The 144,179-nt window shown below is 40.5% G+C and overlaps 5 protein-coding genes across 6 annotated transcripts; 1 reads left to right on the top strand and 4 right to left on the bottom strand.

Moving 5' to 3' along the window:
- Positions 1-42,086: 42,086 nt before the first annotated feature.
- LOC310947015 (cilia- and flagella-associated protein 337-like) lies at positions 42,087-70,619 on the bottom strand. Its single transcript, XM_083913632.1, has 18 exons — positions 69,754-70,619; positions 68,562-68,657; positions 68,052-68,360; positions 65,609-65,782; positions 64,820-64,903; positions 64,580-64,672; positions 64,171-64,342; positions 60,315-60,482; positions 59,805-59,953; positions 58,901-59,134; positions 57,896-58,060; positions 55,835-55,950; positions 54,141-54,271; positions 48,470-48,556; positions 48,207-48,320; positions 47,166-47,356; positions 44,341-44,538; positions 42,087-42,908 (listed from the first exon to the last, which is right to left on the bottom strand). The coding sequence occupies exons 2-18, from the start codon at positions 68,640-68,642 to the stop codon at positions 42,843-42,845; spliced, it is 2,532 nt and encodes an 843-aa protein (XP_083769758.1). The 5' UTR covers positions 68,643-68,657; positions 69,754-70,619; the 3' UTR covers positions 42,087-42,842.
- A 191-nt stretch (positions 70,620-70,810) lies between these two features.
- Positions 70,811-81,098, bottom strand: pdcd10a (programmed cell death 10a). Of its 2 annotated transcripts, none has more exons than XM_083914551.1 (8): positions 80,864-81,098; positions 77,546-77,739; positions 76,471-76,524; positions 76,160-76,277; positions 75,381-75,507; positions 74,034-74,112; positions 73,859-73,941; positions 70,811-73,300 (listed from the first exon to the last, which is right to left on the bottom strand). In XM_083914551.1, exons 2-8 carry the CDS (start codon positions 77,633-77,635, stop codon positions 73,219-73,221), a joined length of 633 nt encoding a protein of 210 aa, XP_083770677.1. In that variant the 5' UTR covers positions 77,636-77,739; positions 80,864-81,098; the 3' UTR covers positions 70,811-73,218. The 2 variants fall into 2 exon arrangements, with proteins under 2 accessions (XP_083770677.1, XP_083770676.1); XM_083914550.1 differs by having other exon boundaries at positions 80,873-81,098.
- An 841-nt stretch (positions 81,099-81,939) lies between these two features.
- On the top strand, positions 81,940-99,932 carry serpini1 (serpin peptidase inhibitor, clade I (neuroserpin), member 1). The gene is made up of 9 exons (XM_083913480.1): positions 81,940-82,036; positions 93,121-93,412; positions 93,848-94,078; positions 94,377-94,571; positions 97,107-97,311; positions 97,577-97,674; positions 98,927-99,013; positions 99,178-99,267; positions 99,355-99,932. The coding sequence occupies exons 2-9, from the start codon at positions 93,142-93,144 to the stop codon at positions 99,429-99,431; spliced, it is 1,254 nt and encodes a 417-aa protein (XP_083769606.1). The 5' UTR covers positions 81,940-82,036; positions 93,121-93,141; the 3' UTR covers positions 99,432-99,932.
- Positions 99,933-112,744: 12,812 nt separating this feature from the next.
- On the bottom strand, positions 112,745-131,902 carry golim4a (golgi integral membrane protein 4a). The gene is made up of 16 exons (XM_083913603.1): positions 131,279-131,902; positions 123,740-123,814; positions 123,253-123,302; positions 122,932-122,985; positions 122,541-122,691; positions 121,511-121,593; positions 120,747-120,830; positions 118,965-119,156; positions 118,633-118,875; positions 117,886-118,148; positions 117,059-117,135; positions 116,867-116,937; positions 116,161-116,370; positions 115,848-115,916; positions 115,645-115,731; positions 112,745-113,967 (listed from the first exon to the last, which is right to left on the bottom strand). The coding sequence occupies exons 1-16, from the start codon at positions 131,463-131,465 to the stop codon at positions 113,812-113,814; spliced, it is 2,052 nt and encodes a 683-aa protein (XP_083769729.1). The 5' UTR covers positions 131,466-131,902; the 3' UTR covers positions 112,745-113,811.
- Positions 131,903-133,908: 2,006 nt separating this feature from the next.
- Positions 133,909-142,427, bottom strand: LOC310947201 (lysosomal amino acid transporter 1 homolog). The gene is made up of 8 exons (XM_083913934.1): positions 142,289-142,427; positions 141,729-142,071; positions 140,502-140,631; positions 139,809-139,896; positions 138,906-139,015; positions 138,578-138,679; positions 136,975-137,160; positions 133,909-136,793 (listed from the first exon to the last, which is right to left on the bottom strand). Exons 2-8 carry the CDS (start codon positions 141,932-141,934, stop codon positions 136,677-136,679), a joined length of 939 nt encoding a protein of 312 aa, XP_083770060.1. The 5' UTR covers positions 141,935-142,071; positions 142,289-142,427; the 3' UTR covers positions 133,909-136,676.
- Positions 142,428-144,179: the final 1,752 nt, after the last annotated feature.

Below are 144,179 nucleotides of genomic sequence, written 5' to 3'. Positions count from 1 at the left end.
TGGGACTGGGACTGGAACTGGGATTAGGACTTGTCGGGGTAGTGGGATAGGAACTAGGGTCAATCTGTTTCTGGGAGCAGCTGACAACATCTCGAGTGCTCACATGAGTCTGTAAATCTTTCTGTAAAAGAAGATCATAGTGTGTGAGATTAATCAATACTGTTGAGCTGTGCATTTTGTTAGAATAAATAAAGCAACAAGAGAAGAGGCGTCTTCATCAGCAGAGTTATTGTTGTCCCCACTGCCTACAACTGTGATCGGCAACAACAACAAAGCATTAGGATCTGTAGGAAATGTAGACAATAAGAGATGAATCAGTCACAACTTTCTCATCAATTTTATTACTATAAAGTAGCCTATATTACCAAGCAAGTTCTACTTCATTTATACTAACGACATAAAGGCAATGAGATGAGGCCACTAGACAGCTGCCATGAACCCCATTTAGAGGGCACAATCTAATCATTTTAAGTGCTCATACGTACATCACTAGCATAACCTTGAAAGTTACAATGATGAACCCAGTTTTAGAGAGTTAATGTATGCACTTTTGTTTTATGTAAATGAAACCACAAAGAACCTGTGCAGAAAGATGCTGGCAATTCACTCATGACTAAGTTGGTGCCACACTACATTCGATTTTAACCACAAATAATCTATTGACAACCTTACTCCAATAACGCGCACTAAGCCTCCTCTTCGCCCTTGAAAAAAAATAATTTACATAGAATGTGATCAGATATCTCCATACTTATGGACAAGAGAAAATTCGAAGCACACTGCATGACTGCTAATTGATTTTCTCTATTCCAAAGGCTGAATACATTATTCTGTTCCATTAATCACCACAGACCAGTAGGGCTGCTGAGGTGAACCTGTCTGCAGACTGTTATCTTGCCCTTGACGGTGTCCAACAGAAGAATACAAACAAATGTGTCATGGAAATGTGGAAAAACTGAGATAGAACTTGAGAAAGACAGTTGCAGAATTCAGGCTAGCCGAGAAGCTACAGTATGATTTTGCTCATTTTATGATAGATTTTATTGCTGTCCCTGTAGCACCTTCATGGAGATTCAAATGATGTAGTCCAGTTCTGCAGGACACAAGCAACCTACTGAGCATGGAGAAAAGTTATAAGATCACTTGAGCTTTGGTCAGCGATAAAAGCAGTGTGAAGTTCAGTCAGTCATTCCCAGACATTTAATACAACAATCATACCAACTTTGATCAATGGCCAGGTAAAGTAGGCTTGTCTTTGACCTTCTCTCTTAAGATGTTTTTTTTCTTTTTTCAGACAACTTTTCATTTATACAACCAAATTCAAAAAAGTTTACAGTCTTAATCAGTCCGTGTTAAAACAATCTTTTGGGTTTATCTGGGGTTTTTTGAGCCAGAAGATAATAACCCACACTTTTGACCACTAGCTCAGGTCCCACCATGGCTCACCACATACTAGTATCAATTTCACTGGAACAGGGTATATGGTGGGGTAAGAAAGTGAGATTATGCAGTAACAGCCAAACATTAAGAGGTGCCAGCTGCTAAAAGAGTCACATTTGCTGGTTATGTTGTGTTTTCATGCTGCATTGGCTACAGCCGAAATAGCAGGCTGGATCTAACAGGTCTGTAAAATGAATCTAATGGGGTAGTGCCTTACAACTGCATTCTTTCTATTTGCAGACAGGGGGCGACTCCGTAAAGAAGTCAATGGGAAAACGAGCCTACTTCTCACTAGATTTATTACATTAGTAAACATTTTCCTAATCAGTTTATGGCCTCAATCACTAGTGTCAAGTCTTCTTCAATACGGCAGAATGTTCATTTAGTACATTTTCGTCCCATTCAGAGTAGAGATTCACTGATCCATTTTTTTCTGATCCAATCCGATCCTGATACCTGGGCTGAGGATATCGCCCAATACTTGATGACAATCAGATACTAGTATTGATTGAATGAACCATATACCTTGCCATGCGAGTGAAGAGTAAAAATAACCAGAAACTAGTAGGATGCTTTGGGGCATGGGTACTGTGTGACTGAGGTTGTCCTGCTAGCGACAGGATAGTCTTCATCAAAATACCAAGAATGCTTCGAAAACATGAATTGAACAAGGCTTGTTTTTGTGTGTGTGTGTGTGTGTGTGTGTGTGTGTGTGTGTGTGTGTGTGTGTGTGTGTGTGTGTGTGTGTGTGTGTGTGTGTGTGTGTGTGTGTGTGTGTGTGTGTGTGTGTGTGTGTGTGTGTGTGTGTGTGTGTGTGAGAGAGGGTCAGCAGATGAGGCACTGACGCAAACCCAAACACAGTGTACTGCTGAAATTAATATTTTTTTTGTCTTTCTGATTCTCATTCGCTGTCTCTCCGTCCCTCTTTCTTTCCAAGGCAAATGAAACAGGATTAGCAGAGGGAGAGAGATGCCTGCGTCAGCTGCATGTGTATAATCCCCAGTCTTTATGTCCTGCCAAAATACACAGTTTTGCATGTGTGATTGAATAAGAGTATGCATGTGAACGTGGCTGAAACAGTAAGTGAGCTTCCATCCATGCATCACCGAGTGACTTAAGTGAGGACATAAACATTGAAGGGATATATAGACAGAGATAGAATGAGAGAGAGAGAGAGAGAGAGAGAGAGAGAGAGAGAGAGAGAGAGAGACAGAGAGAGAGAGAGAGAGAGAGAGAGAGAGAGAGAGAGAGAGAGAGAGAGAGAGAGAGAGAGAGAGAGATTCCCTGAATTGTTTCAGCGTTTCAATGGGTGTCCTTTTTGTCTGTTTGTCAGTGTGCACGACTTTGTCCCATGGTGGCTATCTAGTAACATACTAGTTTGTTGACCCAACCAGCAGTCAGGTAACACATTGACATAAACAGACCAAGAGCTTTCCACATAAGCCAAGCTACAAGGGGCTGGGATATAATGTACTTCTCTGTTTATAATCACACAACAAAACTTCTGTAGCTACACAAACAAATGTATAGGTACATACAGTCATACAGCTATGTTCACAGATGCACACAGAATTGCATATAGAAATCATAGGATGTATACACAATGCAATATACATGCACACACAAAGCCCACATCATAGCATAGTCAATCTCAGTGTAAGTACTTCTAGATGAAAATAATGGCACCCAAGAAAACAATAATGTGAAAAGAAGCCGACAAAATCACACACATCCTAGGGGGAAACAGTACACCTAGCAGAAAACAGAAGATGTAAATACTGTAAGGCACTGTTGAATAACACAGAAACCAGGACACACACATATGAACAAGCCAGTAACCTTTAGGGAAAGCTGTGAATGAAAATGAAAAAATGCCTTCTGAACATAAGAAGAACAAAGTAAGGAAAAAAAACACACACAAGTAAAAAACGTACATGCCCCAGAGACTCTTACATGATACAAGTACCAGAGTTCAATATGGTGGGACTTTTCAAAAAGGTTCCTTTTCTCTAGATACCTGCAGCACCCATCAGTTTAGCTTGGTTAATGATGGAGATCACAGTTTGGTCTTGGCAACCAACTAGGTCACTACTGTTTTATGCAGTAGTGGACCTGATGACACGTTGGCATGCGGATGTGTTTCTAAAGCATGCTAGACTGGGCTTGAGTGAACTCCAAATTTGTAGAATAAGTTAATTTAAGAAGCAGCTTTTTAAATAAAAGCCTACTTAAGGAAGCAAATCAGTGCTTTTGATGTCAACTATACTATACTATAACAGTATGTTTGCTAGTACTACATTAGACAGCAATAGACACAAATACTGCTGTGAAAACTAAGCAATAAAAGAGCAATGTCTGCTCACCACCCCATATTGTGTAGTTCCAATTTGACATGATTTTAATTGAATTCATCAATGAGGGAATTTCAGAAACTCATACGCATATAGGGTGTATTAACAACTCAGCATACTGTATCTTAGAATTAATATTCGGTATGGCTTTAGAAAAATGAGGTTCCCCTAATAAAAATGCTTTCCATACCAATTTGGTTTAATTGGACATTGCTTAGTAAATAAAACCCATTGTTTGAGTGTATGCACGAGTGCATGCTTTCATGTCATTTGATATTATCCATCCCTAGCGTGCGTGAGTGCCTGAGTGCATGAGTAAGTGCGAGAGAGAGTGTGGTTACAGCTGCTTGTGTCCTGTATTCTACAAAAGTACACACTGAAGGGGTTTGAGAATTGCAGGTTTGTATAGACTTCATGGATTGTGTCACTGTAATAGCATTGACACCGTGCAAGACACAGTCACAAAATGCTACAGGTGCGTAGTTCAGATAAAAATGAGAGTTACTAAGAGGACGAGGGCAGAGTTTAAAGATGGGTGTGGTTCGAACAATGGTTCTGGAAATAGGAGGGTAGGAAGTATGGAAGGGGCCCCTCCACTTTACACCACTGGCCGGTTTAGCAACTGCTTTCTCTTGTTAAATTAGATGATGGTCTCTTGTTAAATTAAATTAGCATTTTCCAAGAACAATATATAGCTTGAAAAAAAAAATCAAATATCATACTAATGCATAATTCCATCAGATGAATCATTTACCAGCTTCTATGCATTTCTTTATCAGGATGAACTTAATAAATGGAGGCGCAAACTCAAATCTAAATCTAAATCTTCTTTCTCTTTGTTATCTATGATCCTTTATAGGAAGTCACCATTAGTCAAATTACTACATATATTCTCGACAGATGTACTGTAGCATCTTTTTTTCTTTTTAGTTAATGTGGATCCACGCATGTTGGCTTAATTAAACTCTCTGCCACTGTATGGCTGTCTTGACTTTGACTGAAGACTGCTGTTGCTAGTCTTGGGTTTACTGCTGGAGAGGTTGAGATAAGTAGATATGTAGTCAGGGATGCAAGGAATGCCAAAGAAAGAACAAGATCAGAAGGGTAATATTGAAAGAATCTGTGCAAGTGAAAGAGACGGACAGAGAGACAGAGTTACAGAGAGAAGAGATAAACTTGATGCTTGTGGGACAATGCTCACCTGAATGGGGATCATTCTGTGGAGCTTCAGTGCTCCCTTTTGGTGGAATTTGGTAAAGCAGCCAATGCAGTATTCCTCTGTGCATTCGGCACACATCTATAATATAGAGATACATAGCGAGTTAGTGTGAGAGTGTGTGTGTATTTATAAACATGTGAGTGATGAATGCGAAGATTTGTGTGTAAAGTAGAATATCAAAAAAGAAGCTTAAGTAATGTTTGTTAAACAGTTAAACCTAAAGTTGGATAACTTTCCCTTTCCTCGAACCTCAGCTTTAAACTTTGACAGGAGGGATGAATATTGAAATGGATTCTCTGGCAGGATGCTGCAAGGTGTGTGTGTGTGTGTGTTAGAGAGAGAGAGAGAGAGAGAGAGAGAATGCATCTTAAGGGAGGTCATTATCATTTCTATCTGTGAGAATTCGGTCTTATTAGTGGGGAAAAGTCCTTGCATCAGCAGGTTGGGGAGATAGGACCGGGTGGACGGAGCACACAGGCGAGGCCAGGAGGAAACAGCAAAGGAGAGGGGGAGGATATGTGCAAGGAAGGGTGGAATGGAGAAAAGGACCAAGCCTTCTTAAATATCATACATAAACAACAAACAGTAAAGAAACATCCATTATTTGTTTGGTTCCCTTCATATAACACACAGGTTTGTTTTTTGTTATGGGCCACAGGTTTCATCGTCAATACCATGTCAAATTCAGAAGGTACAGTTCAGCGCACTCTTTGAGGGAACAGTACAAAATCTACTGTAACTGTTTTATTATGAAAGTGTGATCTTTTTCTGGATCTATTGAATCAGTACTTTCAGTCTTAGTCCATTTGTAGCTACTTCTTCACCTGTTTAATCGTTGGTTTTTGTAATAGATATTTGAGCTAAGGCAATAAAATAGAATAAACTATTCACTGTTTCATACAAATTCATTATGGATCAACAGAGGACTTGCAGTGCAAATTTCTGCCAGCAGATTCACCCCAGCACAAATTAATCCAGCTCCTTTCTTTTTGCTTGTTAATTGTACTTCTCTCCCTGTAATTCTTTATTATTTATTAATGAATGCATTTATTTGTAACCCTGTGTTAATCCTTTTTCGCCCTTTATTTGTGTGTGTGCGTGTGTGTGTGTGTGTGCGTGTGTGTGTGCGCGTGCGTGTGTGTGTGTGTGTGTGTGTGTGTGTGTGTGTGTGTGTATGTATTCATATGCAAGTATACAGCTAGGACATGGCCCTTTAATGGTCCCATAAAGCAGGGCCTCATTTCCTCTCTCAGGCCTGAGGATAAATTACAGCCACTCCCCAGGGACTAGGCATCCCTATCAGGCTGAAAACGGCCTATCACTGTGCTCTCCTGTGCTACAAAGGAGGAAATTAGGTCCTTTTTTGCCTGGATGACTCTGGAATACAGCACGAGGCTAGTGTGTGCATGTGTGCAAGTGTGATTTTGGTAGTCTGTGCCAGTATGTGTGAGTCATACTGTAGTTTAAAATAAACCCAGACGTGTATATGATTTTGTGTGTGTGTGTGTGTGTGTGTGTGTGTGTGTGTGTGTGTCTGTGTGTGTCTGTGTGTGTGTGTGTGTGTGTGTGTGTGTGTGTGTGTGTGTGTGTGTGCATTTATGTGTTTAAGTGCAATTCCAGACAGAATGGCAGGGACAGAGTCGTAGCGCTTTCCATTATTGCCATCATTATAGGGCACACGGCCTATCCAAAACGTGTGTGTCAGCGTGAGTGGATTGTGTGTATTTTTGTGTGTGTGCTTGCCCAGACTACTATAAGCACTGTCATTAAGCCAATCACTATGGGGCAGTGGGGCCATCGGGCCTTTCACTGGACAATTCAGCACCTTTCACTGCATCAAATGCACTATCAAGCAAATTGCCACATTACATTTTAACACAACATGTGTGGTGCACTTAAATTAACTTGTTGGCTTTCACCTCTCCTTTATTTCCTCTATCAATATCTCTCTCTCCCTCATCTCTGCGGTTCTCTTTCTCACTGTTGAGTTGCTGAAGATGTATATAGAAGTTGGGGATGTGGGAGTGTCTGGTCATCAAGCAAGTATTACTCAGCTCAGTTTTAAAAAGTCCATTATACAGACAGACAGACAGACAGACAGACAGAAACATGCATCGAGTACGACTTTATTTCTCTCTCTCTCTCTCTCTCTCTCTCTCTCTCTCTCTCTCTCTCTCTCTCTCTCTCTCTCTCTCTCTGTGTGTGTGTGTTCTCTCTTGTTCACACATACAGGCCACAGTCATTCCTCCTGAGCAACAGTGGATGATGATCAAGAAAGAATCAACAGTGGTGCCCTCAGAGGTCTTGAGTATCGATGAATGGATCCAGCTAAACTGTTATTAGTGCAAACACGCAGATAGACCAACAGATAGGACAGCAAACATGCAATGCAAAGAGAAAGAGAGAAGGATGATAGGAGATAGCAGGCATCTGAATGATGGAGGGAGATAATAGTTAATGCAGAAGGAAGAGCGTGAGCAGAAATATAGAGAGACAGAGAGCAAAAGGGGACAGTTAAGCACCAAGAACAAATGAACAGACAGATAGACCGAGAGGGATGGACAGGTGGATAAAGACAGAAAATGAAACATCCAGAATTTTAGTTACGAGTGTTGGTCAGGTTGTTTTATTACTATATCTGTATATGCAAAAAGACAGAAACATGCATATTGCATTTGCATTATTTTCGTCAGATTTATAAGCCTTTATAAAGCTGTTACTAATCATTGTGGAACTGGGAACACATGCACAAGCGTCTACATTTCCACAACCACAGCCACAAATGGATGTAAAAATGCCCTTAAACATCTGTTTTCTTATCCATACTTATGCCTTTTCCACCACTCCTTAGACCTGTAAATATGAAGAACGGCAGAGAAGAAGTGCAATGTCACCAACTATGTCAGATCGGCAATGTTCTCCAATAGCGCCAGAACAGCTGTCCCAGGGTCATGCGGCTGTGCTATTTATAGTGCCTGTATATCACTAATTCATCACATGTACCTGTAAACCATCATCTTAGTGATATCTCAGTCACCACTATTAATCATCAGAAGGATGTTCAATGATTAATGTATAGAGCTCATATTGGAACTTTAAAATCCATCACAATTCAGGATAAAAGAAAAAAGAAAATTAAAAGATCATTGACAGGGAAATAATGGCACTCGTAAAAAAATTAAAATTAAATCTATAAATGTGCTTTCGATTGATGTTTTACAAATCGCTGTGTGGACTGCAAGAATATAGTATTATCAGTAAAATTGGCAAACACCACATTCTCACTATGCATTCTTCTTTTATACATACCAGTTAATGTTTGGGAAATTACTGTACATAAGAATGTGTTTTGTGCATATGTTATCATTTATACATCTGGCCCCTGGTGTTTTTAAACATGTGTAACTCACAAATACATTTCTTAAAATAAGCATGCCTCCAGAGGTTGACATTTTCTTTATCAATTCAAAATTTTGCCAGGTGAAGGTTTGACGAGTGTTACTGAGCTTTCTATCCAGAGTGGTAATTCTTCAACTGCCCAACACTGGAATTACAAAAAAAACATCCATTAACTGTCATCTCTGTGTGTTCATGTCTATGTATGTTTGTTTGTGTGCTTACTATTCCTGCAGGCTTGACTTCACATTGCCCACAGTGCGTTCCCCTCAGCCTGTTTTTTCTTGTTGTCCAAAGACCAATGGTAGACGGTGGAGGTGGAGGTGGAGGTGGGGCTAAACACAGCAAGTATACTGTTGTCAACACTTGGCAAGGGGATTGCATTTCCTGCCTAGTCCAACAATAATGTAGAGGATAAATACAGTGTCAAATACATTTATACAGAAACATTCAACAGCAAGAATCAGAAGTGGTTGTGTTTTTAGTGCAAAAAAAATACCATCCACCTTATACAACTGTTACACAGTAAATAACAAAAAAAGACAAAGGAAAGATCCTTATATAACCTTTTATAATTATGACTAATTGTATACTCCAAAAACAGTCCAAAGACACGTATCAGTACATTTTGAAACATTCTGATTCAAGTTGCAATTTTGTGCCTCAGGCATGTTCAAAACATTAATAATTCTGCAAAGGTTGGCTACTTGTTACAGAGATCAATCTTTAACAAGAGAACTCCACAGGCTGGCCCTTTTGATGCCAAGGATCCACCTTACTGAAGTAACCATGAGCAAGACATTGAACCTCTACCAGTTCCCAGGGTCCTGCTCTGTAGCTGTTCTTGAATGCTCATGTGGAGGGCAGAAAGAATTGCAGTACATGGCACTGAATCAAAGGACCCACAGTTTTTGAGAACACATTCATAGCTAGTCTACCTGATGCAGGTAACCCACAGTTGAAGCCAAGGCTATGGCTGTAAACTACTCACCTATCAGTGGTTCCTCCTTCAGCACTCGGATCTTCACCTTTCCTGCTGACAGCTGTTGAGGAGACAGGGAGTAACACATCAGAAGTGACAGTGTGTGAGCTCTGTGTGTATATGTAGGTGTAAGTATGTTTGTATGCATGGGAACTACTCTATATTTATCATATATTGTTTGCACTTTTACATCATTGTATTTTTTTTGTGCAAACAAATAAATACATAAATTATTTTATAGACGACTAATCTGCTACCCATTAGGTTTTTCAATATAAAAGGAGTTTCTTTTAATTCAATAACCTTCACTAAAGGCAACAGGGTTTCGTCCCTCAGTTATAGGGCACAAACCCCTTAAATGAAGGTGCATAAAGTCTACTATGCCCAGTGTATACACTTTTAGTATTTTCATGGAGGAAGGCACATAGTGTATTTGCAGCATATATGGAAACAAGAACAAGGACACTTCTATTAAAGTGCAGGTAACCCTTAAGGTCACAACCCACCAGAACAAGCTTAAGCTTAAGGAATCAGGCTTTTGAACATGTGTTAGTTTCAAGTAGCAATTACCATGTCAACAAATGGGTATGCAAACGTACTAAAAATCATAATCATCTTTCATCAATGAAATTTATGAAAGCACCAGATAGAACCAAATTAACACATCATACATATTTCTCTTGTACCTTCTGGAGTTGGTTCTCTTTATTCTTCTTGGCGCTGTTTGTTAAAGAATTGCTGTTTAAAGAACCGTATTGCCCAGACTTCCATCTAAACCCTCCAGAATGCCTTGACAGACAGAAAGACAAAGGGAGGAAGAGGGTTTTTCTTTCTGCAATTGTAAACCAACAATATTGAAATACAATCATTTTGAATTTGAAACACATAGCTCATCTACAGTATTGTAGCTACCAGTAACTACTATTATCAATATCATAAGCTAGCACATTTCACATTGATTAAATCTTTTCTATCCTTAATTTGATTTGTTGATGCCTCTTTTTTCATTAAGACACCATTTCCATATCCACAAAATGCAACAATCACTCTGATATTCATTATGCATTTGACAAATTATTATGAAAACACCTTGCCATCCCTACATTTCCAATAGGGTTAAAGTGAAGCAGGATAGATGTAGCGAAACTCGGGATTAATGCATTTCAATCCACTTACATACCCACGACTAGACTAGACTAGACTAAAGTATTTAAATAACAGTGTAAGGCTTTGAATAGAGAAGAAGTCACCAATGTCAAGAAAAAGAAAATAATCAGCATGAAAAAGGTGTAACAGCACCACCACACCACATCTTAAATCTCTCAGACAAAATCCATGAGTAAAACGTATAAAGAAATTTTAAAATCGCTTTGTTCTATTGAACATAAGAGTGTTTAGTTTATCAAAACATGGTCCTTGTGCTGTTATGAGGATAAACACTTTGTCACACGCCTTTACATACACACACGAATTTGGCTAACATAAATTGTTCACATTTACAAAGTCATATGGGCATACATCATCACATTGTGTGATGAGGCTAAGACCAAAAGGATGTCTGTTGCAGACAATTGAGGTCCACTGGACCTCACACAACAACAGAACATGAAAGGTTAAAGGGATTATAACTATTCAAACATGAACACACACAGACATTGATGCAGATACAAGAGCATGCATGCAAATGCACATATGCACACACATACACACACACACACACAATCATGCAGGACTCTCCTGTCAGATGAAGAAAGTGAAGAAATGGAGAGGGATCCTCATTTAGATGTGAGTTATTCATGCTCATGTTGTTGAATTATTTATGCTATTTATGCTATTGTGAGGTCTGGCTGTCTTTGAAAGAAGTTTATTTTGGATTGAGCTGGCAGGCTGTCAAGGCACAGGAAGCCAGACTCTATTTGTGTGAGTGTGTGTGTGTGTGTGTGTGTGTGTGTGTGTGTGTGTGTGTGTGTGTGTGTGTGTGTGTGTGTGTGTGTGTGTGTGTGTGTGTGTGTGTGTGTGTGTGTGTGTGTGTGTGTGTGTGTGTGTGTGAGAGAGAGAGTGTGTGTGTCTCTCTGTATCCGCGTGTTGTGTGTATATGTGATGGCAAGACTTGCCAACACCCCTGACGCCATCACTGTGCTGTGCTGACACTGAGGGTGGGCGTCAGGTAATCACCCTAGCGACATCACCTTGGCAACTGGACTGTCGCTAGGGGAGACAGTTGAGGCACACCCCTGTCGGTGCAGGATGACAAGGTGTCCCCTCAGGACAGGCAACCTGGAGAGATAAAGTGTGTCTGTCTGTGTATCTAGACTGCATTAGCAAAGATCTCATTGTCTAATCCACACACTCAATTACACCCACATATATTATATGCATAAGTAAACACACACTTAAGTAATAATGGCTTAAAGTTGCTCTAAGAAACAGAGATAATGACACATTCCCACAGTATATTTTAGTGTCTTACAGACACACAACACACACTCTTACATCTCAACCTTACGATGACTAAGTGCGGCTGGCAGACCACTCCAAACTGCAAGAACAATTATTCAGCACACTTTTAACTAACAATAATAGTGTGTGTGTGTGTGTGTGTGTGTGTGTGTGTGTGTGTGTGTGTGTGTGTGTGTGTGTGTGTGTGTGTGTGTGTGTGTGTGTGTGTGTGTGTGTGTGTGTGTGTGTGTGTGTGCGCGTGCGCGAGAGAGAGAGAGAGAGAGAGAGAGAGAGAGAGAGATTTCAGCAATGCATTGAGAATGACATGCAGTGACCTGACTACACACGTTACAAGGAGAAAGTCACGTAAACAGACACATGTACACTCACACACTCCTATCACACATTGTCATGCACCTTTCACTGTGTAGTGGATAGCAGATGACAACCTCTGAGTCACAACTTGCATATTGGAAACAAACATCAAGTGCGACACCAAATGCCACCTCATCAAAGAACATTTCTTCATCAAAGTCAAAGCAGAAGAAACATAGTGAAGAGTAGCTTCACATTAGCTTAGAGCAAGTCCATATTTCTAAATTGCAAACAGATATATTGCAAGGACAGGAGAACCAGTGGCAAACCATTCAATTTTAACCCAGGGCAAGCAGAACCTTTCGCACCTTGACACACCTACTGTATGTCTAATTCACGGCTATCACCTTTAACTGACCCATCTCACCCAAGGGAAGAACTGACAATATATGTGATCCGCATGGGCAGAGACATGCAAATGCACACACACTCTGAAGTCTAACGTCAACGAAATTAAGTTTTCTCGCAATTCCATCTTTCCCAGTGTGACACTAGAGAACAGGCCAAAAATAGAGGGGATCAAGACAGGATAAAAACGTAACAAAGTCAAGAAGATTCAGACATAGAATCCTATAAACACAATTGTTAACACATTTCAGTTCAGCATGGTCACAGGGTCGACACACATGTATGTATGCACACATACAGACTTAAACAGTAGCGGAAATAGGAGGAGCCAAACAAAACAAATTAAATTACTACACATACAGAATTACTACACATACAGAGCAAACAAAAAAAAGAACAGGCATAAAACAAAATGGAAGAATAGGAAAAACAAAGGCTGGCAAAACAGTAGAAGAGGGAGCAGAAGAGCTAATGGAACAAAAAACACAGCTGAGAGACTGAAGAGGAAGCCTCAATCCTTTTAGATAAGGTGAGAGCTACAGTAGTGTCTGTAAGCTGTGTAGGCCTAAAGACAAAGCTGCATTAAATCTGTGATTCAGGCAGGCCAAAACAGTGAATGATGTACTGCGCTGGCCCCAAGTCACTGGTCTGGCTTTATTATTGCCTGTGTACTCTTCACAAACTGATTATACCGCACCTCCTCAGCAAACTGAATTTGTTCGCCTATTCGTACATAACAGTGTGTGTATGTGTGTGTGTGTGTGTGTGTGTGTGTGTGTGTGTGTGTGTGTGTGTGTGTGTGTGTGTGTGTGTGTGTGTGTGTGTGTGTGTGTGTGTGTGTGTGTGTGTGTGTGTGTGTGTGTGTGTGTAGCGTGACTCTAAGAAAAAGAGGAACAATTCATCTAGTCCAGGGGTTCTGCGATCTAAGAGACAAGAAGAGAAAGAAAAACAGAGTGGTGAATAAAAGAGACACAGAACCCTGTGCAGCCTGAGCATGAATCACAGCTTGAAGATCTACAGTAAAGGCTTGTCAAAGATACACTTGCATGTTCTGAGAGGAAAAGACAAGTAAGAGAGGAAGCATAGAGAAAATCCAGGTAACCTTCACATCATACATCCGAACACCTGATTAACCGCCAAAGTCCCATCCTTGCCTGATTCCTCCCATGTCAGTCAGGGAGGAACTGATGAGAAACTGTTTAAACTTTTTCATTAGAGGTGTACCAATTAATTGATTCAAACCGTTAAGCTGAGTTTCACATCTAAGAGACTGCTGCATCACAACACACAGCTTTCAGATAAAAGGTAGGAGGGAATTGCAGCTGCATTAACTTGTGGTTCAATTGTAAAAGCCTGGCATGACATGTGTATCTGTTTTATTTTAGTACCTAATCATGTTATTTACTCCATGAGTGTTTCGAGCTTCATCTCATCTCCTTAAAACTTTTCTTCCTCGGTTCATTCTCAGTCTGCAAATAATCAAATATACAACACAAACCAGATTTGGAGAAAAATATAAAAGTATGGTAGTATGTTAAAGGCCAATATAAAGGTAACACAAGAATCTTCTGCCCAATCTCAACTGACATAAAGGACTTGCTGTGAGTCTCTGCTTCTTCTCTTCATCTGTACCCAGCAGTAGTGCAAGAAATGAAAAAGGTGTTAAAATGTTCGACTATGCTCTCCTTGACAACAGCTCTGCACAGTCAAGACTGATTAGTGACACCATTGCCCATTAAAAAATCAGTAAAGCATAAATAATCAACAATGATCTGTGTCAAAAAGAATAGTTGACTCATTTTCTATTCTAAACAGCTAAGTAAAAATTAGAAGAAAAAAAAATTTCTGCATTTGATGTTTTCACTTTTACAGTTGCCAGTTACCCCTTAGCCACATCTTTCCACCTCAAGCACAAAATATAAACTATTTCCCAAGCTAGTAATATTTCAAAAACCTAGAACTTGAGCATGATTCCTGTCAAGTAGCAGAAAGTCTTTAATGATTAAAGCAACACCGAAAAGAAAGAACCAAAAAGTTTAGCAATTTCTGTAAACTGGAAAGAGCTCGAAAAAAAATAAATACATGCGAGGGGCATTATTTATAGAGGACTAGTATTATACATCATACATAAAGGTAGCCACACACACACACACACACACACACACCTTGTTGTATCTTGGGGCTGGCGGAGCGGCAAATGTTGTAGTAATTTATGTGCTAGTGTTTATGTGCTTAGCGTTTTTGCAGCCTGGACAAGACAGTCCTCTCGCCATGGTGACGTTTGGCTTCTTAATTAGAGCTAGGCTTAGAAACAGAGCAGTACACATATACAATAACAAAAACAAACACAAACACACACACAGCACAACTCATCCCCTGAAACAATAAACATTAACCTACAATTATAATCTACACTATGTATTTCCTTGTCTGTGATGATGTATGAATTTCAACCAATCATTATAGCGCAGCTCTAAATCACTGACTGTAATTAGCAGTGCTGCCTGTAAACATGTTTGTGTGCGAGCATTTGTGTGTGTGTGTGTGTGTGTGTGTGTGTGTGTGTGTGTGTGTGTGTGTGTGTGTGTGTGTGTGTGTGTGTGTGTGTGTGTGTGTGTGTGTGTGTGTGTGTGGGTGTGTGTGTGTTACCTTCTCCTGGCTTACTATTTGAAGGAGTCTATTTGTAATATATGTAATCCACTTCTCCCTAAAGCTGTCCATACAATATGTGCATATATATTATGATATACACATCTCTATTACCGTACGCTGTTCTCCATAACTTCCCATTCCCTAACACATCTGTGAGTTATTAGTGAAATGGGATAAAATGAGGTAAACTGGGAACAGAGAGTAAACCAATCACATTAATAACTAGTGTTTGTTTCCATTCAACAAATTAATTCCCTGCTCACACAGGCTGGGATGCCCCTCAATCTAAATTTGTTGGATAATAGTTCTAGTAATGGGCCAGGTACATACTAATGAAATGGGGAGGGAAGTAAATGTTATTGTGCGTGCGTGCGTGCGTGCGTGTGTGCGTGCGTGCGTGCGTGCGTGCGTGCATGCGTGCGTGCATGCGTGCGTGCGTGGGTGTATGAAAGAGAGCTATCCAATCCATTTTAAATTAAAGTGAAGATGCGCATACATTTTTAATAGCCTTATACACACACATTCACACACAGACAAAAGCCAGTTAAATTTTGTGGTAACATGTGTTTGTACGTGTTTTTGTCTATGTGCTTGTTCACTCACTGTGCTTCTGCTGTCCCATTATGTTTAAGAATGCAATAGAGCCCAATATCCAACCCCAATCAAAAAACAACCTTTTTTTTAAATTGCAAAACATAAAGAAAATCACAATAGATGTACAGTTGACTGTATCTGTGTGTGTGTGTGTGTCAGAATGTGATGGTGGCATCTGTCAACAAAAGCCTTATACTGTAATGCCTACACATTTGATGCCCATGTATCAGTTGCAATAGATATGGCCCTCTGACAGCCAATACACTGACACATACTGTATCTACAACAACTTTATAGACAGTGTATTTCAGTAAAAACATGTTCACTTTTGTATTCTGCCCACTGTTGATCATCACAACAGAATAACAGACAAAACATAATCTCTTTTGTCATTTTCTATTTCATTTTGGAAATAGAATGAAATGTTAGAGACTAGCAGTAAAGTCTGTTTCCATTACAGTTTGCACAGTGACTCATGCAATTTCATTAGGTGCAGGCACACAAACACATCTACCTCAAAAGAGAAAATGATCACAGTGTTCCAAGTTCAGCCTTGACTTCAATATTGACAGGTTGCTATTAAATTTCCCCCAAAAAAATCTCAGGCGTTATTATGTGAGAGATAGTTTGATGGATGGATTTGGGAGAAAAACTATACAAGAGGCCTTTCTCAATCTGCGTTGTTGTCTGTACTTGTGGAATGGTGGACTTTTGAAACATCATCAGTCACAGCCCAAGTACTGTTCCCATTCTGGGTCCACATCTTTCCCAATTAAGTCTTAAGGGATTTCTCAATACCAAGTATGCCAAGTTCGGACTTATGGGCTTAGAAGTTCAGACTTGGAAAGTTTGACTTCAGAGTCCGGACTCTGGAGGACGGGAGGACAAAGGCCGATAATGTGAAATGCATTCTGGAATATCTGGCCGAAGTCCACACGTCACCTATGATGCATCCTCGACAAAATGGGCGGAGCAAGTCACATGCAGGCATTTGGACTGTACTCGGCTAGATGTGCACTACTAAATTGGAACCAAGTCCACCAGAACACAAGTACAGACTAGAACGCAGATTGAGAAATGCCTTTAGTGTTCGTGTTTGTGCTCAACCTGTTTTATTGAGGATAGTTTGGAAGTCAACTTAGTCGGGTTAGTATCCCAGAATGCATTTTGTGTGAGCCGGTGGTAACGGCAGAGATTTTGAGCCAGGCTCAAAACTGATGTAATTTTCATTCTAGGACTGCTATAATGTCACTTTAATAATTATTGATATTTTCAGGCTAGAGGTTAACTATTTAGATTCCATATGTGGTCAATATGTCAAAATAATGCATTTCTAGAAATTTACTCTGAAGTTTTCGGAGATGTTAGAACTCGCAAGGGGGTGAGACTGGCAGTCATCTTGGCAGCTAGCAGCTCAGCTCCTAAGAAGACTGGCCGATCAATGTCTGTAATTATGCTTTAGTAATTTACCTCTGGCTCGGATATCTCTGTATTTTAAAAGTTTATCTATATAGGTACAAAACCTCAAAGAAATTGTCTTAAATATGAATCTATAAAGTTCTTATTATGTTATTTTTAACAAGAGCACTTTTTTTTGTTTCATTTCTTTTTTTGTTTCACATGATAAAATGACACGTTGTAACTGCAGGGAAGCTGCTCACTGAACGGTATCATGGGAATAACATGGTGCATCTGTTTTTGAAGTCTAATTTTTACAAGCATCTGGAACAGCAAACATAACTGTGTTGAACTTTCAAAGATACTGAAATTTACGTCTCTCGTTTATCACTGGCTTGTGTTATTCTCGCACTTATTCATTGCCTTAGCCTCTCAAAATGATATTATATTATATATATATATATATATATATATATATATATATATATATATATATATATATATATATATATTTATAGAAAAAAACATTTGCTGGGCAACACTGCTTCTACGAGCCTCTGTAAATCCTCCGCAATTACTCTGAAGAGTTGTGACAGTTGATGTAAGGTGTATTGCACACATATTTAAACCTTATTTTATTATGGAGGCTAAACAAAAACATGTCAAGCAGAATACATTACAGACAGATACAATCAGTTTTGATTATGACTGGGAAAGATAAGGACAGAAAAACTAAAAAGAAATAGGCTTGGGGAAATCTTTAGTTTAAAGCTTAGTTTAACATCAAATGCTTCCCGTATTAATTTTACTGTATGATTGTACCATTCCAGTGAATTAAGAAAATTAGTTGTTTCATGCAAGGTTTTAGGACCAAGTTTCTGCAAGGCTACACTGAACTTAAGAATAGAACACTATATGGGCATGAGCCTACTTCATCTATGAGCGGATTTTTTTTAGTTCTCTGACTGCTCTTTTTTCCTTCTATGGCAACCTTTTCGTGACCTTTATAGATAGAGAAGTCATTGACCTCTCCTCCATCTATCTCTATTACTCAATGTCTTTACTTTGTTTGTTGCTTGAGCTTTTTCAGCTGCTGTGGTCTTTTTCCGAACTCCCTACTTACTGTACCTCACTGACATCTGTCGCTCTAATAGTCACCTGCTCTGTTCCCTGTGTTTAGCTGTGACAGTCTTGATGTTTTTCCGAATCTATATCCCCAAGTCCCTGTTGTTTATAATATACCAGGCAAAGTTGAATATTTTCTCATTATCATCTGCCATCATTTACTACTGTTTTGCTCTTACTGTAGGTGGCTGTTACAGGTGGTAACAACTCTTCAGACAGGCTCATGTGGCCTGCCATTTCCTGTCTTATTTTGTCAAGGCTTACAGTGGAGAAAGCAATGCTTAAATGGTACAAAGGAAAAAAAACAGGAAAGCATTTGAAAACAGTTCAATATATTTCACAAGTGTGACAGCCAAAGACACCAAAATTCTCATTCTCAGTCAAAACTTTATTTTAACTTATAGTTACAAATCTCTGTCATAATCACAATTGGCTCTTTTCAGTGAGGATTAATACAGATAAATTAAGCAATATAAAAACTTCAATGCTGTGTGAGGAATTGCAGTTCTGATATCAGCATCTGCCAAATCAAATACTGTATATATTCCAGTATTTAACTTGATGGGAATGAGGCATGTAGTTGTTAAGATATCTTGCTCTGATTTAAACTGTGTCATCCTTAGAGCACTGTTGCTAGTGGGGTTTACAAATACAAAATGCCACGCAAGTCGAACAGAAAATAAATGACACAGATATGTCATGTGATGGAGTGTAGACAACACAAGGAGCAGTACAATTATCTGTGCAGTAGTTTGAAACTTGATTCAGGAATATGACTGTCTCCCTGTTGTGTTTTCCATTGCCCATCTTGCACATACTTATTCTACATACTATCCTCCCTCCTTTCTCACTGATTGTGTTCAATGACCCTCCCCTTCTTCTCCCTGCTGCTCTATACTGTCTTTCTTCAGTTTTAACCTGCCCACTTCAGTGTCCCTCTCCCTCCATATTCTCCTCCCTTTCTAGTACACTAACAGATACAGAACACGGACACTCACCCTCTCTCCTCCTTCTCTTTACTCATGCTCTCTTTTAGCTGTTGTAGTTTCTCCTCCATCTCTTTGCTTTCCTGGGCCAGGGTCACCGTCTCCATATGCAGGTCTTGCAGGTTCCTATGGCAACATACACACATACTCACATATGTGAAATCAATCAACAACAATCAATCATACAAATGACCTACTCTATCAGATTGGACAGCCAGGCCTTCATCAATATGTTCAATTCATCTACTGCACTAGCAGATCCCTGTTGCCATGACTGATCAATACTTCAATCAATTAGTCACTGGATCAGGCTACCACCAAGCCAGGCATCAATTCAGTCAATTACCTGTTGGCAAATGAGAAACTATATAGGAGATTGGACTCAATTTTGCATTGGGCATTATGATGAAAAAATACACTGCACTGAAAACGATCAGAATCCAGGTCACAATGTGTATCTTGCCTGAAACTCCATTTTGTGAAATACTCAAAAAAACTCTGTGGGCAGAATTTAAATGAAAACAGATAGAAATAGTATGGCAGTCATGCAACTGTTTTATATCTACAATGGCAGCCAAGTAACCATAATGGGCTTCTACCAAATAGCTTAAATCACATCATTGATCTTATCTCATCTTACCTGGCATTGAGCTTGACGGATTTGGCCTTGTTATTAGGAAGCACCACAAAGTCATTTAAATTCATGTCTCTTCTTTCCGAGGGCTCAAGTATTCCTCCTGCGTCTTTCGCTGTGCTTTTTACAAAGAGTCTCTTCTGCAATAAAAGAAAACAGTAATGGCTATCACGCTGGGACCAGGCTAAATCACACACACTGCCATAAATGAATAGAGCTGCAATGAAGTAGACAAAATAGCGAGGACATATTTGCTCAAAGAGGTGGTTAAAACAAGCAATCTTGTGTGTTGAAACTGTATCTGGGAGACTTCTGCTTGACTAATGGCTGGTAGCTATGCTAGCCAGCAAAAGCCAATTAGGGAAATTAGCCAGTAAGGCAGAAATAATATGTTGCTATCCAGTAATAGCAAAGCAGCCACACCTGCTAGCAACTGAGTGGATTGCAAAGGGACATTAGGTAGAGGAGATTGTACTGTAGTTTCGCTCAAGGTCGGTAACCTCTTAACAAAGACCCTGACATTTCACATGCTATACCCTATATGAAACCTTGGCCTACCAGAAAAAAGCACAGGTGTAATAACATTAACAATGGTTCAGTTGCATTTAAGTGCCCTTTAAAGTTATACCAGTAACACACAAAATCAGTAAAACATAATTTTGTTTTACAGCAGAAAACTGTCAGCGAGGGGAAGTGACAAAGAGAGAGAGAGACAAGATGTGTGTGTGTGTTGAAGGCAATACACTCGCAATTTACCATGAATAAGTTACTATTTAAACAATTCAAATGAGTGCATAAACTTCTCTGTGACGCATGTGTTTTCTCAAACAGGTTTCATTATTATTATTTAGAACATGAATTAAAGATAGATATTTTCAGGAAGAGCGAGTCCCTCTCTTCCTGTTTACCGTAACAACAAGCAACGTACGAAATACAACTGACATTTACTCAAACAAAACGATAAAGACTGATCAGGTAGGTGACGTTATGTTTAACATTCATGAAAAACAAAGACATTCACGAGGGCAGCTATGCTACGCATTCTCTTCCTGTTTCGATTGCCATCCTGCCATACATGTAGAACTTGTGGAATTGTTGTCACATACACAGACCAACCACTGCCATTAAGACTTGTAACTCCTTAAAGGTCACTATAGGCCTCCTGGTAGCTTCCCTGATCAATCAAACAAATTGAAGAGAACATATTTCTCCTGTATTAGCCTCTTTGCACTGACTACCTATAAAATCTAGAATAGAATTTAAAATCCTTCTCCTTACCTACAAAGTTCTTAATGGTCAGGCTCCGTCGTATCTTAAAGAGCTCATAGTACCTTATTACCCGACTAGATCGCTGCGCTCTGAGAATGCAGGGCTACTCGTCGTTCTTTGAGTCTCCAAAACTAGAATGGGAGGCAGCGCCTTCAGCTACCAAGCTCCTCTCCTGTGGAACCAACTCCCAAGTGTTATCCGGGAGGCAGACACTGTCCCCATATTTAAGAGTGAACTTAAAACTTTCCTTTTTGATAACGCTTACAGCTAGGGCTTACGAGCCCTTAGCAATGTTGTTATTTTTAAGCTGATTTTGTTCTGCTTAATGATGCTGTTATAGGCCTAGTCTGCCGGGGGATAATACCTGATACTCTGAGCTTCTCTCCTCATGTCTCATCAATGCATGTTACTAATTCAACTTCTTCCCTGGAGTTGTTTGTGCTTTGTCGTCTCGCAGGACTCTCCTGACGGTGGTGGTGCCTGCTGCAGTGGTCCTGCATGACGCTTCCTGCTGCTATTATAACCTATCACCTTAGCTGTGCTTGTTAGCCTGTTTAGCCTGTTATAGGGAAGGTTTTTGTTGCCACCGTACTCTACGGGGGAATTGTTTGGTCTATGTAAATCATAAATAAGTCATAGAGTGTGGTCTATACCTAGTCTGTAAAGTGTCCCGAGATAACTTTTGTTATGATTTGGCACTATAAATAAAATTGAATTGAATTGAATTGAATCTTTTCCTGTCTCGGTCATCCAGTTTGGAGGAGCGGCCCGATCTAGGCAAGGTCGTTGGAGCCATATGCCGTCCACTTCTGGACAATACTCTGAACAGTACTCAGAGGGATAGTTAAAGCCTTTGAAATATTTTAATATCCTTCTCTTTTGAAAGCATCTTTCCAGCCATGGTGAATGGCTTATTGTTACCATGCACTAGGAGTGGAATCCTCAGGAACAGCTGATTTTATTCTGAAGTAGTCACCACAATTGATGTCAGGCGGGGGTCAATTAACTTGGTGTGTAATCTGAAAGGTGATTGGTTATACCTGAGAATATTTATAATGGTTATTCTAAAGGAACGCATTAGTTTTCCAACACTGCTATTCTGGTTTTTAATTTTTTATTAGTGCTGAGATTAAAAAAAAATTAACTTGTAAGGCAAAAATGTGTAAATCACGCTAGAATAATATTTTTTTATGTATTATCATTTCAGGCTGTAAAACAAAAAAAATGACTATTTCAAAAGGGTATCATGACTTTCTATGGGCACGTCAAGCTAAACCTATCATCAATCCTTTGTTTTTTAAATTATTTTCAGACAAACGTTGGAAAGATTATCAAACAAATCAACAGACCCACGGTAGTAACGTTAACTCTGAGGATCCCCTGCTGAAGATCTCTGGCCTAAACCACAGCTAGCTAAAGTTAACGTTAGCCAACATTAACGTAGATGCAAACGCGTTTCTACACGGCATTCATATTAACGGGGAGGAGTCAGTGTAACTTATATAATGCACTTTACTAAAGCTAAAGTTACTGGTGACTCACCTGAAAAAAATCAGCAACGTAGAGGTGAAAGTCACAAGAATATCATTAAAAGCAAGTAACGTTAGACGTGAAGCCAACTCGGACTTGGCAAATGTTAACGTTACTGTTGCAATTTTGTTACTATGGTTACAGCCATAGAACACTACCTCTATGTCCATGAACACTTCACGTTAGGAATACTCACTTTACGCTCTGTGACTCTCCTTGGTTTACCCTGCTTGTGATAGCACAGCCAATCTCTCAGCTTTCTATTCAGCATGCATTACTAGCATAAAATAAGAGTCTGTATTTGGAAAAGTCACGATTTGTATTTCAATATTTCATGTTTTCGCCGGCGGCATGCTCCAGCCCGCTCCAGTCTCTGTTGCTCAGATAGCGTTTGTGTTGTGCTGTCGATACCATGGCAACCGACTCCACGTTTATCTCGCGATATCCCTGCAGGCAAGCGGTCATTTTGTGTCATTATGTGTTGCTTTCAATTCTTCCCTGCCTTAATTTAATGATTAATCTTGGACTTTTTTTAACAGCAGTATTATAGTGAGCTCTTCCCTTGTTAGTTCAGGGAATAATTATCGGATTCAAAGACAGTTTTATGCCTCAATACCTGATCATGGGCAGAGGGGCCTCCCTGATTAAAATCCTCACAGTATCACGATACATTATTAAATCTTTGAACCCTCGTCGTTTTTTTAATAGACCTTCATGATGACATGTATTATATATCATAATTTGCCGTTGGATTTGATAAGGCCAAGGTGAGAGATGGTCTACAATGTAGGCCTCTTTGAGCTTATGTTTGCTTGTCAGGAAAGGCCTACATAAACGGTGTAAGGGCTACTACACAAATGCAGAGACATCTCAGTTCTTCAACTGTCAGAGCCACAAAAAAAAAAACACAAGAGATTTTACTATGTACACTGTGTGGGTCCTTACAATAGTATCCCTGTTAAATAGGCTTATAGGCTGCTTTCTTGACCAGTCCACAAAATGCAATTCATAGCCATTTTAAATCTTTTGTTGTAATTATTTTACCATATACAGTTCACCAAGATATAGAAAGAAATTAATTTAAATCATTACAAAGCCCTACAAACATAGGCTACTTTCTGAAAGTAGGCTCCGCAAGACACATTAGTGAACTGCATCCAACACAATAACATACTTTTTTTGGTTTAACAGAGGAGAAGTGTTAAGACAAGGCTTTTTGAGGGTGAATAATTACCCTTCTCTAATAAGTGGTCTATATTAATTCTATTATTTATATTTCTTTGTGGTGTTCTTGCATTCATGCCTATGTGCCTACAGACAACAGAGGAAACTCGAACGGACCCAGAGGCACTGTTTGTGCATACATGAGTCTATCTCTGTAGTGCAGTGCAGGCAGTCATGTATCCAAGCCCTCATCTGTATTCTAGTACAAAAGAAACTTTCTGGCACTATTGAAAAAGCAGTCCTACTACAGACCATGCCCCTTCGATTGCTTCTTTTTGCTGTCTCTATCCTTCCTCGCTGTCCTCCCTACTGAACCACAGCACAATTATGGCTTGGCAAGCAAAGAACACACCTCCACTTCATTCCTAAATCCTGCTTCATCTCTCCTTCTTGCTGTCTTTTTTGTCTGACTCTCATTCTCTCTGTGGACGGTCATTTAGGGTGGTGACCCACCAGCTGGATTCTGTCTGTGCCGCTAACAGTGCCCCCCCTCAGCTGTGCCTCCATAGACAGCTGGGTGTGTAGTAGCATATCGATGAGTGGACGATTGAGAAGAAGAGAGAGAAGGTTGTAAGAGAGGGGAGTGAGGGATATAGAAATTAAGGGGAGGTGTGTTGGGGGGGGGGGCACATGATAAAGCAATGCAAAAGAAAGAACAAGAAAGAGAGCAACAGAATGCATGAAAGGAGGGGTACAACAGCAAAGCAGTTACAGGAGAAGGACAAGCGTTGTGCTGTGAAATGTCAGGGCTATTTAATTCATTAGAAGGCAATGATCATGGAGCTGTACTGAATGTCATCTGCTGGGTTAAACCTTTCTCTGCGGCTGCATGCTGGATACATATTGACTGTCTGGCAATGGTTGGAACCCTTTTAGCAATGGCAGCAGCAGGGACAGAGAGAAAGGAAGGGTAAAGAAAGTCGTAAGCTATAATCAACAGCATTTTTGTGACTCCTGGTATGCACATGGGGGTTGTAGATAATGCTGGCAGTATATCGACGAAATAATGGAGAAATTGTTAAATAACCTTGAAAAAAGGTGGTTGGGAGCTTTTACACGTTCATCCTCTATACATACTTACTTAGAATCCCAAGGGGAGGGAGCGTATCTCTGCATGCACAAGTGGCAGGGAAGCAGGTCATCTGTCCATCATAGGATTAACACCAGGCAAATGCATTTATACAGGCAATTTCAATATTCAAGTTCTCCTGATCCGCATATCTTCAAGGGGCAGGGGGCAAGGGGCAGGGGGCGGTGGGGCAGAGCATGCAACAGAAAGATGAGGAAAGCACTCAAAGATAAACAGCTGGACCATGATCCAGGACCTTCTTGCTTTGATTGTCAGCAATAACCACAGAGCCAATGTGTTGCCCATCACTGAAAATGAATGGTAAGGAAATGATTAACCCTTATACTAATTGGATCCTGCCCTGATATTATTGTATCAAATCAAACTAAAGTGCTCTGAATCAAAAGGAATGTAGTAATTGAAGTCAACTCCACTTAGGCTATAAAGTGAGGCATCGATGATGTGACAAATCACACCAACCAAAACAACAAGAAGAAAAGGTAAAGAAGAAAGACATGCAGAATTTGATGCAAAAAAGATCAAAAACAAAGAAAGTACTGATTTGTTTTCATGCTTTAAGACAAATGCCCAACTAAGCAGTCAAGAATAAAAAGTCTCTCATCACCTATATCTCACTTTGTAGCCAATAGGAATTTGTGATGTCTGAAAAAGCTGTGTATTTAAATGTGTATTGTAGACATCTATTTTTCATCATTAACAGTGACTTCCACCACTGCTTTTTCTGCTGTCACAAGTGAAACACCTGTGAAATTGGCCTAATAGAGGTGAATAGAATTTTACTTGTGAGGCTCACAGCACAGAATAATTACATTTAAAATATATATATACGTTATATAGAATATTATATAATATTCCAAATACTCTTGATAATCCACAGACCTCACTCTGAATAGTTTTCATTGCATAAAGATATAGTACAAATCTGTTCACAGCAAGGTATGGATTATCCAGAGTAATGGGGGAATTCTTTTGGAAAAAAAGAAGGGGTTGATGATTATGGATAATTCAGATTTCAACCAGGAGAGACAAGTGAAAGAATAGACATTGTTTATTCTAACAGAAGATATGTGATAATTAAGTATTGACAGAAAATCTTTGACTCAACAGGGAAATTTGTTGTAACTGAGGGTCGTCTGCCCTGAGCAGAGCAAGATGAATCCAGACCCTGGTGGTGGTGGCTGATTATTTTGCTGAGACTGAAGACTGATCTTCCTGACTAAACTTAAGCTTATAGCTTCATTATCTAAAAACAGTTCACAGGTGTTTTCAGTTATTCCGGTTAGTTACAGTTCAGGCTGAAGCTGGGTCAACGTACCAATAAGAATGAAAAGGGTGTTGTCCCACATTTAAAGGTAAAGCAGGCAAGTGAGGGTGATGTCAATCTAGTACAGTCTATGCATGCCCGTGCCTAAATATAACACAAATTAGAACAGTTTCAAAAACTGCAAAATAAATGTGTGTCACATATGAATGTGAATATTAGAGGGGAAAATTGAGATACAGGTGCTAATTCTCCGGTCAGGTGCCTATAAGGAGGAGGGCACATAACGATCACATAATTAATAGAGCGCCATTCAAACCTTAGACCAGGGAATACTGTTCAGAAATCATGATATAAATATGACATGTCCTGATGATTCATCTGCTGAAATGCTTCATCTTTTCAGTGACCTTGAGTGAGTCACATGCAACATGTCCAGCATCATTTCTGTTTCCATTGTCACATTTTGTGTTTACCAGTACCTGTCAACTCTTCCACTCTAGCCGAGTGAAAGAACCTTTTTTGAAATATTATGACTACATTTTCCCAAAATTTCCAGGATGCCCAACACATTTTGATATGCAAACTTAAAATTCTCATTAAAATATTAGGTGAATGGACATGGCACTTATAAATCACACAAGTTACTAATACGGTTAAGAATGGCTCACTTCTAATGGACCTTTACCGTGACAGGAAAAGCAAAGGCTAGACAAGTTTGTTAACGATGGCTCTGTTCTATTAAGTGTCTGAGTAAGCCATGCCAGTGAGCCAGGATGCACATTACCAGGACCCTGAAACTAATTATAGTTACTCATTATTTATACTATTAACTACACCTGTTCTATTCAGGTACCATCTATATTTCTTTCAGTCAAGTTCAGCAGTTACAAAATATGAGGGGTTAATTTTAGTAAGTGCAAATTTAAGTGCAAGTCTTCAACTTGATATATTTAACCAAAAAATACCAAAATTCTTATCCAATCTAATCTGCATTATGATCTGCTCATGCCTGGTATTGTTTCTGTGCACTAAAGGCCCACAACCATCTTTACTCTGCTCCTTTGTTACCTTCTTGCAATAGATGTTTCAAGCATACAACCATAGTTTACTCTTGCCGTTGTGATGAACATCCAACATCAGATCCCATTCACCAAAAATAATGACATTCCTTCTGCTGAAGGTTTCATCAAAAAACCCTCTCAGGCCATGACTGACGAAGAGATGTACTCAGTGGACATACCAAGCCCGTCTAAAAGGATGTGAGCTACATGATGAGGGGATAGAGAGGCGAAAGCAGAGAATGAGTTTCAGTGCCATTACTGTAGGCCGCAAAGGGACAAGAACATGGACAGGCATACTTGTCCAAGCCCTTGACATCATGAAAAGAGTCCAGTATGCAGGCTCTCCTAATGATGTCTTCATTCTCCCCTGGCTTCAAGCTTAAGATCTGACATGTGTGTGATTAACTGGAGTATATACTGTAGAATGATGTACCGTACATGTGTTTCTGCACGTGGATGTTATTGTGTGTGTGTGTGTGTGTGTGTGTGTGTGTGTGTGTGTGTGTGTGTGTGTGTGTGTGTGTGTGTGTGTGTGTGTGTGTGTGTGTGTGTGTTTCCCACCATTACATAGAAAACAATAGAAACAAGAGAAACAAATTGATCTGAATACAAAAAGATCAATAAAGAAAGAAATGAAAGATGAGAGATGGATGCTGACTTGGTAAAATATATGACATCTGCCGTAGAACTAACTGCCCTGTATATATCTAAAGGGCATAAATAGTATTGGCAATGACAACGGATATATGAGAGACAGAGAAAGGAATAAAACACAGACAAAGCACAAGCCACCGACTATGATGGCAGCAGAGACGGAGGGAAAAACTGAAAGTATTTGACAGAGAGCCTGACCAACAGACAGTGAGGAGGTGACTGTATGGATTGAAAAGTAGATGGGAAATTATAGACAAAGAACAAGTGGAGCAAGAGGGAGTCAGTGATAAAAAGACGGCTGCAGTATGACTGAAAGAATAAAGCGAGAGTGGTGGAGAGATGAGAACACGAGGTGTCAGGAACTGATGGTCAGTCAGTCATTGGATGTCACTGAGAAAGAGAGGTAATGAGAGCTCTGGTGGAGGGGAAAGAGGCCAGAGGGCTGGACGCAAAGGCCAAGTGAGAAATTGAGAGGTTGAGTATGGGAAGGAAGAAGGGAGGGATAGATGGATGAGTGGGAGAGATGAGGGAGGAAGGGGGGAGTGGAGGTTGGGGGTGGGGGGGGGCACAGAGGAAGACACGTGAGTGGCTCTTCATCATGTGGAGTAGCTTTAAGCTGATGGCTCTGTGGCACACACCCAGGGACTCTCTCTCTCTTACACACACACACACACACACACACACACACACACACACACACACACACACACACAACAGCACACAGACAAAGTGCAAACATAGAGATGACACACATCAGTCAAAGCTCAGATGAGTATCTGACAGTTAGTGGGGCTTAAGACTGCTTGATGGCAGGCAGTGATTCTACTGATGGCCCTGATGATCAGCTAATAAAATAAAGGACGCACAGACAGGGAGATGGTGAAAGAAAGAAATGTATTGGCTGTTATAGATGCTCAAAAGCATTTGGACAAAAACTGAGAAAGGAAGGTGAGAGACAAGAAAATATATGTACTTTTTGCGAGGACACCATAAACCACAATCCTCCATTGGATGGTGATGAATTGTTCATTTTGGCTCGGGTGGAAGGTGTGACGGCAGCACTGACTTGCATTGTTAAAGCTGTGTCAAAATAAAATTGTGTCTTTCCTTTTTTATTTATTTTACCCAATTCTATTGTATCCAACTCCAGGAAAGGTAGTTAGTGTGACAGTAACTGCTGCATAGGAATCTGGGTCAGACATGACATTTAATAACCAGGGAACAAGCTGATACTGTTTGATCACATCAGCCTATTGTTCTGCCATGGATTATAGAGACACATTGTGGCACGAACAAGATTTAGAATAGACAATTTTCCCTCCAATGTCTGTAAAACAATGTGCGTGGGAGCACAGGTAAAATAAAACTCCAGTACCTTTCACTGCTGGAATTTTTTTTCTGCTTGATCACTCTTGCGCAATCTCTCTCGCTCACACAAACACAAACAGATTTTTGCAGGTACATGAACACACCTGCACATACGCTCAGGGAGCTGCACCTCTACTGCCATCTAGAGCTTATATGTGGAACATGTCCTGGATTGATTGCACAACAGTTATGAGAGCTATGGCCTGTAGAAGGACTGTTACCTTGAAAGCTATCATTTGGATTTTCTACATACAGGTTGGGGATGTTATCTGTACAACATATCATAAATGACATGTCATTTGTTTCCTGCTCGTTTGTCACAATCACATTTATAACCTACAAACCTTAAGTGCAGCAGTGTGGTCGGCATGTGTGGAATTTTATAAGATCGCAAATTGTGTATGAGGAGCCAGAAACCCGTCCAAATCAATCATGTCTGTTTCTCCTTTGGTGAATGTCTATGCCTCCATGACTGTGTGTACATGCACACCGGTGTGCAACTTCTGTGTATGTAAGCTCTACGGTATGTACACAGCAATAGCTTCTGACTAAGCATGTGTACGTTCAATTGTATCTGATAGGACTGTTTGTACCTGTCAGATGGTGTTTTATGTGGAAACAGCAGTTTGCACTGTTCACTCCTATCTTTTTTTTTTTACTCTGATAAGAGCTGACATGTGTGAGGGTATTTTAATCTTGTAAATATACTACATCGTATTGCCTACGGTAGACAGAGAGATATATTTAGATTGTGTATAAGCACATAAAGCAAATAAATTACCCTCACCCCATCTGCACCAAGCACACAGTCCATAATGCAATCCTGAACCAACACCACCACAGCTAACAGCAACACCCTCCATTTAAAAAAGGTTGTGTCTCGATGGTAACCCTTAATTAGACTTAGACTTAGACTTAGACTTCTCTTTATTGATCCCTTTGGGATGACTCCTGCAGGGAAATTGAATTTCCAGCAGCTTACAAAAAAGGTATGCAAGTATAGCATCTACTATAAACAGTGGAAGACAAACAATAACTTTCTAAATATATATAGAAAGTAAAACAATAAACTCTTAGTTAAATATAGATGTAAAAATATGTATGACTATATGGCAGTGATGAGCAGTAAGATTAGATTATTGCACTTAAGTGGTGGATTAAACTATTGCACAAAAAAGAAGAAGATAAGTGTCCAGGTATGTAGGAGTAGATTATTACACAGTGAGTGTCTCCCACTCCTCCCTTTCTGTCCTCTTTATTTCCTCCTACCCCTGAGTGAGGAGTTGTAGAGGATGATGGCCTGAGAGACAAAGGAGTTCTTGAGCCTGTTGGTCCTACACTTGGGCAGGAACAGCCTTCCACTGAACAGGCGACTCTGGGTGCTGATAACGGTGTGCAGGGGGTGGCTGGCATTGTTCATAATGTCCAGCAGTTTGTCCAGTTTCATAACGACCACAGAGCCGGCCCACCTGATCAGTTTATCCAATCTGGAGGTGTCCTTCTTGGATATGATAATGACCGATCGTAACCATTAACATTCACGGTCAATGCCTAACCTCAACCATCTTGCAAGAGTTTCACATTTTGGTAGCCTACCATCTTTTAAACGATAAGCATCAGTTCAGTCTTTTAAGCCATGTCTTGAAGAAACAGTTCAACATGTTAAGAAATATGTAGCCTATGTTTGCTTTCAAGAATAAGAGGAGCAGACCAGTACCACTTGTATGAGGATTAGCTTTGCTTGGTTTAGTGTGAAAGCAAGGGGAAATAGCTAGCTAGTTCTGCCTCAAGATCAAAGATCCACCTACCAGTGCCTCTGAAGTTGAAACTCTAATCAACACATTTTATCACATTTGTTTAATCTGAACACCGACACAAATATGACACAATTTGTGGTCTAAAGGGGATTTACATAGCATCAAATATTTCTTGACAAACAGCAGTTCCTCCATAATAAAATTGTATGTAGTATCAATCTTCTTGCTAAACTCTCGGTAAGAAAGTGTAATGTATTTTTTGTATGTCAAACTATTCCTTTAAGCACTCAAAAAATCTATTCTGTTAGCGAAATGGATGAATAATGCGTTATAGCCAGTAAAGCCATCTCTTTCACCAGCTCACAGGTTTTAATCATGCCTTCCCTTTCCCACCCCCAGCATCAAACACTGCAGCATTAACTACTGTTTTGTGGTGGCAAATGGTATTTAATTAGCTTGCTTGATCTGTGTTCATTTATCCAACCCCCAACAGTAAACAATCCAGATTTTTAGTTAATCATCACTGTATCAGGCCACACCACCTGCTAATACTGATTATCTATGGATTAATGGCCATCTAAACACATCTTTCACCACACGTGCAAAAACACATGGAGAAATTCTGGAACGTGCCGCTCTCTGCCTTTTCTCTTAATTATATAGAATTATATAAACACACACACACACACACACACACAGTTCATACATGCATAGATAGACATAGCACTTGGGATGGACAGTTTCTGTCATCGCAGCACTTTCCCAAACAGGCTCTGATTAAACAGCAGCTTAGAGCGCTTTAATTTCATGGAAGAACAGACAGCGAGAGAGGGAGCGATGGAAAGAGAGGGACAGAGAGAGGGACAGAGAGAGAGAGAGAGAGAGAGAGAGAGAGAGAGAGAGAGAGAGAGAGAGCGAGAGAGAGAGAGAGAGAGAGAGAGAGAAGGTTTGAGAGTGACAGAGAGAGGGGGCTACAGAATGCACGGACAGGGGGAGAGAAAAAGAGGGAGGGTTGTGGACTGATAAGAACGGAGAATGAAACAAGCAGCAGCCAGAGAGTAGATTGAAAGGATGGATGGAAGATCAGAGTGAATGAGTGAGACACATAGAGGGAGATTATTTAGGCTGGGGAAGTCAGCAATGATAGACAGGATATAGGGGAGAGAAGGAGGACATTGAGGGGTGTAAGGGCACAGGAGGAAGGAGATAAGAAAGCAAGAAAGAAAGAAAGAGAGAGAAGTATAAAGAAAGAGATCTGAGAGCTTGTCCAGAATTTAAAAAACCTTGAACAGGAGGTGGGGAGAGGTTGGGAAGAATTACGCTGCAGGCAGGTGGAGGGCTTCAATATTTCAGTAACATGAAAAATTTAAATCCCTGCTAAAATCTGTGAATACTGCATATTTGTGATTTGCCTTATGTTCCGTCACACAACATGCTTTCTCCTCTTATCTATATCTCTACACACATGCACCCTATCAGACTTTAATGACACACACATGCTTCCAACTGGCGGCTGAATGGAAAGGAGGGAGATTATTAGGGGATATCAGCCATGGGGATGTGACCACAGGGCCAAACTGTCACATTACGTTCTGAGCCAACACACGAGTGAGCGCGTGTGCGGGGAGAGCCTACAGCAAATGAAAGGAGTTAAGCCACCAGCCTGGAGCTGTTTAAGTGCACGTGTGTGCATGTGTGTACATATGTGTGTGTGTGTGTGTGTGTGTGTGTGTGTGTGTGTGTGTGTGTGTGTGTGTGTGTGTGTGTGTGTGTGTGTGTGTGTATTTGGTGGAGCGTTTCTCCAATTTCGCATGTGCTATTCTATAGATTTCCACACTAAAGTGGTTCAGTCAAAGGGTTTTTAGCATTCAGAAAAAGACAATAAAGACGATAAAAGTGCACACACACACATACATAACGGGCTTTTAAATTTCAGGGCTTTATAATATATGTTAAAGTACTCAGAAATCCATTTGCTTTGAAGAGCTCACTGTGGCCTTAAGGAGAACTGAGCAGTAGCTAGCTATGGTACCGGAATAGTAATAATATATGAATATTTATGCCACATTCTCCATTCTGAAGTGCCTATAGATGGCACGGGACCTTTTCTGCTGAATGTTTGAGTGCCGACCACTTGTGTGTGTGGAGTTGGATTGTGCACAGAATATGCATACTGCTTATATGCATGCATGCTATACCTTGCCTTTAGATTCTTGAGTTGACAGAAATAATGTTATCTGAGGACAGACATCAACGTCAGTCACCCTTGTTTCCAGGCTATCTAAAAGTTTTTTGTAATGTTCTTTATCGATTTTGGATCTTCTCCAACTGCTGGGGCCAATTTGGTGATAGCACCATTTCAAAAAAAGTTTCAAAATGTTAAATGCTCACCACTGTTTCCTGTGGAGTGGGGATGAAAATCTGGCAAACATACCACATGAAAACTGCATTGATGTGGATTTCATTAGCTAATGATAATATTAGGGCCTGAAAAAGTGCCGTTAGATATGGTAAGATGTCTTCTTCATTAAGGCAAGGAAATCACATGACACCTGGTGTGTCTTACACAAACAACACACACACACACACACACACACACGCACACACACACACACACACACACACACACACACACACACACACACACACACACACACGCACGCACGCACACACAAACACACACACACATACAAAGAAAGCTCTCTCTTCATCACCTTCTATCCTCTGTTGTCTGAGCATCTCACTGCCTCCATTTCCATCCTTTCCTCAACTCACTGCCTTTATCTTTCTTGCTGTTTATCCAAAATGTCTCATTTGTCCCTTTCTGTCTAACCTCTACAACCTCACATCCCTTTTACCTCTCCATTTCCCCCGTTTCTCTCTGCTAGTCAACATCTCATTCTCCTCCTCTCTCCGTCTACTGATTCTGTCCTCTCTTCTTTTCATCTAGTCTCTGTTCCTCTTGTTTCCTCACTCATCAGCTATTTACTTATTTCTTTCTATTGCCTTTCCCCCCTTCCATTCAGTCCTTTTTTCTCAGTCTACACCAATCCTCTCCACACTTCCCCTCATCTTACGTTCATGCTTTTCCTCTGCCCTCTTCCCTCCCTCCTCCACAGTTGGGCAGACTAGGGTAGATAAAGTGGAGAAGAAACCTGTTTTGACTAGCGAGGGCATCGGTATTTACAACCAAAGTGTGTGCGTACCTGCTGATGAGCAGCGGCCTTACCCCGGGGAAGCAGCACACAGTGTGAAAAGTGAATTTATTGCGCTACACCCTTCTCAATATTAAGACTGTTTAAAACTGCTGCTTAGCATTCTGATAGCATACATCTTTCTGCTCCAAGTCAAACATCCCTCCTGCCCTGATTCAACGCAGATGCACACAAACACAGACACACACACATACACACACACGCACACACGTACACACACACACACACACACACACACACACACACACACACACACACACACACACACACACACACACACACACACACACACACACACACACACGCACACAAACACACACACACACATAGTACTAGGTACAGTTTAATAGCACACTGATGGATTATTTTCATCAAAATCTTTTGTTTGGGGTTCCTGTCTTTTAGATGCTGTCCTGCTTTAATTTACTGTCCTTGGCATGGGGCATGAATGGACACACTCACCCACACACACATTCCTTCCTCTCAGGGGGACAATAACACAGCATATAAGCCTGTTTTGAGCATCGGCATCCATCATGCTGTAGTTCCTGTACATAACATGCTAGAATGGGTTAAGTGTCCTCTCTCCCCATTCCTCTTTATTCCTCACTCTTTTCCTCTCATAAAAAATATATATATAATATCCGGCCATTTCCATCTTTACAAGCCAAAGTCATAATGCAATTAAAAAGTCATTGAGGCAATATCCGTGTTGAATCCTCTGTTTTAGAGGGGTAGGAGGGAGACAGGTAAGCAGGCAGATAGATACGCAGGTTAACTGATGGATGTACAAGCCAAAACAGAGTCCACAAATGGAAAAAAAAATTTAAATGGTTATTTTCAATCAACTGCAGATCCTTCAATCCGTATCAGCCCTGGGTTATTACTGCAGTCTTATGGTGTCATCTACGGTGGCCCTGAGGTGCAAAACATTTTGAAAAATGTTGTTGTGTTTTCTATTTTGCAAATGTGCTTCATTCAATGTGTTGCGCCCCAGGGTCACCATAGTCTGTATTACTAAAGTGGCAGCCACTATGGAAAAGTGGGAAAAAAAACTAATTATAATTTTTTTTTAAATGAGAAAAAAACGAGTTAATTAAAATACACAAAAAGGCTGCTAGACTTATGATTTATCTACATACTATATTTATAATTTGCCAGTAATGCTAAAATCCTTTGGCCTTTGAAATTATTATTTCATATTTATGAGGTTATGAGGAGTTTTAGGAGTTTGACCACAGGATGTCATGGTCAGCTGCCAGCTCTTCTGCATGAGAGTCAACATTTCCACTGCCAGATTAAGGATTGTGATTCATCTCTTATAGGTTATTTATCTTCCCCAACAGGTGTATTCAAATTAGCTGTGCTTTGTCTTGCTGTATAATTCCATTGTTTGCATCTGTAGCTGAACCTTAGACTTTAGCTTTATTGCTCAATTTACTCATAAAGAAATTACTATAGAAATGCCACATACTGCACATCATCAGTTTCATCATTCTTTATTTGTATCATTTAAATGTTAATGAGCAGTGATCACTTTGTGTGTGAACAATATTTATTTGTATTAAAAAACAAGAATCACTGAACGGGTGCTGCTCCTTCCCAGCTAATAATAAGCATCACTTTCATCTAAATCTGTCTTTGTTTTCATGCTTCACACTCCAACAGAGTTAAAAATAAAAATAAAAAGAGTTGTGAAAATGTAACAGCTCATATTTTCTGCTACTGCTTGGTAAATAGATCTTTTGGTTGGAGAAATACCTAACTTTAGCTCAAACAGCTTGATTGATCGGTTCTTCTTTCTGGGCTCTGCACTACAAAAAAAAACAAGAATGTTTGTTTTCTATTACTGACAGGCCACACTGCCCAAAAACGTGCCTGTGCTCTTTAAATACCTAGAATAAGTCCATTAAAGCACAACAAATGGAAAAGAAATGATCAGCAAGTGTACAAAGTTTGTTTGATTTGTTGTCCTATTTATTTGAAGAAGGCTGCTGTTATTTAAAGGTGATGTTTATTTATGGATGTGTCCACCTGGCTCTCAATAGCTTTACTTTTGGCTTCAGTTCTCATGTTGGTTCAGCTCCAAATTGGAGCTTTTGGACCATGTCTTAGTTGTCTTCATCCTGCCTCAAGGTGTAGGTTAAACCTAAAGATTTGTGATCAGTGACAGCACAGGAGAATTTAGATACTAACTCCATACTGAATGTACTGTACATAATGCATTGGAGGTAACTAGAGTCTCTGGATTCTGTCGTAAAAGATTCTTTAAAAAGTTTTATTGCTCGGGACACATGTCTAAAGCCTTTTCAGTTTGGAGTCGTTGTTGTGACATCTGTCCTGTGGATGAGTTCTTGCAGTGCATCCCAACAATCTACATATCTGAGGTGTGAGATACTGTATCTGTGTCAAATGTTCACACACTGTCATGGTATCATGATAGCTCCCTTCCGACATGGTGGGAGATGTGTGTGCGCGCGCGTGTGTGTGTGTGTGTGTGTGTGTGTGTGTGTGTGTGTGTGTGTGTGTGTGTGTGTGTGTGTGTGTGTGTGTGTGTGTGTGTGTGTGTGTATGTGTGTGTGTGTGTGTGTGTGTATGTGTGTGTATGTGTGTTCCAGTTATTAATCCATATGACAATAAATCTTACTTGCGATGGACGCTGAAATTAACCAGGCAATACAATTTGATTTATGGTAATTATGCAGCAATAAGGCGGCATGAGCTGCAATGTGCATGCAGACTAATTCACCTGCCACCAAACTCATACATACAAATGAAGCTTTCTTAAAAATAGAGTATATGAACTGAGATTTATGCACCAATCAAACAGATAAGGCAATATTACAAGCCAGAATGCTTTAGGCCAATTAATCTGTGGAACATGCATGAACATATATATATATATATATATATATATATATATATATATAGAATATACCAATAACCATCACCTCAATTATGGGTTTAAATGGCCAATAACTGAACCTAATTCTCTCGAGGCAATATGTGCAGGAACTCATACTGTGGAATTGCAATTTAATGGTTTCACAGATTATATGAATGTGTTTGATATATAGACACGCAAATGATCATGAAGATTCATGCACACTGTAGGAATGTGTACCAAGTGTGTGCGCAAGTGATTTGCACAATTTGAATGTCACCTTAAAAACTGAGCGAATTGACTGAGACTGCTAAATCTAAATAAACCAAGAGGCCCCATACAGCCGTGTTTTTGATCACAGAGTTCATCTCATTTCCTCTCCTCTCTCCTTTATCACTGGCTCGGCTCTTATTCATCTTCATAAGAAAGCAGTGGAAGAGGAGCCAGCTCCTAATAGCTTACTGATTTACATGATGAGTGTTTAGCCCCATAGACAAACTCCTGGGTAAGGGGACGCAAGAATATACAAGTACACATAGACACCTTCACACACTCTCTCTAATACACACAAATGCACACACAGGAGGAATGTAATTTGTTTTCATATTACTAAAACAAAGAATTAGAAGCAGATATACGCGCGCGCGCACACACACACACACACACACACACACACACACACACACACACACACACACACACACACACACACACACACACACACACACACACACACACACACACACACACACACACACACACACACACACACACACACACACACACACACACACACACACACACACACACACACACACACACACACACACACACACATAAAGAGAACAAACAAGCCAGGCCCTGCTATAAACAGATGAGTTAGCACTCACGCACTGCTTTGCTTGTTTAGCGTGTAACTCAATTTGAAATGCTAACACTGCCACAGGCTCAGGGGCATGCAGCACCAGGCTAGTATCATCAGCTCCTTTAACTCCACTCTTTCAACATAGAGCAGTTGTGCACTGACTTTATTACTGTGACTGTGTTTTACACACATAGAATTAAATGAATTGGTCATTTTGGGGCACACAACCTTTTCACACTGGACCTACTTTGAATTGTAGATGAAGAAGAAGAGGGGAGGTGGTTGTAAATGTACCGCACTATATTCGAGTGTGTGACCGCGTTTTTGTGTGCGTTGTTTCTGTTTCTGACTATCTGTGACGGTTGTGTGTGTGTGTGTGTGTGTGTGTGTGTGTGTGTGTGTGTGTGTGTGTGTGTGTGTGTGTGTGTGTGTGCTGTAGCGCTTACATTTACAATAATGACCTCTATTAGAATCCATCATCCACCATAAAGGATGGGGTAGATAAACTCATGACTAAATTCATCATGTATGTAAATCTACACATTACACATAAAATGAAGCAGACTGGCTCCACATTAAGTGTGGAAAAACACAATTACATGCAAGGATTTATCAGCAGTTAAATAAAAAGCAAATAAATACATCTTTGTCCACAACACGCCCAAAACGCCTCAAAATCTCCAAAATGATGTTGCAGGACTTTAGGATGCAAAGCAACAAGGAAGCACATCAATCTTAAAACCTCTAAACCTCTGAACTAAAAATGGTGTAAATGTAAATCTTTTTTATAGGGAATAGAACTACTGTATGCTGACAAATGATTTCATTTGTAAGTGCATATGAAGTTCAAGTGTAAAAGACGATTTCTATGAAAATAAGGAGAAGCCCGGAGGCTGGCACCAGCACCATGAAAAGCAGGTAGAGGCGGATACAGAGAAAAGAAAGACAGTGTGTGGTGAAATAAACTGGAGGGCTGGATCTGAGTGGAAATCTGATTCCATGTTAACTTTCTTCAAAGAGTTCTTCGTAACTTCTGCAAAAATCCTATTCATAATAAAAACCCATTTTACTAAATATTGCCAATCACCTCCTCGCACTAAAAACTGTTCAACCAATTAATTACAAGAACTTGGAGGAGGAAATGGTGATTAGGCCGCAGGAATTTTTCGATAGAGCTGAGCGAAAGAGTTTCACAGGACTGAAAACTCCGCATTTATGTTTGTTGGCTGTCGACGATAACAGGTGGAGCTCACAGCAAGGGCTCCAATTAAAATCAAAATCAACCTGCCTGCTTGTAATTGCTTTTCCGCCTCCAAATTGTGTGTGTGTGTGTGTGTGTGTGTGTGTGTGTGTGTTCGTGCATGTGAAGTTGGAGCAAAATGTAACACTTCCACAGACTTGCTGGGTTATTCGACATGTTCCCAATATTCACTCTTTTAATCTAGTTGGTTATAATTTCAACTGATCTTTACAGCTGTTTAAAAGTAAAGATTAAATCCTGTATTTGTGTGTGTGTGTGTGTATGTGTGCGTGTGTGCGTGCGTGCGTGCGTGCATGTGTGTGTGTGTGTGTGTGGGTGTGTGTCAAAGGGCAGCGTGTCTTATTTCTCCTGTGGATACCAGAGTACTTTGTGTTGCTGCAGAGATTAGACTGAGCGCCCAGACCCATCAATATCCATGACTCCTGTATTGGTCACAAACACACACACACACACACACAGTGATGGAGTGAGCGGAACAGACCTGACGCTCTCACTCACCGGTAAATGGTTGCTCTGATGGACTGAGGCTTTTCAGACACACACACAAACATAAACACACTCTCACACTCAGCTGGTGATGGAGTGAGGCCATTCCCTCTCCTCACCTCATGCCCAGTAGCTGGCTGGCAGCCCAGTGAAGACTTGCCAATTGCCCCTTCCACCAACTCAACCACACAAACTTTTCTGATGAGCTCAGTACAGTAAACACTCACACATACATACACACAGTCAGTATTGATTCCCCCTGTAAAGTCCTGGTGGACACCTTCCAGTTCACACTTTTCAGGCATTTCAAAAGTTAGCTATTCTTTTAAAATGTGGAGTCCTTAGTCATTTGACCTGCCCTTGGGCTTACTTAGACACTTAAATTCTCTCTATTCTCCACATGTACTGTTTTCATTACCCTGAAGAAACTATTACACTGTCGATTAATATTACATTGTACTTTTGATTGCTTCCATTTTTTATGGTCATGTAATGAATATTTGTGGGCTTAGGTTATAATCATGAGGACTTTTTTTCTCATTCCCGACAGCAGACCCACTCCATAACATAGCTTTGATTTTACATCTCATTACAGTTAAACATTACACCTGCATTTCATCTTGATAATAGTATTGGACAGATTTTTTAACCACACTAGCTGCGTGGCTCTGCACACGACAATGTCAGCCAGTCACTCCATCAGATGGAAATACCTCAACAACTATTGAGGACTTTCGTGATCCCCTCATCCCCTTCACTTATTCATTGAAATATCTTAACATCTACAAGATGGATTGGCACAAACTTTAGTACAAGTATTAATGGCCCTCCAGGGGTGTATCCTAATGACTTAAGTGATTCCCTGACATTTCCTCTAGCACCACCATGACATTTGTGGTTTTAAGTGAGATGCCTGATATCTATTGGACGGATTGTCATGAATTTTGATACAGACACTTATTTCCCCCTCAGGATTAATTGTAATAACTTTGGTGACGTCCTGACTTTTAATCAAGTGCCATCATCAGGTCAAAATTTTAACTTGTACTTTGATTTGCAACCAAATACCTGGAAAGATAATGGCATTCCCGTCAGCCTCAGTTGTAGGCCTACTCTGAGCTTTGTGCTAATCAGCAAATGTTAACATGCTTACGCCCTAAAGATAGAGGATATGACAAACATCGTCATTGAGAGCATGTTGGCATGCTGGCATTAGCATTTAGATCAAAGCACCACTAGGCTTCCATTGGGGTAAAATGTGGCCGCTGGGAATGTTGCAGGGCACGCCCTTAAAATGTCCTCTCACTCGACGTGTTTCTATGACAAAAAAAGGCTTGTGACGAATTTACCAGAGTCCGGAGGCGACGTATTACTCCGTCTCTTTCATACAAGTCTCCTCAAGCTGCAGTTGGCCTACTCAATATATGACAAAGAAAATCTAAGCTTAAAGGTCAGATTATCTTTATCATACTGTTCCCAAAGGTCAAGACTGACACTGAATCCACAAAGCACCAGAAGCAGAGATGGCAGGTTGAGCTGAGATCACTTTTCTGTCTTTGCTGCAGTAACGGTGCTGCACCTTGATTTTTCTAGAGGCAAATAGGGAAAGACAGCATTCATTTTTAAAGTCTGAATCTGAAAAAACATGCCTTTTTTGGCCATAAAATATCCAAATGTGTTATAAAGACATTCAACAGCTCAGGCAGTCACCATATTATTTTCTTTGCATTAGCTCTTGCGCCGTGCAAAATCTCAGATCTTCAGATAATAATTTACTCCTTTGAAAATGCAGGGAAATTAAGTACAAAAACACTCTTGAAATGATCCTGTCATCTCTGGACAAGAAATACATCAAATGACAGTATTGGCATAAGTGTTTGCAAAATACATAATTAAAAGGTCAGTGAAGCAAGGAACAGAAACGGCAAGACTGCATGAAGACAAACAGAGCACTAAATGGAGGCTGGGTTCTCTTTCGTATCCTAGTTTGTTGTCAATTTCCCGTTTACTCTGTTTCTCCTGAAGCCTCCTGTCCAGTAAACACAACCACAAGATCAATAAATACAGTCAAATAAAGTCCACTCAGAGATATCTTTAAGACTTATTTTAATGATTATACTGTTGAACATTTCTGAGTTCACATTCACACCAAAACAGCTCCATCAGTATTCATGACATCAGAATCTATCTCACAGATCTAGAAAACCCGAGAATCAAAAGCATAAACCTCTAATGTTTGGTGTCAAATGTATGTACCAGCCTGAAGCTACTCCATTGGCGATGAAGGGGATGACTGCCTTTGCGAACTCCAGTTAAGATTGCCAACTTTTACTGACTTTTATATGACAGAAGCGCAGTCACTTTTCAAACCATAAGGCACTCAAACTCCCTGAAAAAATAATGTTGAATGTGATCTCTTTCTCTCCTCTAAGCATTAGAGTAAAAACCCTAGAATTGGGAGCATCAAGAATGCTATTTTATTCTTGTGGGTGTGAAAGTCAGCCATGACTATTCACACTTCACTATCCTGCGTATCCTGCATAGAAATAAAATGAGGAAAATGCAGCAATTTAGTGGCATTTTGACTCAAATTCTTTTGACTGCATGATAGACAAAGGCTTAGTTCTTTTTGTATAACTGCTATTACTTATTTTAAATAGAACCAGGAGTACTGTAAATGATGTGAAGAAAAACTTGGCAAATCCTTTTTTACTTAAAATAAACGATAATATGTTGCACAGTTTTTTTACCATTAAAAAACACTGTGCAGCTTTACCAGACAGTAAAACCTAAGCTGAAGTTGTACAACAATGGCACAATGTGCTTTTAATGGACTCAACTCTTGACCTGGATAAATGTTTTCTCCTCTCCACTCCTCTTTTATCCCCACCTCCATCTTCTGCATAGGTGTCGGGTCCTGGGTCAGGGAGTATTTCACGGGGAGTTGGAGGTGACCTCTACCATCTCTGGTCCCTCTAGTTCCGCTCTGGTTCCTGCTGCTGCTGCAGAGGTCCAGGTCTCTCCAAGCACCACTCCTCCTCCTACAAGTGATGGGACAGCAGTTATGACAAAACAGGGAGGACATCTGGGATCAGCGCCATGTGACCTTGTGACCACAAGATTGCTACTTTGAATCTGAAGAATAGCTGGGGTCATGTGGATTAAGGAGACTTAAACATCCAGCTAACTCATCAAACTGTAGTGGGAAGGTCTTTCAATGCGAGACACCGACTCTGTGTGTTCTCCTTGCTCGAAAACATATTCATAATTAATAGCATATCCTTTGATATCCTGATATGTTGAATATGGATGAGGACACCTCTGATAAACACTAAACCGACAATGTATGAATCCAACAGCAATGCTTGACATAGAAACTGCTTTTAAACAAACATTTGTCTACCGGCTCAGCTGTGTCTATGTGTTGCTACACATGAATGTATACTGTAGTAGGAAATCATGCATATTCTGTATGTATTGTACCGTTTGTGCATGTTAGCCTTTATTCATGCATGTTCTTCTTTAAAGGGGACATAATGCTTATTTTCAGATCCATATTTGCACTTTGGGTTTCTTCTAGAACATGTTTACAGGCTTTAATGATCAAATAAACACATTATTTCTCCCATACTGTCTGTCTGAATATACCTTTATTGACCCTCTGTCTGAAATGCTCTTTATTAGCGCCTGTCTCTTTAAGCAAGCCTCCTGAAAAAGATCAGTCTGCTCTGTTTGGTCACCGTTTACGGGTCTTCCGCATCTGCACTCTCCATTTCTGTACTGTTATTGCAGCCTGGGGATGACTGTAATGACACACACTCTACCTATATATAGTAAAGATGACATGACAACCGTCTGGAAGTCCTGACTTCTCGTTTAAAGGCACAGTTTGTGATTATAGGATATGTGCATTTCTCTGCGGATGAGTGCTTTGATACTTTCCCAGAATTTATACAGCACCTCGACCAGCTTTCTAATCAAAAAAAACATGGCATCTCACTTTTTAAAACATGGGACCTTTAAGTTGTGATGTATTTGTGTGGTTGTATTTGTGTATCTGTGTGTGTGAGCCTGAGGCAAACTGAAATGAAGCAACACTCAGCAGACACTGCCCCGGGCTAACTTAATATGGGCCTCCTTTGACACAGACACACACAAACATACACACACCCACACCGCCGCCTAACGGGGGCTTGATGCTGGGTTTCACATCCATTTCGTCAACTGGATGCAACCACCCAGCAGCACGCTGCAGAGTGGGAGGTACAGTCTTTATCAGAGCCAGCCTTGCATCGCTGTACGTTTGAGCTTTGAGGATCTGAGACTGTTACCTTGACAGTGTGGTGCTGAACAATATCCCTGCCATCCAAAACAATTTATTTCACACATGCAGGTTATGTTATGTAACTCAAGCTGTGCAGTGTACTTAAATGACCCGTGTATGTGTGTGTTTGTGTGTGTGTGTTTGTGTACCTGTCCAAACAGGCCGACGGTATCTCCGGGCAGGTAGCTGAGAGCGACACTGCAGTCCGATGACGCCGAGAGAAGGAGGAGCCTGTCGCCATGTAGAATCATCTCCAGGTGAGTGACACGATCAAGATGTGGGCGGAAACTGCACAGTAGTTTTGGAGGTTCTTTGGTTATTCCGTCATCTGGATTAAGGCAATAATTCTGAGGGCAGAGGAGTGAAGCAGTAGGTTACTTAATCTGGGTTTTGGCTGGAAGAAAATCTTCCTGTGTGGATGTACAAAAACACACATTCAATTTTACGACTGTTACCCTCTGCCCCCCTCAGTTACTGTTGCTACACCTGTCAAGCATTGCATTCTCTCACGGCACATAGCAGTTTACAAGAGCAACGCAAGTTATATATTATTCCCTTATGGTTTTTGAAATGATAATTTGGGATAGAAGTAGTGTTTTGCTGACTGAATTTCATCTTTCTCTATCAAATTTTATAAGCAATAACTTAAAAGGGCCTTCAGTATTCGGGTTACTGTACAGCTGCTACCCTGTTTGGACAATCGTCATTCAGGGTACAGGTTAAGTGAACGGTCAATAAATCGAAAAAATAGAAACGTGACCTTTGCCCGTATCTGTTTTTCGTGGCAAAAAAAAATGTAGGTTGTGCCTGAAATCACATACTATGCACAACATATTAAATATGTATACCATCGTTCAGCATACTATTGTGTGAAGTATGCCAGCTGTAATTACTACGTCACTTCCTGCGAGAGCCTTTTGCCGGTTAGCGGAGCGTAACAATGGTAACCCAGGGCGATGTACGATCTAAGACCAGCATCTCCTGGAAAAGGTAAGCAACTAGTCTAACAGAATCACTGATTTTTAATACGTAGAAATGTAAATTGAAGTGTTTTGATGTTACAGAGCTGCCTTGGTTGGTGTCCGTTGTCTGTTATGAACATTGTTGTACTACCACATTGCATTAAGAGATATTTACACAGGCGTAGTGACCAGTGTTTGCATACTGTAATAGTTCATGTACTAGAGTACTGGTTTTACACTAAGGTTTTCAGACTCACATACTGTTTTCGCGAACCAAATAGCATGTCAGTATGGAGTTTCTGAGGCAACCATATTGTAATCAACACAGATTACTTACTTTACTTTGCATCTCGTGTAATATGTAAATAACTACTACTGCAATTTCCCAGATTGGGATCGATAAAGTATTTCTATTCTATTCTATTCTATTCTAAATAACTACCACAAACTAGCCTACTGCATCATTTAAGGACGAGACCTGCTACTGAACTGCCAAGTCCTGTGACTGAGAGCACAGTACTGTATATTGTGCAATCATGTTCGTCATCCAGCTGATTCCAAAGCGCGCTCCAAAGTTGCCAACGGACAGGATTTCTACCAGAGCACTGAGCTTGTCCAACTTCTTCAATTCTGCTACATATATACATAAATCTCCATAAATTAAACTAGAAGCCAAATGAGACGCACCCATCTGAATTCATCCCCTCTTATAAACTGTGACAGAAAGTTGAGCTTTGAATAATGTGGCAATAATACCCAAGAGGGTGTTCTTTTACTGCGATTATGAGCATGACAGTGATGCAGCTACGCCTTATACCAATGGCACAATCCAAGTCTCCATAATCCGAGTCAAAAAGTCAAAAGGCCTCTCTGAGGTATCAGAAACTCTTCAGCTATAGAACATGTGTTATGTATGTTAAGTGTTCATGCGCTGAAGTGAATTCCAGATCGGCTACCTTGGATTGAAATGACTGAATTAAAGATTTAATATTCCTCTAATGGAGGTGATGTGCCAAAAAGTGTCACAGTAAATCAGCCTTTTCACACACATTCAGTGTCTGTTAAAAGAGGGATACAAATTGCAAACAATAATCCTGACATTTATTCAAACTGCTTCTAAAATGCAAAATAAAATACCAAAGAGGATGCAGACATTATCTGCTGATATATCAGTTGAGATTTTCAAAATGATTGACTGGTCTGGTGAGCTACTGAGGCTTCAAAATGATAGACGGTGCTGTCATTTTCAGAGTGAACAACGTGATATAACAGAAATATGGAGGTTCACTCTTTCTTGACTGTCTACTACAGTACAGTCTGCCTCTTGATCTCCATCCCTCCCTCTGGCTCCGTGTTCGTAAGTCTCCATCGCTCTCTCCATCACTCTCTCTTGTTCTTTTTACAGTATTCACAAGCATCATGGTGGCATACACTTTCAGTGTGGTCCAATGGTGCAGATTTTTCTGCATTCGGGTGGATTTCTATCCACCAATATATGGCAATTTTTTTAAAATGTATTTATGAGAGGCAACACCAGGTGACAATTTCAAATTTGACTTTATTCTCAAAACCTCAGATAATATATAGTTTTTCTAAACAGTGATCCTAATACTCTATAATACTCCGAATTCAGCTTTTTTTTAGTTATTATTCTCACTCTAAATTGCAGCTGTATTGGAGCAGCTTTTGACATTTTTATTTCATCTATAGAAGCAGAGCTTCAACACTGTCTTCTTTCTGTTTTATGGCTTGGCTATAACTTGAACAGTTGCTTTTGAGGTTGCCTAATGCCCCCTACTTTACCAGAGGCTTTGTTGCATCTATGAGTCTGGTTCTGGCTATATCAAAAAGAAAAGTCCTCTGCTAACAAATGCACATGCTCTAAATATTGAGGTGGAGATGTCCCTCCATGAACCTCCATGATCCTCCCCAGGATCTGCGGCCATGGTGTGTTCCGCTACAGCTGATACAAGTATCACAATATATAATACATGTGTGCAGCAAACACCTACCCGTATGTCCCAAGTCTTGAGTGTTCCCTCCCTGTCAGCTGTTAGTAAATATTTTCCACAGGGGCTGACATTCATAACAATAGACCCCAGGTCCCTGCTGTGAGCTGTGAACTGTCCAACCAGGCGGCTGCGGATGGTGTTCCAGAGTCTGACCACCCCTGAACCTCCACAGGAAACCAAGTCTGCACCACCTGTTGGACATGTGGAAATAGACAGAAGTTTTGCATGGAAAGTATTGGACACACACACACACACACACACACACACACACACACACACACACACACACACACACACACACACACACACACACACACACACACACACACACACACACACACACACACACACACACACACACACACACACACACACACACACACACACACACACACAGAGTTTGAGTTACAGTACTCATATGAAAAGTAGTTAAAAAACTGGGAAAACTTGAAGCAAACTCTCCACATCAAACAATCATTGATGTGAAGCTACTGTCACTAAGCACAAGATACCCAAAGCTTTACTGTCGTAAATGTGCATCTGTGTATTGCAACTGTGTATTTCAACAACAAAAACAAGGCTGTATATTCCGTGTATTTAGCAAAGGCTTTTGATTGTAGAACTCTCTGAAGTAACTTCCCTGGGTTTGCATCAACTATAACTCTTCCAAAAGCAGGCTCTCAGATAACAACTCAAACTACAGTGTATATATACACGGGCAGAATACATATTTAAATAGGCTTTGGCCTCAAAACAAAAACACAGAATCACCACCTGGTTTCAGAGATTTTATGGTATATAAAACTGGCAAGATGGCGTGTTCCTCTGAGCAACAGTGTGACTCAAGTCAAACTACAGGATCTATTTGGGTAAAAACAGATTTGCTTTTATTTTAAGAGATGGTGAGGCGATGCTGCCTAAGATTGTTACTCAAACATTGTGCCGTGTCAAACATCTTACAGAACCCATTTTAACAGATAACCCACACTCTAAGGTTGATAAAAGAATTGCACAGTTGCCGTTTAGTTTTCAATATTTCACCTGTAGCTGCAGCTGAAGATGTGCGTCCTGGAATGAAGAACAATCTTGTGATGGCAATGTAGTTATCGGGGTCTTCTTTGCCATTCACACCAAAATGAGAATTGGGGAAATGACCTAGAAAATCAGAGTTGACAGATAAAAGAAAAAATAAGGAAAGACGGACAGATCACAGGCAGAAGAGCAAGAAATATTCATACATTACAATTGCAAAATAAATTGTTTGTTGAATGTATTTGCATGTGTGTGAAAGTGAGACTTCTTGCCATCTCTGTCTTCAGCATGCGGTCGCAGTTTTCTCAAAGCTTTTTCAGTGCTGTTGTTCCACACTATAATCTCTCCATCATAACTTCCTGCAGACATCAGAAACGAGACAAAACAAAGTGCAAGAGCTTATGATAAACCCGAACATTGCTTTTTGGGCATTTTGGTAACGACAAAACAAAGAAAATTACACATTTTTAAAAGAACTATTAACAATTAACACAGACTTTCCATCAACACACACCCTTTTACTTTCCTTGTGCTGCTGAATCATGCAAGCCAGCAACTACAACCACTTTAAAGAAGATAAAGCTCAACATCTGTCCCCAGTTGCCATCTGTTCCACTGCTCAACATTCACCTCAAGAGATAGTGCTATTCAAATAATCTGCATTACATATAAGAAAGTGAGTGTTTATTATATGAGGCAGGAATCTCATCAGGTGGTTCAGCAGTTGAACAGCAGGAGTTAATGAGATATGTGAGGAGTGTGTTAGCTATATGGGAGGTGAGTATGTGTGAGCAATAGGAGGTAGAAAGTTTATGAGTGTGGGTTGCCTGAATTATTCATGCAACCCAGGGCCAGCGTCTGTATTTCAAGTGACTTTTATCATGCTGTGTGCGTGCTTGTGTGTGTGTGTGTGAGACAAAGAGGGAGAGAGATAAAGGGAGCGAGAGGGTGGAGATATCTGTATCATCTATACAATGGAAAACTTTAAAATGGAGCTGAATTAACATCCCTTTCATTCACTTTTAAAAGTTCTCTGGTAACATACATAATATAGCACATGCTGTACGCCTATAAGCACAGTGGTACATGTTTATCATGGTAGTGGCAATATGTTAAGGTAGGTACAATGGGGTGACCAGATGATACTGGGTGACAATTTGAGCGAGGTCAAGTGGCCACGGTGGGCTTGACCTCCAGTACAGTCAAACATGTTGAAGTCAAAACTCTACACTCAGATGTATGACTTTTGTTCATGAGCATAAAGTCAACTTTCTGTCATTAGGAAAAATAAAACACAATGTCTGCCTGTGTGCAAAATGTAAAATTCTTTCCTGCAGACTTTGAAAACACTTTGTCTGGATTTCGTAATACAGCAATGATCCACGGACATTTCCCTCCAAACTTCTCTCTGTACCTGCAGTATCAATTTTTGCTTTTCAGTGAGATGTGACAACTGGTTCCATGTCAGCAATGGAAGGTTTAATTTCACTCTGTAAATGTTTTAAAGTCATAGTTATGCGTCAAAGCTATGAGTAGCTGATAATTTATTCCCGGCACAACTGTACGCGAACAAACATAACAGGCACTATGCACACATAACAGTGCCCGTCTGTGGGCAACAACAAAATAAAGTTATAAAATGATCAGTAAGCCTATAGGCTAAACTAACCAAAACTTCAGTTTAGTCTAATTTTTGGGACAAACTGGACAGGATTTGGGATTCAGAAAAACTGCTCATAATTTGGGACTGTCCTGAATTTTTGGGGCGTTTGGTGTATCAGTCTTATAACACAATGAACAGCTTAAATGCAAAAGAACCAGAGATTGTGATTTTGCTCCATGCTTTCTTTGGCAAAACCTGGCACCTACATTACCTACAATGCAACTCAACTGCTGATAGTTTGATTGGAGATTGTTATGCCACTAACAGCTAATGTAGCCTCAAGCAGAGATAAGGCGTGGGCTACAAAGGACTTGTATGCTCACAACTAAACAAACACAGATATTTTTTCTCATTTTCCAACTAGTCGAAAAGTAACGTCCCTTGAAGACATTTATCAGACTTCACAGAGCTCCCACTGGAGCCTCGAGGATTGAAACAACTTACCCTTTAACTCACTAACTTGCCAAGAAAGACATTTAAAATATGCAGTACATATAAACCAGCGAATCCTCTGCTTGAAAAAGATGCCATTGCAGTCATTCAGTGTTCTGATTCTACGTTCGCATTTCCATTTCTAAAACATTTTTGGCTGCCTGTCAAAGTTCAGACGAGTTGGTCCTCGGTCGCTTGGAAGGTGTTCAGCCAAGGAGGATTAAGGGATCCGCATAAAGAAGAAGAGTGAAAAAGGGGGGAGGTTGTGACTGGGGGAGGTACACAGGACCCCTGTGTGTGTGTGTGTATGTGTGTGTGTGTGTGTGTGTGTGTGTGTGTGTGTGTGTGTGTGTGTGTGTGTGTGTGTGTGTGTGTGTGTGTGTGTGTGTGTGTGTGTGTGTGTGTGTGTGCGAAGCCAAGCAGAACTTCTAGTGAAGACTGTGATATGGATGAAGAGGCTTCATTCCCACATCAGCCAAACGCTCCTGCTGCAACTTGATTTAACTTGAGACGCACACAAACAGATGCATGCCCATGCACAAACAAACAAACTAACACACACACTTTGAGCATGTGTGTGTCCAACAGAACTTTAAATTGACTTTTGTCACTGGTGGCCTTGATGCCACTTTCATTTGGCACATAACTAACACGTAATTTGGCAGCACACATGCTTTGATGTGAAAACAGCATTACTCACGGCTACCCTGAAGAAATGTGCTGGCAACTGAAACTAATGCCTCAATGCTTTTAGATGGCATCTTTGTGCTTGACGGATTTGGGGAAGAAGGAATTAGTGGAAGATAGGTAATGTATAAAATACCACAGCGATAATTTACATCCGTCAAATTTACATTTTGCTTTATGTGTCAGCACATACGTGTGGAAATGTAGGAAATTGAGACATGAATGTGAGTCAAGGAAGCAGGGAGCATGATATTAAAGCATAGGAGGAATTTCTGAACCAATTACACCATTTTATGATATTTTGGGGGATAAGAGATTAGTTGATCTGGATAAACCAGTACATCTATGACAGAAAACGGTTACAATGTTTTCATGAACAAGATACTCATCTTATCTTTTGTCTCTCTTTAGAAAACCATCAACTCTTTGCCAAAGATAAGGTAGACTGCTGCTTATAATAATTTAAAAAAACAAAACATTTATGAGGTTATTCATTTATTTTGTCATTTTCTTCGTCAACTGTTAACATAAGGATTCAGTGACTTTGTTTAACCCTGAAAATGCAATCACACACACATTCCAGAGACCTACGCAAATAAACACTCCTTCAAACACACATGATTTTATTCTCTCTTTTTAGTATATGTGAACCCCCACCCCCCACCCCTGCAGCCTCACACCTCACAACACACAAAGACACACGCATACACACACGCTTGAAAGACAGAAAGTGCTATGTCTCATTTCCCCCTCACTCCCACTGAGAGAGCTCTAATAAACATAATTTAATTTGGATTAAATTGGAGGTAGAGAGTGCAGCGCAGGGCTGTGTGTGTGTGTGTGTGGGGGGGGGGGGGTGTGCAGCAGGGGTGTGCAGCAGTCTAACTAGGGAAATGAGGTAAAAAGAAATAAACAGTGTCAGTTAGAGACAGGAAGCAGACAGAGAGAGGAGCTGAACACATTAACAAAGAAATAGGGGAGCGAACTTTGAAGAAGTTTCCAAGTTCACAAACTAGCTCCTGAATTGTGCTTTTGTTCCATCTCAGGCAATTCATTTCCTTCCAAAACCATTTCTCCCTCAAGCTTCGAGAGCACCCACTCTTATCTACCTTTGCACCTCCATCCCTCGCTTTATTGCCCTCAATACTTCTTTCTGGGGTTGATGCGTCCCAGAAGGCCAGAGAAGATCTTGCACAGACTGGTAAGCTGAAACTCAACTTTCAGTGCATGAGCCAAAGTGATACAACTTCACAAACTAAAGAGCATACTGGCGCAACTTGGGTGCAGAGTGTTTGTAGTTTGATGGTTATAGAAGTGGACCAGTGACTGGAGGACTGCCAGTTAAATCCCTCAGACAGAAAAATCTGAGAATGTGATGTGTTCTGAGGCACCTTGCTGGTTTTTGAAGGTATACTATCTTTGCACAGTAAAGGCCTTCACAGATCAGGTCATTCTACTTATCTTTTTACCAGCCGACAGCCGCGACAGCCATGTCTGTGTCATCATAGCAAAATGTGGTCCTGGAGACACCAGCGGTAACTACCACAGAGGCAGTTTTGAGTATTTTGCTTGATGTTTATATTTCTGTCTGTGGACTGATTTTGAAACCCTGATATCACTGCGGCCGTGCACAATGCAGTCATGACGCTTTAAAGGTGTGTAGTTGAGATCAAAATGAAGGCCGAGTTCAAAGAGGGGTGCAGGATGAAGCAGGGGAGCAGAAAGTAGGAAAGGGGCCATTGCAACATTTAAGAGTAAAAATATGAAGTGTCTGAAAGAAGAGAGTAACTCCTCATCCTCAATTAGCCAAAGAAGCCCAGTGTTTCTGCATTTTAATTATCAGTCGCCTGATCATTTTGATGGTAATTCTTAATAATTTTCTGCAATGTTTTTTTCCATTATTACACAAGGAATACCATAGATACCAATAGAGAAAGAACAACCTGCTGGTCCAACCTACTACTTATGCAGAGAAACAAAAATAAAATCACAGGTCAAAAACAGAAGAAGAAATGTTCTGGTCTGAGTAATTGTCTGTCGTTGCTCTCTATGGGTAACATTATGGTTACATTACCCCTGTCACACAGTAACAGATGGATTAAAAGCTTTAGAAAATAGAAGTGAATAAGAGAAATAAATGAAATAAGGACTGTTTTAGTGGAAATACACCTTTATATCTCTGCTATTAGAGTATTGCATGCATTTTCTCCTCTTCATCATATATACTGCTTGACCTTTCCAGTTCACCTGCCTTATATACAGCTCTAATTAAGAGTTTAATTAGGACGGAACTAGCCAATTAATGGGCTCTGACATGTAAAGGTTTCAGCCTGTGGTGGAGGCAAATGTCAGCTCGGAATAGAGAAAAAAGAAGCTGTTGTTCTGAGGAATGAAATACTGATTCAACATCTAAAATACTGTTTCTTTCAGCACAGTAAATAACAAAGGACAACAGGGAAGAGCTCTGACTAAAAAGGTCCCAGAAGACCTGTAAAACTCAATCATTTTTAATTCATGGTAACATGTTTTTATAGCACATTTGGACTGTATCTACAAATATCGTCTAACATTTCACAAACATTGTTAAAATGCAGGGTGTTAAACTGTTGAGTTGTAGTACACATTCATAGGTATGCAAGGCTGTACAGGCACACGCACAGTTGTACTTGAATTCTGAAATATATTAAGTCTCTTTCTCCCTACGTATGTGAACAGTCACACAAAGGCACAGAGCTATTTCCAGCAGAGAGCGACGTGTGGTGCACAAGTCCTTTGATAACAACACCACTTACTTTAATCAGCAGATAACTGCTCCCAGTTATTTTTCATTTCACTGCAGTTTTTTTTTTTTTTTGGAGATTCATTTTAATTTCCCAGCCTTTGTTTTTTATTCTCTACATCCATCTCTCTCTTTCTTCTGCTCTGCATGAGCCCTCATTCCTAATTTAAGTCATGAAAGTGTAATTTCTTTTAGGAAAGAGAACACATAGATATACAGTAGCACACTTCTGTTTAAATGAAAGCTGAATTGGTACTACCAATTACCTAATAAAGTGTCTTAGTGAACAGTGTGTCATCTTTACATTTACATTAAAAGTGTTCATCATGTACACACTCACACACACACACACACACACACACACACACACACACACACACACCTGTGACCAGAGTCTGGGGAGGCTGGAATGCGGCACAAAGCACTTCACTGCGATGCTGAACACCTCCTTTCCACTCTGACGGATTAACAAAAGACTGCGAGAAGGAATGCAGACGGAAAACCGTTAACATCCTATAGAGAAGCAGAAAGAAAGAGGTGATGAGATGTGAGATGGTGAGGTGAAGGTGTGTTATACAGTTATGTTCATAATAATAGCAGTGTGTTTAAAAAGATGAGTAAACCTCAAAATTCAACTGTACAAACAAAACTTAGACACTATTCACAGTAGGGATGAAACAGTTACTGTACCAGTTTAATGATAAACCGCTGCAAGATTCCCGATGATTAGTATAACCACTTACAATTTAAATAATCATTAAATCTGTTTTCTTTAAAAAAAGAAAAATGCTATCCAGCATTTTTCAACCTTCAAAGAGAGTCTTAGTCTAAAGTGTGGTCGTATTTTAGTTTTTATGCAAGTGCTGAGGGAAACTTGATCAAAGATGGTCATTCTGTCTGCAGAACACGCAGAAAGAAAATCACTGCGAAAGGCTGTTATTATTTAGTTATGTTTATGCAAACAAAAAGTGCTGCTAACTTAATTTGTGGTTTTCAATATAAAACTTGGTTTCATTTACATTTTAAATATCTGCAATAAGTTATCTTTGTCAATCTCGTGAATTTTTATAATCCTTATACTACGAGTAGTAGTAGCAGTAACACAAGTATCAGTAGCTGTAATAGTAGTAGTGATTGCAGTTGTGTAGAGTATAGCAGTATTCATACTAGCAATATTAGTAGAAGACAGCTGTAATAGTAGAAGTAGAAGTAGTAATGGTAGTAGTAATAATAATAATAGTATTGGAGGCAGTAGCAGCGATCAATCAATCAAACTTTTTTTGCATTTTCTTACATGTTACTATTTGTAAATGAGACAGATTATTATTTGAATTCAATTTACTGTATTTTGTCATGCGTCATTGAGACATTGCGATAATGTGTAATGACATTTAAATCTAAATCAGATTTTATTGCAACAACTTTGCTTTACACATGCCACGCATCAGGACTGTGTTCAGTGTGATAAACACGGAAGCTGTCCCTTCACACCACAGTGCTGCAGCAGGCACTATGCATACAGTATGAAAGGGGTATTTCACCTGCAATGAGGACTTTAAATCAGATGCCATGTGACGCAGCAAGGTACAGATTAAACTGTGTTCCAGGTGAGTAATTAAAGTAATTATGGCAGTATTTCTTTTGCTGCTGCTGGTCTATCGTCAATGTCTCTTTACCGCTGTGACACCCCAGAGAGCAAAACAGTGTGAGAGTGTGTGTGTGTGTGTGTGTGTGTGTGTGTGTGTGTGTGTGTGTGTGTGTGCGTGTGTCTGTGTGTGTGTGTGTGTGTGTGTGTGTGTGTGTGTGTGTGTGTGTGTGTGTGTGTGTGTGTGTAAAAAAGAGAAAGAGGGAAACGTAGAACTTGATGATAGCACACTGCTGAGTTCAGATCGCTGGGTGTGAAATGATGATGATGAAGATGAAGAGCAGATGTGATATGAGTATAAACTTCCTCATGCACACGCACACAATTATGAGGTAGGGATCCTCGTTAGAGTCCAGATGTCTGATTGGCTCAGAGTCACTGGCAGGCACAGGGCACACACACACACACACACATACACACATCTACAGTACCTTTCCCAGCCCATCACCAGTATACTCCTCTTCAGCAGCAGGACCTGTGAGATCTCCACAGCCCGACCCAGGCCGGCGTTCATTCTGTGGAGGCAGCGGCCATTGAAATCCCACACCTGCAGCACAAATAAGCTCTCAAAGCACTATCACAACACCTGAACGCCAACAGAGAACACCAGTCAACATGTCACCTTCATGTTTCTTTAAATTATAACACGAGGCACACTGTACATGCCACTTTGTTTTTGTAAACCTTAACACCCCTGATGTTTTCTTGATACGACAGAATTAGTAACATCTGTATTCACTTTTGAAAGAAGACGCCTTATTTTTTTCAACAAGGGAAGAGTAGTTTTTAAATGAGAATGTTGTTTTGGATGCCCACTTGACAATACAAACTATGAGGCCATTATCCTACTGTACATCCATCAAACATGACAGCTCAGGCAATATTTAACACTATCTGCTCAATTTTACAAGATGATGCAGTTTGGAGATGTGTTATGGCATTTAACAAAGAAACACTGATTGGCCCAATGGGAACGCTGCAATTAAAAGGTCAAAATTTCAAATTCTGAATGGCCCTAACTGCTACACCGCGGGTTCAGTGTTGATGAAAATTGAGATGATGCATCTTGTTGCTAATTGGCCCAAGGGGTGCCTGCTTCTTCTGCTGAGAATGACTTGTGTCGTCATTTCAAATGGCACTGCGAGTGTGTACCTGGCACTGCTCACACATGCAAAGGATGCAAATGGCTGCATCCTCACAAGGGCTCATGGGGTCCGAGAGCTGATGTGCTTGATTATATTGATTATAATATGCATAATTAACTCATCTGTTGAGAGCAATTACACTGAGCTTTTGAGTCATTATGCAGTGTTTGAATGTGGAGTGCAAATACAGTCAGAGCAACACTAGTTTGAAATACCTACCAAATAAGATATACAAAGAAGCATATATGCTTAAATGCCCTCACACATAATTAGGACAGAGAAGGCTAAAACTTTGTTCTTAAGGTACAAACGTGTATGAACATGTCAACATGCAAAACCAAACACGCACTATCTCATGATATCACTAATCTTCTACTGACTCATGCCGTTTTGTAGTGGCAGGTGAGGCTTGGTATGCCACTACTGTTACCGACATAAGACTGTCACACCAGTACAGCCCCATGATACATATGCAAACAAATTTGATGCAAATACTCTGGTTTTACAACACATACTGCTAAAAATGTGTTTGTTTTTTTCTTTTCTTTTATAAATTAAAATAAAGTTTAGTGACTGGTAAATGCTGTGAATGGGAAAAAGTTACTAAAGGTCTAAAGTGCCCCCTCCTGGCAGATGTAGGAGCCTGTCCTTACTGCAAAGTCATGCCAATGTTGGAATTTATTGCAAAAAAAAAATATCTGGTGTAATCGATCCATAACAACAACATAAACATAAATTCTCATTACAGATGATTCGAAGGTAGAAAAAAAGCCCTTGGCATCAAATGGCAATATTCTAATCATAACAGCTGTGGTTATAATGAACAATAAAGCTCTATGTGATCTAATGTATGATCGCGTTACACAAATTAATTGCTAAAAATAATGTGATTGTAACAATTAGGTTAGATGATATTTAATTGCTAGCTATAGCCATGTTAACCTCGGTCACCTAGGTCGAGTGGGTCACCATACAGTATTTATTTTGGGAGCTTCCATTGGATAAAGTGCGATGCAGTTCCGTACAGGCTGCCCTACATGCTAGAACCCTTTTGGGCGCTGATGCCCCACCACATGCAGCTGGTGCCCTTTTTATTTTGTCCGCCCCTGCCCCTCAGGCTGATACAGTGGTAAATTACAAGTCAATGAAGTGTTTTTTGGAGTAGTGACAAATTTGAAATGCAACTTCACATTCCTATTCACATCTTGTCGTCAAACTCTATACCCCGCCGTTTTTAGATCTCAGAGTTTGTATTTCTATGAGGATTGACCTGCAGCTATGTGGTTCACAGCTGAATGACTGTGTGTGTTTGTGTGTGTGTGTGTGTGTGTGTGTCGGTCCACCTACTTTGACCTCTCCGTCAGTGCCTGCAGTAAACAGCCGGGTCTGCGTACCATCCAGGGCCATGGTAGAGATCTCAGCGTTGCCATGGCAACGGTGAAACTGCTTGACCTTTTGGCCCGTGTCAGTCAGCCAGCAGATCACAGAGGAGTCAGTGTCACTGCTGACGACCTGCAGAGAGAGAAAGACAGAAAGGATAGTAATCATCAAAAACGTGTTTGGTCCTTTCTGTGCTGTGTGAAAGGCAGGTTCCACTGATGTATTCTTCAATTACTCTCACAAAGCCAAATTATTCTCCACACTTCGTTACACTTCATCTTAGTGCTAATCCACCAATGAAGAATATATGAGACTAATGCTGCTGTCAAGTGGGAGTAAAAGCAAGAGTGAATGCACTTTTTAAAATGAGAGATATTCATATTGGATGCATTAGCTCTTCTTGTTATTTGTGTACTGTGTGGGAAAGTGTGTGTGTCTGTCATGGAGTGTGGTAAAGGGAACTAAACATGCCATAAAACATAATGATAAGTTTATAACTTAGTAGAAAGCAATCTAGCAGTGCTCCTCTTACAGAAGTACTTTCAAAACATGCTAAATTCTAGTCCAACAATTGCCAATGCTTTCATTAATACTTTAGCATTTAATTGTTTGAAGACTTGATAAAATCACCATTTGGTAGCTGTTCTGTAGCTTTTGATCCTCTTACATAATCGTCATCAACAAATGGATGAGAAAATGATGTCCTTAAAGTGCTCCATGAATGGAAACTTGAACATGCACATTTTCAGGACAACTAGACAAACTTCGTCTACTGGTGTAAAGCATGGTATAATCAAAAGCTCTGGAACAGCTATTAAATGATTGTTGAGATTGCATTGACAAGATTCAAACATCCAGTTTAGAGCATCTGTAGAGCCTTTCTACTGCTTGTCTCTGGATAATGATCAACCGAAACAGTGATAGAGATGAAAATCAAAGAAATAAAAGGAGGGAGCCATTTCAGCTGCATACTTGTCTGAACAGACTATTATACAGCACACATGTAATGGGCTGCTCATGGCTGCTGGTCCTCTTCTCCTCCGTCATGGTCTCCAGCAGAAGAAGCAGGCTGTTGAAGGAAAGCAAGAGGAGTTGACGCTCCTCGTGGAGAAACAGGAGAGAGTGTGTGTCCTCCTGCGTCTTTGGGAAGACACCGGCCAGACGGTGAAGACACAGCTGACGAGATACATCCCATAGACACAGGACCTGGAAAGTGTATGAGTAGATGCACTGTAGTGGTAAAAGCTATATGAATCACTCAATGCACAGAAAAAAAACTATCATATTTAAAAAAAAACAATTATGACCACAAGACAGTATCACAAGTTCAGAACAAATACAGCAATTGACAAGAATAATGGTAATTCTAGCAGCCTGTGCACAATGTGCCACCATCATAATTCACAAAAACTCCACTTCCACATTGCTTTACAGCAAAAAAACAGGATGACTGTCACTGTTCCAGGAACTCTTACAGAGGAATCCAAGGTAAATCTTTCAGAGTTTCTTGCAATGACAGATGGTGTTTGAGCAAGAAGGCAGATGGAACTTAAATCACCTCTGAAATATTTATTATCTTCAGAAAAGCCAAAGGGTTGGCAAACATGCATCGTGATACAAGGGGGAAAAGGAAAAGCAGCACAAGCAGCAACATCCTGTTTGCATCAGAAAGAAGAAGGGTTGAAAGAGGATATCGTCCCCATTTTGCCATCTCTTGTAATTGCAACAGTGTGAAACAGGCGTCATCTACACCACAGCCTCCTTCCTCTGCAGGAATTGTAGCAAGGTATCTAAATTAATATTACAATGATAGGGCGCCTTATCATTACATTATCTTTTCTAGCTTAGCGCTGCACACAAAGACACACACTCCTACCTTATCTTTGGAGTAGCTGAGCAGTTGCTGCTTGGTCTGCATGAAGCGAACCGCCGTGACCGGGCCTGCGTGCCCGCTGAGCACACAGACTGGCTCGGAGGTCACATACGGGTTCCACAGTAAGACCTGATGGTCCACACCTGCTGTGGCTACAACCAATCACAATGTCCCAAATTAGCAGAGGTTCTAGCTGCAATTAATTAAAGAAAAAGCATACTGTTTTTACTCCAACAAAAAAAAAAGATGTGCAATTAAGTATTTGATTGTTTGATGCCTCGTTATGGCTTTGTATATATTTAGGAAAGTAGCTTTAGGCACTGAAATTCTTCTCAACCATGCCAAGCAAGCAAGCACACATAACCCATTTTTTGCACTTTCTTCACCCTCTTGAACAAATTTGTGATTTCAATTCAATTAAATGATCTAAATTAAATCTACTTGGACAAACTTAGATTAGACATTGAACTCTCAAAGTAAGTATTATAAGTCTAAATACACATTGTTCCCCACCTATCAAATTGAGTCCACTGTGGTGATCCATGTCCCACACACCCCTCTTTGTACAGAAATAAGTGACTCGTAGACTCCTGCTTTCCTTTTCCCTCCAGCCGATAACCATGCTGCTTTGAGGTCTTGTGCTACATGACACGAATGCTTCCAATGAGCCCAGATAACGAACTGCAGGATGCAGGAAAGAGTCAGAAAATGACAGTAAATTAGATGGGACAGAAAAACATACAAAGCAATTAATTTAACTTTTTTGTCTCTTTTTTTTCATTTGTTTTATTGTTGTTTTTTTGTGTGTGGTTGCTGTATACTCTTGTAGCCATTATAACTGGATATGTATTGTTTCAGCACTGCACCTACTACTGAGACAGCTGGTTTCCCTCTCTCTCACCCCTTTCCTGTCACTCATAAAATTTCAACTTGTATTTGTTTGTCTTTAAGGTGGGGTAGACCATTTATTTTTCGTGTTGTTGGGCAAAAATACATAATACCATCATCATATTGTAATTCAGTTGAGAGAAAACTTCCGCACCACCTCTTGGTTCTGTTTTTTCTAACCCCTGACAGGAGAGAGAGAGAGAGAGAGAGAGAGAGAGAGAGAGAGAGAGAGAGAGAGAGAGAGAGAGAGAGAGAGAGAGAGAGAGAGAGAGAGAGAGAGAGAGAGAGAGAGAGAGAGAGAGAGAGAGAGAGAGAGAGAGAGCCACAGGAAGAGGACTCACTCTGCGTCAAATCCTGGGTTTTAATTTTGCTTTTTACGTACTGCAGCTTGAAAGTTGCATTCACACCGTAAGCCTTGATTCCGCTTCATTGCTCAGATCTTTTTTTGTTTTGGTTCCCATTTCTTTTTTAACTGTGGCCAATATTAAATATTAGTGTGAACTAGTCATGACTCTGACCTCACTCGCATGTGCAAAATAAAAATAAAAAGGCGTCACACAGGCCGATGCAGTCAGCATTTACAGTTTTTTTGATGTGCAGTGAAGTCAGCTAATTTGTATGCAGATGATAAAGGGGATGACGGAAAACAAAAGCCAAATGTTTAATGGCTTATTGTGGCACAATGCCTGCTACTTCTGTACAAAGGTGCGTGTGGATGCGAAGTTGACGCCAGGAGTGGCGGGATTGTGACTCCTGCCAGTCAATCTGATTCTGGACCACCGATGAAAGTGGCCCAAAACAGAATTGAAACAATCAGACTCCATGAGATTTGTGATGTTCACACTATTATGAAAAGGCTTTAGCTGACTACAGAGGGGGGGGGGATGCTTGACCAAGCAGAGAGAAAGTCCCAATATGACAGAGAATAGGCCCAATTCATTCAAATGTTCATCTGCACAGATCTGATCTTAACTTTCTCTGTACAAACTCATTCTCAGAGAAGAAATAAAGAAACAATTATAAAACGAAAGGCACTGGCATCCAAGCAGCCCCTCTGCGTGGAGCAATAATGCAGCAAAAGTTACTAGCAGAGGGAATAAATTAGTTTTAACTCCAAAAAATTCAATGTAAAACAACATTGCAACAAATTTTGATGATGACACACTGTTCATTAATTACTTCATCCCTCTGATGCCAAAATGCATTCGCTCCCAGAACTCTGAAGGACATTCACTCTCTCAAATGGCTGTGCTAAATGTGCAATGACCGCAACCCTGCTGTATAATAAACCAACCAATCCACAGGCGCTCAGCAAAACATAGAATTAGGCCAGTTTGATTTGCTCACTGGTATTACAGAAAACGTAATGGATCTTGCATCACCATCTGTCTCAATTAATGTTTTGATTGAGAACACTTAAATTGGATGCTGCATGTCTCAATTAGAGGCTGCTTAGCTTTCAAATACTGCACAAATAAGTGCGAGTTGTGAGATGGCATGTGACAGTCGCAGGTCAAAGATCAGCCGCATTGCTAGGGCAAATAATTACGTCGGATTGCATTTCATACACCACGTCCTTTCTCCCGCCTGTGAATTAAAAGATCAGTGGATTTTCAGACAGCATCGCATGACTGATCATTGATTAATGAGGCCTTCTCTCCTTCACTGACACACACTGATCATAAGTCAAGCCGGTTGTGATGCGGACGTCTGCTTTAGCCATTGTTATATGTAATGTCACATTTTTATTGCTGCAAGTTTAGAATCTAAAGAGAAACAGCAGGAGTCACTGTATATCCACATCAAAGCAAACCTTTTTTTGTTCTGCAACAAATCGCTGCACATTTTAGAAGTCTTTACCAAAACACTGACGTTTATCCTGAACGTTCTTTTTTCATTTCTTTGATCACAACATTATGCGGGTATTTGAATGTTTTCCTTCGCTCTCTCACAGACCTTGTCTTCACGAGTCTGTGTCCATCCCAATTTTCCTCTTACATCACTTCACTTTTTCTGTTGTGCCACCCTCCCCTCTACTCTCCCCTCCCCTCCTCCCTCCTCTCTCTGGTGGCCTGTGAGCCTGAATGTTTGGAGGTCTGGATAACCAGCCATTACTAATGGTACACAGCCCACTCATACTGCAGGGTGGGCAACTTCAAAAGAACAGCTCCAGCACCCCAGAGGTATGCAAACACACATATACAGTCACACAAGTTGGCCCCTTTTCTTTCTTACACTCTCAAAACACCACACACAAAAACACACACACAGCAAGACACACACTACTGTTGTTTTGCATGTACGCGCACACACAGCCCGCAAAATTTCAATTAAGCAGCTCTTTTAATGTTTTGGCACAGTCTTCTCCATTTCCCCCTTTTTGTTTTCCCTTTGTTTTCCCATTTGTTGTGCTTATTTATATGTACTTTTTTTCACCCTTTATAAGGATTTCCCTTTTCAGCCAAGCTCGTCTCAGAGCGCTGCCTCGTCTGAATCATTATCAAACAGCCCAATTACTCTTCAGAACAGCTCTATGTGAATGATGCAATCCAGATACAACTAAGCGACCTCTTTGTTACCCAGACTGAGCAGAAGTGGGGGAGTCTCAGGAGGCCAGACCTCCAGCCTGTGACTTTACGCCAATAGTCAAAAGTCTGACTATGCAAGACTATAAAGTGGATGACTCAGGACTCAATGCATACATGTATATGTGTGTGTGTGTGTGTGTGTGTGTGTGTGTGTGTGTGTGTGTGTGTGTGTGTGTGTGTGTGTGTGTGTGTGTGTGTGTGTGTGTGTGTGTGTGTGTGTGTGTGTGTGTGTGTGTGTGTGTGTGTGTGTGTGTGTGTGTGTGTGTGTGTGTGTGTGTACGCGCGCATCAGTGACAGAGACATACCCAAGCGTTTCCACGGTGTTGCATAAGCCGTTATTGTAGTGATAATGAGAAAGTGAGCACAGACAGTATATACTGTAGTGGTTCTCATCTCAGGTTTCAAGGTCAAAGTGTGTTTATGTGAGCGTCAGATATCCCTGACACCTGGAGTTTGTTGTTTGTCTTCATTCTCTCGGTCATCTGAGCCACTGATTTTGTATCCTACCCTTCATTCTGTCTGACTAATAAAAACTCTTTGACCCGAGGCCCGAGATGAACGCAGTTAACTACTGCATAGGAATGGAAAACGGCAGGATATGGGGTCCCATTATCCAACATGAAACTCATTTAGAAATACTAGCTTCTGGATATTTTGGCATAATGAAACACATATATTATTGTTTTCTCTTTCTGTTCGCCCCTTCATTTACATAGAATATGAAACACTAAATGTGTAAACACAGACATTGTGGTTGAAACAAGACAATGAAGAGTGAGAGAAACAATAACAAAGTTACAATTACATTTGTATAATTTGATTGGGCTATCATCAAACTGAAATAATAACGCCACATATAAATACAACTTTTTATGTGTGTGTGTTTTTCTTACCTTTTCTAACCCAGGCAGGCGTGTGCGCTTGATGTGTCACAGTGTAACAGGAGCGATGCTTTCCTTTGACCAACTCGTCCCAACGGATGATGTCTGCTGAATCTGAATCCGTCCTCAGGCCGAGTCTCTCAAACAAAGAGATCTGAGCTGAGGAAAAATATAAGGCACTGACCTGGGATAACACACACACACACACACACACACACACACACACACACACACACACACACACACACACACACACACACACACACACACACACACACACACACACACACACACACACACACACACACACACACACACACACACACACACACACACACACACACACACACACACACACACACACCTGATTAACACATATAGATGACAATGTTCTGCCCCCTCTTTCGATTCTGTGTATTACCTGTCCTCCGATGTCTCCTATGGTGAGGACGGACTGGTCCGGGTGAGAGGGATCCACCCAGTAGTCTAGACACCAGGGAGTGAACTTCAAATCCTACAGGAAGAGAAGAAGTGGTGTGTACAATGTCATATTTCATGTCCATCTACTTTTTCCCAGGTTATATTGTGAATACGCTGGATAGTCAATATCAAGAGTACAATATGACGACTAAAACCAGCAGAACACATATATGGCTGTTACCTGGAGTTTATACTTGCAACTGAAGTCCTGTTTTGACAGCATGTCATAAAAACAAACCTCCTTACTAGTGAAAGAAACAGCTATCTGAGAAAAAGGAAACAGGAGGGAGAAAGAGTTCATTAGAAACAGAGAGACATACAGCTGGAGGAAGGTACATCAGGTTGTGGATGTTTTGGCTGAGCTTTTGATTCGTATGTGATGTAGGATATGAGGACCTGAAGTCTTTTTTTGTATAATCATGCTCTGATTTTAAATATTTTATGTCTGAAACTTTGTTTGGTGCGGGCTGCTGCAGTCTTGGTCAGGACACTCTCGTAAGGGAGATCTTTAAGGGTTTTCCTGGTTAAAAAAATTTCCCCCAAAATAAAAAAGATAAATGCATAACTGGAAGATCTGCATGTGTGTTATACAACAAAATGATGTCTGTCACCAACACATCTGTAGATTAAGGAATTACTAATGACAAATGTTGATCAATAATTGATGGTCTTATTACTGAAAAACAAATGTTCATTTTCTAAACAATATGTAACGGCTTCCTGTCTGCAGTGCCATTAACCAAAACCACTGATCAATAATTTATGTACTCAGTGAAATGCTTGTTTGCCTTTGTGCAATACAATAGCTGCCCCAATAACTCAGACAACTAATCAATAATTCATTCCTATAATTCCTATGATAACACTTTCTTCAGTTGTGTAAACTATGATATCCAGAATGTGTCAACATATCCAGGACACGAATCAATAATTTGACTGACTGTGCGTTATGTGACTTCCTAAAAGGCACCTTGTGTACGTTGTGAAGCAGCACCATGTCTGTGACCCAGAGGTCTTTGGGTGTGACTGTGCTGTTTTGCAATCGTTGTGCGTTCAGGAGGGACATGTCCTCTCTGTCCCGCAGCCCCACAGTTCCTCCTTTACTCACAGTCAGATACTGACCTGAACTCTGCAGGTACAGAACCTGGGGAGACCAGAGCAAATCACAACAAAATAACAAAACATTTAACTTGGACAAATATACGGATTGGGAAAAAGCAAGTCAGACTCTTTCTGACTCTTTCTGTTTACTACACTTTTGTAAAATTGACCTTCAAAACGTATATCAGTTTAATGTATATCAGTTTAATTTCTTGCTCAACTTTAGTCATAAAACTACCCTCGAATGACTTTGTCCAACATTAGCTCCACCCTAAATCTTACTCTTATTGGACGCAAGTGTTGTATTGGTGCTGAAACTAATAAAACAAAAAAACATTAATGAATGATGTCATTTTATTGGCAAAGCTTCAAGAAGAAAAGAACTGAGAGCAGCAGAAAAAAGGGCAGGGCTTGAGCTGACTATGTATGATGAGTAAGAGACACTGCATATCTTTAATGAAAGAAGAAGTTTATTGATACTTATAGAATCGAGGTCAGGGCTTAAATGTGCTCTCAATGTAATTACTGCAGACCTGGTCACTTTCCCACAGCCAACTGCGGGCTTTATAAGATCTTTGGTTGGCATAACATGTATTTATGTAATTATTGTAATTAACAATTAATCAACAGTTGGTGAGTCACTGGTACGATGAGCTTCCAGTGACTTTTTTTCCCTCACATTCACGAAATGGAGTAATGACATTTACCTACTTTATATTGCTTTAGAAATGATTAAACTTCTCTTAATACTGGCATTTACTGCAAATTGCCATTTAATGCGCAATAGGATGATTGTTTTAGTCCCATTATTTTTAATCTTACTTGCTTTATCCTGGTTAAAATGACATGGTGCTCATATTGTACTGTTAATGGGAGTTTATGACAGGACGTTCTTATTGAGCTTATAATATGGAAACCCCAACATATTTCAGCTATTCAGTTAGAAATATAAAAAAAAGTTGGGTACCAAAACCAGAACAGAAGCTAAACTGCAGGTGGAGCAGGACTTCAGGACCTAATTGTGAGTTAATTAGGTCCTGAAGGTCAGGGTTAAAGCATAGACTGTACATAAAGGTGACTTGAGAGCCCCCCGAAAGTGAAGCCAAAACAACTGAACTTACTAAAGAATCAAAGTACACTTAGAATACATTTTTGTCAAAGTACGTATCATTTTTATCCCACTGATATTTTGTTAAAGTGTTGGTTTTTCTTGTGCATTTGGCTTTAATCAGTTTTTTGATGCTATAAAAATGGGGTGAAACGTCGTGATTGACAGCTGTGTATCAACTAGCGTTTGGTCGACGATTGGTGTATGGACGCCACTTCAATGCCGCAACTCTAGCGCCTGCAGTCAATGGTTACAAAATTACAACATGGCAGCACGTGTATCCAGGATATTTTGGCTTCACGTTTGTACAGTGGGAGGAAATGGAGCCAAGTCATCCATCTTTATATACAGTTTATGGCTTAACGCAGCATTACATTTTTATTTTCTACGTTCTTTTTTTGGCTCCACCAACTCCTGAGGGAAATATCTGGATCTTTAGATGCTAAACACTCTGCTTTGCTCACCAGCTAGTCACTTACTCTGCTGTTTGGTGCTGGAAAAGTAGTGTACCAGGGGGTTTATCAGGGATTTAGCCGAGAGACGCTGAAACTTTCTGTTGAGCTGAGGCAAACTGCACAGTCGTGTGATCATTTTCTGTGGGTTCTGACACCTTTCCCATTACGCAGTCATTTTATCTATTGTTACAGTATATTAAAAAAATAAAGATGAGTGCAGCTTTAAGTGTATTTTTCACTAAGTCGTGCCACTCGTTACTAACAGTGTTTCAAACTGTAATTAGTGTCTTCCAAGCCTCATTAGTCTGTCAGCTTCTTTAAGACTGATCTGAGCTAAAGAGGTCAAAACCTTCCAGCCATTTGGAAAACAACTTACACAACATTCTGACATTCTCAGGATTGAAAGATTAAAGTGGTGAGCCATCACTTTATCCACAGCAGTAGGCACTTTATACCTGCAGCTTCATTTACATATTAATTGATAGATGTTAAACTTAAAGGAATCCAGAGCCATTTATCTCAAAAGAGGTGTGCCATTTTGATGAGCAAGACCCTAATACTTTCGAAGTCTTCCTCGCACAATGTTTAATAATGTGGAATTCCACCCAGTCAGCAGAGTTTTGGATTCTCCAGTCAGTCAATGTCAAAATGTTTTTCAGATAAAATGCAGCAAGAGATCACATGTTTAAAATGGGCAACATGTTCTAACCCTCTGCTCTTCAGCCTCCAAGAGGTCAGTGACCATTTACCTTTTGAACCGGGTCTCGATGTGGACAGGTCAAAGTGCGCGGTGGCTTCCAGCAAGGCACACTACTAGTTCTGGTGTTCTTCACTTTATCAGAAAGTTCCAGTAGCAGAAAAGAGCACAGGCCTCCCCAGTCAACACGTCCCTCTTCCTTCACCGCATCAATGTCCAGAAGGAGGCCGCGGTGTTCCTGAGTGACAACCACACTGTCAAACAGGAGGCCATATTCCTCCTTGGAGCCTCGACCGACAGATGACCAAGCCAGATTGATAAATTCAGTTCTGGACAAGGACTGAGATGCACCCGCGGGATCCTGTAGGAGACAGGGGACATTGCACAAGTGCTGCAGGCTCTTCTCTGGTTTCTAAAGAGGCCTGGAAGTGTGGTATACTATAGGATACTGGTAAACAGAGATATAGTTGAAATTATAAAACCCTTCATTAAGTATTCCCTGTGTGAATTTAAGGTGTTGTAATATGAAATTATTAATAAACTGACAAAAAAAAACACTCACCAGGAAAAGGCCCTGCAGCTTTCTATAGTCCTCAGTGTTCATCCTGCTCTCAAGCTGTGCCACCTCCATCCTTGTTCCCATAGTAACAACACTTACCTGTCAATCAATCACCAACATACCAGACAAGGTCAGGAAGGTAAAGCGTGTCTATGTGAGTCTGTACTGAAGACTTCCAGCCGAATAATAGATTCCCCGCATTTCTAGGTGTTACATGACGAAACGAGATGTTCTCAACTCGAGTAATCCCTTAGTAGCCTTCTATATCTGTTTCACAGCCGATAGTCATGTCACAGCAGCAGCAGACTTCTTTTGTTGGCTCTTTTCACTCTATCCAAACATATCTGTGTTGAAAGGTCTTTCATTTTCAACAGATATTTTCCCCAGCTCTGTGGCTTTCAGAGGTGGGTGAATAGGTCCTCTAATGATGTCTCGGTATAGTTCAAGGACACGGCAAGTTGCCAAAGCGTGTAAATTCTCGGCCATGTAAGGTAACATGAAATACAATATTGCAGTCAGATATGTGAGCAGCAGCATAATTAATAGTGTGAATAAAACATCGTTTTTGTTGAAATAGCCTGTGAGGTGATTAAAAGCGTGTTTGAGGTCTAAAGGGAAATGCAAGATGATGAAAGTTTATTTTTACCATTCCACAAAACACCACAAAGGGGAGAAGACGCCAAACACTCTGTTTCATTTTCAGCCTGACATACACGTTGGATGATAAAAATCATCGGAAGTGGCATCAAATTGAGCTGAGATTTAGATGACAGGGTTTGTAATGAAGGCAAAAATCAATGCTTTGCTGCAGCCATTATCCGTTTTACCATGCTGATTAACTGCAAAGTGATCTTGATATGATAGTTTATCCCCCTTTTTGTTTGAACTGACAAGTATTAGAATGCAACAGCTATGTTAAGCAATAAATAAAGACATCTTGTATTGTTCTGTGGCAAGCAGATGGCATCAGTCTTTATGCGATTAAATAGATCCATAAAATTAACACAAAAAGACCATATTTTGAGCTGATGCACTCGCTGCTGTCTGAACAAATGTGAAACACATGTAAAATATCAATAATGTGAACTGTCATTTATAGAACTACTTTCAATTGTGTAAATTTGACAAAGTAACTCAACAGAAAAACTCCAAATATAGGATAGTGCTGTTGTGTTAGCAAAGAATTCCCACTTACCAAGGTTGCCTCTCTTCCTCCCAGATGGCCTCTTCAGGTCAATTCAACTCTTTCCAAACTGCAGCTGCTGGATTTCTATCTGGGGTTCATTAAAGTTGCACCGGGTATCATCCACTGCAGTCAAACTGTCCAGAAAGTCTTCTCAGCAGCACCAGGCTCTAACTGCGTAATGACAGGCTCTTGGCCTGGCAACATCACTGTCAAGTTAGCTGTACCCTTCCAGGACTGCTAGTGTGTACACACACTTCAGTCAAGCCTGGTTTTAATCATTAAATCCATGTAGTAGAACTGAGCACACAGTTTCTTCGTTGATGACAAAACTTAGAGACGACTAATTCCATCCTCAGTCCACAACGGGTGTTCACAGGAAAATGCCCCAGAGTCCCCCCATATTCTGAGGTGTTGAAACACCATTCTTAAAAGTATGACATTTCAAACAGATCCTCAGTTGGTCTACCATGACATTGGCTGGGATGTTTCCGTCGGAGATTCTTTGTGTCCAGAGGTTTGTCTAAGCCAGCAATGTCTGAGAAGGAGTCACCGAACATCCCTGGCCACAGCACACACACCCAGTGAGAGTTAACTAACTGCCCCCAGTAGCCCCGACAGTGGCAGAGGACGGACGGACACACACACACAGACACACGCACACGCACACAAACACGCACACACTCTTTTATTATCTCTCAGTCTCAAAGACTCAGGCTAAGTTTCCTGGCAACCAAGTAGTCAAAAAGAGTTGTGTTTGTGAGTCCAGGCCCTATCGTCTGTAAGTAACACAATAACACAATGTGTGTGTGTGTCTGTGTGTGTTACTTCTATTCACAGATTAGGCACTGGAGAGAAGATAATCTGTGCGAGGTACAATTATCCCTCTACCCAGTTACACACGCACACGCTCTCCATAGCAACACAATTCACAAGAACATTAGTATTCTACTGCCACTCATAAAAGTGTTGATGCATTGAAACAAGTTAACAAAAAAGCCTGATGTGAACCTAGACTTGAACAAAAATAAACCACACACCACCGGAGCTTTATAGTGCAATTCAAATACCTTTGAGAGGACTTCCTGTGGGTCACTCGTAGCAGTACACAAAGACACAAAGAAGAAAAAAGTCTAGGGATTTTTTTTAAACTGAGAAACAGATTGCCTGCATGACTGCAAAACACTATTGCCTTCAAAAGCTATATATCCAATGCAGATATTATCGTCCCTCCCTGCTGTTTCAGTGACCACGACCAATCCCTGAGTGACTTAATGGCCTGGAATAACTTGAATTAGCTGATTACAGCGGCCGTCAACAGTGACAGGATCAGAAAATTAGGTCTCAGCAATTTCAATAATAAAGCTTTAAAAATTAACACTATCACAATTGGATTACAGTGGTGCATGTAGGCGCCATCACAGAACCCCAAAATAGCCCACCACAAATCCACCATGGAAAATCCACTATTATACAGGGAGAAGAATGAAGTTGCTTGAGTGGGGAGAAAATTGGTACGGATCTTAGTACTGGGAAGGAAAGAGGTGAATGCGAAGATAGAGAATGCAAGGGTAACTGAGCGGAAATGAAGCACTTTCATACAACAATGCAAATATGAAGACAGACCCACTTTTGAAAATCTTTCTATAATGACATAACTCTTTAATTTCCAGTAAATAGAAAAATGCCTTTTCAGCATGCTCTCCACAACTGCTGTTTAAGAGATCTTGAGGAAGTGTATTTACATTTGGTACAAGGAATGTTTCCATGGCAGTGGCAGTAAAAGTATCAGAAATATAGAAAGAGGAAATGATACATTCGTGGTCAAATACATTCATGTTAACAAAGTTATGATTAAATGAAGGATTAAGTCTGCTACTTAAAATTCTTCTGGATAAAAAGCAAACAAATAACTGACCATCAATTTAGTTTTGTGTTGTTTTAAGTAAGTAATCTTTGAATCGAGAAGTTGCAAGAAATACCCACCCTCAGTCATGTATTAAGTATTACACTCATGTCAGTTTGAGCATTATTATTGAAGTTCTGTACCTTCTTTTCCCAATCCAAGTGTACTTCTACTGTTGTTGTTATTATGACCTTCAACTGCTTTTGTTTGAATACGGACTCTACAAGCCAGCCCGTATCAGAGCACTAGGTGCCCTCGCACTTCCCCATGTGAGAGTGTAGTGCAAGTTTTGTGAGGGTTGGACACATTTTAAGAATCAAACAATATAATGCAATGTGAGGTTCAAAGAGTTTCATGATTGATTTTCATTTTGTATAAATACAGCATTAAAAGAAAAAGTAAATTCACACTAAATTGTTTTTCTTTTCTTTTTTCCTGTGAAGAACATGATACATTTACCTCGTCAATTCTTTAAAAACCCTTTCAATCAAACGACTAGAAAAAGGGAAAGTCACATGTTGAATTTCTCAAGAGAAATTACTGATATGTAGCAAAAAAACTCATATGGGGTACACATCCTGAGTACATACCCCCAATACAACTCAAATGAGTTCTGCATCGGGTCATTATCATAAGATGTTGCATCTCTGATCACCTATCATTAAAAGAAGCCATTTGTTGTTTTATGTAGTGATCAATTGTTGGTAGACAGTAAACATTAAAACATCACATATATTTAAAGTAAAAAGAAAGTCAGCACAGCTGCTCACCTGGATAGGTTGTGTTTATGATGCACTGGGTGAAGCAGTGCACACTAGAACAGTGCAGGACAAAGGAAGCAGACAGTGAATACAGTCTGCCTTTCGAATTACAAAACATTTCTCCTGACCTTAATTTCTTTACAGATTTAAGTTGAATTTGATGGAAGAAGATAGTGGCGGGATATTAGTGCCAAGTATGTGATACCACTGTTATGTTTGACAAAAGAAAAATGGCAATAAAATTGGAGTCAAAGTGCAAAAATGTGGGAAAGTGTTATGTGTATGAAAACTGAATGCTCCTTTTTTTCATTGTACTTTTTTAGACTTGTGCACCAAACTTTTATGGACATGGGAAATAATCACATTATTACTAAAACTTTATCAGAACTACACAGCACTGAACAAGAGGGAGATATAGAAAGCAGCAAAGAAATATCGATTTAAGAATCTGATAAAAGAACAACATGAAAGAGAGTTAAAAATCCCTGCCAATTACCGCCATCCTGATTTGCTTTGAACCTCAGACTACCTGATCTCCCCTCGAAGCCACAGAGTTATAAATTATACAACCCAAAATAATATGTCTTTACAAATTACAAAGCCTCATATCACATTTTCTCTAACAAAAATGGCTGTGATTGCGCGTGTGTGTGTGTGGGTGTGTGTGGGTGTGTGTGTGTGTGTGTGTGTGTGTGTGTGTGTGTGTGTGTGTGTGTGTGTGTGTGTGTGTGTGTGTGTGTGTGTGTGTGTGTGTGTGTGTGTGTGCGCGTGTGTGTGTGTGTGTGTGTGTATGTGTGTCTCCTCGGGCTGCTACACCACAGTCTTGAAGGCCAGCAGTATCATGTTGGTTTGGTGGGTGAGCCGGTTGGCGCTGACAAACACGTTTATCACACTGGAAACAACCGTGACAGAGACACAAGGACACACATGTCAATCATGCAGCAAAGAAACCATGGCAACAATATTAGGATTGATCCAGGAAACACTTTGATCTGCCCGGAATGGAGAATGTCAGGCTTCAGAAAATACAAGCCAGCATGAATCCACAGGAAATGGGTCAAGGGAATTATTCAGCAATGAGGGATTTGATAGAAGCGGGCCTGTGATCAAACGACAACCATTTACATGGGGGTGACTCTGTGTGTGTGTGTATGTGTGTGTGCGTGTGTGTGTGTGTGTGTGTGTGTGTGTGTGTGTGTGTGTGTGTGTGTGTGTGTGTGTGTGTGTGTGTGTGTGTGTGTGTGTGTGTGTGTGTGTGTGTGTGCAAACATGAGGCACGAGAGTTTATGCATGCTGGCATGTGCGTGTACAGCTATTAACTGTGTTGGTGGCTGTTCATGCAAGTGTAAAAAATAATATTCTGAACGAGTGAGTGAGTAAGAAGACTAGAGAATAATCAAACAAAAATCAACAACTCATAAAACTGAGGTTAAACTAGAAAAAGACATACTTTCCATCTCCAAAGTAGGTTTTGAGAGTGATACTGAAGCTCTTGGAGTATTTCACAAATTCTTTCTTCTGCTGTTCCAGTGCCTAACCGATAAATACAGACAGCCTTTCAGCTCCAGGTATCTCACAGAAACGACGTTTGTGTGCATTTTTTTCTTCTTCATGTATCCACTTACCCGTCTATTCTGATACTGGTATTTCCTGAAGGCGGTATTAACGGTGTCTAACAGCTCCTTGATGGCACTGGCAATGTCTCTGTGGATGACACGCACAAATACGTGCATATTTAAAAAAATAAACAATATTTGAAAATCTGTGACACCCTGATAAATACAGTTTCTTGATCCTTCTCGTTGCCTTTCTTCCACTTTTCTCACATGCACGCTTTCACCTTCAACTTTTTCTCCCCTCGTATGCACTTGAAATCTGCCGTTTCATGACTTTAATTTTCAGCATTCCTTTTGAATTGACTCCATTTCTAAGCCCTCCGCTGGGTAAGTAACTTAAGCAGTGACTCACTAAGAGTATTGAATTTGATCAAAAATAATGGCAAAGTGGGCCAAGAAAAATGAAACGTCTTTTACTTTCTTTATTTACTGTGTGTGTGTGTGTGTGTGTGTGTGTGTGTGTGTGTGTGTGTGTGTGTGTGTGTGTGTGTGTGTGTGTGTGTGTCTACGACCAGCATCTATGTATGTTTGTGCTGCATTGTTTAGTGATTTGATTTCTAAACTGGCCATCGTTTGCTGTGAGATGGGGTTGAAAGCTCCTAAGTGGACCTTTGAGTTGACATTACTTTGTATCGCTGCTGTTTCCAATGTTGCAAATGAACTCCCATGCTCCAAACTTCTCACCTGATTTGATTTTAATTCATCTTGTGTTGCTAATTAAAAATATAACATGATTTTTTTTCCCTTGTTTTAACACAGCTGACCAGATGGAGAACTAAAAACACAATGATTAACTGCGGTGAGTCTTTTTATATCGCACACAAACACATATTCTGTTGCTAAATGAAGGAGCTGCAGTAATACTAAACCATATCTCGTGTTTCAGCTTGTGGACTGGAGCTCTCACTGGGCGTTTAGACAAAGTATGAAGTGAATTATCACCTTGCATTAATCGCATGAATAGGACAACAGTACAGACGTTAGCTCTTGCTAGCACCGTATGCACTGACCTCCAGTGTGTGGAGTGTGCATGTCTTTGTTTCGACTCAGACCGACCTCCGATTTTTCACTTGTCCTGTTATGTTGGAGTGAATTTGCATCTATTCGTACCCACTCATGTCTTTCCTTTGGCTTTTGTATTTAATTAAGCCTCGTCCAAAAATGTGTTTCACAAAAGATATATACATTTATATATATACATTTTAATGTAATGAGGGTCTTCATCTCAAAGACTGTATAACATTGCAACAAGCAATTAACTGTGAGAGAAAAAAGAAATCCCGCTGGAATGGTTAGACTGAAACTTTGATATAGAAAATAATCCTGGTGTACATCGCACACACTGAGCTGTCTTACTTGATTGTCTGTAGGAAGCCTACTCTGTCATTGATTTCATCTGGTATGGTGCTGAGGATGTGCTTCAGAGCTCGGGCCCTATCGTTCAGCTCCTGGAACTCTGGCTCCTGCCTGTCAATCATGAACTCTGAAAGCACCAAGAGGAAGAGGGAAAATACAGATCACTAACTCCTCAGTGCTGGGCATGTCGACACGTGTTCAAATAGCTACAGGGGACACTGACATTAAGCAATTAATAATGGTGGTCAACAGCGCAAATGCATATAATGAATACAGGATAGAGTGTATGTGTGAATCTGTGTGCACACGTTAAAGTGACAGTGTTTAGTTTGTTAAGCAGAGGCAGGATTAAGGCAGAAATTGGGCTGTGCCATGCAGGAGGTATATTTAAAATTCATCCAAAGTGTGTGTGTGTATGCATGTGTGAATTCATTACTACCATCAATCACTGTACACGGCACAAGGAATTCAATTACAGACTAAAATGAAGGGATGTTTTAGAAGGGGAAGAGCAGTTGATTTGTGGAGAAACAGCTCCCCCTAGTGGAAAATTGGGCTAATGGGCTATGAAACCTAACAGAGCTAGGTTGAAAATCATCCTGCTTGCTGAAGTGTCCTTGGACAATATAGTCAGTGTTGTGCATGTCCTGGCAGAAAGTTTATGTTAGCCAGTTTAATATGCCTTTGTTATTATTGCCCTACTCTAAATCTCACACTGGTACTCTTGTATGGTTGTCCTATGTGACACCTATTGCACCCTCCTTCTCTGAGCATCCTACCTTCCACATCGTCTGCAGCCATGCGAAGCAGAGACTCATTATAGTTGATTTTCAAGTTCTTCTTCTCCAGTATTTTCATAACGATGTCCTGGGTCAGACCGGGGCTCTCCTTCTCCGCCTTGAAACAAACAAACATACAGCTGCACTGACAGAATCACAGTGAGCCTTGGTCCTCTGTGGACTTAAACGTATCAAATCTACAAATCAACAGAAAGTTGCTAAAAAAAGGTCAAAAGTATGAACTGGGTTATTACAAGAAAGATGGCAGTTAATCCAAAACAAACCGACAAAAGAGAAGTTTTCTTTTTTACCTTTATAACGGCTGTTCTCAAGGTCTGCGCTGCTGGTGCGTTGACTTTCTCCAACTGTAAGTTGTAATACACAGATACACAAACATAAGACATCAGCACAACTCATAACACACACAGCTCTGCTCTTATCATGGCCTCTCTTCTTTCATGAAATGTAATTCTGCAGAAAGCACATACAAGTCAAGCATCCTGCGATATGAAAGCGAAATCTGTGTTATGGTATTGTGAAAAGCTGTGTTGTGTTGAGCTAACCCTAACCCATCTGTAGAATTGAAGTCCTGTGAATTCAATCAATACCCTTGAGCTCATATTCTGGTTTGAGAGCTTTTCACTACTTCAAACTAAAAGTTCTATCTGTTTATTTGCACCTAGTACACACACACACACACATGTGGGGGTTTAAAAAAATGGTCTTTAATCATCAATTTCCGATAGAGCTTCACTAAAGAATATAGAATACTGTAAAAACACAAAAGAAAAACTAGAGAGATTAGACGTGAGGTGAGCTGACACAAGAACTTAGGCTGTAGTTTGTGTAGGTTAAAAGTATTGTTTTATTTTGGGTGGGGTATGCAGTGTGGAAAGACACTCTAAGAAAAGAGTGGAGAAAGTAATGAAGGTGCTATTATGTTGTAAGCACAACAAACTCATAGGCCACTAGGCCCCCCCTTTGTCTTGTCACTTTTGAGGTAACATTTTCACTTCTTGACACTCCAATTATGGATTTGTACAATTTATATTTGTAATTTTTAAAAACAAGCACAGCAGAGAAATACAGCGGGGGGGGGAACAGTGTGTGGAGACGGCAACACATTTTCACATCTTACTCTGGGATTTAAGAATTAATTTCAACCAAACCAGATATTTTATTTAGTGTCTTAGTCCAATTTGATGAAGTGTGTTTCACAAGTCGTAGTTTGGTGATAGAGAGAAACTTTAATACAGTATTTTTCTGTCATCCACATAAAAGATGGCATATTTTCCCATTAACCTCCACCAGCATTTTCATTAAACAAACATTACAACCTTCTTTACCTGACCTGAATAGTAACATTTCTTTCTCTGCATTCTTTACCTGTTTAAAGACGGGATACATCACAGTGTAGAGAGCCATAGAGACGATTGAGGAGTTGTCTGCTTCATTTTTCATGTCATCCATGATCATCCTTGACCAATCAATGGCCCTTTGTTTGTGTGCTTGTCCACTGATGCCAGTTTCACCTCATTCAATCCCTCACAGAGGCTGACAGAATGGGAGCAGACAAGGACCTGAATAAGAAGACAGGACACATGAACAAGAGGAGATAGATGGCGGTGGATGGAAATGACAAAATAGGGGGTCAAAAAAAAGGTTACGGTTCCAATTACCATGGTAACAGTCAGGATTAAATTCAACCACCTTAATAAGGTGTATTTAAATATGTTATTATTAAAAAGAGGGGATAGAAACTGTGGTTAGTAGAAGACTAAATAAATTCATAAAATCAATTTTAAAATCATTCCAACAATGCACCAGCTTTATTACTCCCCATTACACGTCATAAATACCCATGTGCATCACTCCCCAGAAAGCCTCTCAGTCACAGACATGATCACCACATAATGGCCACGTTGCCAAGGCGTGTGTGCTTTACTGTTCCACTGGGTGCAATGGTGACAAAACTGGCATGACTCATACCTGAATAAGGAACAACCTCTCAAATATTATCGCTGCAATAAAAATATCACTGTGATAAATATAGCACCTCCGCATACATATTCAGTGATTTTTCTACCTCGTAAAGAGGCAGTGAATCCTTTCATTGGCCCGTGTTCTGTCTCTAGCTGACATTTCCAGGACCAGTTCTTCCTCAGCCATAGTTTGTTGTGTGACACTTTACAGTATCTAATGACTCCAATCTTCATTATACTCATCATACAACAGATCATTTATTGCAGGGCAGGGACACATACCGAGTCTGCATTCATGGGTGTAACTTGTCTTTTCAAGAATCCAGTGAGTCGCCACGTGAAGACCTGACCTTATAATCCTTCCTACCTGCAACTATGTTAATTAGATATTTTGCCCCTACCGACTATTAGGGATGCACCGATATACCAGTTGAACATCGCTTCAAAAAAAAAGCTACCACTTGGAGACGACAACAACAACAACAGACACGATGGTTACAGAATTTCCTAAACCACACCCAGTAGTGATACTGGGTGTGGTTTATTGTGGTGAAGTTTAGTTGCACCTTGACCTGTAACCACAGCCAATGGCGATATCACAGGGTCCACCTGTACATCACTGCAGCAAGGTGAAAAGTTAAACCACTGGAGGTCAGGAAAGACTAGATTTTCATGGGGGGTTAAAGTTACTCTTCAAGTTAAACGGAGAAAAGAGACAGATACATTTTTATACAATACATTGTGCATAATGTTAGAGACTGCCAAACCAGATGTACTTTAATTCTCCTGGATTCTAGGAAATTGCTTTTGAACACATTCGACTGGGGCAGATGTTTTCCAATGCTTCAGAGCTGACAACAAAATAAACACGGTTTCAAGGTGTTTCCTAGCAACATCATTTAAATGATCAGCAGATGAAGGTCTTCACATGTAAATTAAATCTAGAGTGAGTTCTCTTTGGCCCAACATGCGGATAGGTTTAAATCTACCGTGGGTGCATGTACATGTGTAACTTTGACATTAACAAATAAACTAATATAAATAAATGGGTCTACCTTTTTTGGGTTAGCAAAACAAAACTCAGAGTACATACGTACATTTGGCATGGACGGATTTTGAATAAGAGACAACAGCGTGTGCAAAGTCAATCAGTGCAATCTTCGGTAACTGCGAAATTCAATTGAGTTTGTATCAAATCGACAACTCTGCTAATTAAGGTGTGAAGATTTATTCCATATATGGAGTAAACTGTGAGACTGGGAAAGAGGGGTAACAGTAGTACCTGCGTATAGGATCTATATTTCCTAACTTCTGCATATATCCCTTCCCCGAATATAGATACCTTTGATAACCTTACCAGATACAATCTATTCTGTACAAAGTCTGTAGCCAACATTAGCCTGATAACAATTGATATCACTAATCAACACAATCGCCAGAATAAAACTTTGAAATTTTGACTGAGAAGAAATTTCTAAATAAATAAGCTTTTTTTGTATGATTAATTTGTAGTGCGACTGTCAGTATTTCACTGTTTAAACGTGTTGGGGAGGGCATAGCCTATCGAGAAATTAACAAATAAATAAGCATTAATACATTTTTTGTCAGTTTGATTACATTTATTTCATTGAATATCAGTGATTATAAACAAATTGAATTAATTGTCATGTTTTTGGAACAGGTTACATAAATTGGCCAATGGGTTATTAGTTTGGTACTAACACCTTGTCTTTTCTCTTCATAAAGACACACTGAAGGTAAGACTGCAGTATTTTGGGGGGAGAGAGTGACTTAACTTGACAAAATGACTTAGAAGGACTTACTTGAGACTTGGACCACGTGACTTGAGTCACATGTCTGCTACAATCTAGCTGAGTTTAATGCCACCAGGGCAGAGGTCTCTAATGTGACCCTTGCGTTGTTATAAACTACACTGATAAGATTATAGACATATATGTCAAGCGGTTGTCCCATTTAATAGCTAGTTTGGATATGTATTGCAGATATCTGTAATCCACTTCTTCCTAGTCAAAAAAAACAACATTTCAGGTATCCATAATGATATTCTTCCTGGTACAAATTATGTCACTTTTGCCATTCGTGTGTATTGGGCTTTCAATTCTAGATATCCATAATTACATTGTACATGTCTGGAGTTAACATGCTCGATAGCTACTGGTGAGAACTCTCATTTCAGATACCGGTATCTACAATCCAATTGTTACTAGTCATAATTTTAATTTCAGAAATCCCAAATGAAAAACCATTGCAGATATCCATTATCTAATTTTGACTATCCAAAATCCATTCTGAAAATAAACAATGCTATTAGGGATATGTACAACTGCAATTTTACTAGTAATTACATTACAGATACCCAGAATGTTAATTCTAGATATCTAAAATGTAATTATCTAGAATTGAAAGCCCAATACACATGAATGGCAAAAGTGACTACATTTGTAATTGTAAAGAATGTAATTGTGGATATCTGAAATTATCATTCTGACTTTGACTGGGAGAAGTAGTATTATGGATATAATATAATATAATATAATAGATTGCCAAACAAGACAAACATCCCATCTTCATTAAAAACACCATCTTTGAGGTGGCAGGTAAATGACACAGGGCACAGTAAATGACCCCAGCCCCAACGAGTGTGTCACTAACACTAACTGGAGAAACCTGTGGCTGGTGGAGAGGGTTAGCAGCCCGACACTTACTGTACCTGTGGCGGTGAGGTTGCTGTTGCCAGTGAAGAGGTAAGCGGTGTGAAAAGGAGGTTGATACTCTTAAAAGCGCTAACCTGAGATTAACGTTAGCTGTTTACAGCAGGTGATCAACGGCCGTCGTTAGCGAATGTTATCTAAGTGTCTGGTGATAAACGGCGGAAAACAATAACAACAGTCAGTCTGGTTGTTCGGTTGTTTTGCTCTAATGACCCCGTTTGTTGTGGTTTGAGTCTCAGGAAGTTTTCTGTCTGACAAAGCTGTGTAACCGTGAGAGCCGGGGTGGGCGGTGTTGCGTGTTGACCGTTGGTATCAGAGGAAAGGCTGGTTTGTAGTTCTTTCGGCCAGTCTGCTTCAAGCGTCGTCATTGTAGCAGGCACCAAAAAGGACTACAAATCCCAAAAAAGGTACAGGTAAAATATTTTAACCGTTGTGGCGCTTTCGTTGACAGAGCTAACGTTACGCACCGCTTCTAGAAAGCACACAATTCATATGAAATGTATTGTATAAAATGATAAAATGCAGAAGATATAATTGGAGTTAAAATAAAATAAGAGCAAACTTAAGTTAGTTATCAGCACAGCACGGAACTAACTGTTGCAGTGTAAGGTAGGACAAGATAGTTCTCTACCAATGTCAACTGTTGTCATTTGGCGTTACACAGTTGCACGGTTGGAGAACATTAAATACCCCTTTTCAGCGGGTTTTAAAAATATCCATTGCACCATTACTGCAGAATTGTGCATTTGCAAAAAAAAAAAAACGATGATAGAATATTTTTTTCATTTCGCTTTTAATATTTGAGGGCAAACAAATTGAGGCAGGTGAAATAAAACACATTACAATAAAATGTACTGTGTCGTACGAATGTGTGAACATGATATTTAAAACACGACACCGCCGTAGGGAGGGTCGAAACCGTGTTTATAATAAATGTAAAGTGAACGTACTGCTCGCGTAAGTAAAGACGGAAGTAGGAAACGGTTACTTATCTTGTTTCGTCGATACTCTTTGGTCGACGTTCATTGGGCCAATCGATGTGGAGGGGGCGGGGTCTGCGGCAAATGAACAAGCAGCGAGCTGCGGTGTTGGAGGAGAGCAGCAGAGAGAGACCGCACACATCCATCCATCCATCCACCCTACCTACCTAACACCGTTTATCGGTAAGAGCCGTTTTATGCAATAACCTACTACTGGTTCAATCACAAAACCTGCAGTGATTTATCCGAAAGACACCATAGAATGATAAACCTAAACTGCTCAGCGTTTGTAAGAAAGAAAAAATATATATTAGTAGTTTGTCCATACAATTATTTTTTTTATAAAGGTGTAGGAATGTGTTGATGTAATAGGTAATGTTTGTGGTATAGTGTAGAGGGATTGTGATGCCATAATCAACATGTGTATGCTTTTGATAAGGGGGTGGAGACGCACATTGGAGCCAAACATATTTCTCCAAGCCTATTGATTAAAGCCGTTACCCGGGTGTCCACCACCCAATGCTGTTTAATTTGTATCGCTAGTTTATGGTTGCATTGCTTGTTTTTGTTTGTTTGTTTTTTTTCTCACTGAAAACAAGCTCGGGCATTGCAGTGTGGTTCTTGTCCTTGAAATATAGGCAAAGGCGCAGTGAGTGGATGTGTGTGAATCAACGAGGCAGATTGTAGTAGCCTGGTCCTACCCTATATCCCCTCAGCCCGACCCACCACACACACACACACACACACACACACACACACACACACACACACACACACACACACACACACACACACACACACACACACACACACACTTGTTATTCCTTCATACTGGTGTGTGTGTGTGTGTGTGTGTGTGTGTGTGTGTGTGTGTGTGTGTGTGTGTGTGTGTGTGTGTGTGTGTGTGTGTGTGTGTGTGTGTGTGTGTGTGTGTGTGTGTGTGTGTGTGTGTGTTGGTTTTGTAATGTAACAGGACCGGCATATTCAACTGGTTGACAAACCTGAGAAAGAAAAAACATATCTCTTGTATCTCAAAGCTAAAAGAGTATGATGAAGAAAAAAAAATTGCACCTTCTGTCTCATTCTCTCAGTCCACCCATGGTCTCTGTATCTGCAACTAAAATTATGACCCCCTGAATCCTCATTTAGGCCCGTAGTTCCAGCTCCATGTTCAGAAAACCAGCCGCCCTTTCATATCATAATCTCAATGTTTTAATCCCTCATGCATCTGAATCCCTGGTTAATCTCTGCTGATATATAACCTGCTGTTTCCTCCCTATGCCCTCCTGGGGTGTTAGTGATTGTGTGTGTGTCCTGCCTATTCCCACTGAGCGCTGCATTAATTGCATTTCAATAATTAAATGTCTTTCAAATCATGCCTAGTCTAACAAAATGAAGGAATCGAGAAGCAACTGGCTGGGTCTGAACGTGTGTGACTGCCAAGCCACACAACACGTGCATACGTGTGTGTGTGTGGACGTCTTTCTGTCAGATACATATTCCGCTGTGAGAATAGGAGGGCATTTGCAATAAGTACTGCAGTTGACTCTAGATACATAAATTCAGGCTTGAATAAAACCTGCTATTTGCTGCAGTACTAAGTGATGCCCATGGTTACTGAATTTGAATTTCCTGAAAATGCGCTAGAACAAAAGGCTGGCTGTGATCAGCATGAAAAACAGCTTATTTGTCTTCCAGAAATGGAATTCACCACATTGATAAAATAGTGGGCCTGTTTAAATTATATATTGCATTTACCCTATAATTGGAAACATGGAGAGAGGTGGTTAAACTATATTTCAGTAGTTTTTCCCTTCACTTTCTAAACAAACGCACACGCTGAGGCTCCCCTGTACATTCTGCTGCAGCAAAGACACAAGGGAGATTATACCTGCCCTGATAGGAGGATGAGAGCAGAGAGGTTCAGAGAGAAAGAGGTCAGGAGTTATTATGAGAGTGAAAGAGGAAATCAAAAGAATGGAAATGAATTGTTTGATTGAATAAATGCCTCAAACTGTGAATGGTTTAATATCTAATGAAATATTCCCATGTTGGCAAAAACATTGGCTATAAACTTCTAAAAGAAAGCTCTAAAATATGGAGGGCATTATCTGATAAATTGAATTTCTCTACAAATCTCTGTACAAGATCATACAAAATCTTTCCAACCTTTTATAGTTTCTCCAGCTCACATCAACTCTGTGGTTCACAAGCACGCGCACACATGCACACTCACGTACCACAGAATCGACCTGTCGATTGATTGGCAGCGCTGAGGAGTGGACTGAGTGCAGACGAGGGGCGATGAGAGACAGAGACATATTTCTGTGAAGAGGACAGTAAAAAGCTTGAAGTGAATGCTTGGTAATTCCCATATTTCCCCCCTTTCTCAAACTCTATGGCTCAAATACCAAATCAATTTGAATTATTCTCCTTATTGTCTCACTTATCACCGTCATAGTCTCTCTCAACCTCTTCTCAATTGTCACACATGTTTGCTAGCTAACCTTACACCCCCTGAAGTGAGCAAAAATAATCACAGTTGAGTCTGTGAGGGATTCAAACACCCTTATTATCACCCTGCCGTCGTGCTGCCCTCTCCTTCACCTGGCTATCACTTCTTATTCAGCATCCCTCGCCTTGCTGGCCCTTTCTTACCTCTGTTACCACCTCGCCCCACCCCCAAACACACACACACACACACACCTCAAGACCTTTCCTGTGCTCCGGTGTCTCCCTGGTCTTTAGTCCATTTGAAAAGGCCTCCAGTCTTTTCACTTTTGCCACTGACCCCAAATAGAAGCCGATCCAATTACAGCTCAAGCCTCCTTACTGCGCTCACACAGCGCCGTCGCTGCTAGTGTATGTGTGTTTTTCTGATTTAGAGTGAGAAAAGAGACACTGTTGAGTGTGTCTTGGCAGAATGTGGGGAGCATTCAACCATCTTCCCATGCAGGGGGTCGTTAGATATCGTTGGCTCTGAGTCAAAGCTGGAAGCCGCGTGGAAGCTGCCTCCATTCAGCTTTTCAAAGCGCTTCCTGTCACTATCTATCTGTCTTTATTTGCGTCTTGTCTTTTGCTTATGTCCTCCCCACGTCTTCCTTGTTTTTGTTGGTAAAAAACAAGACTGCTTGTCTTTTCTTTCTTTTCTCCCTCGGAGTCTATCAAACTGTCTTCATACCTCTTTATCGCTCTCTCTGTGTGTCTCTCCCTCTGGGTGTCTCTGTTAGCAGGGATTAATAAAGGGTTGTTAACCTCCGTTTGCCCTCTGTGGAGTGTACAGTTAGCATCCTGGGACTTCAGGCAGGTTCCATAGCACGTTATGTCATTTTGTAACAAGGGTCTGAATGAGCTATGGTAGTGAGCTGAGGATGGGCTGTAAGTAGGTAATTTTGTCAGCCACTGGGATGGATATAAACTTTAAGGGTAGAATTTGTTTGATTAATGGGCTGTTACTGTAAGTTAAACTGGTTTTATGAACTATTGGTGCACCCACAGCAGGCACCAGAAACCCGATGTTGTGCCATTGTTGCGGGTGTGATTGAGATACAGATATACTTCCCAATTTACGGCCCACAATAAGGTGCCAGGTGACCCGCCAGCCATTTAAGAATTACTAATAGATAAGGTGTCAGAGGGCATTACAAAAAACATCAAAATAGATCTTGTTAATAAAAGTGCCAGAGATAAGCCCAAACTGCTGTCCTCAAATTATAGAAACATCCATGTGTACACCTGACCACAGTTAATAATGTTTGTTTTTTTAAACAAAGAACTTCAAAGACAGTTATGGACCTTTTCTTAATGTTTTTCGTCATTTCATCTGATAAATGTGTGTTTAACTGGCCACTAACCTCCTGTCATTTTGCAAAAGTGAGATAGCTGAGTAGGGAATGAGTCCTTACCCCAAGTGAAGGAGTTCAAGTACCTCGGGATCTTGTTCACGAGTGAGGGGACGATGGAGCGTGAGTTTGGTCGGAGAATCGGAGCAGCGGGGGCGGTGTTGCAGTCACTCTACCGCACCGTTGTGATGAAAAGAGAGCTGAGCCGGAAGGCAAAGCTCTCGGTCTACCGGTCAATCTTCGTTCCTACCCTCACCTATGGTCATGAAAACTGGGTCATGACCGAAAGTATGAGGTCGCGGGTACAAGCGGCCGAAATGTGTTTTCTCAGGAGGGTGGCTGGAGTCTCCCTTAGAGAGAGGGGGAGAAGTTCAGCATCCTTGAGGAACTCGGAATAGAGCCGCTGCTCCTTTGCGTTGAAAGGAGCCAGTTGAGGTGGTTCAGGCATTTAGTAAGGACCCAGGCAAGTCCAGCTGGGAGGAGGCCTCGGGGAAGACCCAGGACTAGGTGGAGAGATTATATCTCCACACTGGCCTGGGAACGCCTTGTGATCCCCCAGTTAGAGGTGGTTAATGTGGCCCGGGAAAGGGAAGTTTGGGGTCCCCTGCTAAAGCTGCTGCCACCGCGACCCGACCCCGGATAAGCGGTTGAAGTTGAGATGAGAGATAGCTGAGTATCGCTGCACTACACTGTTAGGGTAAAAGTACTTTAGAGAGTGTTGCCTTTTCAATTACAGAATAAATAATAATCTATAACACATTTCACACTGGGTTATAATTCCCTGTGAATGAGGAAATTTAATTAATTGAATGTGCCACTTAATAAATGAAATACTGTAAATGAGCCAAAGGTTGGAGAGACAGTTTCTTCTTATAAATGATACTCAGTGTTTCACCTCAGATTTTTTTTTCTTCAAAGTGGAATCTGATCAGTCTTGAACGTGTTGGTATCTTAACTAAACACCAGCCCCACCTCAACAAATGTCAAAATTGCACTACTTAGAACCGGTCACAGCTAATACTTTTTCACAGAAGACAGAAAAGTCCACATGCAGGGTGCAAATCACAGCAGACTTGCCATGCATTTTCTATTTTTCTGTATCTTCATCAGCGTGGGTCGCGTGTAAAATGAGGCTATTATTGATGCATGATTCATACATGAGGGTGAAGATACCGGCATGATTTGGATTTACCAAAAAATCTAAGCCAATCGTCTCCGAAGCACTAGGTATGTCCAGTTTGTGCCATTCAGTTAGAGCAGTGCACCACTCTGCAAAGTATACTGTTTCCAGCTTTAGTTGAAAGTATTGTATCATATTGTGATGTTTGGTTTTGATACCGTGTTGAGGTGTAATGTGGTCGGTAACTGATTCTAACATATCAGACGTGCTGACATACAGTATACTGTAGCAAGTATAGGCTTACAGTACATGCTTGAAGCTAAAAGCCAGCTCCCCGTAGAACCATGGTATAGTTTGCACACTACAAGTGTAAACAATAAAATGAATCATGGTTGAATAAGAGCTTTGTTAACACAGCAAAATGAAGCTTCACCTTTCGCAATAACACCGAATAATTTACAATCACCAGTTTTAAAATGACAGTCATCTAGGGTCTGCAGATACAAGGATGGCCTAGTTTACCGTTGTTTTGATCTTCAGGCTTATTTGGTCATGGAACCCGTGTTACATTTTATTTTAAGATTTACAGTTTAATTAAGAAGTAATCCACTGAAGTTGTATTTGCTGGCACATTCATTTTTACATTTAAAGTAATAAAGAATATGTGTGAATAGGGTGGCAGTAATTGTTGCTTTTGGGGGGCGCTTGCATGCTCCCAAACCTTTGTTAAAGGTTGTTAAACCGTAGATATGCACAGTGTAAAATAGTGTAACATCAACAAAATTATGTTGAAGTTAAAAGCACAGTGGTGGATTTCAGAACATTTGATAATTATCATTTACATATAGATGAAAAATAAATCTTAAATTCATGATCATTCTTCTGGATTTTGAAATTCCACCATTACAAAAGAATTGCGCTTTAGTGTCCTCCATCAGATCTACACAATAGGGCTATCAGGACAGGTAGATCACATCAGGGGGTGCCAGCAATGAACATGACTGTGGTGGGAATCGATGGGCTCAAGCACACAACAACAAAATTGAAATACACTTAAACAAACAGAACTGTTGCACTCTTTGTTTGTTTTTTAGCTTCTAGACTCTTTTCCTGTTCGTCTGGATGAGATATTACTACCAGCCACTCTGGCCATTTAGCTGCTGTTGCCTGGTTGCTACAAAAGGTGCAAATAAGGGCCAAGAGTGGAACGTACCACTTGATTGATGAATTGTATTCACTTTATTGGGCCATAATGGAAGTCCCCAGTCACCACAGGAGTGCTTCCTTTCTCCTGGACTGCAGTAGTTAAAGGCTCTGCAGTGGTGGGCATTATTGCAACTCCACCTTGGGAGTCTCCACATCAGAGAGTTGGCTGTCTAATCAAACAGGGAAATAAGTGAAAACACTCAAGAGACATGAGTGATTTGAGATTACAGTAAAGATGTAGCTTCATTCATTTTTAGTGTGAGTGTTCATGAGTCTCACTCAGTCCAAGACTATGTGAAAACATATAGTGGCCAGTGTGGTGCCTCCAAGGAAGACTTGAAACGTATGAATGTCAACCAGACTCCATTATCTCTGGACTGCAAAGCCCTCTATAAGCTAGGTATCATCATGAAATTGTGCCAGATTACTAGGTTAGGTTTTTTGAGATAATCGTAGACATAATTCTCTACAATTTATTCCCAGAGGAATTGGCATCCATGAAATGGGATGTTAGCCTTTTTTATCGAATTCGTCGAAGCACCTTTGAGCTTCGGCAGTTTGGACGTGTACTATACTTAGAGCCTAAGTGAACCAGTGTACTGTGATTTGAAGTGGGTTAAAAATGGAGATACTGTTGGAGGACTTTGCTGCGGCTCCATTGTGATCACTTCCATAGGGAAGAAGAAGAGCGGGAGCTTGCCTTGTTTTTGTAAAATTACAGAGTGCACTCGGTTTACTGTGTGTGTGCGTGTGTGCGTGTGTGCGTGTGTGCGTGTGTGTACCAGACAATGTCAGAGAGTGACAGAACTGGAGCTGGTGTGAAGAGTTCTTTTGAGGAGAGGGGTTAGACAGAAAATGCTGAGTAGTGTGTGAAAAAAGGAAAGAGAGTTTATCTGCCTATGAGGAAGGAGGAAGGTATCTTTAAAGGGTACAAATTCTCTCTGTCAGCTTGGCAAAATGAAAAATGTCCATCACAGTTGCCTTGGTAACCTTGGCTTGTGGAAATGTGTGTGTGTGTGTGTGTGTGTGTGTGTGTGTGTGTGTGTGTGTGTGTGTGTGTGTGTGTGTGTGTGTGTGTGTGTGTGTGTGTGTGTGTGTGTGTGTGTGTGTGTGTGTGTGTGTGTGTGTGTGTGTGTGTGTGTGTGTGTGTGTGTGTGTGTGTGTGTGTGTGTGTGTGTGTGTGTGTGTGTGTGTGTGTGTGTGTGTGTGTGTGTGTGTTTGCGTGTGTGTGTGTGTGTGTGTGTTTGCGTGTGTACCTGTGGATTTCAACCGTGAATGAGGATGTCCATGTTTAATAAATTCCACTGGCCTCCGAAGTATGCCGTCTCAAGGTGTTGGGTTTAAATGGCAGTAAGGATTAACGTACGTGCTGTGGATTTGGGTGACGTCACATTTTGATTGTGTAAATGTCAACTGACGATCTATTCTGTCGGAGAATTAGGATTACACAGAGAGATTAGAGGCTGCTTTTAAAGGCCAGTGAGTTTAATTGCACGGAATGAATCAAGTTGTCAGGATTAAACTCTTGCAATGTAAACCACGAGAGATTTTCTGACATATTCAGTTCTTTTAGTCACAAGAGAACATTTTATAGCTGGGTGTTGGGTTTCCGGGCTTGCCTGGGAGGGGTGCTGGGAACCCCACCCGAGTAGATTAGTGCCAAATACTTGTTCATAGTCATCAATGGCCGCAGACAACGTGCCACTACTCAAAAGGTCAGAGCGGTGCCACTGTTACAAGTAATAGCCAGACAACCATGGTGTTATTATCCACTCACACATGCAAACTCTCAGCAGATACACATGGGCACACACAATGATGCCCCACACTCCTTTTCCTGGCTTAACTGCATGGCTGGGTCTTTCCTTACAGAGAGCAGGGCAGTCTGTCTCAGAAAAGTTCAGCTCCCACAGCTCAGAAGGTCAGGAACATTACCTCCATTTACATCTCTGCCAGCCGCCCCCTCCTTTCCCTAAGCCTTTCCTACTCTCTCTGGATCTTGCTCACTCTACTCAGTGTCTAACGCACAACATGTGAGCAGGTGAACATACGTGACCAACGATTTATTAACTGCAACACACTAGGTTTGCACCCTCGGGTGTCTTTTGATTTTTCTGTTAAAATCTATTTACATTTGTGAATCATTAATGCAGCAAGGCTGTTTCCAAGGTTTTAACAGCAGTGTCTGTGCCTGCCACGCCGAGGGGTCCAAATCCAAATAATATACAGTATAGGATCTGATTAAATATCTTACAGTCAGTCATCTTCAGGACCTAATTTAGTTTGCCAAATGATGCACTGAACAATAGACTTTCTGACTTCCCCATTTTGTCTTTAGCTCTCAGCCCCGAGCTGTTTTTTCATCTGGCTGAAACTGGGACATTTTAAGAATCATTAAGATAATTTCTTAAACCAGCTGGACACACAAATAGTGGATTTCTCTAGGGACTGTTTTCATAAGCGGATTAATACAAATTTGGTACTCTAGTGAGTATTTTTTATTTATTTCTTTATTTATTGACAAAACGATAATAAAATATCTAGCCTTATCCTAAACTCCACATATATTCACACATTTGGGTACATGAACAACAAAGTGTTGTGTGACTCCATCCTTGGTGAATGAAATCTGTAAACTGAAATGGATTTCCTTTTGCGGACTAAAGCGGATGCAAATCCAGTGGGTATTTGGTCCGTGCCATGCCTGTCAAAAGCAGTTTGTCAGAATACTTGTTGATGGAGAACAAACAAGATGTTGACTGTCAGTTTAGGACGACATACAGTGGAAGTGATGTGTGGCGATGTGTGTTTCGCAAGAGAATGAGGAATCAAACTTCAAATCTTATGACCTAGTAAAGTGTAGGCAGGGCTGGCCGTCTCCAGCCATTTAATCAGATGGTATCTTTTTTTAAGGATAAGGCTAGAGCAATAGTAGCAATGGATTTAGCAAGTATTACTCAGTTTTACACAGTTTTTTAAAGTGCATTTGTTGGGAACTATTTTCAGCAACATTGGATGCTCTAGTGAGTATTTACAACAGGAGGGCAGTGTATGTGGGGTTGTCAAAAGAAACTACAGAGCCCATGTTAATGCGAACATGTCTCCCAGTGTAACAGTGTGGCCCTTTGATGTATTGTAATAGTTTTTGGACAACAATGGAAGTCTATGGCACAAAGGGACTAAGAGTTGGATACACAAACACATAATAGGATCAATTCATTGTTGGCTTTGGTCTTTTCATGGAATTAGTTGACAAAAAGAAAAAATATAGAATATCACCAGACTAATCCTTAATGGATTTGACATTCATGCGTCCCCCTGTTTGGATTGGCTCTATTTTGGAGGGAACATTAGTTGTCACATGCCATAGCACAGCAGAGGAAAGGACAGTACACAACAATTCTCTGGCTGCTGCCTATTGTTGTTGTTGACACTCAGGTACATTGTGACCACAATAACCTGCTGTCCCACTCATACAGTAGCAGCCAGCAGATTCCAGCCCTGCATGGGACTGCCAATTGAATCCTTTACACAAAATGTAATGACAACAGCACAGCAGAGAGACAAACAACAAAACAAATGTCCATGAGTTAATTCACACTTTATCGCTGCCTCTTGATATCGTTCTCTACTCTCTCTCTCCCTCTCCCTCTCTCTCTCTTTCTTTCTCTCTCCCTCTGTCTCTCTCCCTCTCTCTTTATGCTATGCATTTTTTGTTTGAGCAGCAGAAAACAATGTTGCCTGGCAACAACAGTACCAGTGAGATGGCACAGTGTGTGTACATTTCTTGTCATTTTAAAAGGTATAAAGGGAAGGTTAAAGAGACTGAAAAGGTAGAGAGATGAGAGGGAGGAGGAGGCTGGTGGAGATAGATAACATGTGGATGAGAGGGAGATGAAAAAGAAAGCGAGAAGTGTGATGGCATGGAAAGATGAGGGGAAGGACGGAGGATGGGGAGGAGGTAAAGGCCGCTGCCTAATCAGTTATTCTGTACAGACAGACAGAAACTCATCTATTCACATTCAAAGGCTCACACACACACACGCACACGCACACACACACACACACACACACACACACACATACACACACACGCACACAGCGAAGCAGATTTTAAAAAAAGAAGCTGATTTAACTCAAGAAGATAAGAATGGCCATAAAGTATGTATGAGCTCATTTAGCAGATGTGCTCTGAACAGCAATACTGACTGCAGTCAGCAGTACAGCAGTAGTTACCGCACATTCTTGTTGTTTATTTACTATCTCACTGCCTCCCATTCTCTCTCCATCTCCTTCAGTCTGTTATTGCTATAACAACGGTTTAACGCTTCATGTGTGTGTTTTTTTCTTTTCTTTTCTTCTTTTTTCCTTCCTTTGTTCTATCTCTTCCCTGACCCACTGCCCTTTTATCCAGCTTCATATGAATCTGTTCAATCTTTCTCTCAGTTATCCCCACTCTTTCGTTTTACGCTTCAAGCCATTTTTCAGTATTTAAAAGTGTCTTCATGAGAGTCCTCTTTGCATTTATAATTTCCTCTTCTAACAAGTAGAAATCGTTACAGGCTATGTTTATAATCTTTTGTTTTCACAATTTTAATTGGCAATATGTTTGACTGACAGATGTTTCTCTCTCCTCTCCCCCTTTTTCGTCATCCCACATCCTCGCTCTCTCTACTTTCATCTCTGTCTCCCTCCCTTCCAAAATCCTCTTGACCTTCATCTCTTTTTCTCCCTTACGCAATAATCTTCTTTACCTTTATCTCTCCCTCTGCCCCCTCCCTCCTTTCTACAATCCTCTCTACCCTTCACCTCTCTATCCTCTCTGCAATTCTCTCTACTTTGGGCTCCATCCCTTCCCCAAATAATTTTCTCTCTTTCATCTTGTCTTCCCTTCATCCTCATCCACACCTTTTTGGCTGCTACTCCCCCATCCATTTCTCCAATCACTCATTTCCTGTTGCTAACCCCCGTTTGCCTCCCCATCCTCATTTTTTATTCTCTATCTCCTTTTCTCCCCTGTCTATCTCTCCTTCTCTCCATCATCACATTCAATTTCTCATCTGTTTCTTTCCATCCCACTCCTTCCACTCTTCACTCAGCTATCAGTGCTCAGTGCTGCGATGTTGTTCCTGGACGTTTTCTCCCCGCTCCTCCTCCTCCTCTCCATCCTGTTGCCGCGCTACGGTTGCCGGGCGGCGGACATTCCTGAGGACACTACATCAGAGTTCTCGGTCAGACTGTACCACCGGCTTCAGGCGGCGGGGGATCAGGATAACATAATTTTCTCCCCACTGAGCGTGGCCGTGGCCCTGGGCATGGTGGAGCTGGGAGCCAAGGGGGCTTCACTGGAGGAGATACGACAGGCTGTAGGATTCAGTCACCTGGTGCCAGGTGAGAGACACGTTCATAAACAGGTTCACCAGCATCAGGGTCAAGGGGTGGAGGAAGGAAGAGGAGTTGGATCCAAATGTTATGTGATCTCATATATTTTATTAAATTCCAGTTTACTCGTCAGTTTCACTCAGGTGATGGGTCTAATGAAAGACACTATCCACTTGTAAGTAAGTGAATTATTAAATCACTAGAGAACTCCTTAATAGAATATAAATATATGAACTTATTTTAACAACAGGTCTCATGCAACATACACACAAACATGCACACACTATACATGCAGTCAAAAGCCAGTTATCATTTCAGCCTAAAAGATGCAGTAATTTGTTTTGTTTTTTGTCACGTAACACCTGATCAATGATACAGTTACATTCATTTTCTATTGCTGTACCATTGTTGACATGTATGTGTGCATGTCCCTCTGTTCTCCAGGGGTGGAGTTCTCTTTGCTCCAGAACCTGACAACAGCGCTCTCGGACGATGACACCCACTATGTGATCCGATTTGCCAACAGCCTCTTCCTGCAGGAGGGCGTCACCTTTAACCCTGAGTTCCTGCATCTGATGAGGAAATACTTCCGGGCTGATGTGGAAACGGTAGACTTCAGTGAATCAGCAGCCGTGGCCGAGCAGATCAACAACTGGGTGGAAAATCATACCGAGAGTGAGTAGGGGAGGGAGGGAGGAAGAAAGGGAAAGATACAGATGAAGCAAAGCAAAGGAGGGTGATAATATGAATACATAATTACATCTACAATCCCAGCATATTATAAAAGTGACACAAAGTTACATCATTGTTTGCTTGATCACATAATCTACAAAAACAAACTTTAGTGATTACATTCTCAACCCTCAGTTGGACAAATCTCTATCCTTATCTGTGGGCGCCTTCAAAAGCTGCATCAAAGCAGGTGCTGTCTTTAAGGTAATGAAAGATGCACTTTACAAATCCCTCCCAACAGGTAAGATCCGTGAGCTGCTATCAGCCGAGGACTTCAGCAGCGTGACTCGCCTGACCCTGGTGAACGCCGTCTACTTCAGAGGCTCCTGGAAAAACCAGTTCAGGCCAGAGAACACCAGAACGTTCTCCTTCAGCAGAGACGACGGCTCTGAAGTCCAGACGCTCATGATGTACCAACAGGGAGACTTCTACTATGGTAGGGATGAGCTGTGTGTGTGTGTTTGTGTGTGCGTCTTTTAGAATTCCACTTGTGGCTCTTCTTCTGGAGCCCTTGAATTGCAGCTCCTATTTCCCGAGGTTATTTAAAATGTTAATCTTAGATCTGAAAAAATGGTATTTGGAGTGTTATTCCCAGGGAAGGCTGTTCTTTTCTGCTCAGTGAGCCCTGCTTCTAAAAAATTTGCTTCACTAGCGGAAACTCCTCTGGTACGTCTGTTTGATTCCGTAGTATATTTTGAAGGCTATTTTGTTAATGTCATACTATATTAGCTGTACTGTGACAGTCTGTGTTAAGTCATGTAGTACTATATTAGGTTTTGCTAAATCGACTCTGACAGAAGGTAGAACAAACAATGCTGTCTTTCTTTCACTCATTTTGAAATTTTATTTCATCCTCTCCTTCACACACCTGTGCTGCGGAGGATGTTTTATTAATATCGGCTTCTAATTAGATTACGGGACATCCTATTTTCTCTGTTGTTTGATCTGTTTGATCTGTTGTTGCTGATTTTTAATCATCTGGAGTAATTATAGAGCAGTAAAGTCACTGGGAATTTCCGAATATCCCTGAAAAGATGTTTTCCAATCGTCATTAAATTTTGACAAATGGCATGCACGCTGCGACACAAATTTGTTCTTTCAATGGAAGAAAAGATTATGTTCTCTCTCTCTCTCTCTCTCTTTTTTACACCTTTTTTATATTCAATATTGGTAAATGTGATGTTTTGGGAGTTATTGTTATGTAGCTAAATCTTCTAATGTAGCATGTGTTATTTACTGTCTGAGTTTGTGCTGTCTTAAAGCTCCCGTTGAAGTTTTATATACTTTATACAATTATCATATCTGTCATAATCTGGTTGCTTTGAGTTGGGAGCGCTATACTGTTTGTGTCAGACACTGATGTATTTGGTGTTTTGCCAGCACTGTGAGGTGTAAGACTGTTTGTACTGGAGTCCTGCAGGTTAGCCATAATGCTGTTACATCCGAACGATGCATCTAGGCATGTTTTGTATGAAGTACTGCCAAAGACAGTTACATCAGATTTTTACTGCAATGCTGCTAAGGTTGTCGCGTTTGAGTTATTTTGGTGCAGTCTGTATTTGTGTGGTGAGATTGCATACACCTACGTTCAGTGTGCACACAGTCATCATCACAAGTAAGGATCAAGGAGATCTGTGTATGTGTGAACTGGTGTGTGTGTGTGTGTGTGTGTTTGTGTGTGTGCGTTTGTGTGTGTTTGTGTCTGTGTGCTGCAGAACAAGGACAGGTCCCCGGGGGAAAGTCTGCGTTTTGCATTCTCATTTTTAAGCACAATCATATTGGTTAAGTAAAAATGTTTTTGGGAAGCCACACCCCGCTCTCTGCTGCAACATTGCCTCACTCTGCATCTGCAGCTGCTTCACATAATGCTACATGTAAGTTAATGAAGGATGATGAGTCTTTTGTTGTAATTTTCACTTTTTAAGCAGCTTTAAAAGTAAAATCATGTACCAAGATTAGGATAAAATCTAGCTGTGTCAATTGTTCTGTAATCTCCATCTCAAACTGCAAACAAATACCCACAGTAATTAATTAAGTGAGATAATCTCATATTTAGATTTAAAATCTAGCTTGACTTGTTTAGAGTATAAAAGGATTATCTCATCCTGACAAGGAAATACTGTCTCATTTAATTTCAAGTGAATGTTTGTTGGCTTGTCTTGATTAGATTTTTTTTATCTGTAGGTTTTGTTTAATTAGATACAAGGGACACGTCTGTTAAAGATCCACGTCATTGAAGATATCACTTTCTCAGCCTCTCTAGCAACTCTGTAAGAAGATATCAGCTCTTACAGATGTTAGTGTGTGTAATCGCATGTGCATTTGTCCCTGAATCTGTGTATTTGTGTGTTATACATGTGTGTGTATGTACTGTACATGCAAGGATGTGTTTTTTTCCTAGATCTGAGATTTGTTTACTGGGTTTCATTTCCTGCCTGAAGACAGCCAAGTGCATGTCTGTATAAAGCATAGCATAGCATTTGGGCATAGAATAAGAAGCACGGCCTTTCCTGCTGAATTAAATACAGTATAGTATGTATGAAACATACATTGTCACACCAAATAAAACTTAAGCCTTTAAAGTTAAGCATCAGTGGTTCTGACCACACATTCTGATCAATACAGCCGATCAATGAGCATCTGCTTATGCTGCTCCTCAGTAAAGTTCAAAAACCCATTACAGGAGGCACCAATATACTCTCTCTGTGTGTGTGTGTGTGTGTGTGTGTGTGTGTGTGTGTGTGTGTGTGTGTGTGTGTGTGTGTGTGTGTGTGTGTGTGTGTGTGTGTGTGTGTGTGTGTGTGTGTGTGTGTGTGTGTGTGTGTGTGTGTGTGTGTGTGTGTGTGTGTGTGTGTGTGTGTGTGTGTGTGTGTGTGTGTGTGTGTGTGTGTGTGTGTGTGTGTGTGTGTGTGTGTTCAGGGCTGCACATACCTTTCATTGGCTACATTTGCAAATGTTTCTTTCCCACCAGGCGAGTTCAGCGATGGCTCTCAAGAAGCTGGCGGTGTGTACCAGGTGTTGGAGATGCCCTATGAGGGCGAGGACATGTCCATGCTGATCGTTCTGCCTCGGCAAGAAGTGCCACTGGCTTCCCTGGAGCCCATCATCAAAGCACCCCTGCTGGAGGAGTGGGCAAACAATGTCAAACGGCAGAAGGTGGAAGTCTACTTACCTAGGTGAGAGAAGACACACAGAAACCCTCACACGCTGCTTCACAATGTCTTCAGTCTGAGACACCGTTGTGCTTCGGATGTTATGTGTCTCCAGTTTAGTGACTACCTTCATTTAAATTCTGGGTTGTTGTGGTTGATACATAATACATCCCCATAATAGTAGGCGGTTTTATATAAACTCCTATTTAATATTTATGGTTTTGTCACAAGATGTTTAGTTATTCTGACATGACCACTGACTTATTTAAATTCTGACTGCACTGTTCAGATTCAAAGTGGAGCAGAAGATCGATTTGAGGAGCACTTTGCAGGAGCTTGGAATAAAGAACATCTTCACCAACGATGCGGATCTCTCTGCCATGACAGGTAACACTGAGCTGTATGGAAAAAAACTTACCCATAGATTATAATTAAAAAAAAGTCATAGGCACAAATGATAAGAAGGGTTCAGCTGGAGAAGTTGATTCATTATTTCGACTTTTTGACTGCAGTGAAGTTGCCTCCGGTATTTCCTCAGGTAACCAAGGTAACTAGCACGGAGTGGGCAGGTCAGAGCTGTCATATCATCTGGTAAAAATAGATCCAGAGAGAGAGAGACAGATATATACATACAGACAGAGAAAACAGAGACATACGGTATGTGCATATAAGCAAACATATAAATACAATAATGGTAAAGTTAAGTGAAGTTACAATTCCCTACACAAGTAGCTTCACATGCTCTAGCTTAATAGAGAACAACTGGATCTAACCAAAATGCATCTGAAACAAAAAACAGTTCAAATATCCTTAAATACTGAGGATCCTTCGCGCTGAACAGTTTGTTCTTACTGGTCAGGTGGGGTTATATTTTTATTGTAAGACACAATCTTCAGCCTGTACTGGACAGCACATTATGTTCTAGCTCATCATGTACTCAGAGGACGTGGTATATTCTGCCAGGTAGGTAGATAACAGAGGGGATTTGAAAATTCTTTTAATCAACTCATAGAGATTTTCTGTCTGAGCAGACCAAAATATGTGGGTATACTCTGTAATAGCATACACTGTACCCTGAGGTCTTAAGGGGACATACTGTGCTTATTTTTAGGTTCATATTTTGGGTTTCTTTGTGTTTACACAGTTTGATGTTAAAAAAACACATTCTTTTTCTCATACTGTCTGAATATACCTGTATTCACACTCTGCTTTATTTTAGCGTCTTTCTCTTTCATCCCCCTCTCCCGAAAAAAACTCAGTCAATTCCACATCTGCTCTCTTGGCGTCTTTTGGCGTCTCTGCCCCGTCATTGCAGACTATATTTAGTACAGTTGTGACATCGCAACAGTGCAGAAGTCCTGCCAGTTTCTGATTATTAGCTGTGTGCATTTATCTGTGCATTGAGCATTTTGATACTTTCACAGTATTTATATTGCACCTCAACCTGCTTTATAATACTAATTTAAAAAAAGACATGGAAATCTCACTTTTTACAATATGGGACCTTTAAAAGTCTGCCGATGCACAGACTAAAAGAGTGTCATTCTCAAATTAAACTCAACATCCAACCACCTTCACATCTCACACTGACTGATCAGTAAAGACAAGGTGATGATCTGTGTGCTTCTGTATGAAATAGATGGTAAGGACCTGCACATTGGGAAGGCCGTGCAGAAGGCTTACCTGGAGGTGACTGAGGAGGGGGCAGAAGGAGCCGCTGGGTCAGGTAAAATGCATCTTTTCTTTCTTATCAGAATCTCACTGATTATTTACATGCATAATATTTTCTTTGTACAAATGGGTCTCTATGGCAACTTTAGGTTCACTAAACCAGCTCCCCTCTGTCAGAAAATCCAATGTGGTGTGTGTTTCTTTTCTTCTCTCTCTCAGGAATGATCGCCCTGACCAGGACTCTGGTGCTGTACCCACAAGTCATGGCTGATCACCCGTTCTTCTTTGTCATTAGAAACCGCAGGACAGGTATGTTTGTCTCTTTGCATCTAAATCTGCCTCTGACATACTGCATGCGTATGTGCCTGAGGTTATATCTGTTCCTTTCGTCCCCAGGGTCCATCCTCTTCATGGGCAGGGTCATGACTCCTGAGGTCATCGAGCCCAACGACCATGACTTTGACTCCATGTAACTGCGGTGTGAGGTTTCGTAATCTCAGCCTGACGTCATAAATGCTACTTATCCTCTATCACCATCTTCAGCTGTGTTTTATACTCTTGAAAAAAAACAAATACATACGGAATATATACGATTATATTATATATTGAAATATGACATATGACATATAACGTGACTGTGTTTTGATACTGGAAGCTTTAAACTCTTGGATATGCAGAAAGAGGAAGTTGTACATATTCTCTGGTAACGGATGGTTTGTATATGAGGAAGAAGAACACATGATATGTAATCCACGCACAGCCCCTTTAAGTTCAGCAGCTTCATATTCACTTGCGCCATCTACATACTGCACAAAAACAGTTTTCTCTCTACTTCTTAAAACATATTTACTCTTTCTTACTCCAGATACAGTATGTTCACACTGCAACTTCCCCACTTTAATTATATCCCTGTACATTTAATATTTGTTCTATATATACATATATACTCAGTATTTATTGCAGAATAAACATGTGCAAACATTTTGTCCCTATACAATGAATCTTAGTAATATATCTGTTCCACACAGTATTCTAGTCATTTTTTACACAGTAGGCACATGGCTAAACTGCTGATGAACTAATATGCCTTATCACATCTGAGTGGTTGATTAAGCCCTAGCTGGCCATCTCACAGGTGAGCAAAGGGGCCTGCATAACTAAGGTGGGTTGCTATAGAGACGGATTGGAGCATGCAGGCGCACTGAAAAAGATCTGCTGCACCGTTTTGGATGTACATACAGGGAGAAACAGTAACACCAGCTGTATTCAGTCTTTTACTCAATAAAAACATGAATGTGTTCCCATTAAAAACTGTGTCCTTCTCTGTGCATGGTGGTTGTTTTTGTGTGGTTAAGGGCATTTTTTAATATAAGCTGTATTTTCAAGGACAGTGCCGCTTATATGGACCGTCGACAGCTTTTAGAACAGCTAAAGCATCGTTCAGGTACTTTAAATGAAAGATTTGGTGGGATTAAAAAACATGCATTGCTCCAGGAGTTTACAAAACAGCCCATTATATATTCGGTGCCTGAATATAGACTTTATATAATTCTCTAAGGTTGGCTGTTACGGTTGAACAGCCAACCTTAGGGCAGAAGTTGGCTGTTCAACCGTAACTCAGTTTCCCAGGGCAGACAATGTCCTGCCAAGTCATCTTGGAGTAGTTTCAAGCCTATGGCATCACCGCACACACACTCACACACACACACACACACACACACACACACACACACAAATACACGCACAAACACACGAGGAAACAGATCATATCGCTAGGCCAGACAAGAATATACTGTGACCAAGGAAGAATTCGACCTGCATGTAGATTCTGATAAATGTCACTTTATAAGGAAGACTGAAAGAAAATAAGAGCCAGTATGTTTGTAACATATTATATAAGTATTTCTGTTAAGGAAATATTCTGTACAGGTAAATAAAAGCATCATGAAGAACAGTTATGTGGTAGTTTCTACTGGTGGGTTTAGCATACAACAAACATTACATTTTTAACACAAATTAATCTTTAATTAGGATGTAAATTGTATATTTAGTAGTGAGATTTATTCAATGTACATTTTATTTATGACATTTACATAGCCATCTATTAATATCTGCCTGTGCTTTCGTTTAGAATCAGATGATAACTGTAGAGGCAGTAGCAGTGACACAACTCCCTTAGTATGTACATATATATGGATATATCTTTAATACTCCTGTCAACACACCTATTGCCGTCTGCATGGCACTAGCATGGTGATAGTAATATATCAGGAAATAAACCTTGATAATTACATCCCTAACAGATGTTACGTGCCATTACATGAACATGTGTGCTGTGTAATAAACACAAAAAACACAAAAAGATACTTTGATGTGACAGCAGCAACCCTATCTTCAGTCGATGCTCTACGAACACCAATTATCTGTGACATGACTGTGACACAAGATGAAACAGATCGTAAAAGAACAAAACAAGTGAACCCTTTAAATGATGAATAGCAAAAGCAGACATATACTACAAATGATAACTTCAAATAAACAGCAGAGGCAATAGCTCTGCTGTTAGTACAATGTCAGAGGGAATCTTCTCCACATCCCCCTGCAGTACCAGGAGTTTTCATTTACCTCTATCTAATAGCTTTTTCATCTCTTCAGTGCGCACAGTGTGTTTCAGTGCCGCAATATCTTAAACACAACGAGCTGCATTGTTGAGAAACGAGAGCCCATGGGTGTAGGAAGTTATGATCTAAATTACTTTCACCAGCTGGTATGATAGCTGTGCCTTATGTCTTCATTTGTGTGCCACTGAAAAACTAAATCAACCTTATCCCTCCTCCTCCTCCTCCCCATGAAAACATCCAGAAAGACAGAAACAACAACACAAAAAACAAACTGGCTCTATCTTAACCTGCCCTCAGCTCATAAAGGTGAAGTATTGAACCTACCATACAGTGTTTAAACTAGTTATTAGTACAACTGGGGCCAGCGAAAACATTACAATACTGCTAATGCCTTTATCTTTTCTGAAAGAGACCATTTCTTACTTTTGGTAAGTGCATTTTGCACCTCTGTGCTTTTACTTTGAATTTGAGTTCAGGCATTACTTGTGGAGTATATTATTACAACTCTTTTTATTGGGGGTTTCAAAGTGAAACAGCTGAACAATACTGTAGGAATTAGCATTTTAACACAGGTATTAAAAAGTGGAGTATAGTTTTAACATCGCGGTATTACTTTAGAAAGGACTGGCATACTCTCCTACCACTGATTTGTACTTAGGAAGTTAGTGTAGCTTGCCACGGCCACCAGGAGGCTGAAGTCCTCTGCTTATTCCCTCTGTCACTCACTACTACTACTACTACTATATATTAAGGTAATTGTAATTGAGCTGGGGGGTGACGTGCTAGAGTGCCCCCTGGAGGCCAAAACGCACATTAAAGTGCCCTCTAGGAACCGAAACGCATGCTTAAGTGTCCTTATGGGGGCCAAAACGCGTGCTAAAGTGTCCTATAGGAGTCAGAATGTGTGCTAAAGTGCCCTTTAGGAGCCAAAACACGTGCTTAAGTGCCCTCATGGCAGCCAAAACGTGTGCTTAAGTCCACTCTCAGAGCCAGAGAGGGGACTTAAGTGCCCTATAGGAGTCAGAATGTGTGCTAAAGTGCCCTATAGGAGCCAAAACACGTGCCTAAGTGCCCTCTAGGAGCCAAAACGTGTGCTACAGTGCCCCCTAGAAGCCAAAACCTGTGCTAAAGTGCCCTCTAAAAGCCAAAATGTGTGCTAAAGTGCCCTATAGGAGCCAGAATTTGTGCTAAAGTGCCCTATAGGAGCCAAAACGTGTGCTAAAGTGCCCTCTAGAAGCCAAAACGTGTGCTAAAGTTCCCTCATGGCAGCCAAAACGTGTGCTTAAGTGCCCTATAGGAGCCAAAATGTGTGCTAGAGTGCCCTCTAGAAGCCAAAACGTGTGCTAAAGTTCCCTCATGGCAGCCAAAACGTGTGCTTAAGTGCCCTATAGGAGCCAAAACGTGTGCTAAAGTGCCCTCTAGAAGCCAAAACGTGTGCTAAAGTTCCCTCATGGCAGCCAAAACGTGTGCTTAAGTGCCCTATAGGAGCCAAAATGTGTGCTAGAGTGCCCTATAGGAGCCAAAACGTGTGCTCAAGTTCCCTCTAGGATCCATAATGTGGGCTAAAGTGCCTTCTTCAGTGGTGAGGACACACTCTTTTCGCCCCTGCACTTTAAAAAATTCTGTGCACGCCACAGGTAATAGTTAATTTAAAAGCTGAATATTAATTTTAACTTTAGTCTACAGATGAGTTGTGCAGAAGTGCCTCGCGACAGTTTCTTACCTTTCCCGTGTGATACACCTGAACACTGTTGCCAGGCAACCAGCAGCTCATTGATCAGTCGGTGTCTCACCTGCAGCGGCAGCAGCAGCAGGAGCAGCAGCGGGCCCAGTGCAGACAGGACGGTCACCCATTTTTCTCGGTGAACATACCAACAAACCCGGCGGGCTCCATGGGTAACAGCTACAGCGTTACAGGGCGAAACCGAGCCGTTCAAAATGTTTTAAAGAAGGCCGGGAGAATTCATCACGAGACGATTGGGACATGTCAGAAAGGTAAGCCAACAGTGATATCGTGTTCAGACGATAGAGGCGAGTTTAACTACATTACTGCCTTTGTATCCTCCAAAACGCAATTAATATAATTCATTTAACCATTATAGCCTATAGTAGGTCTATAGTGGCATCGCTCATTGTTATCAATTATAGAAGCACCGGTGTCCAGCTATCCTCCGCATACAACGACTATTATGGGCTAATATAGCACCTGCTCAGGTGTCCGCTGCTGCCATGGCAACGGGTCCTAATCTGCATTGTCAGGCCCAGTTCACGGTAACTCTAACCACTCGGCCGGTGGTCAGGGTTTCAGCACACACCAGGGTTTACATTACGACAGCTGTCCTGGATGACCCCATGTTTCTTTTTCTCTTTCTCCCTGGACTTTTTCACAACCACAACCCGGCAATGTGCCAATTTTCATCCAGCCTATTGTTTTTATCACAGCAAATGCACGTTCTTAGCTGTAACATGTGATTTTTATTACGATGTATTTCTAATTCCTGTTTGATATGCGTGAGGCAATGTGTGTATGCACCAGCATGATTGATTTAATTATAGGCCATCTCAGTGCAATGAGTCTCTCTCTCTCTCTCTCTCTCTCTCTCTCTCTCTCTCTCTCTCTCTCTCTCTCTCTCTCTCTCTCTCTCTCTCTTAGTTCTTCAGGTGTGAACACTCTTAGTGCAAGTTTTCCCAAATCCCACTCCTCCCAGTACTCTGACCTCGGAGTTACACGCACACCTCTCTCTGTGGACCAGAGTCCTGATTCTGGATTTGCATCTACACCTGTGAGTGGCAAACACACACACACACACACACACACACACACAAAAACACACAAACACACACACACACACGCAAACACACACACACACACACACACACACACACACACACACACACACACACACACAATAAGCCAGTAATCGTTCATTGCTACTGCTGCTGTCCTCAAGGCATTTGTGCTCCTTCCAGTAGCGTCGCCTCTTCCATCTTCTTACCTCTCCGGTGTCCTTCCCCTTTTCTCTTCATCCTTTCATCTTCAAATCCTACCATTTCAGCTTTCCTCCCTCTTCACTTTCCCCCTCTGTGAACTGAACCTAATATTCTCAGTCTGTCCTCCGCACTCTCCATTTTACCCTCAGGCTTCTGGCCTCTAGCCTCCATTGCTGTGCATATTGATTTTTCACCCTCTTGACTATTTGAATAAAGAAAGATGAGCAATGGCTTGTTTCTTAATCCTCCCTATGTTCCATGAGTTCCTTCCCTCTGGTTACAAAATGACTTCACTTAAATATAGGATTCTTCAAAGTGTATTGTTCGAAATCCTGAAGCAAAATGTAATATATAGGATTTTATTGCAAAGGAGAAAATGGATTACCATGATACTGATGACTTGGATTATTTTTTTATTGTGTCATAATGGATTGGCTTGTGTGGTTTAACTACCAGGTATAGTAATGACATTAGATGATTATTTTTCATATATTTAGACTTTTCTTTTTCCTGTTGCACATGCATATAATGTAAAACATTGTGTATTATTTTAATACATTTCAAGTAATACAAGTACATCCTTATCTCTGACTGATTTGACCGTAGACCTCCTTTCCGACATTTGATTGAGAGGGTGCAAGATTGCCAAGATTGTATTTTATTCTTCACAGTATTTTATCAAAAGTGAGCAGAAGACCTGGGGCTGTGTTGTGAGTGTCCAGTTAATGAGGAGGGGTGGTCAAGTGGAGCAGGGTCACTCCTGTGTCTAGAGTAACAGAGGAAGGTGTAAAGTTACACAGACAAAGTAAGGGTGAACAACATGAGTGTTAGGGGGTTGAAAAGGTCATGTCGGGAGAAGAGCTTAGTCCAGTACTGCATCCCACTGGAGCATCAACAACAGCGAAACCTGCATGTTACATCAGCGATTTGATTAATAAACAACTACGTCTCTAAAGTGTTCTTTTCGAGGTCAGGATTACTGGAACAAAGGAACAATGTTTGAATGTTCAACATGACAACCACCAATAGATTCACTTGCTCATAGTTTGAGTAGTACAAAAGTGGCGGGTGGATCGGCTGTTTGATCATCGGGGACACGTGTGCCTGAAATACTGTATGGATATTGTATGGATATATAAAGGAAAGAGAGAAAGTGGATGGGGTAAAGGCGAAAAAGGAGGAGGCTTACATCATTTACGATAAAGCATTAGTGATTTGGAGTGGAGTTTGAGTAATAACTGAACGATTTCACCTTGTGAACATGTGTAGCGGTGTTGCTTAAAGGTCTTAAAAATGACCCTTTTGATTTTGGCTTCTTACTAACTGCACACTCATATTGCACTAATAGGAAGCAATGGTATTGAAGCTCTAGTGTGTCCTGTTCTCCCAATTGCTGGTGTCTTTAGCATTATACTGAATGGTCCGAATGTCTTTGCATATGTGTTGTGCATGATAGTATAGCCTGTAATATGACTATTAGTTCTAAGTAATTAAATTTGAATGAAACTGGGCAGATCGATGCCTCTCACCCTGTCAAAGATTTACCCACCACAATCGTAGATCAACAGAAGTTGTCGCTGATTGGCCCAGTGTGTGTTCACATCGTTCACCCTGCTCTCTTCTTTTTTTTTTCTGTCAGCTTCCATCAAGTCGGTTCCGGTTTGCCTCGTGGCACCGCCTGGAGCAGTGTGATGTCACAGGTGACCAGCTGACCTGCCCCAGGGTCAGAGAAGGTCTGGATCACTCTTGAGAAAATCACCATTGTGACCCTTTGAATTTTAATAGTCAAACACATACACAGCCACAGCAGAGTTGAGTTTTCTTACTTTGTTTTAGATGGGTCTGTCCGACGTTCCTGCCTGTTATAGGGAAGGTTTTCGTTGCCACCATACTCTGTGAAGGAATTGTTGGGTCTATGTAAATCCTAAATAAGTCATAGAGTGTGGTCTATACCTAGTCTGTAAAGTGTCCTGAGATAACTTTTGTTATGATTTGGCACTATAAATAACATTGAATTGAATTGAAATTAAATTGAATTGAGAGTATTAAGTTTTTGTGGGAGTAATCCACACAGACCCTTACTTAAACTAAAATAATTGAAGCATTCAAAAAAGAAGCATTTCAAGCTGTAGTATCTCTTCAAATTTTTGTGTTGCTTTTGTTTCATGTTAGTGTAACTTTATTTCTGTGTGACAAAGAACCCAAACTGATAACTGTCGGATCTGCAAGCAGGATAGGGACGTTTTTTTTCACTTAATGGATGATAACGATGTAAACATTGTTTTGAACTTGTTTTTGTTTTGACAATATCATCATGAAAGGGCCATCAGAAGAGGAGCTGTTCCAAAGAGAGGGGGCTGATATCTGTTACGAGAGAGGGGGGAGAAGGAGGAGAGAGGAGGAGGGACAAAGATGGGAGGATAGGCTGCGAGAGAATTGGGAAAACTGTCTGGTAAGTCAGCAAGCAAGTATTGTGTGTGTGTGTGTGTGTGTGTGTGTGTGTGTGTGTGTGTGTGTGTGTGTGTGTGTGTGTGTGTGTGTGTGTGTGTGTGTGTGTGTGTGTGTGTGTGTGTGTGTTTAAAATGGTAAGTTATACAGTATGGGAGAAGATTAGAGACTTATGGAGGAAGGGAGGGAGGACGTGAAGGAAACAAAATGAGAGAATGGCTCAGAAACATAAGCTCTAACACAAAAGCATGCCACAAAGACAGTCAGAGTACAATAAAAACATATTTTGCTACTAAGGTCCAAAACAGGTAATCATTCAAAACAGGCAACAGCTAAGAATGAACAATTTGTGTATCTTTAAAACAGGCAGACGGGCAGAAACAAAGGGCTATTACAAACTAGACAGTTTGGCAGGGAATGGGCTGGAATGGGCTAGTCCATACAGTATACTGCTAAGCTAATAAGAGGAATGGGACGCAGGTGAGTAAATGAGAGGTTAGTGCAGGACAAAAGGGGAGTGGCTGGATGTGGAATACCAGGGAAAGTTACAGAGCAAGACACAGGGACAGGGAGATAAAGGGACAAGGAGATAAAAACGCCTCACAGTTTCATCACCTGTCTCTGCTCAGGAGTTAAATCTGTCCTACCAAGACTTGGGTGATCCCTTCCAGCGAGAGAATTTCTTCCGGATCCTCCGCCGGTTGATCCGTGTGGAGAAACTCCAGCTGGTGGACAACTCCCTCACCAACCTGAGTTCTGTACGTCTGCCAAGGTACGAACCACTACCCAGAGTGCACCACGATCTACAGTTTAGAGCTATCTATCGAACTATCCTGTGAAACACATCTACAACACTGCTGTAGTTGAGTGCTGTTCCTTATGAAAAGGCTGCGTGTCTGTTATTTGCTTTATGTTGTCCTAATTGCACCTCTTTTTATCTGCCATGTGACTTAAATTCTTTGTATTTTTTCAAATTTCCTGAGTTATCTTTGAGCACTCTTTACTGGCTCTTGTAAACATGGAGATGGTAATGTTAAGGCTGATAGACCACAACCACGTTTTTATATGAAAGCTAAGCTCTGTTTGTGCTTATTTTACGCAGGTGCAGAATGTTGAACCTGCACCGTAACCACCTGGTGTGTCTGCGTCAGCTGCCAAAGCTCCCAGCTGTGGAGCACCTTTGTCTGTCTGAGAACGCCATCGGCTCCCTGGGGGGGCTGGGGGCTCTGGGGAACAGCCCGCTCCGCTCCCTGAACCTGACCCGCAACCCAGTGACCTTCTCTCAGGACTACCGTGCACGGTGAGGAGACAGTTAAGACACTTAAAGGAGAGAGTGTATCAAAGCAAGGGAAAGTGATGAGAAAAAGAGGTGGTACCAGGTTCTTGTCATGTTCTCTCATCCTGCTTTTGTCTCTGTGCAGTGTTTTCCTCTGTTTGCCAAAGCTTGAGATCCTTGACGGAATCCCCAAGTTGCCAGAAGACTCTCTGCCCACCAGACTACAATTCCCAGAAACCACCAGGATGTGCAACATCTTATGACATTCTCACCATGGATGGACATGTGTGGAGTTAGCTCTCCTAATCCATCATCCTGATGCGATGACACGGCTTCAGCAACGTACTCTTCAGCAAACTGTCGCACCAGAGGTTTCATAAAGCTGTTTCATTTATTTACGCTAATCGTGTCCCAACAAGTTGCCGAAAAACACTGACAATGCAGTCACAGCAAATGTAATCGTAATGTGCTCCAAGATAAGATAAGATATATATTTATTAGTCCCACAGAGGGAAATCCTCTTAGCGGCCAAGCAAAATGCTTTTTATATGTAGTACCAGTTACATACTGTAACTAATTATCATCATTATTATCTTTCTAAGTGAGATTTTTTTATATATATATATTCTATCCACATATTTTGTTAATAAACAGAAAATACCATGAAGTCTTTTAGCTGCGTTTTGCGTTTTTTAACTGAATGTGATGCAGTAGAGATTGAATTCTGTTGAAGAACTGATGGCTGATGTTGGCTGATGGAGGGAAAGACAAGGGGGATAATCAGATTGCTACATGACTCATCTCCACCGGCTCGACATCTCTCAGGACCTTACTGAGCCAACACATTCGCACTCAACTATCTGCTCCAGCCTGCACTAAACACTGGAGGTGTTTTTGGAGCTACAGTTGTCTTGCTGAGCAGAAACAATTCACAGAGCCAACTACAATGTCAATTATTTGATGGGTTCCCAGGATTTTAATCAATAGCTGTGTCTTTAGTGTACGTCTGTAATATATGAGAAGGGGAACAGGACATCCGCTTTCGAGGCTTATCAAACATTTAGTGTCAAGACTACACAGGATAATGGCCTCTTGTGTCCTCTGACTGACTGGGTAATGACCCGTGAGCCCCATGCAGCAGGTCACACACACACAAAACATGTACACAAAGAGTAATCCTTGGTAGCTTGCAAACTACTCACATTGGTGGGACTTAATTTCCACTAAAAGTGTGTGTATTCTTGGTCCTATTAAGTGCTTTGGATAAATAAAATAAAAAAACATACATAAAGCAGTGTTGCAGGGGTTATGCACATTGGCCCCTCCTGATAACTTGAGTTGATTTAATCATACAGGAGTAGCAGGAGTGTATTCTTTAATAATGGTTTAAATTTCAGCCAGCACCTGAATCATAAACACACTTTGTTATCTGATATTTCAGAACACAAGCATGAATACTGCAACACGTGGACTCCAGCGAGCACCCGTGCACACACGCATCTCAAGTATAAACTGGGGCACACAAACCGCTCGCTTTCTCTTCCCTCACAGTAATGCGGAGAAACACAATTTAAGCAGCCGATATCTCTCTAACAAGCACAGAGCCGGGCGCAAACTGCCTGTTATATGCCTCATTGGGATTTGTTTAAGGGTGGAAGATTGTTTGTGCAATTGCGTGTTATGTGTGTGTTGAGATAGAGATAGAACTTTAGTCTGCAGCTGATGAATGAGAGATCATTACTGCTGCAGAGAGACAGTATAATGAGCTCTGGGTCCTTATGTACTGCAAACAGGATCCAGGTCAAAAAAGAGAAGTGGGGCGTCTTCGACTGATGGTTTCAAGATGCCATCAATTATCTTTGCGGCCCGTTTGGGCGCTATGATCTCTTCCAGTAGGGCAGTAAAATAGGAGAGAAAGAGTTTGATTTCCCAAAATAATGGTGGGAGGAAAAAGGAACATATTTTCATAGCTTGGAGCTGCAGCTTTCAAGTAAATCTTGCACTGGTGTTAAATGGAAGATTTGAGAATTGGTGGCAGTGGTGTGGGTATGTGTCTCAAGATAGACTCCGGCTTCAGGCATTGACATGTTCAAATTTTTCATGCCTGGTAATTCACCCATGGAACGATGACAGAGAGAGAGAAACAGAATGTGGGGAATGTGGAGGAGTTATCATCATGGCCATTGCTCGCCTCTGTAAAAAATGTGTTTTTTTGCGTGTGTGCGCGCATGCGTCTCCCTGTGGCCTGCTATTAGTACAGTAATGAGACACCTGTTACTCTCGTACTCCTCCAGCATCCCACAGTCCCTCTGGGGAGATCAACAATCTCACAACAGCAGATGGATGATGACAGGAAAAAGAGGCAAAGGGAGAGAGAAATAGAGGAGGGGTGAGCAGAGAGGGAGGAAATGGAGAGAAAGCACAGGGCCGATGACAGGAAGTGAGGCAGGGCGGCAGAGCAGAAATAGAGACTGAGAGGAGGAGGGATGATTTGATTGAGACTGTGTGCAGGGGACAAATGCTGTTCATTAGAGGTAATTGCCTCTCTCAGTCAACCCCCTCTCGTTTGATTTTCATTTCATCCTGATTTGTTGGTTCATTTCCCATGTGAGCGGCTTCGCACACCGCTTTATCACCGTCTTCTCACCTCGCCTTCCTCAAGAGGGTAAAGAACATACTTGGGAACATTTGTGGCTCGCATTGCTTGCTGAGGAAAACATCCGAGCGCCCATGACATGCAAACTCAACAGTGAATATTTTTAATTATTTCCCCCTCTGCTTGATACATGTTTATAATCAACTCGTCTCTGTTTAGACATGACAGAGGAATTGCACACAGCGCAAGTCAAGTTATGAGTTTGCTGCAAGTGACGAATAGGCCCAATTATCCATTTTATTAGTCATGTCAGGCAACAGCAGTGGAGCATCCCAACAACTTCCTCTGGATCCTTCTTGGATCTCCAGGTCATCTCATCTCATCTCATCTTCATCCGCTTAACCCGGGGTCGGGTCGCGGGGGCAGCAGCTTTAGCAGGGGACCCCAAACTTCCCTTTCCCGGGCCACACTAACCAGCTCTAACTGGGGGATCCCGAGGCGTTCCCAGGCCAGTGTGGAGATATAATCTCTCCACCTAGTCCTGGGTCTTCCCCGAGGCCTCCTCTCCAGGTGCTCTCTGACAAACTTCAGGTTCAGTATTCTTAGCACTTTAGCACAACTCCGAGGACCCTCCAGATGAATGAGCTTCTCATTCTCCAATAAATATTTATGGTTATAGTATGAAGCTAACAGCATTCGGAAGAAAGTTACGCTGTTTGACAACGGCAGTAATAAGTTTGTGACTAAATCAACGTAAATACAAAGCGAAAATTGGAAACTGAAGGCGGAAGTAGTCATCTTGAACCATGAAAATAACAATGTAACCAATTATTGGTAGTAGTCCATGAATGCTTTCTTTTAGCTCTTTAAATAAATTATTATTTTTACATTTATTTTAAGAGTTAGAGTTTATATTTTCAGTTTTAGACCTTGTTTTTTTAAGTTAAAGGTCTTTTTTTACACTGATTTACAGCTGCAATTTCATTTACGATAAATATGCCAATTATGTGCACAATGAACCAATTTCTTTTTTTGCCTTTAAAATGAGAGTGACATATTTGAATTGCTTGATTTGTCGGAAAACTGGTCCAAAACCCAAATAAATTCACTTTACTATCAAAACAAAAAAACCCAGACTCTTCCTAACATTATAAACTGGAATCAGAAACTGTCAAAACGATGCCCTTTTCCCTCTGCAAACTACTTCCCCTCTAAGTATCAAACATGTTCAGAAAAGATGTGAGGGAGAAAGCATCACAAGTTAATACCAATGTGGGAACAGAACCGTAACCATACCTCATAAACTTTTCAACACTAGAAACACACAGTTTATACATTTTAATTTGCTGGAGGGAAGATTGCCAGGACTGCAGTAGCACATATTCTTTCATAAAGGATAAGGAAGTGAAGAAGCAGCTTTTCTTTAGCTTGGAAGAAGGTGGACTGCTCTTATCACGACTGACCCTTAAGGCTAAATTCATTTATGAACAAAAATGACAGAGTGCTCCATGGCAGAATAGCCAAAAAAAAATAAAAAGTCACCAACACCACTGGTCCAACTTGCTTTTCTTCATCTAAGAACCCCTCTAAACAAAAGGTCTTTTCACACACTGCCTTATTCATTCTGCCTCCAGTGTTGTTCTGTAGCCCTGTGCTCTCAACACATTATGTCACATTATGTTGCTCATCCCTGGAAAATTGTATTTTTTCCTACCAAGGTTTTTTTTCCCACAGGAAGGAGGGATAGGTAAAAATAGAGCCCCCCCCCCCCGCACTCGGCCTCAACTGGAGACTGATTACGATCAACTTTCGTACACGACAACAAAATTGAGTTACCTAAACTCCTTTTGACCTCTTTATTCCACACACCATTCAGGTGTCAAACATGGTTCAGTACAATCAAAATCCCACGTTTTTGTATCAAATATATCCGGTGGAGAAATGTACAAATTGTCAGCATTTGTTTTACTATACATTATACAGCAGACTAAAGATTTTGCAGTAAATTACATTAAGTTTGTGAATTTAATTCACACCAGCAGTCGACATGAAGTACCCCTCCATTTAAGGCTATGCTGAAGCAACATGCAAGAGCCTCAGCACTAACTGGCATGCTCTTATCTCTCCTGTCCTATTGAAATGATTTTAGAAATTTAAAATGGCTAAGATCTAGAAGAGGTTTCCAGGAATATGGAAAGGCACATGTCAGTGTGACACTTTCAGCACAAAACTTTCACCAGAAATGTCTTGTTGACGGGCATTTGCAGAGATATCCAGTTGAAATACTCCTGTGTATCCGCTTCAAATACTTGGTAAAAGCCACTATGACACAAAGTAGTTCAGTCGTGGGAAGTTAAAAAAAGGAAATGTTGCACCTGTTTTTTTTTTAACGATTGTCAAGAGTTCTTACAGTCAGCAATAAATAATAGAAAACGACTTGATCGATAGGAATGCAAGATGTAAATATAAATTTGAGCTCTACAAAGAATACAACTGTTTGCATAAAACATACATATAAAGATCTGAACATGAGGACATCAGAATAAGATAATTTATCTTTGCTTTCTTTGCACATACTCAGAGACAGCACATGATAGAAATACATTCTCTGCCTGTCTGCTGTTAAAAGAACAGATTTAGGCAGGCAATCAGGCAGACGTGCAAGGAGAAATAAAAGCAAATTAATAAAAAAAATATACAGTATACATCCCATTTCTGCCCGAGAAATTCTGTCCATTTCCACAGTGTAAGCTTCTCAGTCCCCTCCCCACAGTGTTTGGAGTAGCATCCTCTCTTTCCAGGCATAATATCCCAATTTATCCTAATTGGAATTCTGAATGGATGGCTGGTTTTATTCCTTTGGGAAACAAGATAAAGAAAGACCTGAAAGGCACTGCAACTGGTCAAAGTCAGCGTCTGTCTTACATCTCTGCCCTCCGATTAGTTCCCTTGTCTCGACCAGCCGTATCCACCTCTACGTCCTCCTCTTCCTCTTCGTAATTATCTTCCTCGTTATTCTCGGCCTCTTTTCTGTGATCCCCCTCCTGTCTTGGGCCTTCCTGGTTTTTTACTTCATCCTGGAGCAAATCATAAAACAAGACGATTCACATTTTTTCCCAATCATTTTAACGTGTTTACTGAAACTAAGGCTCTACTTCTTAAAACTCTAAAAACAAAACTGGAAGGAGTTAATATTTTTGTCCAAACTAATATCTTGCAAAATGAAACACTGCACTCAAAAACCATGTTCTCTTCTGTCAAAACTGATTCTTTCCACCAAAACCATACACACAGCTTTCATATGACTATCTCTTACAGAGCATCAAATATTTAGGGTTTAATTTGTCCCAAAATAGGTTGCAGTTTTATGGTGCATACAGAATAAAGACTGTTGCCACATTCTAAAATACTGTGAATATATCATATACTCATGTTTTATTGACACTATCATTATATCAGCATAAGATACAATGCACATCTGTCTATCCATTGAATCTCAGAGTCGTGATACTGCAACAATGTTAAAGTTCTGAGAATACACAAACTATATTTATTTTGTTAAAACTCACAGTAACTGCTCTGATAAGTAAAATGAGAAACAGTCTAGTGAGAACATTTTAGTCTTTCTGGGGATGTTATGATGAAAAATAGATTACACAGCAAATATGTATTTGTTATAGTAATTGAAAACAGTAACATTTAAGTGAAAATATTGGAATTGGGTACAACTGAGAAAAACTGTAACAGTCTGTAATTATGGTCATTTTATTGTGGAAGTAGAGAACACAAGTATTAAGTATTACAAAGCTCGTCTTTCTATTCACTTGATAAAAATAAGCAAAAACATGTTCATTTTAATTCTATTGTAAATAAATGGAAGCAGTGACTCTTGTGCAAACACTGAAACACCTCTGCCAAACCAACTGTGCAGCAGAGGATGAATGAAGCTGAATGAAGTGAAAGCTCCACTGAGCTCAAGTTACAGAGAAACATTAGTACGTTCACTCGCTGGGTGACGGGCAGTGTATGAAACGAAAGTCATTTAAAGAAGCGAGGGGGACTAGAGACCTTAGTGTTCCTGGCTAAAAACTAGGAATTATAAATAAATGAGTGTCACTCTGCATTGGAGGTCAGGGGTCAGAGTCAGTTACACAACAGGACGTAGTAGGGAGACCAAAGTCCTGCTCAAGGTTGCTTCAAGGTTTGTACATTACTCAACACTGGAGATCATATCGTTTCACAACACTGTGCAAACATTTCAATTTACTATATATATTATTTCAAAGAGATAAACCGTGTTTGAGCTTCTCCAACCCGACACCCCAACAGACTCAACACCTGATCGTCCTCATTTACCAGGACGTGCACAGGCAAGGTTCAAGTTACAGAGAAAAAACACAGGCGCACACACACACACACATCGTCATCCCTGTGTAGCCAATACAACCAATATGTTTGTGGTGCTGTGCTATGACAATACATTAAGATTCAGCCTTCTAGAGACCACTGGATGCTGGATCAAAGAAAACTCATAGTGAAGTTACTGGGAAAACCTCCAACTTCACCTCTGAAATATTAAGTAAATATGTTTTTAGCATTATGTAATGGCATAAATAGGTACTTGACTTTACTGTGTCTTTGTGATAGGAGATGCACCAACCGGACACTTTGGAGGGAAATCTTTGAACGAATTCCACTTTGGGTTTGAGGGACCAAAACGCAGTGACTTCAGGAAAAACTAGAAACCCTCTCACCTGTTCTATGTTATCCTCGTTATAGGGATCCTCTCCTTCCTCCTCCACCTCCTCTCTCTTCTGCCCACCAGCTATGTCCTCCTGGACCTTCAGGACACCAGTGACATTGAACATTAAGGTATGGTAAGTCTGTTCCTGAATGCCCTTTTTGCTCCCTCATTTCTTTTTGTAACTTTACTCTGTATATGTACAGTGTTACACACCTCGTCCTCCAATTCCTCCTGGTACTGGTCATCCAGCGCGTCTTCCTGTTGATCTGGGTTTCCATCCATCTGAACACACAAATCACACAGGTATAAACATTAGGTTAAGATCATTTCTTTCCCTAGATCATGTGGTTTCTTCCCTTCTACAGATATCTCCAATTCTCAAACTCTCACTGTCTCCATCCAGGCCTCTAATCATCCTGTGGGAGTCTTCCGCCTGCTGTGATCTCTGTAGTTAGTTCTGCTGATGCTGAATATAGTTTCTGTGTATTTGACCGTTGCCTTGTTTTTCCTCTGGCCTCTTACTCACCACCATTTCCTCCTCCACAGCAGGTTGTTCGGGGCCAGGGCGTGTGTCTTTGTGCTGGGCTGGCGCTGCCGGCTCCTCTTCCTCCTCTACCACCTCCTCCTCCTCTTGTGCAACCCTGTGCTGCGGCCGCTCGTCCTCAGCCTCCTCAAACTCGTCCTCTCCCTGGTTGTTGGGGTCGTCCTCGGGGTCCAGCTCATTAACTACGGCACCCTGCAGAAGACACGATCATAGTAAAATAACACAGAATTAAAGAGAGTGAGAAAGAGATACTATAATAATGGTAATAGTGGGTTAATATTTGCACAAGATATATGGTGCATTAATATCAGAATAAGAGCAGGATTAAAATGCATGCAATAAAACTGTAGTGTGGGGGATTTATAACTGAATATGTCTGGCAGATATAAGTGATGGTGGCGGTTAGTGTACTCTAATACTGTATTAATTGCCTTGTTGGTATTCAGAAGCTATAATAGATCACTGGGTTGACTGACAAGTGGAAGACAAATAGAGGGGAGATGAACAGGCCAGCAGAGGACAGTGGGCTGGGAGGATGAAAGAATCAATTTGTGGATGGATGCCTGAATGGACGTATGAGACATGATACACTGGTGTGAATGTTAAGAAGCTGAATGAGCTGAAAGGATGGACAGATGATGAGGACACGTGTTAACAGATGGGAAGGAGCCGGACGCATGACAGTCACCTGCTGATGTGGTGGCACTCTCTGATCCACTTCCTGATTCTCCTCCTCCTCCTCGTGTAACATGTGAACGTCTGTTAACACGCACAAACATATCCACTAAATATAACAAACTTCTGATAGCATCAGACGGTGAGAAGTCAGAAAATGCAATCTGGAAGCCACCATTTTCTACTGGTAATCTCCAGGTCTCACCTTCTTCATCGTCAGTGTGTCGGTCCTCTTCTCCTTGAACAATATCGTTGTCCATGTTTTCATACTCGGTCCTCTTCCTAATGACAGCAATGACAGTACAGGACGGTCAGAAAAGCACAGGCGCTATGAGCCACATCACAACAGAGCTATTATTGTTGAGAAATATGCATCGGTACAGTGTATTTGAACACTTACTGCTTGCCAGAAAGCATTTTTTTTTTAGTTACTGATACATATTCAGCTGTATAAGATACTGTACATTGTTTATGTTATAGAACTAACAGGTCTGCATATTAAGACCCGAATAGTTTTCCCTTGCGTCTCTGCACAAATTGAATCAAAGTGTCAAACGTTTCCTCTTGGATTATGGATGTGTGTGTTCCTGCCAGGATCAGAGAATAATTAGTGGCAATTGCAACTTCCAATTTGCAGGAAGGGGATTTTCATTATTACTCAGGTTAATCAATGCAATGCTAGTCTCATTAAGTGGTTCTTTCCACATTTCTTTAGAATAAGATAATGGCTGATTAATGTAGCAACAAGACTGAATATGAAAACCCACCAGGGACAGTTCATTTCACTTTCTTGTTGTTATGTTAATACTTGAAAAGTGTTGAGTAATTACATAAGACTGCACAACATTTTTTTAATTATTTGAACAGAATATATTAAAATACATTCACCTTCTTAGCATTGGCATAGCAACAGAAATCTCAGAGGAATCTGCCTGATCCTTTGAGTTCAAGTATAAAAGTTTTGTTTTTGTAACTTTGGCGAACTATGCGCTCCGGAGTTTAACTGACTCCAGCTCAAATTGTAAGTCTGACCTTTGGTGCTCCTCTCTCATCAGCTGCTCCCGTCTGTCGGCCTCCTTGTGGTGCTGCTGCTCTCTCTCCTGTTCCTGCTTCAGCCTCTGCTCCCTCTCCTTCAGTACCTTGTCTCTGTGGACCTGCAGGGCCCCCTGTCGTATCTGGATCTGCCTGCGCTCCTCTGCCCTCTGAGCCTCCAGGCGCTGCTGCTCCTGCTGCTGCTCGTAGGCTGACTTCACACGTTCCACTTGGGCGTGCGCCTCGTGCTGCAGCTGGGGACCCTTTTGAGAAGACAAACAGATGCAAAAGGACCAATATGTAGAGTGAGGAAAAATCTAATCAAACATATAGAGTTGCTGCTAATTTGAGACATAAATGTGGAGGTGAGGTATAATTCATCCTTTGGGAAAGTTTAATAAATGAAAATGACAGTGTAAAAAAAAGAGCACAACGCATAATGAGCAAGCTGTCATTAATCAAAGAAGTAAACACTGAGGGAAGGTTGTAATTTATCCTGGTTCCTCTGAGATTTAAGATGAATGACTAACACTTCAATTTGAGCAGGAGCCGTGTCCGCGATATGACAAGGACAAACAATACTAATTTATGATTACAAGGTTAATGTGCTCAATTAAGCGATTTTGAAATAAATGAATAACCACACCACAGGTATACAAGTCACTCTAAACTAGTCATATTAAACTGAGATACAGAACATTGAAGCCAGTTCAAGGCCTATTTTAACCCTGTTTAGATAAGACTGACCGGTTGTGGCTGGCGTCTATGTCGGTCCAGGGCGTTCTCGTCGGGCTGGTCATGTTCTGGCTCCTCCTCCTCCTCCTCCTCCTGCTGCTGCTCATCCTGTGGCTGATCTGGGTCCTCTTCGAGCTTCTGAGGCTGTCCTGCTTGAGCCATCTCCTCCTCTGCCAGCTCCCTCTTCCTCTCAGCCTCTCCCTCTCCATCCTCCTCTTTATCTGACAAGGTATGCTCGGATACGGTGGGGTGGGACTTGAGAAATAATAACATTTGTATGTTTTTATATGCACAGTTCATAGTTTGCCTTGATAATAAAGTGAACCCAAAGAATCCAACATTACCGTAGACTCAGTGTGCGGGTTATTCTCCTCTTTGTGTGGTTGTTTCAGTATTGTGTTCTGTTCGGCTTCATGAATGTGGGACTCAGGTGCTATGGCAGCTGGCTGCTGGAGGGCAGGGTTTTGTTCAGGTTGTCTCAGATTTGGCGTCCTGTTCAGGGACTCCCTCAGCTGCTTGTATTCATCCACCTGCACCTGAAGGGAACAACATACACAGGTGGGCCAGGGGTGTGCATGCTGCATGATTCTCATTCAAAAACGTCCTGTATATGTATGTGGAGCTGTTACCTTTGATTGGGCTGTATATCTTTTGAATACTAGTGCTGATGTGGTTTTAAATTATGCTCATTATACTGCACATTGTATATATCATCATATTCCAATTTTGTTTTTTACTTGAACAGGTGTTTTTATTATTTACATATGAACAATTATCTTATTAAAGCAAAACAACAAGCAAACAGGTGCATGAATCTGAACATTTCTTTTGGGACTTGACTGTTTCTGTGCTACAGTACTTCCAGTCAGGTAAAGGAGGAAGGTACACATCCGAAAACACTCTGCAACAAGTGCTGCGTTGCAGGTAAGCATAGACAACTATCACACAAAAAATATTGTTTAGCCCCTCCTCTCATCTGGGAAAAAAAAGACATTATATACATCCCCTATTTCCTGTGGCGATACAGACATTTATTTTCACATTGAGCATCCAGTTTAGACCAGTATATCATAAAAGATCCTTTATACATACACATTACACACAAACTTTAAAACCAGGCCAGAGGGTTAAATTCTAAAAATTCTTGCTAAATGCCTCCCCTCTCTCTCTCTTTATCTCGCTCCACTCCCTCTATTATATCTTTCTGGCTGATTGGCTGGAACGTGCTTTAGATGTACTGCTCTGACAGCCCTGACTAAACCAAAACCCCTGGAGTGAAGGAGAGTGTGTGTGTGTGTGTGTGTGTGTGTGTGTGTGTGTGTGTGTGTGTGTGTGTGTGTGTGTGTGTGTGTGTGTGTGTGTGTGTGTGTGTGTGTGTGTGTGTGTGTGTGTGTGTGTGTGTGTGTGTGTGTGTGTGTGTGTGTGTGTGTGTCTGTGTGTCAACCCAACCAGAAGTACTGATGGAAAGCAGGACTGGCTTTAAAATAAATTAGCAAACGCAGACAGATAGAAAGAGAGAGAGGAAAAGAGAGGAGAGCGAGAGAGTGTCTATTAATACAGATGGAGAGGAGGAAAGCATTTCAAACCAATCAGCAGAGCACTGTATATTCAAAAAACCATTCAGCCATTTCAAAGGTCAGCCTCAGGAAGAAATAGCAAACATCTGATCTAATTACCCAAAAACCAAGCAACACCCTGGACATCTCTTTTTCTTCTCTACTGTGGATTATACAGTCCGCTGAGAAAAACATTTTTTTCTGTTTATTGAGAAGGTTAAAGTAAAAGTTAAAGTAAGGCTGGGAGGAGTGCAGAGTAGAACTTGACCATGTCTTTCATCAGCTCATTATGATTATTGACAAACTGTAGAGCAGTAAGAGAGAGTCCCCATCATCTGGCTGTTTTACTCCATTACACCACCCTAGTCTCTGTAGCTTCATTGCTAACATGCTAATGTTAACAAGTAAAATGCAACTCTTTGGACCTTTCTAAGACAAAATATTTTCCCTCTTTCCGCAATAAGATTTGCAACGCTCGATGGGAAGAAAAAAGTACTTGTGATGCAGCAATTTAGCTGACTTCAGTGACTGGAGTAAACAATGAGACTGCATCTCTCACTGCCTTCCTACCTGAGCTGCAGCGAGCGCACTCTTGTGGTCTTCCAGCGTCAGTGCGAGCTGGCTGTGGGCTGCCTTCAGGTCCTGATGCTGAACCTGGACACACAAGCGCAACCACAAAGCATCAATGACCCATTCATCTTTATGTAAGGCTTAAAATTTAAGATAAGACACAAGGCACATTCTCCTGAGTGATTGACAACTTTATATCTTCCAGATAACACCTGCGGGCCTCATGCAGGAAGCAATATATGAAAAAAGCCACATTTTTTTTGTCGTATCCATGGTTTCTTCTTATTTTGTTAGTACCCATTGGTTCCTTGGTTATCTTATTTTTTTTTTATTTTGCTGTTCTCTGAGGTAAAAGAACATTTTACGAGAGGTCAAGAGCACCCTTACCAAGACAAGAAATTTTTTTTTGCTTTTTCAGACCCCAAATTGTTCACCCAATGCAAGGAAGCTTTAAATTAGGGGAACATAAATTACTATTTACTGTAACAGTATATCGAGTTCCCTGCTGCTGAAGTTCTTTTTACTTTTTCGATGACATTCCCAGTTCTTGGGGGTGTGCCAGAGTATTCACACACGGCACAACACCTGCCCTTATATAGTGTTATAAACAATTATGATCAAGTGGGATTTATCATTCAGCACACCTGGGTAAGAGCAGATTTGGATAGCTGCTGCATGAGGCCCTGGGTCTTCATACTAAAAGGACGATGATGACAGATATACTGTATATGACAAATTATCGAGTAGAACAGGATTAATCTCACCTGTGCATCTTTTAGCTGTGTGTGAATGTCATGGTGGGCTTTCCTCAGCTGTTTATTTTCCTCTTTGAGATTATATAAATTATCTGCCGTCACAAACATCAAAGAGATTAACAGAAATAATGCATCTGAAGAGGAAACGCATGAAATACATTAAAGAGGAACAACATTCTACAGCAAAACATTTTCAAAAATGAATTCATTTTTTTTATCCTTATGACTCATGTTACAAACCCTGCTTCCACTCCTCGGTTACTATTCCTGCCCGAAACACTGGCCTCAGAGTAAATATGAGAGCAATGTTTCTTTTTAGAACTTGTGACCCAGTTCACCAGATTATCCACAGACATCACTGAACACTTTCTTATAGGAACTATTTTATTTCTACCAAACTGCACCCGCCATTCGTATCACATTCAGAAGTGAGCGTACCCATGGGCGAGAGGCTCCTGCTCTAACATCAGCTAACTCAGGTGAGCTAGCAGTCTCAGTTAGCTATAAACTAATCCCCACATATTATAATGATAGTGAAAGAATAAGCCATTCTGCCTGTCATACGGTAGGTTTATGTAGTTCGGTAGAAAGAAACGTTGTGGATAATGGATATCTGTGGATTCTCTTATGTAACCGGGTCATGATTTCTGTAAAGAGATATTGCTATTGAGGTTTCCAAATGTATTTTTGGCACAAACCTCGAGCCGAGTTTCATCTAGCTATCTCTAGCTAGGAGGAAAAAATATGTATTTCTGATTTTGGGGTGAACTGTCCCTTTAAGCAACAAGGCTTGAAACAGAAGATGGTTTTAACTACATACTGAATGGTATAATATAACAAAAATATTTTTCAAGCGTAGATCTAAGAGTCTGCACATAAAGCACTTACATTATATGAGATATGCAGTATTTTATTATGTCAGAAGATGGAGACAAAGAAAGAATGTTTAGTGAAAGCTCCAGTGTATGGGTACCATTTATGTGTGTGCAACTGAGTGGTGTTAAAATTCAGTAACATTTCTGTGTGTGACCATCTGTACCTTTCAGGTGGGTGAGTTCCACCTCTTTGACTTGCTGTATTTTCTCGTAGTGCTCTTTGTGTTCATCCAGCAGCCGGTTGTGGTCCTCGCCCTGGGCTTGGTGCTGCTCCACCAGATTGTAATACTGCTTCTTCAAGTCATCGTGCTGGTTCTGACAGAAGGAAGAATATTGTTATGACAATATCTAAAGCATATATTCATCATAGCAGAAATGAAACCCATCACCGACATAAACTTTACACCAAAGAGAGGAAGGATGTAGTGTGATAAGGTCAGAGAGAGTGTATGTACATGACAGGAAGGTTAAATATGAGGATGTCCGTTAATAACAAAAATAAAGAAACAAACAGTGTAAGGATATGTTTGTGTATGAGGGGATGGTGATTTCTACCTTTAACATCTGATGTTGCACTTGTAGAGAATTTAATCTGCCGCTAGAGTCCTGCTGTTTGAGCATAAAAACAAAACAACATTCATACTTCAGGATATGAAACCAGTGACGTTGCAGTTCAGGCTGACTGGTACCTCCATAATGGATAATGCTAGATAGTACAGTGCAGAATATATCTAATAGTAGCGGTGTTTAACAAAGAAATGCAAGCAGATGGAGGACAGGTTATAAGAGAGGTGATACAACGATATAAAAATCTATAAAAGTAAGTTAAGAGATATTTTGTAATGAGGATACTCAATCATAGCAGAGGAAACGTACCTTCTCCTTGTTCAGTGTCTGTTGTGTATCAAGTTTATAAACCAGAAAATCTAAAAAAAAAAAAAAAAAACAGAAACAGAACCGGTCAACAATGTGATGGGAAACTGTGAGTTAACTTAAGAAATAACACTGTGATGCATAAGCATGAGTGACATTTTGATGCTTTTAAACATCATACACAAAAATGTTAATAATACTTCAGCCAGTTCACAAAAATGACACACCATCCCTTAATGTAATACCCATACTGTGTTACTGCTGCACCTTGCGTTGGCAAATTATGTAAAAACTCTATAAGACTTACCCTTAAACTTGTTAAATACTTGTATTAGAATATATCACATTACAGTCAAAGATGACTTATGTCATCAAATATTGTAAGTACCATCAGACAGCAGTCTAATATTTGTTCTACCAAATTATACTGTATGCAGTTTCAGAATGAGACATGAATGAAATGAAATACCTAAAAGCATATTTCTCTCACCTTCTTTGGCTTTTTTATGCTCTAACCTCTCCTTCTGAAGAGACTTCTCTAACCTGGAGCGATGCTCGTACACCACTGAACATGTAAAAGAGAGATGGAGGGATTAGGGGAAGAAAGGGTATACGCAAGGAACAAAAACAGAGAGAGAAAACACAGGTTAAGTGAATGTCCTGAACTCTGTTTGAGCTGGGTGGAAGGTAAACTAATCAAAAAGACAGCTGTAAGACAAACATATGCACTCACAAACATTTAATTTTAGAGGAGGTGGACAGAAACAGGATGTGCATTTTAGAGTTGATATGAGAGCCAGGTGTGATATTTATTCAACCAGACTGGGATCTCGGTACATGACAGCTTCTCCATCGGCAGAAAGCTGTGGTATTCCTCACAAGCCTGGTGGTCCAAAGGTATTTACAAATACTACTAGTTTGGTTCAGGCTGCTTCTGTGTGCCTCGTGGGTGGTGTCTGCCACAAGCAATAGTATAATCATGAGTACGGGTGATTATAGGAGAGTTTTTGAGAGTAGGCGGGTAGACTTATTTGAAGAAAGATCATGCTTTAGTTCTTATTCACTTTTAATCTCTCCAGCTATCGTCCTCACTCCACACACTCTCATACAGATCCTTCCTTACATTTTTCACCTTCATTAGATTCAAGATTAAATGCAGTGAAATGGAAATAAGTCGTGTGGGGAATTAGGGTCATTGTAACAGCCGAGCACGGGGTGGAGATAATACAGCATGATACAGTGCTCTACAACTATCTGACACACACGCGCACACACACACACACTTTTTAATAATTAACAATAGTTAATTTCAATGCATTTTTTGTGATTCAGATTCAAATTTTCTTCAGTCATATTGAGCTTTTCTTCCCTCAGTCGTCTGTCCAAACACAATGGAGTCTATACCTAAGTGCCAACTGACAATATTAAAAGTAACTCCCGTCAACACTTTGGTAATAGACACTGTGCACCTAACCTTATTTGTTTCAAGAAATATATCAACTCACTACTTCAATATGAAAATATGGACTAACTATAAATGCAAAATTTTAAATCAATCTATTCTGGCACTTATCGCTTGCCGTGATCTTGGGCCAGCCTCGAACTCACCCAGCTTGAAAAACAAAACAGTCAGTTTCTTCCATGCCCTCCCTGACTCTGCTGCCCAGGGCTGGGGGCTGGGCGGGCTAACTGATGATGTGGCTGTTCTTCCTTCTGCTGAGTGCAAACTCAACAGATTCCAGGATAAACAGTAAAATACACACTGTAATAATAATTTCACGAGGATAACAACATTGAGAAGGGTAAAAGAGTGTAAGAGAGAAACAAATGTGGGAACATGAGCAAAAACATGGATAATGAAACAGAGGAAAGCCCACACAGATGACATGGGGAGAGAGTCAAACACTCCTTTTGTCCAGCTGTCCACCCTGTCTGCTTCCCTTTCTACCGGCTGTCCATCTGACTATTTCAACACTGCCTGTGTCCAGCCTCTTTTCCCCTCCATCTACAATATCTAGACCTGTATCCAAACAACTTCATAGCACATATAATCATTGCTCTATTCTCGTTTAACTGGACTAAAATGCAGCCTAGAGACTTGAAACAGTGGATTGTGGCATCTTGATAAACAGATTTCAGTAGTTGGTATATCCAATACAGCCTCGCAGTGGTTTTCAGCATATTTGTTAGGACGTAGGTTTTTTTGTCTCCTCTTTAGCCCCGACAACATGTGGAGTGCCCCAGGGTTGAATATTAGGACCAATCTTATTTTCTTTGTATACATCATAGGCGGATAGGATATTGCATTTCATTACTATGCAGATGATAACAAGATGTATCTGCCCATGAAGTCCAAGCCTGTCTAGTTAAATGTCTAGCAGATGTGAAATACTGTTTGTCCATAATGTTTCTTCAATTAAATTAATTGAGATTATTGTCATTGGCCTAGAAAACCTACATGCACATATCAAGAAATAAAAATAGAAAAAAAGGTGGCATTTTTGATTACGGCCTCAATTTTGCAAAGCAAATCGAGCGAGCTTGTCCAGTCCTCTCTTTATCAACTAAAACAAATGTATGATCTATCTTGTTGATTTGACTTCTGTATATTTGTTCTAATTGTTTGTGTAAAGGTGCTATTAAAATAAATGTTTTTATTATTTTTTAACTTTAACTATGGCTTATTAGACCCTGTAATCAGTGAGCGATTAATGAACCCCCTTTCAGTTTGCGGTGTTGACGATACAAACTTTTACAAGGATCTGGTTAATGCTATAATTTCACATCAAAAGACTTTCAGAAATAACATTTGATCTTCAGGTTAATAATTGTGAAAATGGCTATATCCAACAAACTTCAAACAAGTGTCTTTCCAAAGTATTTCTTTTGATATGAACTGACGGCATGCTTTTCTGTAAACCTCTCTGATACATCAGATTAGGGAGGTTTTTATTCCCCTTTTTGGCTCTGTGCCCTCTTAGCAGTGAGAAGTGCCAAAGATGAGGCCATGTTGCTCTTAGTCAGCTCAGAGTTCAGGCCACTCCACACACACCCTCTCTCTAGGGGACAACATGAACAAGCAGGGCAACAGCTACAAAGAGGCTACAGTCTAAAAAAAGAATGTCATTTGAATTATTAAAACCCACTAATTGCCACACGGCAATCTCATAATTTACATAGTACATTTCATACAGAAAATCAATGTGCCTCACATAAAAAAATTATAAACATAACAGTACAAGGCAAAGATGCAAAAATCAACATGACAAACCACAACCTCAAAAATGACCTTTTTGAATCCAGCAGTCATTTGTGAAAGTCCCCACTGTAAAATGTGTAATGTAGTGCAGACTACTATTCCTAAAAACAAGCATCAACATTATCTTGAGCTTCTAAACACACACAGACACACGGATTAACGTTACACCGACCCGTATCTTGTTCAAACCTCAAAGAGCACGGTAATGGACATTTATTGTTGAAAAGTTTCCCCTTAAACCAAGGACACATTTCCCTTAGGGTGTAGTTAAAGTGCATCATCACAGAGAGAACAAGGGAGCTCTCTATGGTGGAGACCTTTACTGGCCTAATGGTTTAGATGTGGGGAAAACTGGACTGGTTAGATTTGGCCGAGCTGGTGTGCACTGTGAAAACTATCAATCAATCAATCGACCACACAGGGAAATGGGCTGCAAACTTTTGTTTTAGAAGTGTTTGTGTGTATGTTTACACATCCAAACACGTGTATAAACACAGTAGAGCAGTGCAGGAGGGAGTGAGATTCAATACGGATCTTAACTTATTTCAATAATGTAAACAATGTTGTATGAACGATTCCTGCATGTTGTATCTATTTTGACTGGGTGATCAGAAAGCTCTGAGAACACCTGACCTCAACATCCAGGTCAGGCTCCACACTGGGCCACAACACATGGGCTGATCCACGATCACGTATCAGGTCACAGAAGCTAAATGTGTATTAAAATAAATGCAGATCTTTTGCTCAGTCCTATCACTTTGGTATTTCAACCCATAAGCCAAAGTTTACTGGTGTTGTATTGCACTAGAGATCACACATGTACTTCAACATTTAAACAGTATAAAGTTCATTTCAGTTACATTTATTTTTAGCTTTCTCTCTTATGAGCACGCAGGGCAAACTTTCACAAAGACGCCACCAGAACATATTGTGGCTTTCACTATTTTTTCCTCTCATGGTAATTCCTGTGGCTTTCTTACTACTTCCTACTGGTGTAACCCACAGCTGTACCTTTATACCCAGTAAACCTGCGTACAAACAACTAGACAAAGGTAAGGGATTTTCTTTCTCTACATAAAAAATGTACTCATAAGAGGCAGGCCCAGTGGTGGGAAGTTCCACAATAGACTGTAAATAAAAATGGACAACTTGACGCCTTTCCAAAAGTGAAGCCAAAACATCTCGATAGCCCCGGGGTGGCTGGCTGTAGTATAGGTCATGAATCCCGCCTGGTTGCAAAATTACAACATGGTGACGGATGTTTTACGACTTTTATAAGATTGTTGTTTGAGGGTTCTCAAATGTCCAAATGGCTATGCCTTTGAACCTTCATTCTTTCTCCAACTGTACAAAAGTGAAGGCAGGTGGGAACCCAACAAGAAACTTGCTTCCTCATCAACCAAATTATGAACTTACATATGAAGGTTCAAAGGCATAGCGATTTGGACATTTGAGAACCCTGACCCAACAATCTTATAAAAGTCGCAATAACAAATTCTGATTCTCTCTTAACATTAATATGAACTGCGGTTTTCCCATTATGTATGTTGGCAGCAAAACCTGAACTTCTCATTACTATTAAAACAACAACAACAAACAAATCAGGTCTGTTAAAAACAGAGATAAAGTACATCTCTAACCGAAAGCACCATACTATCTATCGCATGGATAAAAACAGACATTTTCAACTGTTGAGACAATAAACAGCAAACAATAACTGTGTTGGTGATGTAAAAAATATTATAACACTCATTTAGAGATGACTGCAATTATTCTATTTGATTCATATTTTACAAACAGCACATAAACAATGATGTGTCTGTGCGTGGGAGGAGTGAACGGGTGTTAAATCACAGGGACACATTCGTCAGAGTGAATGCAAAAACCACAAAGTGCCAGTTGATCCTTTTAAATGACTGACAACTGTGGTTAAAGTGGGCAACAGAGAATCAATACAGCTGGCTCACAGCCCCCAAGCAATGGCCCACCTCTAAATATAGGACACAAAAAACACCATCAACAGACAGCCGTGGATATCAAGTGGCATGACCCTTGCGATTGACCGAATGATCCATCGCTTCACAATGAAACTAAGGGTGTGGTGCACAAGTTGAGAGATTTAAATGGAGCTACGCAGTTCCAACTTTATTCAAAGTGTCACCCTATACTGCCATGCCCTCTGTTTCTGGGTATATCCCCTTTGCTGCAGCTTTTTGAAAAACAAAATAGGAGCCATAACGTTGACCTAAAAAAGGAGGCAGCTCACCTGGAGGAAAACAAATATTCACTTGAGGTGGGATTTGAACACGGTCTTATTTCGAGCCGTTTGTTCTTTTATCTTGTTAAATATGGGTTAGCTGTCTGCCCCCACACAACTGTCTTTGTCTTAGAAATGAACACAATTAAAATCATTGAGGTAATAATTACACAATTCTCACAAAAGGCTGCACTACTAGCTATGAAGTCAGATTCACTGTTTAACAATGTGCTTTACATGACAACAAAACAAACACATGGCTTATGTGCATGTGTATGCATACTTTTACAAACGTTATGGGTAGGAGCTTAAGGACAACTTAGTTATGCTGGACAAAGCTGTGGACGATAGGAAGAGATGGCTGCTGGGTAGGAGGATCAAACGTTGCATTAAATTAACAGGTCCACAGTCTGGGCTTTAACCCTGACACACTATTTGCCTCCCTGATGTGGGCATGAACCTTGTTTTCAACAGATTGAGCCATGTAGGAGCGGGCCCTCCGCCCACAAACCCATGGCATAATGACATGACACAAAACCTCACGTCAGCACAGCAGAATGCATTTAAGTGCGTTTATATGGAGGGAGTAAATCTGTGAGGTTACTGCAGGACATGACTGTTAAATCTTTTGTAGAGAGAGGGCACGTAAGAAGATAAAAGTTGAGTTTTTAATGGAAACATTCTGCTTGTAATACAGGGAGCCTTACTGTAAAGCTACTATTGTTAATGTGTGTCACTCTTTCACAAACATGGCAATAAAGCAAATATATTAATCCATATGTGTCATGACTGCAACTCAACAACAGGTGACTATGTGCCAACAGGACTTTACAATGTAGGTACATCGTCACATTTTGAAGAAAAATATCCAAATGCAAACAAGCTGGTCACTTCTGTCAAATAAGAAAACACAGGAGTGTAACTAGAGCTAAATTGATTATTTAATTCATTGATGCGTAGATCAACAGAAAATGTATCCTCAACTACTTTGATCATTCTATTCATTTCAGTCATTTTTGAAGGAAAAATACTAATGTTAAGACACAAGTTTCTTGAAGGCATCAACTTGGGTTTCAGAAAATTATTTCAGCTATTTTAAACAAGCCCAAAATTGGTATTTTTAATGAAAATAATCAAAAAGTTGTGTCCCTATCTAGTATATGCTACCAGTCCCAATCTTTTATATACCCTTTCTTCTTACACAACCAGGGCATAACATTAGCACCATTCAAATGGGGGTAAAATACGCAAGTGTCTGGTGCATTTACTTGACTCACCAGTCAAAAAAACAATGCCAGGTCTATTGAGTGGTTGGTAAAATTTCAACACGCACTGGCCATTTGGTTGGTGAAACAAACAGTTAATTTTGCACCTTAAACAACTAAATATCCGTTATCAATGTTTTATGCTGCAATAATAGGATTGTTGACATCAGTAATGTGTGTAAACATGGCACTAAACCATTTGAAAAACACACTTAATTATTAACTTTAGATCTCAAGTTCAAAGCCTCCAAGGATAAATATAGCCAGAGTATATATGGTAAGCCATACGCCACAATATGTCGGTCAAAATCAAAAGTTTTGCAAGCAATACGGTCTTCAGTATGTGGACATCAGGATGGTGTAGCATCCAAATGGCTAAACCCTAAAATGGTTTTAACAGCTTGCCAATATTGTATGCAAGACTGTAACGCATTTGCTTGAAACCAAGGTGACTGTGCCCTCTTTTCCTCCAGCCATGGCTGAAGGAAGCAGATGTTAAGGCTGACCTCGTGACCTTAAAGTATACTAATCTGTGCACTGAGGTGAGCCTGGGGATGCACTACAACCAGGTGTGTATTTATGTGTGTATGTGTGTGTGTGTGTGTGTGTGTGTGTGTGTGTGTGTGTGTGTGTGTGTGTGTGTGTGTGTGTGTGTGTGTGTGTGTGTGTGTGTGTCATAGGCTCCAGTCACAGTTCCACACACTACAGTTACTGTAGTTACAGGCCAACTGTAGGCCTATGCAAAAGGCAGAACCATCCAGCCAAATGAACTTTCTGTTGAACTGCACCACACAATCTGCTCAGACCATAGCTCAGACCTTAACCTGACTTATCACAGGATTAGGCCACTTAAGGTCACAGGTCAAACACGGGCAAATCACTGCTTGTCTAAACAGTGTACTTACAGTATAGTAAGATCACATTAGATGACAGTTTCAGTGAAGTCATCCTTGCATTTGACACAAATACACAATTAAGCGCTTCTTTCGGTACAGTTTAAACGTTCAACGGTGTCTGGCATTACAAGCTTCCACCACTCACTGTTTATTGTGGTTTATATTTAAAAAGTAAACGTGTTAAGGTGCTAACTGGATGCCAAACTGGACTCTGGTTCGCAATGTATCGTATAATATCCTTAAGTTTGTTTTAAGAAGTGAAAGCTGCAGTTTTGTTAGTGAAGTCTGGCGACGCTCACCTCTGTCACCTGAACAACCCTTCAATCACATCACCGTCACTGCGTGTGTTTACCTTGGAGCTGTGCCGAGAGTGACTCCTGGTGTTGCTGGTACTTCAGTGCCGTCGCCTCGGTCCTCTTGAGCTGTTTGTGCAGCTCATACGATATCATCCCCCCGTACATCACCCCGCACACCACGGTGACCAGCAGGAGACACTGGAAGATCCTCCGCTGCCTCCGGGAGCACACCCCGCTTCCCATGTTGGACCCGCACCCCTCCCCGCTGTCTGCGCGAGAAAACCCCGTCTCTGCTGCAGGAAACTTCACGACTCAACTTTTTTTTTTTTGTGGAAACCTTCCTGGTGAATACTGAAGAAGAAGCCCTCCTCTCCCCCCACTCACTCCCCGAGCATTTCCACGCAGAAAGTACGAGTTACGCGCTAATATGTATACATTATTTGTAGCAAAGCCACATCCTCTATCTCTCTCTCTCTCTGTGACTTCAAAGGAGCCGCTCAGATTTTCGCTACACGTCACGGTAAACTCTGCAGGACGAACCCGAGGCTGGTGACCCCCGCTTGCGTCTTCGTTTCCCCGCCGCAGACGTCAACTTTACCCCCGAGAGGAGTTTGTGGGGAAAGTCAAACTTCACGAGGCCTCCATAGCACCTTTAACTTTAGTTACGTGTCAGCCCAGCAGCTGCCTGCCATCCTAGTACAACTCCAAAGGAAGTCCCTCCCTCGAAAAAAAATCACAAATTTCCCTATTCCCGCCCTCACATGAATAGTTGTTATCGATTGGTCGCCAGAGAGCTCGATCAAAAAGCAGCTGGGGCATGAGAGGGTGGGGCCGTCTAATGGGGTGGAGGGTTTGGACACGCCCCCATTACAGAGACCTGTTGTTGTAATCTGGTGGTAATGCTATTATGACATCTTAGAATACTGTGCAAATAGTTTGCATACTCAAAACTTAGTTCATTGCTTGATTTATTTTACGTTAGCTTTATTTTTGATTTGATTTATGTTTTATGCTTATTGTTACTCTCACCCTTTCTGAAGAAGAAGAAGAAGAAGAATTACTTTATTTATCCTGCACGGGGAAATTGAATTTTCACTCTTATTATTATACATGTTACACACACAGACCCGAAATACACACATGCACAAACAGGACCTATACATGCAATTTGGGGGAGATGTTAGAGCGAGGGGGCTGCCAGTGACCAGCGCCCCGAGCGGTTGGGGGTTCAGTGCCTTGCTCAATAGCACCTCGGCAGTGCCCAGGAGATGAACTGGCACCTCTCCAGCCACCAGTTCACGCTCCATACATGGTCGACACAGGGACTTGAACCAGCGACCCTACGGTTCCCAGCCAAGTCACCAAGTCACCTATGGACTGAGCTACTGCCGCCACCTTTGTATTGAAACTGTTGCAAAATAATTTCCCTCGGGATAAATAAAGCTTTTTGAATCTTGAATCTTGAACTACCGAACACCAGTGGTGCAAGAAGTACTCAGAGCTTTTACTTAAGAAAAAGTAATAGAAATACTCTGTTACAATTAAAAGTCCTGCATTCAAAATGTTACTTAAGTAAAATGTATCAGCATCAAAATGTATTTAGAGTAAAAAGCAAAAGTACTGATAATGCAGAATGACCCATTTAATATTATATTATTAGACTGTAATTATTGATAGATTAATTAAGTATCACTAATGTTGCAGCTGTTAAATGTGGGGCTTATTGTCTTTTCTTTATAAACTGCTGTGTAGTTTAATCTAAAATAATATTTACTATTTCATTTGTTGATAATATTTTGTATCAATCATCTAAATCTGCAATGTGACTTGTAACTTAAGTTACTAAATGAATAAAGTGCAGTAAAAAATACAATATGTCCTCTGAAATGTAGTGGAGTAGAAGTATAAAGTAGATTAAAATGGAAATACTCAAGAACACAAAAACTCAAACTTTTACTTAAGTACAGTACTTAATGTGAAGTAAATGTACTTAGTTACTTTCCATCACTGCAGAATACCTACAGGAATATTAGAGATGTGACAAGGTTTTCTAAAATACAGTATGCCAGTTTGTGCGGGGAATGTAGAAGTACAGAAAAGTCTGGATATTAATACATGTAAGAAGATTTACAAAAACGTTTTTTTTGAGGATGAAGTAGGTTTGGTGAGATGCATGTGAGGTAATTGTTTAAGATATACACTGTTGCCCATAAAGTAGGAATTAAAATTTTTTTTTTTTACAGTGATTCAATCTTGATAAAGTGTATATATATATGTATATATCCTCAAAACTTTATTGATCAATCTCTTCCACGCATATCACAGTGAAAATGAAACCAAACGGAAATAAAATAAAAAGATAAATGTGTCAAAAAAACAAAAAATATACAACAATAACAGTGCATATGTGATTGACACGGGCAGATATTTGGTTGTACGTACATGAGATTCATTGGGAAAGTTGTTTGAGTTGTGTATTTGATAAATATGATTTCATTATTTAAGTTATGGAGGAGGAGTACGACGAGACAAGTGAAAACTTAAAAAAAAAAAAGTGAATAAGTATGGTGAGTTTGCAACATGTGTACTTTATTTGATTATTGTTTGTTTCTTATTTTACATGTTGAAAATAAACTAAACAGCAGCTTTGATTCAAACATCCGAAGCCCCAAAGACCTCGCTTATACATAAAAAGAAAAAGAAATGAACTGTAAATCTTGTTGGAATTATTGCTATAGATTATATAAAAATCAAATACTCATGACATTGCACATGTAGTGAAAAGTAACAGACCAATCCAGCATAAGTTACTCAAGTTTTAATCTGAATTTTGGAAAATGCAAGGTAATCAACTATAATATATTGAAGCTAAATAAACCTACTAACGTGTTCAAGTGTGAATCTGAGCAGATGATACTTGTAGTTTTCACATTTTTAGGAAATTGATTCATATTGATAATTTATTTTGCTCTTGAATGTCAGATTTAAATAAATGTCACTGTTTCTTTTTCTTATCAAAATAACAAATAGTAGACACAAATTTTAACTGAGGATATACTGTTTGTTGTAATTGTTTTTCAAGTTTTGTATAATAGATATAGAGTTAATATCAGAAAACATACCCCGGCACAAAGCGTAGAATTACAATATAATCGTTCATTTACATCTGAAAAAAAAAACAAAATGAACATTACGCTTAAAAATATAAATACATCAGAGAAATACAGTGTGACCATTAAAGTAAAAACTGCATAAATAAAAACACAATCATATAAATACATGTTCTACAGTACACAGTAATAATATATACAATACATATGTACTTTTCCTACTAGGTTGAAAAACTGTATCAGACTTATCTAAAAGGAATTGAAAATGGATCAAAGTATGAATCGTGCAATACAAAAATAATTTGCAAAAACAATCTACTGGTGGAAAAAATGACTGTAATTGCATATATTTGCAAATTAATTCCCTTTTAAGTAAACAAAATTGGAAGAAAACCCCCAAATATCATAATTCCACATTATTGCATCAGTCGACTGGCGAAGAGTAGAAAAAACAGCCATGTTGTTCATGTTATTGTGAAGATAATGACCTTAACACATACTTAATAACCATGATCTTCGAAAAACACTGCTGTTTGGATGCTACCAAACAAATTGCTTAGTTAACATTTTTATATGCAGTGTGCGCGAGCTCGTTCTTCCTGCACAATGGGAGAAATAAATCATGTTCCCAATATAATGAGGTAGAGAAATGTGCAGATCTCTGCAGTACAGTACTTGAGTTACGCAGATGACCGACACCACCACACACACTGTGGCACAACGCTGATGAACTGTCCAATAACTTGAAGTGCTCATCATCATTAAGACTATTTTTGCTCTGCCATGTTGTTGTTTGTTTTGTGTTACTAACCACAATGACACTAATAAGATAAAAGAGTTTTAAAAGTTAATTTGACTTGACAAGAGCAGCTTCTCTGCTTCAAATGGACTTGACAAAACAGAAACGCATCTCAAATGTGCAAACTAATTAAGAGCCTCATTACTTCAACAAGTCTTCAATAACATCCCATTAATGTTCCTGTTCTTAGATCCAGCGAAAAATACATTATTATTAAGACAGTCAAGTCTTCTTTAATGAATGTTTTTAAGAAATCTAACTTAATTTGAAAATTATTTAGTTCTGAAATGGTGCAACAGTGCATTTAAATTCAGACTGTATTTCATTTAAAAAGGCACAAACAACGTGTTTCTCAGGACAGCAGAGCGATTTAACAAATCTCCAGGCTGGGGGTCAATAAAGGTGTATATTATCTGAAATGCAACATCTCTTTGAAGTAGAAATTAGGCTGTATACAGTAGTCATATATCCTGGTATTAAAGGTCATACGAACTATGAGTCTAATGTTCTCATGTTTAGCTCCTGAAAGTTCCTGTTAGCCGCAACAACCAGGAAAAAGAATCGCTGACAATCACACAATCTGTCAGGTTCACAAAAAAACATAAGCATTGGTTCCTCTATTACTGTGACACAAACTCTGTATTTTACGGCACTCAAAATACCAAAATCAGGCAAGAAAACATGAATTCGTTCCCATGTACTCTCCTATAATATTGCAATCCTTTATAGCAGTATTTACCCTGTCAAAATTGTGTACATGTAAATATAACAGGCACTTCTTTCTTTCATAAAGCTTGCATTTGTGAAGAGACTTCTGGCATTAAGCCTCCTCCTGGTCCCCAGTGGCCAATAAAAACACAGTTATTCCATCCAAAACTAAATCAAGTAATCCCCGAGGAGAAATGTATCAAAAATGACAGTATTCATAAACAGGAAAATATTTAATTGATGCTAACCCGCCTGCCTAGAGACAAACAGAAATGTTTCTCTTAATCCCTGCATGGCGTTAAGAAAAATGTACTGACCGGATATTTTTTCATAGCTTTTTCTGTCTTATTTCCACAGAAAACAGAAATCCTGAAAATCAGACGGCTGCTAGTACTTTCTACAATGCTCCAGAAATGATCTCTCTTCTCTGGAGCTGTTACGAGTAAATAGGGATGGGAATTTTACTGATACCAATGCCAATATCATTTTTTCTTATTGGTCTAGTTCTTTATCGATTCCTCTATTTTCTATGTGGGAAAATAAGGACGTTTACACATTTGTCGCAAGTTTCCAGCAGCGTAGATGCATGACTTTGACGTCATTGTTTTGCAATGAACTTTCGGAAAAACATGCTGGCATTGATGAAAAGAATTGATAAGCTCAGAGGCATAAGATTCCAGTTCTGATTCAAAGTTGTTACCGGTTCTCGATTTCCATCCCTATAAAAAAAGAAATCAGTTAATAACCGTAGAGAATCCAAAGAATGATCAAAAGCAAACCGTAGACTGAGCAGTCCATTCTTGACTGCATGGTCCCTGTCGGTGTCCATCCTGTGTCCTATAACAGAGACAGTTCCACTTCCTCACACAGTAGAGGCTCCACCTCTGGGATGCTGAGCAGTGTGCTGCTTTTAGAAGAGTTGTTCTTCCTGTACTTGACAAACTGGGCAGTCACCTGACTAGGTTAAGGCCCAAACAGAAACATAAAAGAGAAACAATATTATCTTATCTTAACTTGAATTAGTGACAATTTAACTTAAAAACAGATCAAAGTTTTCACATGCAGCTATTGTCAGAAGATGTAACACACTTTGTACAGTGAACTTGTAGTTGAAAGCTTGGGATTTAAAGGATACAAAGAAGTCCAGTATGAGGACTCCAAGGCTGCCGATGAGCCAGGCAAGATGTTTGATGATGAAAGTCTGCTTGGATCCCTTCAGTGCAGGCAGCACCACGATGACGCTCAACCCATATGTGCCATTGCCCATCATGGCCAGGGCAAACAACAGGTAAGAGGTGCCCTCTGTAGACTGTCGCTGGAACTAGAATGAATAGAGTTTACAGAATGAACAGAACAAACAGTACTTGTAATTCATCTTTTCAATAGGTATGGTGTGGTATCTTCTTTACTTTAGCATTGTGCCATTATTGACATCTCCTGGTGTACACATGTGAAAACCCACAAATTTAGAAAAAGGATAAAGTCTGGTAATATGTTAACCACAGGTCAGGCTTCTGTTTTTGTTTATGTGTACTTCAAACAGATACACACAATCCTAACTTCATGGTTTAACAAATAATATTGACATTCTAAAATCTATAATAGTTCATAGATGACATTCTAGTCGAACAAATCTATTACTGCAACAATCAGCAAACACGTTTAATGCGTGTCTTTTAAACATTTATCTTGTGTTGTTCAGTCACTTAACTCGCACTAGAAGTGTATCAAATCTGCTACATCAAATTTTTCCAAGGGAAATGCATGGTGGGGTCTTGTAAGGGGTCCTTGGCTGAATTGTTTTTTTTTATGAGAACCTCTTAAAGTGATGAAAACCAACCATGAATGAATTCTGCTAACATGCACTGTACTGTCTGTGTCATGGCACTTGACATTGAAAAGAACAGATTTCACAGGTTGTTAGTTTATAAACACAGTAACTAACAAGCGTGTCATTCAGCACAAACAGCAGGAAGGATGTGTGTTTTGTCAGTGCAGCTGAAATCGATCGTCCCTTCTGAGAAATTCCATCTCCATATTGTGAAACCAAAGAATCATTTGAACACTGACAGGAATTACTAAGTGTTATATTCTGTGTATAAATGTCCCCAAAATTTTAAATATCTGAAACGTCAGTGCCCTATAGATTACAACATGGGCTGGACCCAAACAATACCATGCAGTCAGCACGAGTAGTACTAATCATAAAGTAAATCATATATATATATATATATATTATTTTTGTTTCTCCAAACTGGATGAGTAATAGGAATAATACGGTGAAAATGTTTTGGGCTTTCTGCTGAAAAAAAACAAGCGTGTTTGAACATGTAGGAATTTCCACACGGCAAATCCGACTTAAATGATTTACAATGGTCAGGGATAAGTGTGTGTGTGTGTGCCAAGAAGTTTCTCTTTCACTAGCAGCGTACTGAGATGATCCCCAGTGCAGATTAATAGCTGCAATCGAGCCAGGATGTTTCTCCAGCACAACAGCACCATTGTCTTCAAAGTCTGGTTTTTATTTTGACACACATACTGTTATACACAAACACACAAATCCCACCTCCCTCTTCAAACACACACACGTATTTATGACTAACTGGCATATAATGAGTAGTTTTCCATGGACCCCCTGGGGTTGAGACCCTGAGAGAAAGCTGTCCAAGATCTCCCGTCAGGATGGCACTGCTCACATGCAAACCAAAACAAACTCCACATCTCAAATTGCCACTTACATTTTTATAGAGCTGGGGGAAACGGGAGCTGAGGTAGAAGATCGATGCCAGGTATCCACATATATAGCCAGTGATTTCCACCGATTTAGAGGTAGCTCGACTCTGGAAAAAATCAGCACACAAAGAGAGATGTAGAGTCAAAATGTTACAACTACGCAAGAAACACAATGACAATCTCCTCTCAAAAGTAATAACGTTTGTCTAATAAACCTGAAAATATCAGGGGAAAAAAAACAACCCAAATTTGATTTATGAACCCTTAAATCTAACTCCTGCCCACATACACACGGTGCAAATACATACAGTACACTGCACACAACCTACCTACCTGGGTGTCTAAAGTTGCACTATTGTCTATGATGAGTTTGGGTAAAGCCAGGAGAACTAACGTAGCAGCGCCACACCACATGAAGCACAGCCACTTCAACACAGGGCTTTCTAGAGCATTCACACAAACAAAGAACAAAGAGCTGACAGTGAGGAAACGCACAGGCAAATAATTCAGGACAGGATTACATTTTTGCTGTATCACAGACATTACAAGTAGCCAGTAACAAAGAAGGCCATAAAGCAAAACTAAAACCCTGAATACACCCCAGACGCGTACACGGACAGCTGCAGACACCGTGGTCGTGTAGTAGTTCTGATTATACTTTTTCTGGAGTCTACATGGAGCCCTCCATGTAGACTCCAGAAATAGTACTGCTGATCTACTGTGCAGTAGATCAGCGTTTATGAAGTTTTGTACATTTGATTGTCTTTATATTGTTTTAAAGATGAACTGTAGAGATGCGGGTAGAGACAGATATCTTCACAGTCAAATACAGTGTCCATTCTGGTTTTACACTGCCGCAGAAAAGTGACCGCATATACTTTGAAAAAATTTAAGTTTCGAGGATGTCCGATACTGTTACTGCAGACCCCCGCAGCCATGATAAATATTGCCTAGGCTAAGCAGGGCTGTGTGCAGTCATGGATAAATCTCAGCATGACTCATTAGGCAGTCAGGCACTTTTGGTTTCAGTGGTAACCACTCATAGTGCATAACAACTGTCCCTGTCATCTGTGAAGTCAGCAGGTGGCTGGCTGTCATGCAGTTTAAATTAAACATTTATTGAGTCAACAGCGGGAAATACTTCCTTTATGCTTTCTATGAATCTGGTTGAGTCACACAGGCGGTCACACGCCAGCTCCATTTTAACTCAAGAGCTGAGACGATGTCGGGGCTTACTTCTACTGGAGCTGTTCTTGATCTTATAGTAGAGAAACTGAGAGATGAGGATCAGGTCTGTGAAGATGTAGAACACCACTGTGACGACCTGAGAGGGTACATTGGAAAAAGAGATAACTTAAAAAAAAAAGAGAAGATTTTGCAACTTAACTCAAAATACTTGTTGGTTATAAGTAAATGAGTTCATACTGTTTTATGATTCACAACAAGATAATACACAATTAAACCCCAAGAATCATGTGCCTTTGAAATGTTCTTCTGTCTAAGGATGCTGACAAAATGTTAAAAGTTATAGCGCTACAAGTTTTCTAGTTTTTGAAATAAGCGAACTGACAGTGAATTTGACGGTTTCAAACACAGCGTTAGCAGCACACAGACAAATATGTACAAAAGCCTGGAGCAAGAAGAAGGCCTGAGCACGGCTTGTCTGAAAAATGTAATAACTTACCAACTTCAGGGACAGGAAGGGAAATTAAATATGACTACAACTGACACACACACACACACACACACACACACACACACACACACACACACACACACACACACACACACACACACACACACACACACACACACACACACACACACACACACACACACACACACACACACACACACACACACACACACACACACACACACACACACACACACACACACACACACACACACACACGAGTATCTGTTTACCTGAATAGGCAGCTGGCTGGTGAGGTAGCAGCCTGCAAAGCTGGTCAAGTCTCCGCTGAAGAGGAAGAAAAGAAAGCCAAAAGACATGGCCTCCTCCACTTTACCATTCCGATAGGCCTCATAGACCTGCCTGGAAAGATAGAAAGATAGCTCGAAAGATATTCTAGATGGATATACTTCAGCACATCTGCGCCCACAGGACATCACTAGTTTCTCTTGGTTTGATCTTGGTCCGTTCTTCTTGCAGTCTCTTCCACAGTTCTGTAACTGTAGTGGGTTTCTTAGCCATTACTTTGTTGCCAGAGATTCTCTATGGGGTTTAGATCTGGACTCTGACACTTCCTCGTCCAAATTTAACTGACTTCTTCACACACTTTGGTTCCAGTCTTTCACCAGTCTGACGCCGAACATAATGTTTCCGATAAACTGAACTTTAGCGAAGTCATGTCATGGTTTGGGGTTTTCTGCAGCAGGAGTTGGGCCTCTTGTACAGGCAGGGTGAATGCAAATTTTAATGTGAACCTCCTTCTGCAAAATGCAATACCTTCACTGCAATTGTCTCCCAATCAGCTGTTTCATTCATTACATTCAGCTGTTGCAATTTTCATGCAAGACGAGGCCCCGCTGTCACACTGCAAAAGAGGTTAAGCAGTTCCTTGAAGCTAAGAACATTGAAACAACGAAATGGCCAGGGTCCTGATCTAAACCCCATAGAGAAAATCCTTTGCAGCAAAGTAATGTCTAATAAACCCACTACAGTTACTGAACTGTGGAAGAGACTGAAGAAGAACGGACCAAGATAAAACCAGAGCAGTGTGAGAAACTAGTGATGTCCTGTGGGCGCAGATGTGCTGAAGTCATTCAAAGCTGTGGCCTCTACACTTCCTAATCATTTTTTAATCCTATAACCCTGAGAATACATTGTTTAAATCTTCCCTTCTCACATAATGGTTACTGTTCTCTAATTTTGCTCACATGTTTTTCACAAAATAAAGGTTTTTGTTGAAGTATCTTGGTTATTTAAAAAAACATGCTAGTAAAGCAGTGGTATAGCCACAAATTCTGAACAATAAAAAATAACAGTATTTCAGAAAAAAATCATGTATTAATAATTAGTTCTCTATTTCTTTTAATTGTATCTCCAGTGTATATAGATAGATACTTTTCCCAAACCACTTTTCAACCAGAGGATTTGACCTCTTAATGTAACACTTATATGGTACTTACGGCAGAGTGGACAGTAGAAAACAGAACATGGATATGAGTCCTATCACCACGCTGCAGTACTCCCACACATTATCCACACACTCCTCCAGCAGGTAAAGGATCCACGGCGTCCCGTTGACGCACACCGGCCGGCCCAGAGCCGGAGCTGCTGTCCAGTTGGTCGCCGCCACGTCCGCACTCTTCCCGGGGAACCGCGCGGTGGTCATGGCTACCTGCACCTCAGCTGTGAGTAGATGTGTGTTTATTCTGCCAACAAAAGCCAAACCTCAGGAAAACCGGTCCGACAAACCCGCCCACCTCATACAACAGATGCGTGAAGACTTGGTGTGTCATTTGACAGAGTCTGCAAGAGAAAAACCAAACAAGTGAGAAGTGTTACAACTGCTTTAATGCTGGTCCCACACTAGCAATGACGCCTGTATTTCAGGAAATCTTAATTAGTGCCATTTTATCTTAATGTGCATTATCTTTACACGTTGTCACTGTTGGGGCTAATTTGCATAGACTTGAGGATGCGAAGCTAACACACACACACACAGATGGTCGCAGTCACTGCTCACCTGGCTGAATGGACTCGGTGGAGACTGCAGAGTGTTTGTTTTGTGTCCCTGTAAACTTCCCCCACATCCTCATACGTTTCCGTATGCGATGCTGTGCACGGCCTCTGGAGAACATTACAGATTAGCTCCTAGCTTCACGTTATCCATCGCTGGTGCTCCAGTGGCATGACATCACAACATCCTGGGAGAATTTTCAAAATAAAAGCATCAAAGATAGTTCGTTTCCTTACTGATGAGAACACTGATCATTAAAGAGAATATGCCTTGATTAATGTTTTATTGTAAACTTTAATTTATCATTTATACATAGGTCTAGATACGTATAACATTAACTGTACAAAAAAGGATGTGATTGCATACAGCGTTGCCTCCAATATACAATGTAAATAGAGATTTAAAGGTACTAATAGATAATTAGGTTTAGATTTAGGTATAATATGTCCTTTAAAGCAGTGGTTCTCAAACTTTGCACATGACGTACCACTTCTCTCTCAAGTTGAACCACTAACATCGATGTTAAAATACAGCAGCGTAGGTCGATTCTATTTATCTACGGGCAGGAAGGTTTATTCCTAATCAGAAGATTATTTATTGTTGACTGTCTTCAGCCATGACTTCATTTTCGGAAAGACTGCTCTAAATATGCTCCTCCTGACCCGCATTTCTCTTCCTAATAGTTCCCATTTTGAGTCACGATTGCAGTGGTTTTGAACCAATTATTTCACCTCTGCTCACTCTCTTGCCATCCCAGTATAGCATGTAACTAATGAACATGGTTAGGTAGCACGCTGATATTGAAACCAAAATATGACAGGAAATGCCAAACTTATTTTAAATAACATTTCTTGGATCTTAGAAGTTCAAGTATTCTCTTTCGAAAAGTTGTAGGATTTTGATAGTATTATGTTTATTTAGTAATTAATGTTCCCTTTTTTATTTTGGAGATTCCTTCAAGTACCACCAGAGAAAGCTCGAGTACCACAGTTTGAGAACCGGTGATTTAAAGTATTGTGTTGTATGTTGGTGTTGCAGTGGCTTGTGTGGGTAGAAAATACAATACAGAACATTTAATATCCATGGACTGGAGGCACTATAGGGATGTGCTACATGGTAACCATCTCACACATTTAGTTTGGTTTCATACACCAATGTAAACTGCCCTACGAAGCAAAAGTGCAGTCACAAAGAAATATTTTGAAAAATAAAATATGGCTTTAAAGTTTGTTTTTCTTCTCAAACAAATGAGAAGTTGGCATACCTATGGTAGATTACGGTTCACTAGTTTGCCATGGTATAATTTATATCCAAATAAATCCTAACCTCCATATTTTCAGGCCCCAAAACTGTGCAGAATTCATGTTAAAAGTGATTTCGTTACTGCACTTAAGCTTTGCAAGGCAGTATGCCAGAATCACACCAGTAGCCTCTTCAAGGTGACAAATACTAAGCCTTTATTTTGAAGGCAAAGGATTCTAGCTTCACTTCCGATGCCTGGGGAAATACCAAATACCACCACCTACTGTTCACAGACCCTTCATCAGAGCAAAACACAGATAAATTAGATAATATAGGCCCATAAAAAAAAGAAAATTCCCATTTTTACTAGGCCAAACCACAAACAAAATCACTTACTTCTAATGATAATTGATATAATAAAACAGTAGGTTATGTTGTGTAAGTCATACAGTGAATTGTCCTCTGGGCTAAATAGTTAAAGTTTAAATATTTGCTGACAGTATAGACTCATTATGGCATTAAAGCAAACATTAAACAGTATGTCTGAGCTTGAAAAGGATTAGGGATCATCAAGCTTCCTCATCTATCCCCTTCCAGTCCCCTCTGTGGTCCATGCTGCATCAAAGGCTCCTTGTAATCGTCCAGAATTATTAGA

This window comes from Echiichthys vipera, assembly GCF_963691815.1.
Source record: "Echiichthys vipera genome assembly, chromosome: 5".
Classification (NCBI taxonomy): Eukaryota; Metazoa; Chordata; class Actinopteri; order Perciformes; family Trachinidae; genus Echiichthys; species Echiichthys vipera.
This window is presented reverse-complemented; position numbering and strand designations above follow the sequence as displayed.

Coding starts and splice junctions, on each gene's coding strand:
- pdcd10a (XM_083914551.1), bottom strand. CDS start 77,635: ATGATCATGGATGACATGAAAAATGAAGCAGACAACTCCTCAATCGTC. Junction 76,278..76,470: donor TGAGAACAGCCGTTATAAAG/GTAAAAAAGAAA, acceptor GTTTGTTTCAAG/GCGGAGAAGGAGAGCCCCGG. Junction 75,508..76,159: donor GGCTGCAGACGATGTGGAAG/GTAGGATGCTCA, acceptor TGGTGCTTTCAG/AGTTCATGATTGACAGGCAG.
- serpini1 (XM_083913480.1), top strand. CDS start 93,142: ATGTTGTTCCTGGACGTTTTCTCCCCGCTCCTCCTCCTCCTCTCCATC. Junction 94,572..97,106: donor ACAGGGAGACTTCTACTATG/GTAGGGATGAGC, acceptor CTTTCCCACCAG/GCGAGTTCAGCGATGGCTCT. Junction 99,268..99,354: donor CATTAGAAACCGCAGGACAG/GTATGTTTGTCT, acceptor TTTCGTCCCCAG/GGTCCATCCTCTTCATGGGC.
- LOC310947015 (XM_083913632.1), bottom strand. CDS start 68,642: ATGGGAACAAGGATGGAGGTGGCACAGCTTGAGAGCAGGATGAACACT. Junction 48,321..48,469: donor GCATGCTGAAGACAGAGATG/GCAAGAAGTCTC, acceptor CTGATTTTCTAG/GTCATTTCCCCAATTCTCAT. Junction 42,909..44,340: donor CCGTCGGCCTGTTTGGACAG/GTACACAAACAC, acceptor CATCACTTGTAG/GAGGAGGAGTGGTGCTTGGA.
- LOC310947201 (XM_083913934.1), bottom strand. CDS start 141,934: ATGACCACCGCGCGGTTCCCCGGGAAGAGTGCGGACGTGGCGGCGACC. Junction 140,632..141,728: donor TTTCTACTGTCCACTCTGCC/GTAAGTACCATA, acceptor CTATCTTTCCAG/GCAGGTCTATGAGGCCTATC. Junction 137,161..138,577: donor TCCCCCAGCTCTATAAAAAT/GTAAGTGGCAAT, acceptor TATTCATTCTAG/TTCCAGCGACAGTCTACAGA.
- golim4a (XM_083913603.1), bottom strand. CDS start 131,465: ATGGGAAGCGGGGTGTGCTCCCGGAGGCAGCGGAGGATCTTCCAGTGT. Junction 123,303..123,739: donor GCATAAAAAAGCCAAAGAAG/GTGAGAGAAATA, acceptor TTTTTTTTTTAG/ATTTTCTGGTTTATAAACTT. Junction 115,732..115,847: donor AGGAGGAATTGGAGGACGAG/GTGTGTAACACT, acceptor GGTGTCCTGAAG/GTCCAGGAGGACATAGCTGG.